Consider the following 144179-nt stretch of genomic DNA (forward strand, 5'->3'; position numbering starts at 1 on the left):
ATACTGTGACAGCCAACAATGGGCTCCCTGCATTCCCTTCTTCTTTCCTCTAATCCATTGCAAAGTATAAGTCTCCTCATGCCATCCCACTCCTTTCAAGGGCTCACATACTCTCATCCAATGGTCAGCAAACTTTCTCTGTAAAGGGTGTAGTATAAATATTTTAGGCTTTGCAGGCCAACAGTCTCTGTGACAACTTCTCAACCCTACCATTGTAGCATGAAAGGAACAATAAACAATATGAAAACAAGTAAGTGTGCCCATGTTCCAGTAAAACTGTAATTACAAAAATAGGCAGCCAGCTGAATTTGGCCTGTGGGCCATAGTTTTGCTGACCATCTTCTATTCCATGATGACATCTCCACTCTGTCCTCTGTTCCTGTACTCCAGTCACACTAACCTTCCATTCCAGAACATTACCATGTTCCCTTCTGCCACAGGCCTTTCCCAGGCTGGTCCTCCTCTAGCTGCAAGGCTTTCTAGTCTCTTTCATTTTTCCTTCTTTGCCAACTGTGATGGTTAGGCTAATGTGTCAATTTGGTCAGATTTCTCTTCTAGCAAGCACTGGGCTAATTGTAATACAATTGCACTTCTTGGACTTTAATCACTAATGTGTTGATGGCATATATGACTGATTACATCTACAGTCAACTGAGGACCTTACCATCAGTAATGAGTGGCATATCTCCCAATCAGTTGAAGGCCTTAAAAGGAGAAGTGATTTCAACATTAAGGGAGAGAATTCCCATCTCTACTTCAGATACCAAGCATCTCCTGGGAAATTCAATTAGGACCTTCATCTGAGTCCCCGGCTTGCAGTCTTCCCAGTGGAATTTGGACTTGTGCATCCCCTTGGTTGCGTGAGATAATTTTTACAAAATTTCATACTATTTATTATACTATCTCCTATCAGTTCTGTTTCCTAGAGAACCCTGACTAATATAGTTTGGTACCAGGAATTTTTCTTGAGAAACAGAATCTTAAAAAGGGGATTTCTGAATTGGTTCTGGGATTTTTGCAATTCACACTCTACTCTGATTACATTCAAGGGCACTAATGACTCTGTTTCCAATAATCAAGAGGCCACTGACAGCCCATGGTATGAGTTGGCAATAGAGATACACAAAATATCACCACTTGATATGACTATTTCCATGTTTATAAGAGGCAAGAATCTGGGTGAGAGCGTTTTTTAATACCTTAGAGTTTTGTGGAATTAAAAGGTACAATGATGTTGGCTAACTGTCCCTAAATATGATGGATATAGTTACAAAGAAAAGGATGAACTGAAGCCTTCAAATTTGCAACTTAAGTGAAACTTTCTATGTGTGCCCTGAAAGAAAATCTTGTTTCATGTAGCTGCAGACTGAGATCTCTGAAAACCAAACTCAGAGTCTCACTGTATAAGTAGCAGAGTTACAATGGAAACTAAAATCTCAACCTTGCAGGGTGTTTGCTTTTAAAATGAAGGCATTGATTAGAAAGGAGTGGAATCCTGATGATGGGGTAGAAACATATGCGTTGATGATGATGGCAGTGGGAACATTGAAACCCTAAATTCTGAAGAGACTTTGCCAGATAAATCTGTAATGGTCTGCCCTGAGAAAACCACCCAAAGTCAAGCTTGCATCACCCAACCTCCAGCCTGCCCCAAGATGTTCTGACCTCCTCCATGCCCTAAGGAGGGTACCACCCAACCTCAAGCTTGGCTACCCAACTTCTACCCTGCCCTGAAGAATCTGTCACCCAACCCCCATAATATGAGATTAATCTTGTCTCACCAAACTCCAAGAGAATGTCCTGAGGTAATTGGCTTGCAAGAAACTTCTAATTCTCCTTACTTATCCCCACCATCCCTCTTCTCTTTCAGACATATCACTAGACTAAAGGCACAACAACTGCCCAAAGGTTTTGAAGTACAAAGTGTTACCAATGAAGAAGTATACTATATTCTAAAAGAACTGCAGGAGTTTTCCAGTTTAAATAGACAGAAATCAGGATGGGGGAAGCAGATGTGGCTCAAGCAATTGGGCTCCTGTCTACCATATAGGAGGTCCAGGGTTTGATACCCAGGGCCTCCTGGCAAAGACAAGCAAGTCCATGTGGAAAGTTGGCTTGTGCAGAGTGCTGGCCTGCATGGAGTGCTGCCTCACACAGAAGTGCTGTCCCACTGGAGAGCTGACACAGCAAGATGATGCAACAAAAAGAGACACAGAGGAGAGAGACTAAGAGACACAGTAGACCAGGGAGCTGAGGTGGCACAAGAGGATGAATGCCTCTCTCCCATTCTGGAAGGTCCCAGGATCAGTTCCTAGAGCTGCCTAATGAGAATACAAGCAGACACAAGAGAACACACAATGAATGGACACAGAGAGCAGACAATGGAAGGAGGGGGAAGAAATTTTTTTAAAAATCAGGGGAATATGTGTGGGAATGGATTTTAAGGGTATGGGATAATGGCAGAAGGAATGGAATGGATTTTAAGGGTATGCGATAATGGTGGAAGGAATAAAGTTGGATCAGGCTGAATTTGTTGATATGGACCCACTAGAAATTCTGGATTTAATGTTGTAACTCAAGGGGTTTAAAGGGGCTCTAACAGTTTGCATGTCATGTGTGGCTGGCTGAAATATGGACCAAAAGATGGCCTATAATACCTGAGGTCATGATGCCCAATTTACCCTGGTAGATGAGGAGATGTAGATGAAGGGTTCCAAAGGCTTAAAGTGATTGGAATTCTAGAATGGATATACCATGTAAGATCTGCCCACCCACCCCAGAAATGTCCAGAGGACAAACCTTTTATGAAGATGCTAAAGAATAAATTTGTAAGACTAACTCCATTTTTCCTGAAGAGCTCTGTGTTTGCTCTTCTCCATAGATCAGATATTACTGAGGGAACTGCTATCATGGAATTATAATCATTAAATGCTATTGAGATGGTAGGATCTCAGGTTGGCAGAAGCCAAATAGCAGCACTTAATTGCCAAACACAAGGTAGGCGTGGCTATCTCAATGAAAGGCAAACTCAAAGCAGTAATCAAAAGAATTTGAGTTACATAGACCTGTGGGCATTGGCTAATAAATGATGGGGTACCTGTAAGTAAAATAGATAGGCAGTCTACTAAATCTGTTCTGGACATATATAAGCAGAAGGGTTCTAGGTCTAGTGAACAAAATGCTAACTTGAATTACAGGAATGGAGAGTCACAACCTCTTCATCAATTCCCAAATTTGAGACAGTTTACAGACCCAGAGCCACTTGATTCGGGGAAAGGCTGGGTTCCCTTGGGGAAGGATCCCGTTGCACTGCCAAATATTTATACTGTTAATCTTCCTCTCAGCTTTCTCCAAAGAGGCCTATGGCCTTTTACCAGGGTAACAATGCAGTGGGGGAAAGGAAATGATCATGACATTTCAGGGATTATTAGACATTGGCTCAGAAGTGACATTAATTCCAGGAGAGCTAAAACATCACTGTGGTCCACCAGTCAGAGTAGGGGCTATGAAAATCCAGTATGGTCAGAATATGGGTTTACAGAGGTCAGGTGATTGATGGCGTTTTAGCTCAGGTTCATCTCACAATGTCCAGTGGGTCCCCAGACCCATTTTGTGGTTATTTCCACCATTTCAGAATGCATAATTGGACTAGACATACTCAGCAATTGGTAGAACCCCCACATTGAATCCCTGACTTATAGAGTGAGTTATATTACAGTAGGAAAGGCCAAGTGGAAACCACTAGAACTGCCCCTATGTAGCAAAATAGTAAATCAAAAGCAATACTGATTCCTGAAGGAATTGCAGAGATCAGAGCCACCATCAAGGATTTGAAGTATGCAGGGGTTGGTGATTCCCACCACCTCCCTATTTGACTCTACTATTTGGCCTGTGCAGAAAACAGATGGATCGGGGAGGATGACAGTAGCTTATCATAAACTTAACCAGTTGGTGACTCCAATTACAGCTGCTGTTCCAGATGTAGTGTCATTGCTTGAGAAAATCAACACATCCCCTAGTACCTGGTATGTAGCTATTGATTTGGCAGATACTTTTTTCTCACTTGATACTAGTAAGGACCACCAGAAACAGTTTGCTTTCAGCGGGCAAGGTCAGCAATATAGCTTCACTGTCCTACCTCAAGGGTATATCAACTCTCTAGCCCTATGTCAGAATATCATCCACAGGGATCTTGATGTATGTCCCTCCCACAAGATATCACACTCGTCTATTATATTGATGATATCATGCTGATTGCACCTAGTGGGAAATAAGTAGCAACTACTCTACACTTATTGGTAAGACATTTGCATGAGAGTGGATGGGAGATAAATTCAACAAAAATACAGGGGCATTCCACCTGGGTGAAAATTTTAGGTGTCCAACAGTGTGGGCCATGTTGGCACATGCCTTCTAAAGTGAAAGATAAGCTACTGCATCTGGCCCTTTCTTGAACAAAAAAGAGTTGGCCTCTCTAGAGATTTTGGAAATAACATATTCCTCATTTGGGTGTGCTACTCTGGTGCATTTGCCAAGTAAACAGAAAAGCTGCTAGTTTTGAGTGGGGACCAGAACAAAAAGAGGCTGTGCAACAGGTCCAGGTTGCTGCATAAGATGTACTGTCACTTGGGCCATATAATCCCAGAGATTCAAGGTGTTGGTGAGTGTCAGTAGCCAATAGAGATGTCGGCTAAAGCCTTTGGCAGGCCCCTACAGGAGAATCACAATGCAGACTCTTAGGATTTTGGAGCAAAGCCCTGTCATCCTCTGAAGATAGCTACTCTCCTTTTGAGAAAGAGCTTATGGCTTGCTACTGGGACATAGTGGAGACCGAATGCTTAGCCATGGGCCACCAAGTTACCATGAGACCTGAGTTGCCTATCATGAACTGGGTATTATCTGACCTACAAAACCATAAAGTTGGGTGTGCACTGCAGCACTCCATCATGAAGTGGAAGAGGTATATATAAGATAGGGCTTGAGTGGATCCTGAGGGCATGTGTAAGTTACATGAGGAAGTGGTCCAAATGTCCCACCCCTGCCACATTACCTTCTCTTTCCCAGTCCACAGCTGTGCCCTCTTGGGGAGTTCCTTACAATCAGTTGACTGAGGGAGAGAAAACTCAGGCCTGCTTTACAGATAGTTCTGCACAATATGCATGTACCACCTGAAAGTGAACAACTATGGCACTGTAGTCCCTTTCTAGGACTTCCCTGCAGGACAGTGGTGAAGGCAAGTCCTCCCAGTGGGCAGAACTTTGAGCAGTGGACCTGATTGTTCATTTTGTTTGAAAGGAGAAATGACCAAAGGTGCATTTGTACACTGATTCATGGGCTGTTGCCAATGGTTTGGTTGGAAGGTTAGGAACATGATTGGAAAATCGGTGACAAAGAGGTCTGGGAAAGAGGTATGTGGATAGACTTTTCTGAGTAGGCAAAAAACAAGAAAATATTTGTGTCCCACATGAGTCATCATCAGAGGGTGACTTTAGCAGAGGTTTTAATAATCAAGTGGATAAGATGACCCATTCTGTGGTAGCACTCAGCCTCATTCCCCAGCCACTCCTCTCATTGCCCAATGGACTCATGAACAAAGTGGGAAGGTGGTAAGTATGGAGGTTATGCGTGGACTCAGCAACACAGACTTCCCTTCACCAAGGCTGACTTAACTACAGACACTGCTGAGTGCCCAATCTTCCAGCAACAGAGACCCACATTCAGTCCCTGATATGGCACCATTCCCTGAGGTGGTCAGCCTGCTACCTGGTGGCAGGTTGATTGCATTGGACCACCTCCATCATAGAAGGGGTAGCAATTTGTTATAACTGGAATAGACACATACTCCTTACATGAGTTTGCCTTCCCTGCACACAATGTTTCTTTCCAAAATTACTATCTGTGGGCTGTCTGGTCTACTGCCATGGTATTCCACACAGCATTGATTCTGATCAAGAAATCCACTTCACAGCAAATGACGTGCTAGAATTAGTGCATACTCATGGAATTCACTGGTCTTATCATGTTTCCCATCATACTGAAGCAGCTGGATTGATAGAATAGCGGAATGGCCTTTTAAAGACTCCATTATGGTACCAACTAGGTGTCCATACCTTGCAGGACTAGGCCAATGTTCTCCAGGAGACTGTGTATGCTCTAAATCAGCATATATTCTATGATGCTGTTTCTCACTTAGCCATGAGTCCTACTTCCAGGAATCAAGGAGTGGAAATGAGAGTGGCACCACTCACTATTACCCCAGAGATGCTCTAGGAAAAAATTTTGCTTCCTGCCCCTGAATCCTTAAGTTCTGTTAGTCTATAGGTTTAGTTCCAAAAGGAGGGGTACATCCATCAGGGAACACAATAATGTTTTCATTAAACTAGAAGTTAAGACTGCCACCTGGCCACTTTGGGCTACTGAAGCCTCTGAATCAACAGGCAAAGAAGGGAATTACTATACTGGCTGGGGTGATTGATCCTGACTATCAAGGGGAACAGAACTGCATGTACACAATGGAGGTAAAGAAGAGCTTGCCTGGAATACAGAAGATCCCCTAGGGCATCTTTTAGTATTACCATGCCCTGTGATTAAAGTCAAGGGAAAATTGCAACAACCCAATCCATGCAGGACTAACAATGGCCCAGAATCTTCAGTAATGAAAGTTTGGGTCACCCCACCAGCCAAAGAACCATGGCCTGCTGAGGTGCTTGCTGAGAGCAAAGGGAACATGGAATGGGTAATGGAAGAAGGTGGTGATAATTTCAACCACATGACCAGTTACGATATGAGGACTGTTGTCTTGTGAGTATATTTGTATATGTACATAAAACAAATATCTTTGTGTTCTTTCATATCCTTTCCCCTTATCATGTGACATAAGTTTTATGTTGTAGTATTAAAGGATGTCAAGTTTAAGAATGAATATTACCCAAGGACTTCCAACCTATTCTGGGGGGATTTAATGTACACAGGACAGTTGAGCACTGTTAGTTGAGAAAAATATATACATATATGTCTGTTATTGTTTTAATTTACAGACTAAGTATGATTTAATGTGATGTGTATGTATATGACTGTCAGGTTGACAATGAATGGACTGTGATGGTTAGGTTAATGTGTCAGCTCAGCCAGGCAATGATGCCCAATTGTCTGGTCAAGCAAGCACTGGGCTAATTGTAATACAAGGGCATTTCAAGGACCTTAATCATCACTGAGTTGATTGCATATATGGCTAATTACCTCTATAATCAACTGAGGAGATTGCCATCAGTAATGAGTGGCATATCTTCCAATTAGTTGAAGGCCTTAAAAGGAGAAGTGATTTCAGCATTAAGGGAGAGAATCCCCATCTCTATTTCAGACAGACAACTTCTCCTGTGGAATCCAGCAAGGACCTTCATCTAAGTCCCTGGCTTGCAGCCTGCTCTATGGAATTTGGACTTGTTGGTGAGACAATTTTTATAAAATTTCATACTATGGACAGATATCTCCTGGCAGTTCTGTTTCCCTAGAGAACCCTGATGAACACACCAACTTTATTCCTACTCTTCCTTCAAATCTCACTTAGATATCCCTCCTTCAAGGGAGCCTTTCCTAATTCTCTAGCCAAGCCAAATTCCCAGTGAAATGTTCTAAAAGTGTTCTGTTCTTTTCCTTTAAAGATTTCATCACAGCCTGTAAATATGTGTGTGTGTGTGTGTGTGTGTGTGTGTGTGTGTGTGATTGTTTAACATCTGACCTGCCCCGTTTGTAAATTCCATGAAGGCAAAGTCCAGTTCTGCTCACCATTGGACCCCTGCATCTTCCTAATACAGTGCTTGGCACATAGCAAGCATTGTTGATAAATGAATAAATTGAGGAACAAATGCCAAGGACAAGAGTGCATGGCTATGAATAATGATTGGAGGGAGAGATGAAGGACTGACTGAAGTTGCTGAATTGAGAGGGAGTATATATTATTCCAAATTTTCTGAAGAACAATGCATCATTGCATCTCAAAATGCTTAAAAAAATGTATATATACCTTGACTTTAGCCACCCTATTTCTTGGGATTTACATAAGGAAATAACCATGGATGTATATAAAGATTTATGTGCAAAGATATTTTATTAAATTCTGTATTAGTCAGCCAAATGGGTGCTGATGCAAAATATCAGAGATCTGTTGGGTTTTATAAAGGGTATTTTGGGGTAGAAGCCCACAGATACGAGGCTATAAAGCATAAGTTACTTCCCTCACCAAAGTCTGTTGCCGCATGTTGGAGCAAGATGGCTGCCAATGTCTGCCAGGGTTCTCTTCCCAGGACCTCTGCTGTGTCCAGTGCTCTCTCCTTCCTCATGTATCTGCTCCTCTATGTGTTTACTTCCCAGGCTCCAGGATCAAAACTCCAAACTCCCTTCTCTGTGGTGCAGTTTCTCTGTGAGAGAACGTCCCACTCTTGTGGCCCAATCAAAGCCTCAGTTATTATTTAATCAAGTAAAAGTGAAACCTCTGAAACCAATATAATCTAATATGTTCAGAGGAACAAACCAGTTTATACACATAATCCAGAATCTATTTTGGGAATTCATAAACAATATCAAACTGCTAAAATATTCACTAAACCATAATAGCCACCTAAATTGCAACAATTTGTAAACCATCTAAAAAAAAAAAAGAGAGAGAGAGATACATTAAGTCCATCAGTTGGCACTGTATAATGGAGCCATTAGTAATAATGTTACAAAAATTATATTTAATGACTTGAGAAAAAATGATTACAATATATTGTTGGGTCAGGTCTGGCTACTTAATTTTCTGAGCCAAGGGCAAGAGGAAAATGTGGGGCCTCTAAGTGGGAAAACAATGTCTTAAAAGTACTAAAATAAAAAACTTTTTCCTTTCTTCATGGCCTCTCTCTTGACTTGATACGGTGTTTTTTTAATTTGTTACTTAATATTGTTCTAAGCAAAGAAAAATTTTAAATTTAAATCAGTGGCATGAATTTTGCCATTCATCTTTATATTGGGCAATATCAATTTAAAATGCAAATAATAAAATCATTTGACTCATATGTGGCACCACTGAAATTGCACATGAAATACATGCATATGTATTTCTTTCTTGCCAGAACAGTAGAAACACTGTACAAAATGAATTAAACAAAAATTATTTCATTTCTTGATGCACGCACATTCTACCCACACTGTGTACTTTTGTCTAACTGGTGGGTAAGGAAGGACTGACCGAAAGGAAAAGGAAATATAGATTGCCTTATCTTTTCCTTCCCTCCTATGTCATTATCTTCCACGTAAGTGGTTAACTAATACAGGGGAGTAACACAAGCAAGAAGGGATACGATAGGATCCTCGGTTGTTCATGTTTCACAGAACACCATTGCCTTCTTCCATTGGAAGCATGCTCTGGGTCAAACTGTAAGTATGGCTCTCGGGCAGCGAGTGCTCCTGCTTGCTCATCACAGACAACACCCTCACCCCGTACTCACTGTCAAGCGCACAGGGCTCCGGTGTCCTGTAGGTCCACCAGCATTCCGCACCCATGGGGCACTGAGCACCCCCCATGCAAAGGGAGCCTATAGGATCAGGGGTCGCCCATATTGCACTCCTCGCCTCTGCCGGCTGGCGGGCATGTTCCATTGTCCCTTTAGGCTTCATTTACAAAGAACAAGTTCAAAGATAAAATTATTAAAATTTCAAGCTGGCAACAGCAGAATATTAAACAAAGCACGGGCACGCTCATGAAGCCGGCCCTGCATTAAGAGGAAAATAATTACAGTTTGATCTCAATTTTGCTTTGAAACTGCTCCCCTCTCACCCCCACATGAATGCATGCAGGAATTTTTAAAGACTGGAAGCACATACACTGAAATACCAATAGTAGTTATCCCCAGGTTTGATGAATGATTTCCACTTTTTGCTTTGTATTCTGCTATGTTTTTCCCCCTGGTAAACATGTCTTATATTTGTAATCATAAAATAATACGTTTGAAAGACGTTTGCTTAACAAATCATCCCCTTATGGAGCCACAGTGAGAAGAAAAATGTCAGATGGCGGAACAGGCCCTCCTCAATGTGCATTTTCAAGGCGGGAGCCAATTTCATATCACCACTTGGAAGCCCTATTTTTCCCCATCTCCATCAGGACTGAGTAAGGCAGTGCCAGATGACAGAATAGCTTTGTAGTCCGTTTAAGATAGCTTCACCTATTGTTAAGATGGTTTAAGCACTCAAATTGTGTCACCTTCTAGACTTTGCCAATAATGTCATCATTTGATATGGAAACGATGCATACTATTAAAATGGCAATTTGATTTTTAAATGTGCCTCAGCACCCAGCTTGTTTTGACTGAGGCATTTATCTTGCTTTTCCAAACCCTTTCTTCTTGAACCACACTAAGAGAGCTGCAAGGCTTAAATTTACTTGTGTGCTATATCTTCCCCATCCTTCTATTGTTTTTTCTTTTTTGATGGATGGTCTGGATTTGGCAAGCATTTCTAGCCTAGAGGAAATCAGGAAGTGAGCTCTGGTCATCCAAATGAGCTCCTCCAACTACCCGAAATACTGCCTTATTCAGCATTTGTACCTCAAACATCCTGAAATATAATAGGTGCTCAGTAAATAACTGTTACATGAATGAATAAATGCCTCGCAGCTGCACAAATAAGGGAAGTGATTCACTCAGGTAGCATTCCTACTTAAAAATTCTCCTTCAGAGTTGCAGCTGGCAGATATGACTTTAAGGACAGGCAAAATAGAAAACTTACATACATGATAGTATTTGAACACAGTTCAGAAATATTCTACCAAGGTGCCTAGGATTTCGCCCAAAGAGCCATTCATTCCTTTGTATTAAATTATTTCTAGAGTCTCCTTTTAAATTCAAAAATCCACAAGAGAAAATAACGTATCAATTAACCCTTTATTCACTCTTCAGTAATTTATCTCATCAGTTAACCAGGGTTCGCCTAGGAAAGTAGAGAGCTGGTGACTATATCTAGATGAGAAGGAGGGGATAAGGCACCCATTATGGGGCTAGTGAGAGGTGTCCAGGAGAGCAGGAGAACTGGGTAGATCCTCTCAGTGCCAGAAAAGAGAAAGAAGATGTCAATAAGGAGTCACATGAAGATAGGGAAATGTTCAGAGAAAAAGAGCTGACAGGTTAAATAAACTTCACCCATTTGAAATTTTCCCTTGAGCTGGCTCTCCTTTTTATCAATTGCTTTTTGGTGATGACCAGAATTATCTTGCCATTCACCATGGTCCTGGTCTATTAAGCAACTCTATGTTCCGTGTCTGGTGGGATTGGGGAAGGGGGTTGATAATGAGATAGAGGAATTATATCCTTGCAGGAATTTAACCCAGAAATGGGGTCTTGGTAAGTGATGCAGGCATTCAAAGAGAGAATTAAATTCCAGATCTGACTCCAGTGATTTGCAGGATGAAACAAGAGAGGAAATGGGACTCAGCGTGGAGCAGAACCAAGGGAAAGGGGTTAGAATTGAAAGAGGTGTTAGGTTTTTACACATGGAAAGTACCATTTTAGCCATGTCACTGGCTTAGGAACTCATCAGTTAGCTGAAAGAATTAAGTGACTCTGCTTGAGAATTAATCTTAGAGATGACAAACATTTAAGGAAAAAAAAAAGATGAATAAGCTGTCTATAAGGCTTAGGTTCAGGAAAATTAGGTTATTGATGGATGTTAGCCACATGGAGATCAACTAATGTTCCTCTCATTCAACTTGTGTTTGTTTAATGCAGAAATTGTCTGGGTAGCATTCTAAGGTGTTATGATGAAGACAAGTTAAATTCCAACAAACAAGTCACCCATTCCCTCCAACCCATGTCGCTGTCAGGCCTAGTTTAGCATCTAAATTTGCGAGGAAAAGAAGAAAATATGAAGAATAAAAACAAGATGTAATATTCTTCCTTGTTTAATCATGAAAAAGTTGTTTTACTATCCCACCTCTCTACATTGAAATCTGTGAGGGAGGAGTAAGAAATTTTCAACCTTCTTATCCAAGTCATTATCAGAGTAGATTAGATCTAGGCATCTTGCATGCAAATGGACCAACTGGACAAAATAATAAATTGGAATTTAGATAGCAACAAATAAACTGGATTGAAGGCTAATTTCAATATCTTGCCCTTGCACCAACGGAGCTAAAATTAGGACAGAAATATTAAATTGCTTCTCTTTCCTCCCTCTCTTCCTGGACTTTTATACACTGTCCTCTCACCCTCCCTCCACATACAAACATACCTGCCCCAGCACACATACTATCTCTACTTAAAGGTAATGGTTACTGTTCATGATATTATTGATGAATTCCAAAAAGAAACATTGGGTTATGTTTGTAAACTGGTCTTTTCCTCTGGGCATATTAGATTATATGTATTCAGACATTTACTTGATTAAGCAATCATGTAAAACTCTTGTGCCAATAGGGCGTCGAGTTCTGCCCCTTGGTGGCTGGGGACTCACATATAAAAGACATGGCAAAGGACAGAGTTGAGGATTTTTAATGTTGGCATTTTGATGTTGGAGTTTGATGCTGAAGTCTTAAGCTGGAGCCCTGGGAAGTAAGCACACAGAAAAAAGAGAAGCAAGCCCTGGGAAGAGAGGAACTCTGAGCCTGGAGAGAAGCAAGACCCAGGAAGAAAGGAACCCAGGAAGCCTGAACCCTGGCAGACGCCGGCAGCCATCTTGCTCCAACACGTGAAAATAGACTTTGGTGAGGGAAGTACCTTATGCTTTATGGTCTGGTATTTGTAAGCTCCTACCCCAAATAAATACCCTTTCAAAAAACCAGCAGATTTCTGGTATTTTGCATCAGCACCCCTTTGGGCTGACTAAGACAGTTACCATCACCCCACAGATGTCATAGTATCAAATAATTCTGCCGATGTGTTCAGAACATGAGCAGGCATCAATAGGTTACTTTCCAGAACAAGTCATTTCTTAATCACATACTTTGCCCCTGTGTATCCTTCCGAAAATATCCTCAGGCATTTATTTTATTGACTCATTGTTCCAGCTCTCTCACTAACTCCTTTTCTACCTCTCTAACAACAGCTTGTAGTGAAGTTTTAGTTAGGGAAGTTTGCCTTTGAGTCGTCCTGCCTGTCACTCCTAGCATTTCCCCAATAAGTCATTCAAGCCTCTCAAGCTTACTCCACTTTCCCATAAAATCCTGATTGTAGAAAGGTCCCGTGCTTGACTCTTTCCTGTGAATGCATTCCTAGCTCAGATATTTGAACTTTGAACCCAAGGAGAAGTCTGCCCTCTGTGCCCCAATTAAGGACCTTTCAAGTGTCATTGATACAGTGGGGAGGACAAGTTCTCTGTGGCTCTGAAATTGTACTTTGGAATAGTGTTCCTCAAAGCTTGGTCTGAGGACCATGAGGATCAGAATCCCCCGAAGCCCTGATTCAACAAGGGCTAGACCTCATATTGTTTTTTAAATGTAATATTTTTACAAAATCAATTTTAAAAAATGGCAAAAAAAAAAAAGCTACTGAGTAACACCTTCTGGGGGGAAGGGGTGCAGGGCTCAATCTCCCCTCCAATAAATTAATCTAGATGATCCTGAAGCGCAACAAAGTATTTGAACTCCTCATCCTGGGAGGATCACCTTAAAACATGGCGCTTGCTCGCCCTGCTCTCCTTTTCCAGGACAGAGAGTATATCAAATGACACGAGCCCAGAAGGCCGGAACTTTAAACGTCCTTGGTGATCATCCACGCCCACTTCCACATTTTCCAGACGTGGAATCAGAGACTCAGAGCCGGCGCACAACTTATCAAAGGTCACATGACTGGTTAACATGTGAGAGCATGCATGCACAAGTTTCCTGGCTCCAAAAGCAGGACTTGACTCCCTGGGCCTCAGCCTGAGTTTCAGAGAGAATCATATAAACCAAGAACCTGCTCATAATAAAGGGCCTCAAAACAGCCAACGGCTTCTGGACCTCCTGGACCCTCTTCAAATTATAATTCAGTACATGTCCAAGTGCTCAGGAAAAGAACTTTTAGCCTTGAGGTAGAGACTTTAGGCAGAAATTCTAGTTTTCTGCCCAGCATCAAGAGATCCATTCAGATCTTCGTCTCCTATTCCTGAGCTCAAGGTTCAGCACGTCACCGTAGGGTGACATCACAGAGACTCTTGATTATGGAAATCCCTTTACCTTCAACTTGGTAAGAGCATGTGGTCAGGACAGTGGAAGTTAGCTGGCAGAGCATAACCAATCCTGGGAAACAGAAGGTGCTTAAGCTATCTAGATAAAAAAGAAAAGATCAAGGCCCTCCAAGGCCTTGAAAAAGGCCCCTTCAAGCCAGAAGAGGCCAGGATGAACCAGAGTAGCGAAAGGTTTTAGAAGCAAAGATCTGGCCGTGGTGAATACAAAAGTCATGGCTCTGATGGTTCTGATGTGGATGAACCATCTATAATATAAATGCCAGAATGTTATTCTCTTGTAGGGCGAAGGGATTCCTTAAAATTACTTAGTCTTATACCCCTTCTGAGGCTTGATCACCTAACCCGTCCCCTCCAAGAGGCTATCCAGACTGCATGCAACTGCCAGTGACTGCTTCTCAAGGGGATCCATTTTACCTTTGGGATCTTCCAATGTTTAGAAAGTTTATTCCTTTATGGAACAGTAACCTTCCTGGATCCATCTGAGGGAAACAGAAAACAAAGACAAGAAAGGAGAAAACAAAATGACATAAAACTCACAGGAAGAGAGTTGGGAAAAGGAAAAGGCCATTTTGGTGTGGTTTTTTGCTCATGGGAAATCTTATAATGGGGCAGGTTTTGGGGTTTGGGTTTTGGTTTCTTTAACATGCAGAGAGTGTTTTTCACTCCCAAATATTCTACTCCATGCTAATTCTAACCATTCCCCAAAGGATAATTTCCTTTGACTAAGTGAAGTTCCTCTGTTGTAATGAACCGTAAAAGAGACTTACAGGCACTTCCCCACTTATAAAACCATCACAACTGAAAAGCATTTGGTAGCATATTGCTTTCCTTAGCCTGGAAAAAGTGGAACATAGTATTTCTAATACGGGGAAAGCTTTGAAGTCCACCTCAGGAGTGTTGGGCTTCAAGGCAGCAAGGATTGAGGTTAGACAGAGGGAATGTGTTACCAATGTTCTTCTGCTTGGGAAAGATTCTGATATAGCCTATGAACACAAAAAGACCTTCAAGTCATTAAAATGGCTTTCATTACAAGGATAAGGCCTCTATGAAATAATATTAATTCTTCCAATCTGTCTTTTCAGACAAAGAAATGTGGCCCACTTGAAAATTTTGAATTAGAAACTTTATGCAGGAGTCAATGATCTCAGGAAGCGTGGGATCCACAGATACTAATTTCAAGAATGAACAGGCTTATTTGAAAAGCTCAGCCAGCCTCCTCTAGCTGGCCTTGGAGGCATACAGGAAGCTCTGCATCTTTACCTGGGCAAGGCTGGCAGAGGAAGTAGGAGCACTCATCCTTTTCAGGAAGATGATGAGAATAAATGTTCTCTCCTGGCCCTACATATCTATATGGGAATAGGTTGCACAAATGTCTGAATTAGAAAAGATTAGGGTATTTATAACATCTTCCTGAGTCTTGGAAGCAGAAAATTATCTCTGAAAGAAAAAAAAAAAAAGGAAAGCTAAAGAAAAACCATCATTAAACTAAAAATGTATTCAGGGACAGATTTGCCTCCCCAGGCTTAAATTTATTTCATAAAATATGAGCGATTCCCTCACCCACCCCCACCTCATGTTGATTTTAATAGACAACTAGCTGTGACTTTACGATGCCAAGCCTCTGCATGAAGGGTAAACAATTCAGCCAAGCATCTGGATATTCTGTCTGCAACTCGCTAGATATTTAAAATGATCTGGATAACCAGCTGTATCTTTCCTTTATTTTTCTTCCAAACTCCCTAAAATGACATTTAGTAAAAGTACATTATAAACTAACTGTAAAGCACTCCACAAATATAAAGCATTGTCATTATTAAGGTCTCGTTGCTCTTAAAACATGATATGAATCTTTTTAGTAACCTTCTGAGTAAGAAATACCTTTTTGACTATAAATCAATAATGCTTTATATTTCCCCACCACCATTTCCCCCACTCTGACTGCTATAGAAGCAGCTTAGGAAAACAAGAGAGAATAACAATAAGTGATGTTACTATGTTGCTTTGAAATGAGAATTGGTAGTATGGAGCAGGGGGGAAATAGATGGGAAAAAATATACCCGGAGAGGATTATTTTTGTTTAAATAAGTTCATAATATGTGAAGTGCAGAATGGAAACTGACAAGGGAAGTGGAGGATCATTGTTTGAATCGCATCAATATAAACACAGATGCAAAAGAAATTGGCGTGGGAGATGGAAGAGCTTAGCTTGAATAATGTTGCTGTGCAATAAAAACCATAAAAAGGGGGGAAATATATAGAGTGGGTGATTATTTCTGTGATGCTTGAAGATGCACATTTCTTCAGATATCAAGGGGAAAAGAAAATACACCTTAGCTATCCCTTAGTTGGCTATTTTTGCTAGAGTTCATAATTCTTCCAGGTTTCTCCAAATCACGGCTTGTCTATCTACTTGGCTGTATGCGAAGCAGACCTCGGTGTTAGAATGAAAGAGGCCGCATACAGGTCAGTCCTGGGAAATATAAAATATGGTTCAACACATCTTCCAGCCGGTGTTGACATTCACACTAGTTAATGAGAATCACAAAATGTTTACGGCAGATAGAGGACCAGGCTCACCCTCTCCTCGCCACCCGCTCCTCTGCAGAGCCCCTCACTGCGCTTGTGTCTCTGTTGCTTCAATACTTGGTGGGGTACATTATCCTGGGGAGAGAAAAATATATTTGTTGGTTATATAGGAATATTTATCATATATAGTAGTGGAAAGAGCAACTGCTCCCCATTGGCACTTCTTAGTATTCTACTAGGCTGTCAGAAAATCTTAGAATTTTATTTGTAAAATAAAAACTATGGATTATAATAATAATAGCCAGTTTGTATTAAGTACAATATACCTGGCAGGCATTGCAGAAAGTGCTTCATCTACAACATCACCTTGAATCTTCATAACAGCCAGTGAAGTAGGCTGATGACTCCCATTTTGCCTATAGGAAAAATGAGGCTCAGGCAGGTTAAAGAAGTTGACCATAGTGGCACAGCTATTATCTGGCTGCAGTTCTCCAAAGTTCATGCTACCTGCCTTGACTCAATGGTCATCTTTGACCTTACAAGCATGACATTATTTGAAGGACATGGTCAAAGTTCACCCTAACCCCAATCCCCTTTTCAGAGGCACCATCATTAATAATTCAATATTTTGAATAAAGCATTGATCCCTTCTTATAGGGTTTATGTTGCAAGAGATTAATGTCTTAGAAAAAAATGTATACACCCACTTTCCTCTGTGACGGGTAAAACTCAGGAAGTCCTAGGAGACAGAGAAAGTAGAGGATGCAGAAAAAGAGCAAAAAAAGAAGGCACCCAAAACAATTTTTATCTACTTGGAATTTTACCATTGTCATGCATTGTGAGGAGGAAGGAAAGCAAAAAATGCAGGCAAGATTCCAGTTAGACATAAAGTATTCCTAAACATAAGACATAGGCACGGTCGATTAGCAGGAAACTCTGGAGTGCCCTTCCTTGGAGACTGAAATGACAAACCTCTCCTGGATGAGTTGAAGAGCATCTTGTCAGAAGACAGAGGATGGACGAATGAGCTTCAGAGATGGCTTCCCATGCTGGTACCCAACATGCTGCTGCCAAACTGATTAGCAAACCATGCAGAGTTTTGTGAGATACAATCCCATTTCATCTTATTGTTGTTATCATGGACAGAAGAAGCAGCTCTTCTCTGTGAGAAGGGTTGCTGTGAAAAAGCAATCCCCCTGTGATAAGAGCCAGGATGAAGAATAAGCAGCAAAGAAGGGGTAAATCTCCTTGTTGTTGTTGATAACTGAAAGGGGAAGATGCCTCATACAAAAATGACAAGCAATCATCTTTTCAATGGGCTGATAATACTTCTGGTTGAGCTGATGTGCGACTATTCTGGCAGTGTTGTCTGAAGAGAGGCAACTGCATAAAGAGGCTCACGGCATACTCAGGTGGAGGCGTTTCCTTCTTCCAAATCAAAATAGTATTTCCCTCACCAATTGCAATTTGTAGTTCGATGAACAATGATGGGATTTTATTTCAAACCCTTCAAATTTTTTTGCTTCTTTGAAAACTCTTAGAATGTGCAGCTATCTGGCTTAAATACATAGAATTATTTTTAAAGTGAAGCCAGAGATTTGGGATGAAACAAATACCAGCGGGGCACTTTTTCTCTGCTTTACAGGATACTTGCTTAAGGTTGAAAGTCCCTTTGAGGGGACTTTCATGCATCTCCCTAACTTTAGGTAAGACAAACCAACTCCATGGCTGGCTGAAGCTTGCCTCTTGGAAACCCTCAGCACCTCCACTTTCCCTCCCTGCCTCTGCACCTTAATTCAGGCTGCACCTCTTTGGAGTGACCATGGCTGGTTCCCTACATTTCACATTCCCATCCTTGTCTCTGGCAAAACAGGTGGAGCAGAACAATACATTGACATGCCACCTGGAATTATCTTTTCTTTATCCCCTGGTAACCACCAGGTTCCAACTGTTGACAAGGGACCACCCTGTACCCCAGAGCCAGAGAACAATGATGCCCCATCCTCAGCCCCTAAAGTGTTGAGAGTTTTGGTGCATGGCAGGAAAAGTAAGAAAAGAAATGTTTTAAATAGAACCATTCTCTGCCCCACATACAAGAGAGTGGGAGAAAAGAGTTGGAGGGGAAACCAGGTTGGTCTTTGTCCCATGCTCCCTTCCCCCAAATAATTTGGAAGAAGAGAGTAGAACAAGATAGAATTCCCACCACCAGTGATTTTTCAGGGCACAGAGGGTGAAGCTCTTTGTCTCGCGGGTCACAGGAAATTAGCATATCCAGCACCCTTTCCAGTGCCCTTATGCCTTTGGGCAGGTGAACAATTAAGCAGAAAGGTTGTAAGGGCATGCTATAGCAGAGGTGAGGTCCCCTGACAGTGCCTTAGACTTTCAGGGTTACAGAAATTCTAAGAACCAAGTGATTCCCAAGCTCACGAGAAGGGCAAGTAGACCTGAGGGAGGGCTGATGGATGTCCCAGAATCAGGGAGTCTGAATCCTGAAAATGAAGAGGAACCATTGAGTTGGGACCATAGAGGCCAAAAATCAGAGAATGAGGTAGGTTAGAGGCTGAGGTGGGATGGGAAAGAATGGATATCTTGTAATGTCCTTCTGTGAGTCCAGACATCTCAAAGGATGTCAGCTTAGGACAAAAACAGAAGAACCCAAGATTGGACAGCCCCTGCCCAGAGGAAACCACAGTGAGGAGCAATTGTAAAACCATCCTCCTCACAGCTCAAAATCAACTCCAAGAGAGGGAGGAGGGTGCAAAAAACCAGAGGGGAAGATTTTTTAAAATCTAGAATGTAACTGAATTATAATCCTCTTTGCCTGAGAATACTCTACCTCGGACTTTTACTTCAAGTGACTGGAATAAGTTTCTCCGTCAGGCAGAAAAAGGGTTCAGCATTAGAAAATTAAATCACCTTTTAGGAAGATGAAGAAACTTGCTTTTGTTCAGTTGAGCCTGTGTCTGTGAAAATTCGTATCAAGCAAATAGGTTATGTTCCATGGAAAAGCACATACCACATATTGTTAAGAAGCAATGTAAATAAGGGTGTTCCAGCAGAATCACTGGGGCTCCTTCCTCATTACTGCTATGCCCAGCACTTCCCTGCACCCTAAAGGAATTTGAGTTGCTCAAATAAACCCTTCACTCAGAGCTAGGCTTGCTACAGGAGATGGAAGTGTCAGCCTCAGCTTGGTTGGCTGCAAGGCACCATCCCATTAGGTTGCTTTTACCAATTAATTATGCAAATGGGTTATTGATTATTAATTAGAACATTTAGTGATGTTATTAAGAACTTGGAAGATAAATCTTTTTGACTTGTCTTTAACTGGTAGATTATATAAGCAATAAAGAGTACATGAGCAATAGCTGCATAATTACATTTTATGAATAGCAGAAACCTGTAAGGGATGTGGAGAGATTTAATTGACATTTAACAAGATAACCACAGCAAATTAATTAGGAATTATCTGCTAAAATATGAATTAACTTCTAATAATATTTTAACCAGCTACTCTATGATGCCAGTGTCTTCCTATTGTCGCTAAAATGTCTAAATAAAATATTCTGCTAGTTAACACGATAGTGCTAATTTGTCTCCCAAACAATCAATCAAGTTTTACTGAGATTTATTGCATAACTAGGACATATCAGAGGACGGAAAGCGGCATGGCATGTAGTTCCTGCCTTCAAGAGATTTGCAGCAGGGTTTGGGGGAAAGAACCCAGCACAATGAACTTCTATGCAATTCCATTCCTGACTCACTTTACCTCTTTAAACCTCAGTCTTCTCATCTACAAAACGGGAAATATTAATCCCCAGGTCAAGGTATTTTGTACAAATACTATCTCAGTACCCAGTGTTTAGTTATCATTCAATGAATATCAACTTCATTTTAATCTTATTGTGTGATTCCAAGAAGAAAATGCAATCTCTGAAAGCAACCCACACAAGTGCTAAAGGAGGTGTGCTCCAGGTTGTTTGGTGAAGCAGTGTTTGTAAACCTAAACACCAGAGCAATCTGATGCTCATCAAAGAGGCAATGAACAAATTCATATTACAGAATAGGATGTGCCAGTCAACCCGAGTGAGGCTCATCCAGATGGACTAATATGAATAGATTTCCAGCTGTTTTACAAAATATAAATGTATGATGCCATTATATTAAAAAAGGCCACATACAATTTAAATACTACACATTCTCTATGGGCACATATATATGTATATGAAAACAATATGCCAAAAAAATCTGGAGCTAAAACAAAACAAACAAACAGAAAATGTCTGGAACTATACACATCATGCTATCTCTTAGCACTAATGATGGGGAGCCCAAGTGATTCTGCGGGAACATCCTTATTTATAATCCTGGAATGAGGATTGGAACTGGTGATATAAAGGTGCCCTTGGGTTTGTCTACAAAATTTTATTTTTAAAGGACATGCATATTGTATCATTTGTGCAATTAAAATTTACATTATAAAAAAGGAATGTAATCCAAATGCAGATAAGGTGTTAGAGTAGTTTGGCTGGTAGGCTATGAAAGACAGTGCTATGAGCTGAATTGTGCCCCACAAAAAAGATGCTCGAGCCCTAAGCCCTGTCCTGCGAATGTGATCCTATTTAGAAATACGATCTTCAAAGACGTTATTGGCTAAGATGAGGCCAAATCGGATCGGGGTGGGTCCTAATCCAATAAGAGAGGAAATGCAGACAGAGTGAGTAGAAAGGGGAGGTGGCATGTGATGGAGGCAGAGACTGATTCATGCCACAAGTCAAGGAGCAGCATGGATTGCTGACTACCAGCAGACTTCAGAGGAAGCATGGCCTTGCAAACATCTGGTCAGACTTGAAGCCTTCAGAACTGGGGGGCAGGAAATCTCTGTTTTTAAGTGAGCTAATTCTGCGGTGCTTTGTTGCAGTAGCCTGGGGAAACTAAGGCAGATGGGAAGAAGGCCAGGCCAGCAGGGAGTGGGAAAGGGGGAGGCAAGGCATCAAGCCCTGTACCGGCACCCCAGACACTCATCACATGCTGGTGGCATGAACAAGCAAAGGGGTGCAGGCTGGAGTGAAAATAGCAGAAGAGGAGGGCACTAAGAAGTGCAGACCCCCTGGAGCCCAAACAATGGGAGGGAGTGTGAGCGGACAGACTGAAGGGGGCATAATGTGCAAACCAGGCAGAGGAGTTTGTAACTGGGGAAGGAGGAGTAGGAAGCATACATGAGGTCTGGGCAGGAGAAGGGTATGATCCAAGCAGCATTTTAAAAGATGTGTTTGACAAAAGAGAGATAAGAGGGAAGCAGATGTGGCTCAAGCAGTTGGGCACCTGCCTACCACATGGGAGGTCCTAGGTTCGGTTTCCGGTGTCTCCTTAAAAGATGAGCAGACACAGAGAGTGCACAACGAATGGACACAGAAAGCAGACAGCCAGCACAAACAACGAGGGGGAGGAAGGAGAAATAAATGAGATAAATCTTTAAAAAAAAGGGAGATAGAGAAGGCATCCAAGTATAAGGTATTAAACACCTGAACAGAGGCAATGGAGGAAAAACAGTAAATCTGAGAGACGTTTTTAAGAAAAACCATGACAGGAATTGATGAAGGGGAGGGATGAGTTAAAGATAATTTCATACTGCCTAACGTAGGAGCCTGGAAGGAAAGAGAATGATATGTTAGGTAGAAACATGGTTTGGGGACAGGCAGCAATTTTTATGATTTTAAAAAGAGCATTCAGTTTGTAAACCAGTATTCTAGAGGATGCTTGCACACCTAAGTGGAAATGTCCTATTGGTGAGTTGAGTGCCTGAGTATACTACCCCAGTTTCCTTACAGAAGCATCGACCAAAGCCACGAGACTGTATAAATTCCCCAGCAAAGTGAATGTGGACAGGGAAGGGCAGAAAGTCAAGGCCTGGGGGGTGGGGGGGCCGGTGCTGGTGGCCAGGGGAGGGGGAAGCACCCTCTCACCTGGAAGTTCACCTTCCCTATTTGAGTCTTATCCACCAGATGATATTTAACAGGTGCTGTGCCTTTAAAACCGGGACTCCTAACCTTTTTTGTTCCATGGACCCCTTTGCTAGTCAGGTGAAAACCACAGATCCCTTACTAAGTCCACACTACCCTAGGTATTATGTAATAAATATATCATACCTGCACCAACACGTCCCCACAAGAATAATGGTTTTATGGAATTTCAATTCATGCTCATGGACCTCTGGTTAAGAACCCTGCTCTAAAAGAATATTGCATCCACACCAGAGATAGCTATTTTTCCTTAAAAAAATAATTTTCAAAAACAAGGGAGGCTCCAAGGGCTTGCCTATCAGTCAAGAAAGCAGAGCTATATCCATTCTGCCCTAAGATGGCCTTTCCTGTGACCATCTGCATGCCACTTTGCTTTCCTCTTTGAAGAAACCAAGAGCTGTGACCAAGAACTGCTGTTTCCACTGGCAAGGCCTCTAGTGAGAAGGCCCCGTCCTCCCCCCCAGAATCATTTACGGAGTGAACCTTGGCACTGGGCGGTCAGCCGGTTGCTTTCACTGACTCAGCCTTGTTAACGAGCCCAATAATAATGATCTCCTCATGCATTAGTGGGCACTTGTATTTAGCAAAATGTTATCTCTTTTATCCATTTTGACCTCATGACATTCCTTCCGAGAAGGAAAAGAAGGGTAGTTACTCATTTTTCCCCTCTAGGTGTTTTTATTTTTGAAAAAAAGGAATATAAATTATTTTTACTAAGATTGCACGGTAATTTACTTACAGGCAGCAATTCGCATCTAATGAAAGTAGTAGATACTTACTAATGACCAGGCACTGTGCTAAGAACTGGATCTGCATCCTCTCATTGACTGCTTCCCCATTACAAAGACGAGGACACTGAGGCTTGTCTAGGCACATGGCCAGGTGATGGCAGACTATGACACCAATGCCCCACTTGCTTGATCACCACACTGTGTTTCTGATGTAGAGTCTTCTTTCTAGTTGACCCATATGGCCCCCTAGAACTACTTTGATGGATACAGGTTGTGGATTGGTGATCTCTGTTCCTCTGCATTTCTCTTCCTGGGAAGGAAGGGGACCATGGGAAGATAAAGAAGGAGCACATGCCATCTCCATTTGGCAACCTGGTCCAAAGAGGTCCTGCAGAGACTACATGTTCTTCTTCTAGGGCTGTGCCAGGGAAAGTCCTGTATTGCACGGGAAGCTGGGCTAGATGATCGTTAGGAAGTTCTCAACTTTAAGGTTCCTCCTGAACCCTTTACCCTCATCTTTCGGTAATGAAGAGAGCTTCAGAGAGGGAGGGTGAGGCATTAGCAACACTCGTTGATAACATTAAGTAATAAGTACTATAATAGGTATATCAGGAGGCACTATGGGTTCTCAGAATGGAGCAACTCAGTCTAACTACAGGATTGGGAGGGGCTCAGATCTAAAGGCTGAGTAGGACCTTTCGAGACACAGAAAGAAATCCCAGTAGAGGGAAGCTTGGGCAAAGGTGCAGAAAGGTGAGAGAGCATGGAATATTCAGGAAAGGTTGGGACAGTGGTTTAGGGTTCCCATGGGAAAATGTAAAGGTAGGGAATTGGAGAATGAGGATATTAGTCAAGACACTCATTTGCATGTCATAGATACTTAATTCAAACTGGCCTAGGAGAAACAAGAGAAGTATAGGCTTATTGAGTAAAAAATGCAGCATACCCTCCTGCCCTAGCACAACAGCAAGGAAGACCCAGCACTCACAGGGCATGTGGTAATGAGGGCGATTCCCATGGCTGGAGAAAGCACCTGCCTCAAGATTCATGGCCCAAGAAGACTGCAGAAGTTCTAGCACAACCTATGGAAGAGGCCCTATCCCTCTGACTCCTGTTGTTGACATTAGATTTTCCTCCAGTGCTCACTGGCAGACCCTGAGAATGAATGAATTAAAATAAAATCTGACGATTTTTTTTTTTGGCTGCAGAGCAAAACTACATAGTATTATTCTAATTATACCCATTTTAGGTAGAGGAGACTGGAACTGAGGGTATCCTCAAGGACAGCCTCTACTTCATTTGAATCATCAAAAGCATGACCTTTTAACAAGGGCAAGGCTGGCCATGGACGCTTAAAGGAACTGGGTAAGATTTGGAACTACTGTGGGCAAGAGGGGAAGGGAGGTCAGCCTCGTCAAGGAGCCGATGAAGAGTCCATGACCCGGGGTCGACGGGAAAGTTTTGCTTCACTATGAAGGAGAGTGTCTCCTCTAAATCTCAGAAAACGGAGCTTCCCTTCTCTGACTCCCCAGCAGCTCAATTCAGCTGACCTTACAGATGCCTCGAGTGCCAAATCCCCACACCAACTCCTGGACTGAGACAGATCTCATTTCAGATATGGTTACAGTTCTAGTCATTGGACTTCTTCCCCCAAAGGACACCTCTGATGGGCACAACAGAGTGCAGTGTCTCCGTACATGGCCTGTGTCATCAGTCAGAGCCGGGTCAAATTTCAGCTCCACCTCAGACAAGTGAGTTCCTTAACCTAAGGCCCACAGATTATTGCAAGGATAAGCGTTAAGGCTATACAGCACCGGTGATGGGACCTTCCACGTGGCTGGAATCGATCACTTGAATTGTTGTTACTGATACTGTTCTAACAGCAGGCAGGCCCCTTCCTCTATCAGTCACTGCCTAGACCCAATAATCTGGCCAGGAGATCCTTTGTCACCACCCAGTGGTCATGAACCACATTACACCGCATAGCTAACCCAGCCTACACGCAATTGAACATACCTGTCGCAAGCTTGGGGGCCTCAATGAAAGAACAGGACGGGAAAAGATGACGTCCCGGTGGAACTACCACCTTCACCCCCTGAAGCTTGATTTTGAGCCTCCTCCTGCTTGGGGCCACGAACACCCTCATCACAGAAGCATCGCTGCGTGAGCATAGAAACCAAGAGCGCTTTGGTTACAAATTAGAAAGTTTATTAAAGTTTTAAGGATTATTTGCAAGACTGGTAAAAAATGTGTGGAAAGGTGGAGAGATAAACATATGTTCAGATTAATTGGAGCCTAGGCCGGGGCACTGTAGAAGGAAAGACCAATGGTTCTGATTGTCTGAAGCCCGACCCTGGGTTTTCAATAAATCCAGGCCACTGCGCCTTAGGCACCCAGGGTTAAAGGCTCTAGCAAATGTGAGCAGAGGGCAAGCTTCAAGCTCACCTCACCGTCTTGCCTCCCTGGCTCCAAGACTCCACAGAGACATAGTTTGGGGAAAAAATGGTTAGGCAGTCTCTTTCCATTTCACCAAATGTCAAAGCGAAGACCAACAGAAAGCAATTAACAGAAGTCTGCCCAGCAGAGAGTGTGGGAGTTCCAGTCCAGAAATGAGTGCAGGCATATCTTAGCATATCACAGGGTGGCCCCATTTACTCCCCATTACCCAGCTAAAAATAGCCTCTCTGCTTCCTTAGCTTTCTGTCTTTATTAGCATCAGTCCCAACAGGTTAGCTCTTTCCCCTTGAAAGCTCCCTTAAAACAGGTGGCAAGTGAGAAAACTAAATTTGGTCTCTGCTCAGGTGCAAATTTGCCCAGGGGATTTTTTAGTCTCTCCTGACAGGTGAGTTCCACCAACTATTCCCAACCATGTAGCTCAGACCCCTCCATTCACAGGAGGAGGAAAACAGACAAACTCCAAACTGTCCTTTGGGGTTTGGGGGGGCTGAAGTGGCTACTGGGAAGAGTTGATGTGTGGTTTTATTGAGAGATCTTATTTGTGACATCAAATGAGCAAATCTTAAAGCATCTAAAATGATTAATTTCTCACTGGGACTGTCAGTGAGCTGTCACCAACTGACAGTTGTGTCGTAAGTGTCATTTATAATGTCACAAGTCTATTCCCCATCAGTGTCATTAAACAATTATATTTGGTTTAGAAAAAGAAAGGGGGAGGGCAGGGGGGATGCATGGAAAGCTATGTGCAATGCTTAAGCAATTATACACTTTGCTGTTCCTGGGTGGCAATCCCCGCCAACAGTTAAATCTTACTCGATTTGTTCATTTAGGCAAATTATCAATTATTTCGAGGCATCAGTCTGCATAATTTTTTTCCTCTCCACTGGTAGCAGCCACCATGCCCTGCCAGGATTGATATCAACAGGATGGAGATGGAGCTTTGATAATTAGCCCTCTCAGTGCCCAAGCCTGCCGCTCTGCTCTCTCTTTTTGTGCTCAGGCTGGTATGTATTCTTTGTAAGGGTTTGGCATATGGATGAGACCATTAATTCTGTGAGCTGTTTAAATAAAGATCACTCTTCTAATGAGTATGCCTTTTTTTCCCTTCCTATTTAAAAATGTTTAAATTTAAATTTTAGCTGCAACTTGTTATGCAACGTCTGCCTCAGTTATTCTCTTCCATTTTCCTTTTTTCTCCCACATTGTGCTGGGCCACTTAGTTAACCTCCCACTCATCTCCCCAGGTATCTGCTGTGTGTCTGTAAGAGTAGGGCCTGCTTCAACTGGTACCTTCACCAGAATGCCAACGCAAATGACCCATTCTGATTACTATGCGGCATCAACATAAAACCATATGTATGTGTGCAGGGAGAGGATGAGGGTGAGTGAGGATATAAGACCAGAGCTTGCTGGGATGAAAAACAGAAAGTGGAAGGACACCTGTGAATTCTCTAAAGAGACTCCCTTCTGGAATGGGTTGTCTGGGGTCAGGCCTGGAAAGGATTGGAGCAGACAAGCAAGTCCCTGAACCATTTATCCACAAAGAAGCCCTTGTACAGAACGTGGTCTAAGCAATTGTCACTTAGGTCTTAAGCCCTCTAACTCATTCCTGACAGATTCAGAGCCTGATGCATAACTTTCCTTGGTCGATTCCATTTTATGATTTGGTTTCTTTTGGCATCTGGGGTAGACATCTGTTGCTTTTGCCTGCCCAGCAGCCTTCCCTTTCTGTTAAGAAGGCCCCCATTTTCCTTAGGACCATTTCTCATCCAGTCTCAGACCATGGTCATGGGCAGCATTGACCCCACTCCAGCTCTAGGGCCACCACAAACCCAAGTCAAGGTCAACGAGAGTAACCTATCCTCCCAGCCACAGTGGTTCACCCAGAGAGGGACGATGACCCAAAGTGATCCAATGAGAGCTCACCCTGAACTTTCACCAGTGCTAAAGAGATGGACGAGTTTGAGTTAGAAGGACTGGGGGCTCTTTTGCTACCACGAGGGAAAAGTATGCCTGAGAATAGCCAGGAAAGAGGAGGGCAGGGAGGAGAGTGCAAGGTGTTACTGGAGCACCTGATCCAAAGCTAGTGTACACTGGAATTTACAGTTAGATGGACCCATACACTTCCTTTTCACTCAAGCCTGGTCAAGACGGGTTTCTACTACTACTGTAGCTCAATAGTGAGTCCTTGGCCAACACGCACAAGAGAGACAATTCATGACATCAAGATTTTGAGAAGAAAAGAGTTTATTTCCAAATGCAAAGGCAAGGAGAGCCAAAGGCCTACTGGCCAAAAATCTATCTCCCCAAGTTGGAAGTGCTTAGGGCTCTAAAGGGATTGCACAAAAAGGGAGGTGGGGCTAAGATGACTGAGGGGAAGAGAGTGCAAGAGTGGGGAATATGGCAGCCGGGCACTGTGCTGACTCATATGTTGCATGACCAGGAAATGAGGTTTTGGGCACAAAATGTATGGGTGGTTTGAAATGAAGGGGTCAGACATAGTCTAATCTCTGGGTATGCACAGATTGATTACATGCTTAGTTCTGTTGACGTTTGAGATTTAGGCAATTGTACATTTCAGGAAGGCCAACTTTGATTAGAACTGGCTTGATTAGCTCTGGGTGAATTTATGTTTTTTATTAATAAATATTGAGGGCAACAACAGAAGTATCAGACTTCAGGGCTGCACAACAGAATAAGGGGATACAAGGGGGCTGGTTACTGTTCAGTTACAAGGTAAAGATTATGCCCTTTACAAAATATAGCATCAGCATCAAAGACACAAACATCTAGGTTACAATTCAGAAAGTCACAGATATCAGCTTCTATTTTTAAATTTTAACATATACCAAGGCTATATTGCAATGTATCAGAGGGTTAGTAAGTGCCTAAAATACAGTTTAGTGGGCTAAAACGTATTTGTTAATCTACGGTTGGTTATATTACCTGAAACCAGGAGAATCCTGATTAAACCAAATTTTTCCTCTTTTCTCCTTTCTCCAGTTCTTCCCTCTCATGTCACATTCAACTTGTCTGTAGATATGTTTCTATCCCCTGACCACTGATGAAATGGTTTCCATTTCTTGCCCTTATTGTAGCTTCATTTTGATTTGGTAAACTATCCATGTTTTCTTCCTACTTCCACCTGTGACCCAAGGGTGAAGGAAACTTCAGGATGGGGAATTACCATCCAACTAGCTTTTTGAAATTTTTTTCAAAAATCTTTATTGTTGGCTGGTTGGATTAAACTATTTAGATTTAACTCTGGGTATGGCTAAGACACATTTAAATATGACTCCAAGGTCCCTTTCCAATCTTAGCAACAGTGAAATGAAGAAAAAGGAAAGGAAGGGAGGGAGGGAGCAGGGCGTGGACCCATGTCTCTTGCCCTCACACAGATGTAAAAATGCTGTCATGCTCCCCCTACCTGGGGGAGCAAGAGCTAAAGGCCTTTCAGGCTGGTTAATTGAGAACAGAGAGTCTTGCCTCAACTACCATCTTCGCTTGAATTGACTGTGCTCTCACTCTGATTTCCTCAAACCTTCTCTCCCTGCTTAACCCCTTTCATTAAATATCAACTTCCATCTCACCACAATTCCCTAAACTCCCACTATGCCAGCATTACCTCTCCTCCTTTTCCACCATGGCCCTTTCACTTTGCCCTTAAAAATGCCAGTGCTTACTAGATGGCACTTATAAAACCACCCATTTATATTTAAAAGAATGAGGATCACTTTTGTGCTCTAAAAGGGGAATGGAACAATACCCCACCCGAGGCAGGGGGTATTCACCACACCCGGCAGCGCATTTGGGCAGGTTCTATGGTTCCATTTGCTGCCAAAGAGAGGCCTTGGCACGGGGAAAAGTGAGTTTATCAGGTGCCTACTTTGACCATAATAGCACTTGTGCCTACAAGGTCCCACTGAATTGATTAGCTTTCTCTCTGGATTTGTGAGTTATTTTTGTCATTTGGTAGACTCAGAAACAGTTCTCTCTCTAGTTCTATAGTTTGCAAAAGAAAAATATATACTGACCTGAAAGAATAATAGACTAGAATAACCATGTCAGTGGTCTAGCTGCATTTTGCAAGCAGAATCAGAGAACAAAAGGAGTCAGAGAGATCAAGAGAGAGGGGAGAATGCCTGACAGCAAATAAATACCTCTTGGACTGCCCCAGCTGTGCTGCGCTGGGTTGGAAGCCCAGGTTTGCCTGGCCCCAGCAGCTAAAGTCATGGCCCCGGTGCTTCTGGAACATTGAAGTGATTCCGGTTGATATCAGAACTAACGCTCTAAAAAAAATCTAAATTACACTTAAAAGAAATCTTCCTTTTTATCTTATAACCTTAGGTCTTCCCCAGCCATGCAGAAAAATCAATCTTGGCTAATCCACTGACCAAGAAAAAGGGAAGAGAAGAGATGAAAACCTTGCATTAAACAGCTGTTTGGTACTTAAAGAGGTATCAGAGGGAAGGTGATCCAAGGGTTCTCCAGCGGGAATGGAGGCTCAAAAGGCTGGATTTAGGGACTTACTGTCCACATCCCAAGGCTGGTCATTGGCCAGGGAGCCAGAGGGTACAGGAGCATTACAATTTAGCTTATAGATCTTAAACTGACAGCAAAGTATGGCTTTGCTGTGGCCATGGCTCCTTGGCATCTCATGCTGAAAGCTAGAAAAACCAATCTCTATCCTTGGTGGAATATACCCAACTATATGACCACTGTGTAAGTATTAGCTGGATAAATTCAAATAGCATTATTCATACCTGCTAAGCATTCCTAAGTAGAGAAACCATGAAAAGATCTATGAGAGAAACATGGTCTCTGAACTCTAAAGAGACTGTTTTCACCTTATGTTTTTAGAGCAACAGGAAATTTGGTGGAACAGTCCTGTGGGCTAAGGGGCAAAGTTCATGGAATTCTGAAATGGGAAGCACCAGAGAAGGAAGCCCCATTTTCCTTCTGCAGCAGGATGACTCTCCAAGCATCCCAGAAACATAGCTTCTTTGCAACTGTCCTTTTACAGTGTCCAGTACCTTCCCCATCCAGCAATCCCCCACACTCGCCCCACCACCTTCTGCTTTATGTTTAACCAGAGCACTTGTTACCACTTGGCATGATATGAATTTTATTTACCAGCCTGTCTCCCCTCTAGAATGTAAGTTATCTGAGAGTATGGACTTTGCGCAAGCACTGCTGGGCCTCTGGTGCCTAAGATAATGGCTGGCACATAGTAGGAACTCAATTAATGTCTGTTACATAAACAAGGATCCCTGCACATGCAGGACCATATTCTAATGGGATGCTTTAAAGTTCTTAGCCCAGGAAAGATAGACCTGATGCTTACATTGACTACCTGACTGGTAATTCCACATCTACTGGTATACTCACTTCCTCTTCCCATCTTCCTCTAATTGAACGTCTGCTTATTTCTTAGGGCCCATTTCTGGTCTCACCTCCTCAGTAAAAATTTTCCTGACAGTTTCAGCTCTCATTGACCTCTCTTTTCTCTGATCTCTGGCAAAATGAAAAGCGTGTCCTACATAACTATACACAGCTTTATGGTCTTTTCTAATTACCCCGCATATAACTAGGTGTGAACTCCCTGAGGACCAGGGTAAAGTCTCACAAATAAGTTGTCTGAATCATTGACAGAACCTAGTTCAGTGCCTGGCACATAGCAGGTGTTCAACAGATATCTATTGGTTTGAATTGTTGCAAGACTTTGACCCTTTTAAGTTCAATAAAGTCAGGTCTGAGGAATTCCATCATCCCCCTCTGTGCTCACACACTATTCTGAACAAAAATCTAACTATCAGCCTGCAAGTTTGTCTGCCTGCACAGACTGTCAAATCCTTGAAGGCTAAGACTATGCCTTTTTCAATTCTTTATCTCCAGGACTTAGCACAGTACCAGAAACATAGCAGGAATTCAATACTTTGAAAAATTAATTGAGTAAATTAAAGTAAGAAATGCATCTTACATATTTTCATCCTCTCACTTTTCCTAGCACAGTGCTAGGTCCTGAGTAGACACTCGGTAAATACTTGCAGAAAGTTGTCTTCACTTGCTTGGAAGGAGAAAGGAAAAGCTTTCTCTTTTTCTGAATCTACCTATTCAAGACATCAAGAGTGCCCAAGCCGAACTGGGGATTGGCTGGGATTTCAGGAAGAAACTGCTTTCCTGACTCAATGGGAACGGGGACTGTGAATGTAGCAGCTCATGGGGATAGCCACAGGTCTTTCTTACCTTTTTTAAGTTATGTACTTTTAAACTTTCAATTTGACTTAGTAATACATTCAGGTAATACAAAATTAACGGTGAAATATTTACTTTTTATTCCTGTTTCCCAGCCATTTAGATCCCCTTCTGGAAGCAGCCAATATTACTGCTCACTACTGCTGCACTACAGCACGCCAAAGTCACCCCACTCTCCAAGCAAGTTCAAGATCCAGACAGAGGCTGGCTTTCTTTTAAAAAAAAAAAAGGTTTTGAAACTATCTGCTGTCTGCTCAGAGAGGGAGTTAATAGAAAGCAGAACGCTAAAATGCACTGTGTGTAATGAATAGCAAATACCCTCTTAAGAGGAGTATTATGAAAGCACCAACATGTCATTTTCCAAAACATGAACTGTCTCTTTTTTTTTTTTTTTTGGCCCTTAATACTACATTGAAAGCATTACCTAATGCCCACTCCAAAAGATTAGATGCCTCTGAAAGAAAAGAGTCAACATGCATAACACATCACAGCACCATCCTGCTTCTTTTCCATTTGGATTTGCCATTAGACATTCCCCGGTTTAAGGGAAAGAGCATTTACAAAATGGCTCTCGGGGCTTAATTGGTATTTCTTTCTTTTGCCTGCCGGTATAAATCCAGGAGAGGAGACTGCAAAGCAATTTAAGAACATTAGCATTATTCCTAAATACCCTCGTCCAAGGTTAGTGACTACAACTGGAAAAGCCAAAAAAAAAAAAAGTACCTAGGGAGATTAGGGAAGGTTTTGAAGCAGAACGCATGATTCTAATGAACTCGGGCTCTGCCTCACGGAAGAAGAATCTATCTAAATGCATTAGGGCCGCAGGAGCAGACGGAGGCAGCTACCTAAACTCCAGAAACGCCGCTCTCAGGAAGTTGTGAAGTGCTGCAAATAGATTTGGGTGGGTTTGAAGCCCGGAGTCGCGGCAGGGTGCCAGTTATGCTTTCCATACCCTTGGCGAGAGAGCGCGTCCCCCCCAGGGTGTGGGGCGCCACGGCGTGCGCAGTCCAGCTGTCCTCGGGAAGTCCCCATGTCCCCTCGGCGGCGGCCTCTTCCGGTTTCTTCCTCTCACTGTGCAGATGGAGTGATTTGTTCGGCTATTGGAGAAGGGTGTTTGGAGAGCAAAGAGTGACTGGTTAGTACCAGACATCAGTAATCTTTCACAGGATTTACTTTTTTGGTTTAACTTCAACACAGTGTTACTCAATACTCAGATCACCGTGATCACACACACAACACTCCGCATCCAAAATGAACAAGAAGCATTAAAAATATTAGAGGTTTTAAACAAATCTCATTTTTGACTCTGAGGTGAAAAACTACCTTATAAGATATTTATCTCCCTGCTGAGGTTCTGTGGTGAAGGATGTTAAGGTGAAGGAAGGGCAGTTAAGGGGCTAAGGAATGTTGAAGCAGAAGCTCGAGTCCTAGTTAGATTACATTAGACCATTTGAAGCAAGTCACTTAAACCTGTTGGGTCTTAGATCTCGTTCTCTTCCTATATCCTGAGAATTACTGATACCGTTTAGTGAGTGCTTACTATGCACACGATTTGCCCAACTTAATCTTATTTATTCTTGCAAATTTTGTCACTTCATTGTTAATTCTGTAAAAGGCAGAGAGGTGACTGAAATCTAAGGAGGTTAAATAACTCCATCAAATTGATGGAGACTCTGACACTCAAAAGTTCCCATTCTTAAGTTTCCAATCTTAACACAGTACTGACAATCCTTTGCTTTGACTTACATACACATTGAGATAATAAATGAGACTTCTATGAATTATTATAATCTGAAAGGGAAGAACATTATAATTCAAGGTTATAAGATTATCATTATGTCCCTGGTTATAACTATTACCTGTATTATTTCGTTTATATACTTCATGTGAATCTGTCTACTCAATATAAATCATTTCTATTTACCATATGAGTTGCTATCATAAGGAAAGAGCTCTTTCAGAAAGAATGCAAGTCTTTAAATTATGTTAAGCAAATTTCCATATAGTTCCACAAGTATTTGTTTAGGATAATACCTACTATGTGCCACTGTACTTGCAACTTGGAAGGGATAGAAAGATGAGTAAGCCATAGACTCTGCCAGTAGATAAGTGTGCACAGAATATCATAACACACAAAGACAATAATACCAAGTGCCCCCAAAGACATAAAAAATCCTGTGCTGGTTCCAAAGAGAAAGAACACATAAAGTCTCAAGGGATCCAGAAAATTTGACATTCATATTTTGAGGAATGGATAGAATTTGAGGGACCTGGATGGGAAGACTGGATTTCCTGACACAGGTGTTTGGAATTATATGGTCCAATTCAGAATGTGTCTGGGCATCAATGAGTGCATAGGTAAGTGGTAACATGGTACTGTAGAATGAGCATAAAATTCAAAACCGAAAGTCTGGCTTCGTCACTTATTAACTTTATGATTTGATGATTTGGGGCAAAGCTCTAGTTCCTCCAGTGTCATTTGGCCCATAAAAAAAAAAAATGAGCATGATAATACCTAGTTCTTAAGATTTTTGTTGGGGTTAAATGAAAAATACATTTGAAAAATATATATTCTGTAAACTAAAAAGCCCTAAACAAACATTAGGTTTTATAATTTTTCCCTTCTGTTTGTCTGGATTACAGTAAGCAAGCAGAGCTGGTGTAGACCATCCATGAACGGTAAATGGGAGCCACACTCTGGAGGGTAGAGTACTAGGATTAAGGTGATATGAGAGGAGGCTGAGCTGTGTGTGTCTAAAGGGAAGTAAAGACAGTCTATGTCTTGCTTTGAGTTGTTTTGAACATTTTGTTTTGTTTCGTTGAAGGTGATAATAGCATTAATACTTACTGTTTTAAAAAACAGCAAGCATTCCTAGCAAATGTTAAAGGAAAAGTAAACTTGCTCATCTAGAATATTTTTTTCCATGAGGACAAGCATGGAATGTGGTCAGGACTCGTCTTTGAAGATTATCTGAGCAGGTTTACCCTTCTGAGGCAACACCTCAGAGGAGAATGGGCAAACTCCTACAGACACCAATCTGGGTTCCATATGGCTCTATCTAGAAGCCAGACTAGGGGCGCCATGGTCTATGAAGTTACTGATGGAAGCTCTTCTAACGATAACTCTGGTGGTCTGAGTAATTATCTTTCAGATTACCTTTTATAGCCTCAGAAGCTAAGATCAGGAGAAATGTGAATCCTCATTTGGCACCACAGCCAGAGCTGTATAAAGAGTAAACGGAAACATCTATCATACTAAGGTATCCAATATATGCATGTACAATTAATTTTCTTATAAGTAGAGATTGCAAAGAGATTTAGCTTAACTAAGGCTGACTGTAAAAATTTAATCAAATCATTTTAATTAGCTCTTTTAATTATTTAGACGTGCTTTGATCGCATGGAGATAGAACTTAAATACATTTATTTTTAATACCAGGATTTTTATATATTTTTCAAATTAGAGAGTAGGATAATCAATCAATATATTCTTTGCTCAGATTCAACAATTTTTGCCAAGATTTTACACTTACAACATCTATGCTTTTTTCTTCTATATTCTGATGATATAACTTCCTATTTGTTAATATCTATTTTTGTATATTTTAGAAATGTTTGAAAGCTTTCTTTATATAAACCTTGCACATTTCATTAAGCTTATACCTAGGTGTTTTATCATTATTGTTATTATTGTAAATGGATTGGGCTTTTTCATTATAACGTCTAACTAGTTACTTATCTATAACAAGGTTATTGATTTCAATCATTTGGTATAATATCCTACTATTTTACTAAATTCTATTATTGTTTGTAGTAGACTTTTCATTGATTCTCTTGGATTTGTCAAATATAGAATAACTTCATTCCAGTTACTTCTAGAAATCCTGCAATTTCCCTTTTTTCCAAAAGGTCTGTAAGAGTTTTGGTCATTCCTTTATTGTTTTCTGACTTGACTGAATTCTTTGGTCAGAAAAGTCTGATTATTTTTATTTTGCAAAATTAATTGATTTTTCTCTCTTTTAATTAATGGCAGATTTTTGTTAATGACCTAAAAGCACATGAAAAGAAAATGTATAATCTTTGTTATTGGGATACAGAGTTCAAAATGCAGTTAGATGGACTACTTACTGACTTTTCTTTCTTTTTTTTTTAGGTCTTACTTATATTCCCTATTTCTTTTATCCCCTTGGCCTGAAAGAGGTGATCAACCTCAGTATTACTGTCTGTGTGTTCATTCCTTCTTTAATATCTTTGATTTTCTGTTTATAAAAGTTGTAATTTGTTATTTTCTGCACAGATATTAGTAATTATGATATCTTTACTCTGAATTGTACTCTTTAGATTTACAAAATGGCCTTTGTGTCATTTAACATTGATTAGCAAAAAAAAATCTACATTTCTGACATTCAGATCATCCCTCTGCTTTCTTTTATTTTTTTTAATTTTAAACACATTTTTTGTCTTTATTTTTTTTATGTTACATTAAAAAAATATGAGGTCCCCATATAGCCCCCACCCCCCTCTCCCCACTCCTCCCCCCATAACAACAACCTCCACTCTGCTTTCTTTTAATTTTTGATTGGCTAGCATAACTTTATTTTTATTAATAACTCTTGTGATTCTCTTTTTTTTTCTTGGTGTGTCTCATGTTTCCCCATGGAGTTGAATTTAAGATTAGAAAATCTTTTTTTCTTTTAATAATTAAGGCTTATTTACATTTATTGATATAATCAATGTATTTTTATAAATTCTGCCAAATTGTTTTATATGCTCTCTCTTTGTTGGATGATGTAAAATTCTGATAGTCTGTTGTTTATGACCTTAAAAATTCCAATTTCATGTTTCAATCAAATATGGACATACACATATATCTATGTCTATTAAAGTGCATACACATATATGCATATATAAAGTCCTTTACTTTGTGATTTGGTTTTTCTTTGGTTTGACATGCAGAAAGCTTGTGATTATCTTCATTAAATTACTTATTCCTTATATAAGTCTCAGCTGATTCTCCCTCTTGCCCCTTTTTTGCATCATCCAATTTATGCCAGTAGTGTTAACTTAGTGATACTCTTTAAACAGCAAGAAAATTTAAGCTTCAACTACTTGAATTATCAGCCTCAAGTGATATTCTTTTACTCCCACCCAATAAGTAGCAGGCAATCGTAAGATTATTCTTCTTTTCGTTTATCACCCCTTTTCCTCCCATTTTTGTCAGTTTTATTATTTGACACTGTCAGAGCATAGGCCAGTAGTATACTATTTTACTCTTATCTCCAATTTTCAGTCTTATTCTACAGTTTAACATATTCACACTTACCTGGAGAACATAAGCTGGATCATCTACATAATCGTCTATTGAGTGTCTGAAGCTTATTATCTACTAAATTTTCAGGAAGAATTCATGAGAGTAATATTCCATGAGATCTTATATGCTCATAACTATGGACTTTATACTTAAGACAGCTTATCTGATTTAAATCCTTGGCTCCTGTTTTCTTTAAAATAGTTCTGTTATTTTCTAACACAAAAGACTACTTTTGAGAAGTCTGATTGCAATTTGATTTTCTTTCCCTTAAAATGGCTTTGACTTCTTGTCCAGAGAACCAAAGGATTTTATTCTTATCTTTAAAGTCTGATCATTTTACTAGGATTTCCTTAAGTGTTGACTATTATGGACTTCTCTAGATAAAATTAAAATGTAGATTTAAAAATTCCTCTCTTTCAGGAAACTTTTCCCGATTTTCAGTTTTAAGTCTGATTTTCCTTCATCAGGGACTTTGTTAGATCCTCTTTGCCCATCTTCTCATTTCTCACTTTCAAATCCTTTTTTAACTTTGCCTTTACTTCTGTTTAATTCCTTTCATTTTTTTCTTTTCTATCTTCTAACTTTCTTACTCTCATTTCCATACTGCCTTTTCTCCCATGTTCCTTCTTATTAGTCTTTATTTTTGTGGTTTTTTCTTTTTCTTTTTTCTATTTTATTTTGTTTTATTTCAGTGTTTTTTTCCATTTCCTTTTTAAAAATTCTTTCTTGAGTTCTGTGAGTTCTTACTTTATAGCCATCTGTTTTTAACCATTTCTTCTCATGCTGATTTATACTGTTCCTTCAAAGTGTCTCTTGTTTCTTTAATTTTTTTCTCTCGCTTCAATATTAAATATTATGGTTCGCCTGCTCTGTGCGCACATTCCCTGGTGCGACTCTTGCTCCATCAGGAGTTTTTGCTTATCATCATCTTTCTCATAATAACTTGGTGTGAAATTAGGCTATGTTCTTTCCTGTGTGCCCAGGTTGATGTGAGATGGCTTTTCATAGACTGTGAGGAAGAGATTCCTGGGGTGGGGTGGGATGTGGGGGATATACAAGGGAGCTCTCTAGGCCTTGGGACCCCTATTCCTCTTCTGTCGTTGTTGCTGTGAGGAATGCAAAACGTGTCCCATATGTCCCTCGGTCCTAAGCCTAGTCAAGAAGGCTCTCTGCCTTTGCATCTGTGTTTCTCCAAACTCCATACTTGCCAAGCCAGTGCTCCCACATTTAGAAGAATTATTTTGTTGGGATCTGATTCCTTTGGGCCCACCAGCCCGTCCCTCCCGCACCCTAGCCCCCACTCCCTGAACCATTACTGTTCCTGCCTTGCTCAGTTGATGCTTCTAGCAGTTTTCCTCTAATTGTGAAACTTTACATTTCTGGAAAGGGATATTGGCTGGATATTTTGCAGATCGTTAAGAGTTTGCCCTACCACACCAGTGTTGGATCCCTTGGTGATGCAATGCACAGCTTTGTACACTCTCCTATAACTAGGAAAGTATAAGAACTCTTCCTAGTTTCACATTATCAGCCTTGTTCATGCAAGTTTTCTCTCCAGCTAAGGCCTTCTCCTTTTGATGGTGAGTAATTACAGGTGATGTGGGCTTCTGCACTTAAGGTATGGGAGACTATTAATTTCAATGACCGCACCACTGCTGATTGCTTTTAGAAACTGCTGGTACATGTTGTTTTGACCACACCTACCAATATTCTAGGGTTTAGGGGCAGCCCTTGCATCTAGTATTATAAAATAAAGCATCTGCATACATTTTCCTACACTATCTTAGTTGTTTATTTAATTATTTGCAGAAAGGACATTTAGACAATTAAGGTGAAATAATTAAGTGTCTGAGCCTGAATTCTAATCCAGAGCCTCTGTTTTAACCTTCCCTGCCTGCTATACACTCCTTAAAAAGGACATTTTCCATAATGTGTAATTATTATTGGTGAAAATGACTTTTAAAAAAGTATCAGGAAAGTGGACTTGACCATCCGCCTACCACATGGGAGGTCTTCAGTTCAAACCCCCGGCCTCCTTGACCCGTGTGGAGCTGGCCCATGCGCAGTGCTGATGCGCGCAAGGAGTGCTGTGCCACGCAGGGGTGCCCCCGCGTAGGGGAGCCACACGCGCAGGGAGTGCACCCCATAAGGAGAGCCGCCCAGCGCAAAAGAAAGTGCAGCCTGCCCAGGAATGGCGCCACACACACGGAGAGCTGACACAACAAGATGACACAACAAAAAGAAACACAGATTCCTGGTGCCGCTGATAAGGATAGAAGCAGTCACAGAAGAACACACAGCGAATGGACACAGAGAGTAGACGACTGGCGGGGGGGGGGGGGGGGGGGTGAGGGGGGATGGGAGAGAAATTAAAAATAAATAAATCTTTAAAAAATAAAATAAAAAAGTCTCAGCCCTCAATTAGTGTTACTCAACAAAGTTGTCTCCTTTGTTTTTTAAGAAATCAATTTTATTGATACATAATAATAAAGTCTAAATCCATCCAAAGTGTACAATCAATGGTATTTGGTATAATCACATAGTTGTGCATTCATCATTTCAATCATTATTAGAGCATTTTCATTATTTCGATAATAATAATAATAAACAAAAACCAGACAAAACTCATTATCTCTCAGTCTCTCTCATGCTTCCCCTACTGTACATAGCTGCTATTCTGTTTCCGTTTCTGTGGTTTATTTATATTTGTATTTTGTAAAAACAGGATTATATATGCAGTATTACCCATATCCATATTTCACATGAAGTTTCACTATGTTATACATTTCCATGGTACATTTTTAAGCTTTCCTTCTAGTAATATACATGTACTTAGACTTTTCCTTCCCACTTTCATACCCATATAATAGCTCTGCTAGTTAAAAACACTATGATGTGCTTTCACCATTTCCATTCCTTTCCAAAGGTTTAAAACATTTTTACCAATTCTGCCTATATGGACTCTCAATTTTCTATTCTCTAACCTTATTGTATTTTCTGGTGACCTATATTGTAATTACTAATTCCATGAGTTTCTACAATGTATTTAGTTCATAATAGTGCAATCATACAGTATTTGTCCTTTTGTGTCTGGTTTGCTTGGCGCAACATAATATTCTGATGAACTCCAGGTTCATCCATGTTGTCATATGCTTCATTATTTCATTTCTTCTTACAGCTGCATGTGTATACACCAAAATTTGCTTATCCATTCATAGGCTGATGGACACCTGGGTTGTTTCCATCATTTGGCAATTGTGAATAACACCACTATGAACATCAGTATACAGATATCTGTTCATGCCGCTGCTCTCTGTTTTTCTGGATATATATCTAGTAGTGCTATTGCCAGCTCACATGATAAATCTATATTCAGCTTCCTTAGGACCTGCCAAACAGTTCTCCACAGTGGCTGTACCATTCTGCATTCCCACTAACAGTGAATAAGCATTCCTATCTCCTATATCCTCTACAATCCTTGTAGTTTTCTGTCTTAACAATTTTTCATGTGATATTTTCCATTTGTGTTTCTTCTTTGGACCAAAGTCTATTCAAGTTTTTGCCCATTTTTAAATCAGGTAATTCATCTTTTTATTGTTGAATTGTAGTATCTCTTTATATATCATGGCTATTAAACCCTTATCAAATATGTGATTTCCAAATACTTTCTCTCGTTGAGGTGACTGCCTTTCCACCCTTTGACAAAGTCCTTTGAGATGGAGACGTGTTTAATTTTGAGGAGGTCCCATTTATCTATTTTTTTCCTATGTTGCTCATATTTTGGGTAAAAGGTTAAAGAAACCACTGCTTACCACAAGATCTTGAAGATGTTTTCCTAAGTTTCTTCTAGGAGTTTTATGCGTATAGCTTTTATATTTAGGTCCTTGATCCATTTTGAGTTAATTTTTGTATAAGATGTGGGATAAGGTTCTGCTTTCTTCCTTTTGATATCTAGTGATATCCAGTTCTCCCAATACCATTTGCTGAATACACTGTTTTGGTCCAGCTGAGAGGGCTTGACAGCCTTGTAAAAAATCACATGACTTAGATGTGAGGGTCTATTTCTGAGTTTTTGCTTCAGTTCCATTGGACAATCTGCTTATATGCCAGTACCACACTGTTTTTACCACTGTAGATAAGTAAGCTTTAAAGTTAGGAAGTGATAGTCCTCTAACTTCTTTCTTCTCCTTTAAGACATTTTTGGCTATTCTGGGTCCCTTACCCTTCCAAATAAATTTGATAATTGACTTTTTCATTTCTACAAAAAAAGGCTGTTGGGGTTTTTATTCGGATTGTGTTGAAACTATAAATTAGTTAGGGTAGAATTGACATCTTAGCAATATTTAGTCTTCCAATCCACGAACACAGAATGTCCTTCAATTTATTTAGGTCTTCTTCAGTTTCTTTTATAATTGCAATGTTTTGTAGTTTTCTGAATATAGGTCTTATATGTCCTTGGTTACATTGTTTCTAAATATTTGGTTCTTTTAATCACTATTATAAATGGAATTGCTTTTCTGATTTCCTTCTCAGATAGTTCATCATGAGTGTATAGAACCACTATTGATTTTTGCATATTAATCTTATATCCTGCCACTGTTGAACTTGTCTATTAGTTCTAGTAGCTTTGTTGTGGATTTTCAGGATTTCTTAGATATAGGGAAATATCAGTGAATAGCGACAGTTTTACTTCTTCCTTTCCTATTTACATCCTTTTGATTTCTACATCTAGACCAATTGCTCTAACTAAAACTTCTAGCACAATGAATAACAATGGTGACAGTGGGCATCCTTGTCTTGTTCCTGATCTCAGGGGGAAAGCTTTTCATCTTTCACCATTGAACACAATGCTAGCTGTGGGTTTTCATATATGCACTTTACCATGTTGAGAAAGCTTCCTTCTATTCCTAACTTTGTGTCGAAACAATCATGATTTTTCTTCTTCAATTTATTAATGTGGTTTATTATACTAATTGATTTTCCTGTGTTGAACCATCCTTGCATACCTAGGATAAAACCCACTTGATCATGGTATATAATCTTTTAAGGTGTTTTGAATTCACTTTGCAAGTATTTTGTTGAGGATTTTTACATCTATCATTAGAGATACTGGCCTGTAATTTTCTTTTTCCATAGTATTTTTATCTGGTTTTGGTATTAGGGTGATTTTGGCTTCATAAAATGAGTTTAGTAGTGCTTTTTCCTGTTCAATTTTTTGAAGGGGCTTGAGAAAGATTTGTATTAGATTGCCTTTGAATGATTTCTATAATTCACCTTTGAAACCATCTGGTCCTGGGCTTTTCACTTTGGGGAGGTTTTTCATGACTGTTTACTTGTGATTGATTTGTTGAGTTCTTCTATTTCTTCTAGGTTCAGTGTAGGTTGTGTGCTTTTAGGAATTTATCCATCTCATTTCATTGTCTAGTTTATTTTTTTTCTCAAACATTTGTTCATAATATCCTCTTATCTTTTTAATTTCTATGTGGTCAGTGGTAATGTTCCCCCTCTCAGTTCTGGTTTTATTTATTTGAATCTTCTTTCTTTTTTCTTTGTCAGTCTAGAGAAGGGTTTGTCTATTTTCCTCATCTTCTCAAATAAACAAATTTCAGTTTTGGTGATTCTATTTTGTTGTTGTTGTTCTTGACTTCATTTATTTCTGCTCTGATCTTTACTATTTCTTTCCTTTTGCTTGGTTTGGGATTAGTTTGTTGGTCTTTTTCTAGTTCCTCCAGGTGTGCAGTTAGATCTTCAATTTTAGCTCCTCTTTTTTAATGTAAGCATTGAGGGCTATAAATTTCCCTCTCAGCATTGCCTTTGCAGTGTATGACAGATTTTGATATGTTGTGGTCTCATTTTCATTCATCTCAAGATATTTACTGAATTCTCTTGCAATTCCTTCTTTGACCCACTGATTGTTTAAGAGTGTGTTGATTAATCTCCATATATTTGTGAATTTTCCCTTTTTCTGTCCATTATTGATTTCCAGCTTCATTCCATTATGATCTGATGTAGTGTTTTGTATAATTTCAATCTTTTTATATTTTTTGAGGCTTGTCCTGGGATCCAACATGTGGTCTCTCCTAGAGAAGAATCTATGTGCATTTGAAAAGAATGTATATCCTGCTGCTTTGGGGTATAATGCTCTATAAATGTCTGTTAGGTCTAATTCATTTATGATATTATTCAAACATTCTGTTTCTTTACTTATCCTCTGTTCAGATGTTATATCCAATACTGAGTGTGGTGTTCTGAGATCTCCAACAATTATTGTAGAGATGTCTATTTTTCCCTTCAGTTTTACCAGTGCGTGTCTCATTTATCTTGGGATATCCAGCTTAGGTACATAAGTGTTTATTATAGTTATTTCTTCTTGTTGAATTGACTTTCTTAAAAATATGTAGTGACCTTATTCATCCTTTGTAACAGTTTTGAATTTAAAATCTATTTTGTCAGATATTAGTAACATTACTCCAGCTCTTTTTTGGTTATTAATTGTGTGGAATATCTATTTCCAACCTTTCACTTTCAACCTGGTAGTGTCCTTACATCTGAGGTAAGTCTCTTTTAGACTGCACATAGATGGCTCATATGTTTTTAAATCCATTCTATCAGTCTATGTCTTTTGATAGGGGTGTTCATGTTATTAACATTCAGTGTTATTACTGTAAAGGCATTACTTTGTCCATTTGTCATTTGGCTTTCTGTTGCCATATCTTACAATTGTCTGTCTTTTACCCTTTAATTTACCTTTCCCAATAATCTTCATTTCTACTCTCTTCTCCAAGTCTCTTGCCCTTGTTTCTTCCTTTCAGGCTATAGTACTCCCTTTGCTATCTTTTGCAATACTGATCTTTTGGCTACATAGTCTGTCAGTTTTTGTTTGTCTGTGAAGATTTAAATTCATCCTCATTTTTGAAGGACAGTTTTGCCAGATACAGAACTCTTGGTTGGCAGTTTTTCTCTTTCAGTACCTTGAGTACATCATACCACTTTCTTCTCACCTCCATAGTCTGATGAGAGGTTGGCACTTAATTATATTGAGGTTCCCTTGTATGTGATGCTTTGCTTTGCTCTTGCTGTCTTTAGAATCCTCTTTGTCTCTGATGTTTGCATTTTGAATAGTAGGTATCTCAAAATAGGTCTATTTGGATATATTTTGTTTTGGGTGTGTTGTCCTTCTTGGATATTGACATTTACGTCTTTCATGAGCTTGGTAAGTTTTTGGTCATTATTTCCTCAAATATTCTTTCTGCCTCTTTTCCATTTTCTTCTCATTCTCAGACACCAATAACACATATGCTTGTGTGTTTTGTGTTGTCATTCAATACCCTGAGACCCCATTCCATTTTTTCCATTCTTTTCCCTTTTTATTCTCTTATCTTTCCCAGTTCAGATGTTCTGTCCTCAAAATCATTAATTCTGTCTTCAAGCAATTCTAATTTGCTGTTATGTGTCTCTAATATTTTTTCTAAATCTCATCCATTGTATCTTTCATTCCCATAAGCCCTGTTACTTTTCTTTGTAGGCTTTCAAATTGTTCATTATGCTTACCCAGTGTCTTCTTAATATTCTTTATCTTTTTGGTCATATTTTCCTTCAATTATTTGAATTGACTTAGGAGATTTGTATGGTATGATTAGTTTTCTTAAATTCTTTATTTTGTCAGGATATTTGATTTGTTCCTTTGGCTGGGCCATCTCTTCCTGTTTCCTGGTATGGCTTGTACTTTTTTGCTGATGTCTACGCATCTAAATATATTGGTGAATTTACTCTGATGTTCAATTTCTCACTCTCGCCTAACATTTTGTTTTGTTTTGTTTTTCACAGCTCTTCTTTGATTTTGGGTCCAGCTTATTCTGAATCTTTAAAATTGCCCAGTTTAAGTTATGAAAATCAGACCAGGGACTCACTAATTGGGTGCAGATTTTCTCCCAGGGGCTAAAGCGAGACATGAAAGCAGTTTTTCTCCTTGCAGTTTCCTGGCCAACCAGCAGTTGGTGCTCACTGGTGATCCTATCCATGGAGATGTTTCTTCTAACCTCCACTCTCCTGTGTTTCTGGCCTGGTCAGTTCTGAGATTCAAAGCAAGCTCTGTTGGCTGAATTCATTGAAGAGAAGCCCTCCAACTCACCCTCTTCTTCTCTTGAAACAGTTGACAGGAAGGAAGAAGTCTGTTCCCCTTTCAGTCTGCTGCAGAAAGCCAGAGGTTTTATTCAGGCTTAGTGTCTTGAGGGTGGGGGGTGAGAGCCCTTCCCAGCCACTGCAGGGGTTTAGTAACTCAAGTTTATAGTTTCAGGTTCTTTGTGTCTCTGTCTCTCACCCTCCTGGGAGTTGCACAGCACTATCCTTGTCTGCTGACCCCCAAAGCAGGTCCCTTGGACAGCTTTGGGACATTCTCTGTTGCTTTTGGGAGAGAGCTGAGCCCTGCCTACCTACTCCCACACCATCATTCCAGAGCTCATCTATGTATTTTTGAGGAGGAATTTGGAAAGATCCAGAAACTAAACTGCCACCATGATCCCGCCAGGACCCAGAACTCAGGATTGAATATTTTTTTACTATGATGTGGAAGAGAAAAGCTTCCACAGATCTTTCATAAAATCTCATAATTGTAGAATATTAGTTCTCTAAGAAACTGTAAAGATCACAGAGTCCAATACCTTCATTTAATAGGAAAGACAATTGAGACCCAGAGAGAGAAACAACTTCCTCAAGGCCAGTTTAGAAATTACAAGAGCGAAGAGTTAAAAGTAGCTTTCATTTTAAAAAGTTCATTTGGTTCATTTTCCTTCCCAATGCAGAAATCCTCAGAGAGAGGCCTCCAGTATTCCCATGAATACCTCAAAGAACCAAAATGCCTAACTCAACCAGTTCCCCATTGGATGGGTGCAGACTTACCTTTTCACTTTATTTCTACCTTGAAAATTATATGCTGAGACGGACAAGGATTGGTTAATGCAGATGCTATTGCTTTTGTTCCCTATATCATCTCAGTTTAGAAGCTGGCTTGGAGGCACCTCTGGGCTGATTCACAGTCTGAGTTGGAAACAATCTTCAAGTTCATCTAGTCTAATGTGATTCACTAGTCTCTGCTTAAATGTGCCTGGCAGCTTATTCTATCACCCATTGCTTGGGAGCTCTTTCTAAGGTGAGATAATGCACTTAAGTATATTTTACAGATTATACAACATTACATAAATTTAAGATGTTGTTAGAATTTCTTGTATTGATTGGAATTTCTGTCCTTATAACATCCAACCATTGTTCTTGGGTCTTTCCTCTGACGCTTAGCAGAATAAATCTCATCTCTTATGTAATTTTCAACCCTTGAATTATTTAAAAACTGCTCTTGTGTGCTTTTCTCATGGCTAAATCTTGTCCTTTTTTATGATTATAGACACAGCCAGCACCTATTCTTCTTATGGCGTTGTCTTTGGTCCTTCCAACAATCTATTAAATCACCTCTGAGCATACTGTCACTTATCAATGTTTCTCTTAAAATGCCAAAAATATACAGAGAAGGTCTAAGCTTTCTTTGTTCTGGGCATTACACTTCTGTTAACATAATCTAAGATTGCGTTAGTCACTTTGGTGTCTCTTATTATATCTGATTCATATTGCGCTTGCAGTCAACTAATAACACCCAGTCTTTTCTTGTGAACTTCCAGTAAAATAGTTCTCCCCCTTCTTGAGTTTGGGCTTTGATATATTTGGACCTAATGCAGGATAACAGCTTGATAAGCACCTACACAAGTTCTTTCAGAACTCCAGTGGTTTATTGAACCAGAAGACTGATTCTTTTAGGATATCACCATTCTCTCTGATATGCTCAATCCTTTTCTTGAGATTTAATTCTTTCTGAGCTATGTTTGTTCTATTCCTGTCAGTTTAAAGGACTAGATAGAGAAGTTAAAAAGAAAAGGAGAGGTTGAACAATCCTATTTTCTCACTCCAGGTAATAGTTCCCTGTCACTTTCTGCCACTCCTTTCACCGCTGTCAGTAGCACTGTACCATCTACTGCTGAAGCAATGGTGCATCTTGTCTTTGTTCTTTTGTTTACTTTGAAGAGAGACGGAGGGAATGAGCAAAGAGAGAGTGAGGGAAGAAGGGAGGGAGGGAGAATGAGAATTATTAGAAAGTTACACCCTTGGAAGTTCTATAATGACTCTGTTTAAGGGCAGATATCGTCTTTCAGCACAGCGTGGCTTACATTCACCTCCCACTTATTATCCAGGACAGCACCATTATAGTCTTCTAATACGCTGCATTTCCTTATCTGTGAAATAGGGATATCTAGTGATAACCTGCATTTCCTTTCATCTTAGACCAATCATAATAAGATAACTGAATTCTTTAACATCCCTATATTTCCCAGGTAGACCTTATCTACTGAGGTCAAAATTTCAAGAAAATTCTTTTGATTCTAATATCCTAGGGTCAAGAGGTCAAAACCTCAACCCAGTGTGCGTTTTTAAATGCTGACTGGCCAATTCACATCTAGAGCCCACCCCACTCTATTAAGAGCTTTGAAAATAAAACTACTCCACATAACAAACACTTTTAGAGAGAAAGGGTAAGTTAAATTTTAAGTTCAGGATGTGGTTTTATGTTGATAAGGAAGAGGAGAGGCTGTGAGGTAGAAAAAGACACAGGACTACTAGATGGAAGCAAAGATGTACAATATACATCTCTGTTAAACTGCTCTAAGAGCTGGACTTGAAACTTTTTTAGAATGGTGGTGAACATCATGAGGTCAATAAACATTACCAAGTTTCTGTAATCCCAAGAGTTTTATGTATTTTCATTTTAATTCATTATTTTTTTAAAGATTTATTTCATTTACTTATTTCTTCTCCCCTGACCCCATCATCGTTTGGTCTGCTCTTTGTGTCTGTTTGTTGTGTGCTCTCTGTGTCTGCTCATCTTTTTTTTTTCCAAGAGGCACCAGAAACTGAACCCAGGACCTCCCATGTAGGAGGGAGGTGCTCAATCACTTGAGCCATATCCATTCCCTGCTTATTGTTCTCCTCATTGTGCTATCTGGTTGTGTCATCTGGTTGCTTCATTTTGCCTTGCCTGCTCGCCATCTTGCTCGTCTTCTTTAGAAGTCACCCAGAACCGAACTGGGACCTCCCTTGTGTAGGTAGGTGCCCAACTGCTTAAACCACATCCTCTTTCCTTTAATTCACTATTTAAGGAATATAAATTAATAAATATAAATATATAATTAATATGTATTTTATTTATACTGTGTACTTTCACCCACCCACATCCTAGTTTAAGAGATAAAATATTACCACTATACACAAAGCCATCTTTGTGCCCATATCCAATGTCATCCATTTCCCTCTTCTCCCAGACACTACTTCCCTGTATTTTCTATCAATCTCCTTGTTTTTCTTTATTATTTTATAGCATATACTTTTATTTATAAACAATATATTATTTGATTTTGCATGCTCTTGAACTTTATATAATGGTGTCATATTTTATGTATCTATAACTTGCATTTTTTAGTTCAATCTCATATTCTTGAGATTAATCTGTGTTGGCAATTATTGCTATCATTTCTTTATTTTCACTGGTAGTGTATAGTATGGCATTTATATCAACAATGTATCTATCCATTCTATTGTTGATGGACATTTGGGTTCTTTCTAATATTTTGCTTTTACAGAGCATGCTAGTATGAACGCTTTAATTCATGTCTCCTAGTGGTATTTGCCAGAGTTTCCCTAGATACATCAAGGAATGGAATTGCTTGCCTAAAAGGTATAGGTATTTTCAAGTAAACTAGGTATACTGGTTTTCTAGCCCAGCTGTAACCAATTACCATGAACTGGGTGACTTAAAACAAGCAAAATTTATTCTCTCACAGTTCCAGAATCTTAAAGTCCAAAATCAAGATGTTGGTAGGGCCCTGTTTCCTCTGAATCCTCTAGCAGAGGACACTTTCTTGCCTTTTTTGGCTTCTGGTAGCCCCAGCATTCCTGGGCTTGTGGCAACATAACTCCTGCCTCTGGCTGCTTTCCCTCTGTCCATCTCTTTTCTCTTCTTAGGAAGACCTCAGTCATATGGGATTAGGGAGGGCCCACCCTAATTAAGCATGACTTTATCTTAACTGGATTGCATCTGCAGTGGCCTGTTTCCAAATAAGCTCCCAGTCAAAAGTACTGAGGGTTAGTACTTCAGCAGATCTTTTTTGAAGGACACAATCCAACCCATAACACCAGATAATACCTAGTTCTCTTTAAAAATATTGGTACCAATTTCCACTCTTACATACTGTATATAAGAGTTCTAGTTGATCCACATCTTTGTCAAATCTTGATATGGTCACACTTTTTAATTTCTGCCAATCTGTTGAATGTGAAATATTTCTTTAAGATTTTAATTAGTATTTTCCATCTAATGAGGTTGAGGTGCTGTTTTTTGTTTCTAATTTGGTTCTTTTGAGAAGGGATGGCCCATTTTTCTATTGGATTATTTACTTTTTTCTTCTTCTTTTTTATTTAAAGATTTATTTATTTATTTATTTCTCTCCCCTTCCCCTTCACCCTCACCCCCACCCCCCGCCCCGGTTGTCTGTTCTCTGTGTCTATTTCCTGCGTCTTATTCTTTGTCCGCTTCTGTTGTTGTCAGCAACATGGGAATCTGTGTTTCTTTTTGTTGCGTATCCTTGTTGTGTCAGCTCTCCATGTGGGCAGCGCCATTCTTAGGCAGGCTGTACTTTCTGTCACGCTGGGCGGCTCTCCTTTTGGGGCAAACTCCTTGCTTGTGGGGCTCCCCTATGCAGGGGACACCCCTGCGTGGCACGGCACTCCTCGTACGCATCAGCACTGCGCATGGGCCAGCTCCACACGGGTCAAGGAGGCCCTGGGTTTGAACCGTGGACCTCCCATGTAGTAGATAGACACCCTAACCACTGGGCCAAGTCCACTTCCTGACTTTTTTCTTCTTGTAGTCTATTCATTTTTAGAAACATCTATGTATATTCATTATATATTATGGACCTAATCCTTTGGCAATAATATGTACTTCAAATATCTCTACCTGGCTTATAACTTACCATCTTAATTTTCTTTATGTTGCCCTTTGAAAGACAGAATTTCATAATTTTAATCTCATCGAATTCATTAATATTTTTCTTTAATATTGTTCTTTTTTCTTGGCTGAGAAATGTTTCCTTATCCAAGGTGATAAAGACATTCTCTCATATTGCTTTTTAATATTTTTAAAGAATTAACTTTCATATGTAAGGTATTAATGTACCTGGAATTTATTTTTATGGGTGACATGAGATAGGGATTGTATTGGTATAGAAGAAATTACATTTGGCATCAGCTGGCCTGCCTTAGCTGTAAGTTTCATTTTGGAGCAACCACCCCAATTATCCCTGCCATGGGCATAACTGCAACTAGCAGGGCCTGTACCTCCATCTGGCTTGGATGATAACAGCTGCCCCCAAGATGGATCTTCGATCTAAAATTAAAAGCTAAAACCGTACAGCTTTTAGAATAAACTTTTAGAAAAAATATATAGTGAGATATCTTTGTGATCTGGGGTAAAGAAAAGTTTTAGACAGGAAACTGAAAATAACAATTATAAAAGAAAATAAATCAGAGGTCAAAATTAAAGACCTCTGATCATCAAAATAAACTGTTAGGTGCTTTATTTTAGCTTTTCTAAATTAGTATGTATTCTATTTCTAATCTTTAAGCCCATCACTATATTTCATTTTCCTATTAACTGAATTTGGCAATATATTAGGCTTCATTTTTGAAGAAGTTTTGGACCACAGAGAAGTTCAACTATGGCAGGGGAAGAACACTGGTGTGGGGTGTTATTGATGGAAGGCACATGGTTGGGAGGGAATTCTCCAAGGGCATATATATAGGGTACATAAAAATGTTTGTATGTGTGTTGGGTATTTTCATAATAGTTACAGTTACAAACGACAACTGAGGGAGTGCTAAGTTCCTACCCAGGGGAGCTCTGTCACATTCCCCAGTAGAACAGCAACAATTCTCCAAGTGCAACAGCAAAGACCAACAAAGAAGGATGGTCCAATGATGAGCCCTTCGTACTGATTACTATGCTTATGAGCCTGTGTGCCTGAAATATGAACTAGGCCTAGAGCTGCAGGGTGCCTAAGAGTTACCTCCTGAGAGCCTCCATGTTGCTCAAATGTGGCCACTCTCTAAGCCAAACTCAGCATGTAAATGCATTACCTTTCCCCCAGCGTGGGACGTGACTTCCGGGGATGAGCTTCCCTGGTGCCGAGGGACTGCTACCAATCACTAACTAGTGATGCAACTAGGAAGAGACCTTGAATAAAAGGGTCAGCTCAGACCAGTAGGATATCTCAGCCTACATGTTGGATCATGTGTTAAAAACTGCTTTTTGACCTTGAAAAAAAGGGGGAGATGGCAAAGACAAATTAGTTTATATGGCGTAGATACCCCCAGGGCCCACTGGATGGAACGTGAGAGAGTCTGGGCTATGATGTGGACCATTGACTATGGGGTGCAATGATGCTCAGAGATGAACTTACCAGGTGCAATGGATGTGTCATGATGATGGGAGAGAGTGTTGCGGTGGGGGGAGTGGGGGGCGGGGGTGGTGGGGTTGAATGGGACCTCATATTTTTTTTAATGTAATTTTTAAAAAAATAATAAATATTAAAAAAAAAAAAAAAGTCAGGAGGTCATCAGAGGGGTCTCACTTATGCATGCCTTAACAGGACCCCAGAGACAGCCAAAGTAGACACAACCCCAGGTACAGGTGCTCCTGAGGGCTACAGAGACCCACAGGTTCTATGGTCATGGCAGATGGCTCTAGAGTTCAGTGCTGTGTCAGTGGGCCCTACTTTTGGAATTTGTGCTCCTGAGTGTGATGGAGGTGGATTCAGATGTGACCTTTCTACACATGCCTCTTCTGTCACTTTTACTGAACCTGTGGTTGGTGCTAGAGTTGGTGTATTCAGAATACTTGAATCTCTGGACTGTCCATGTGCCAGCTGGGCCCTGAACCTCAGGAGAGTTGCCACTCCTACTCTCTGGTTCATTGGACTTACCCAGGTCAGCTAACAGGGAGGTCAAGATGGTCAACCACCACACCAGGGAACTGAGAGTGCCTACAACTGCAAACAGGAGAATTTCATCCATCATCCATGTGGAATCTAAGCCCCTCTCAATATAGAGGTGGAATGGACATCACCATCCCAGAGTCCACAGGATGGAGGAATAAAATATCAGTAACAGTGGACTTACTGATAGTCTACAATAGAACTATTGTGACTAGTAATGGAAGAAATTGTATCATTGATGTGGAGAAAGTGGCCATGTTAGTTGCTGAGGGCAGGGAGAGGGAAGAAGAGATGTGATGTGGGGGCATTTTCAGGACTTGGAGTTGTCCTAAATTATATTGCAGGGACAGATGCTGGACATTTTATTTCCTGCCATAACCCACTGAATGTACTGGAAGAGAGTGTAAACTACAATGTAAACTATTATCCATGTGGTGCAGCAGTGCTCCAAAATGTATTCACCAAATGCAATGAATGTACCACAGTGATGATATGGGAGGAGTGGGGTGGGGGTGGTGTGTGTGGGGGTATATGGGAACATCTTATATTTTTTAATGTAACATTTTTTGTGATCTATTAACTTTTAAAAAAAGATAATTTAAAAATTAAATTAAATTTGACCACCATGCTACTATAAAAAAAACATTTAAAAAATAATAAAATAAAATAAATAAACTGTTAGGAAAATGGATAGGGAAGTCACACATTGGGAAATATATTAGCACATTCATAGATAAATAACCCAGTGAAACAGAATAGAGATACTTAAAAGAAACCCACACATGGGATAAACTTGATTCACAGGAGCTAGCATTTCAGAGTAGTTAGGAAAGGATGAACTCCTTCTACCTTGATTTTTTTTTTTAATGCAGACTCCTGTTTTGGATGTTATTTGAAGGTTCTTTGAGTGATGAGACACAAACACAGATAGCCAGCCAGCTGAGAATACATGAAAGGACAGTTTGTTAGATCAAAGACCTAAAGAGGGAAGGGGGAAAATTTGATGGCAGAGGAGCCTCAGACTTATCTAACCTAGACTCCCATGAGGGTCAGTGAAGGGGTGGGGAAAAATAAAAGTATGGGTCATAGGCTCTTGCATTTCTTGTGACCCAGAGGGGAGGAGTAGGATGCTGAGGATTGGCAGCTTTAAACTATATGGCATGAAAAGCAAAAGCAGCATGGGCCATTTGGAAAAGCTGTTGTGTATGGTGTGAGGTAAGGGTTTGTGGCTTGTTTTTTCCCCCACATTGATATCTGGCTGTCTTAGTACAATTATTGAAAACACTTTCCATTTTCTTTTCCACATTGATATCTGGCTGCCTTAGTACAATTATTGAAAGTACTTTCCATTTTCCATTGAATTGCTTTGGTGTCTTTGTTAAAATTAGTTGACTGTATAAATATGGGTGTACTTTTGAATTCTATATTCTGTGTTGGTAGTTTTTATCCAATGTACCTTCAAATATTTTTTTCTGCCTGTTACCTCCTCTTCTGAATCTCCATTTATGCATATATTAGACTGATTAATTACTATACAGGTCTATGAAACATTGTGGGTTTTTTCCTTAAACATTGTTCTCTGAATTTCTCAGATTGTATAATTTCTATTGATTTATCTTTTTGTTCCCTGACTCTTTCTTCTGCCATCTCCAATCTGCTATTAAAGCCATTCAATTTTTCATTTCAGTTATGATACTTCTCCACTCTAGAATTTCTGTTTTATTCTTTTGTATAGTTTATTTCTCTGATTATACTCCCCATCTGTTCATTATGGATATATCTTCCTTAAGTCCTTGGACATATTCATAATAGCTGCTTTAAGATCCTACTTCCTAATTGCAACATCTGCATCATCTTGGAGATAGAGAGTCTATTGACTTATTTTAGGTATAGGTCACATTTTTCTGTTTCTTCCATAGGTCTAATGATAATTGATTGCTACTGAGCATTATGAAAAATTTATAGAGTCTGGATTCTATTATTTCCCTTGAAGAATGCTTTAGTTAATGTGGCTAGACTCAAATGCTGAACTTTGATTCTCTTGCAATGGGCAGGAACATAAATCCCTCCTCAATTCTTTCAGTTTCTACTGCCCTCCCCCTCTCACACACAGACACATACATACACACACACCCCTCCTTCCAGGGTCACCCTGTGCATCAGGAGGGAATGGTCAGCCTAGGATATGAGTAGATTTTATATGCAGATTTGCAGATCCACCCCCACCATGGCTCCCTACCTTCCAGAAATTCTCCTGGAAATTTACTAAAACCGTTCTACAATTTAAATAACTTCTGATACCAACTGAAAATGTCACAGTAATTCAACTCTACCCAGAGTTAGACCAGGTTCCACAGGTAATGGGTAATTTCCTACAAGATTGCCCTTCAAGCAGACCTTGCAAATTTGGGGGCCTCCCAGCCACACCCTCACTCTGCCTAACTGGCTACAAACCCAGAGGTTCCCACTACCCTCTTGCATTTGATAATTCACTAGAATGACTCACAGAACTCATTGAAAGAATTATACTTACGATTATAGCTTTATTATATAGCAAAAGGATACAAATAAGAGGCCAAAAGAAGATACACATAAGGCAAGGTCTGGGAATGTCTCAAATACAAGCTTCAATGTCCTCTGCACATGGAGTCAGAATGCATCACCCTCCTGCCACAGCAATGTCACGCAGTCATGGAAGCTCTTCGGAGATTCCAGTGTTCCAAGTTTATATGGGGTCCCATTATGTAGGCGTGATTGGTGGGATCAATGCCCACGTGGTGTGAAACCGAGCCAAAGTGGATTACTGCCTGGTGTACTTCAAAAACCTATTCCTGAGGGGAGAGGATGTAGCTCAAGTGGTTGAGCGACTGCTTCCCATGTACAAGGTCCCAGGTCCTATCCCTTGTACCTCCTAAAAACAAACAAATGAAAAACCCACCTCTCATTGACAGCAGATATAGCTCAGTAGTTGAGTGCCTGCTTCTCATGTATGAGGTCCTGGGTTCAATCCCCAGTACCTCCTAAAAAAAATTCCTAAGATACCAGGGTTTCAAAGAGATTTTATTACCAGTGCATAGCAAGGAGAACAGATGGCCAAAAGGCTTAAAGTCTCTCTCCCTGATTTTGAGGAGTTTAGGGTTTTTTATGGATTCAAACAAGGGAAGGTGGGGTGGTTACTATCACAATAGTAAGTATATACAAGGGTGAGATTAGTTTGGTATAACCACAAACAAAGGTAAGATCAGTCTAGTGAGTTTCAGTAATTTCCAGTATTAAGTTTTGGCTATTCCATAATATACTGGAAAAGTAAGGAAAAAGCAACTATATAGTGGCTTAGTAATCATAATCATTGTTAATTCTTAACTCTCAGTTACAGTTGAACTCAATCTGCAGGTCCCATCCCCTCTCAGAGGTCGGGAAGGTCAGGCTGATATGACTGTCTCAAAGCTCCAGCCCCTTTATCCCATGGTTGGTCTTTCTCATGTGGCCAGTCTGCACCCTAGAATGCATGTGGCTGCCACCCCCAGTCATCTCTCAGCACAGGAACCATCAGGTGTGGCCTTGAGCACCTGAATAACAAAAGACACCCTTGTCATGGAGAAATCCAAAGATTCAGAGGGGGTGGGGAGGGACAGACCAACCATGTTCTTCATAATGCTTCACCCCCTCACCTTTCTACCTTATCTACTAGACCCTTTTTGTTTCCTCTAACACATTAAACCAATAAGGCTGTGGCTTCCTGCTCAGCGGACCACACTGCCTTAGGGAGTTCCACAAATTTTTACTTGCATTCATCTTTCAAGAGTTTACTCTCAACTAGTTTTGTTGTAGAAGTTGAGAGAGGTTCAATTATTTGCATATAGAAAGGCCAGGACTCAGGAATGATTTTGAGAAGGAAAAATGATTTATTGACAGCCAGCTAGACTCGGGAGCTTTCTGTTTCAAACCTGAGCCTTGAACAAGATTTTCAAGTTCCTTTTATACAGGGTGGGGAGTCAAATGGTGCTTTTATCAAAGAAAACTACTTTCTTTGTTAGTTAAGTCTTTGCCTGAGTACCAGATAGGTTTTGAATTAACATATCGCCCACATTTCAGGTGAGCTTGAATTAGCATCTTGCCCACATTCTGTCTAGATGCAACCTTGAATAATACACAATTAGTCTTACATCCTTTCTGAACATTCAAAGCCTGTATCACTTAACTGGATTTCTAGAGACTAGCACACTTGGATACAGAATTAGATGATTTTGAACTTATGCACAGGCTATAGTATATTTCCCATTCGTGGCCAAGTCCAAGTTCCCTTAAGTTTTGGCATCACCACCATCAGAGTTTCCCTGGACTGACTGGTATGTATATGGAGTTTGCATTGCTAAATGGCTTCCTGGGACTGGATTCATTGCCAAGGTCACAAAGGGCAGGACTGCAGTTTCTTACTGTCCCACACCCACTAGTCAGGACAGACAGCTCAGGTTAACTCTGAAGAGACAAAGAGCCTCCCACCCATAGCCCACATCAGTTTCTTTCTGCTTTTGATAACTGTTTTAGTTTTTAGTTTGCCCAAGTACTGCCTTTGCAAAGTACCAGAAGTGGCATGGCTTTTATAAGGGGTATTTACTTGGGGTAAAAGCTTACAGTTCTAAGGCCATGAAAAGTCCAAACTGAGGCATCAACAGAGATGCTTTCTCACCAAAATCAGATACCGTTGACCCTGGCATGTTGCCACATGGTGAAGCAAGATGGCCTCCAATCTCTGCCTAGGTCTCTCCTTTTCCTCTGGGCTCACTCTTTCCTCTTGAGCTGCTCTGTGGGCCCATCTCTTGGGGACTTCATACTTAATCAATCCTCTGTCACACATTGCAGAATCAAATACATCAGCTCCCTTTATTCTCTGTCTGTCTGAGTGTCCATTTATATCAGATCCATCAAGGGACAGAGACTTAACCTGAGTCATGCCTCAAGGGCTTAGTCCAATCAAAGCCCTAAAGCAATCTCATCAGGTATTCTAATCAAGGGCCACACAACTGAATTCAAAGCAATCAAAGGGTATCACACTCAGAGGAAAGGATTACTTTACAAACATAATCTTTCTCTTTGGGGATTCATAAAGTAATCTCTATTGCCACAGTAACTCTCCTACTTTTTGTTTGTTTGTTTTAAAGAAAAAGGATATTTAATTTTTTTTCATATTTTCTAATTGCTATCCAAAGAAGCATTCATTCAACTAAGCTACTCCACTGTTACAGAATCCAAAGCAAATGATGTCTTTTTAAAATTACATTGTCTAACAGTTGGTTGCTGAGTAGCTGTTCTACAATAATATAACTACATTAAAAAAATCACACTTGTTTCTCTTCCTTTCTAATTCCTCTACCATGTGTGCTTGTGTGTGTGTGTGTGTAGTTTCTTACCTTTCTGTACAGGGTAGGATTTTCCATGCAACATTGAATAGTAGTGGTGAGAAAAAAACATCTTTGTCATCCATTTTATTAAGAATGTTTTCAACATTTCACCACTACATATAATGTTTACTTTAGATTTCTTTGAAGATTTCATTTAACTGTTAAAGAAATTTCCTTCTTTTCCTACTTTTCTAAGAGATTTTATTTAAATATTAAATATGTATAGAATTATATAAAACACTTCTGCACTTATTGAAATAGACCTATAATTTTTACTTTAATCTGTTAATGCACTGAATTCTAGTAATTGATATTTTTATGTTAAAGCAATTTTTCACAGCAGACATCTAACCCAAATTGGTCATCACTGTGTTATCTTTTTAAATGCATCACTGGTTGTTATTTGCTAAAATTTTGTTTAGGACTTTGGCATCTAAGTTCATGTGAGGATTGACCTGTAGTAAACATTTCCTCTGTTGTTCAGAGATTGGTTTCAAATTCCTAAAAGAGTTGAAGGATGCACCCTTTTTACTATATTCTGCAATAATTTGGTTAAACATAAAAATATTTATTTTTTGAATGGTAAAATTTGCCAGAAAATAAAAGAAAACTTTTGGACATGGTTATTTTTTATGGGAAAATTTTTTAATACAGATTTTTCTTTAGTGTTATAGGATTAGTCAGCTCTTGATTTCTTCTTGATTCAGATTTGATAGCTTACTATTGGGGGGTAATTAGTTCATTTCATCTAAGATTTCAACTCTAATGGCATAAAGATGATTTTTAAAATCTTTTTCAGTATTTGTACTTTTGTCCTCTTTTCCATTTCTAATATTATTTATTTGTGCTTTCTTTTTTTCTTGATTGATCTCACCATAACTTTGTCAATTTTATAGTACTTTCAAAGAACAAATTTTTGGTGTTGCTAGTCCTTGAAGAAAAGTCTGTATCTCCAGTGTGAATGTACTCATGTTTGCAATTCACAAGTGTTTAAGTGGAAAGTCACAAAATGTAATATTTTGTATATTTCTTCTTATGTTTCTTCTTTTTCTTCCAAGTTTAGTTTTTTCATTATTTTTAATCAATTTTATTTATACAAATTAATAAAGCGTACAATCCATCCAAAGTGTGTAATCATGGTGTTTTGTATAATCACATTGTGCATTCATCATTTCAATTATTATTAGAGCATTTTCATTATTCCAATAATAATAATAAACAAACCAAAAAAGATCTACCCCTTAATAACCACTTCTTACTCTCTCTATGCTTTCCCTACTGTACACAGCTGCTATTTTTTTTCCATTTTTATAATTTATTTATATTTATATTTTATATAGTTGGAGTCAAACAAATTGTAGTGCCTTTTGTCTAATTCCTTTCATTTAGTGTATTTCCTTTTTATTAACCCCTAATGGAAGATTATTAATATATTATTATGTACTACTGTTCATAGTTTCCTTTGATTGTATTTTTGCTTGATATTAATGTCTTATAACAATAAAATATGTTTGTTCACTTTCAAAGAAATATAATCTTATAAATGCAATATTACCCACACTCATATTTCACATGAGATTTTGCTATGCTATACATCCCATGTTATATTTTTAGCTTTCCTTTTAGTAATATACGTGACCTTAGACTTTCTCTTTCAAACAGTCATACCCATAATAATAGCACTGCTAGTTACAAATATTATGATGTGCTTTCTCCATTTCTATTCACTTCCAAACGTTTACAACATTTTTTACCAATTTTGCTCATATTAACCCTCAGCTTTCCATTCTCTAACCTCATTCTATTTTCTGGTGACCTATATTCTTGTTATGAAAAACATGAGTTTACACAATACATTTAGTTTATCATAGTGCAATCATACAATATTAGTCCTTTTGTGTCTGGCTTGCTTCATACAATGTAATGTCCTTCAGGTTCATTTATGTTGTCATATACTTCACAAACTTCACTTCCTTTTAGAGCTGCATAACATTCCAATTTGTGTATATACCATATTTTGTTTATCCATTCATCAATTGATGGGCACCTGGATTGTTGGCAACTTCTGTCAATGGTGAATAATGCCACTATGAACATCAGTGTACAAATGTCTGTTTCTGTCAGTACTCTAAGTTCTTCTCGGTATATACCTAATAATGGTATTGCCAGGTCACATGGAAAATCTGTATTCACCTTCCTTAGGAACTCCCAAACAGTTGTCCACAGTGGCTGTACCATTCTACATTCCCTCTAACAATGAGTAAGTATTCCTGTCTCTCCACATCCTCTTCAACACTTGTAGTTTTCTAATAGGTATGAAATGATGTTTCATTACAATTTGGATTTGCATTTCCTTAATTGCTAGTGATGCTGAACATTTTTCATGTGTTGTTGTGTTTTTTTGGCATTTGCATTATTTCTTTGGACAAACATCTATTCAAGTTTTTGCCCATTTTTTAATCAGGTAGTTTGTCTTTTTATTGTTGAGTTGTAGTATGTCTTTATATATCATGTAAATTAAGCCCTTATTAGATATGTGATTTCCAAATATTTCCTCCAATTGAGTTGCCTGCATTTTTACCTTTTGACAAAGTCCTTTGAGGTGCAAAAGTGTTCAATTTTGAGGAGGTCCTATTTTTCTTTTTTTTTTTTCTTTTGTTGCCTCATTCTTTAGGTGTATGGTCCAAGAAACCATCACCTACCACAAGATCTTGAAGGTGTTTCCTTACATTTTCTTCTAGGAGTTTTATGGTCCTGCCCTTTATATTTAGGTCTTTGATTCTTGTATAGGGAGTGAAATAGGGGTCCTCTTTCGTTCTTTTGTTTATGGATATCCAGTTCTCCCAGCACCATTTGTTAAAAAGAAAATTTTGTCCCTATAATTTGGACTTGGTACCTTTGTCAAAAAACAGTTGTGGGGGAGTGGGTGTAGCTCAGTGCTTGAGTGCCAACTTCCCATGTTTAAGGTCCCGGGTTCAATCCCCGGTACTTCCTTAAAAGCAAAACAAAACGGTTGGCCATAGAGGAGAGGGTCTATCTCTGAACTCTCAATTCTATTCCACTGATTATTATATATGTTTTTATGCCAATACCACGCTGTTTTGACCACTGTAACTTTGTAATATGTTTCAAGGTCAGGCAGTGAGAGTCCTCCCATATTGTTCTTCTTTTTCAGGATGTTTTTGGCTATTTGGGTGACCTTTCCCTTCCAAATAAATTTGGTAGTTGCTTTTTCTATTTCTGTAAATGGGCTGTTGGAATTTTGAATGGCATTGTATTGAATCTATAAATCAGTAGGGGTATGATTGACATCTTCACAATATTTAGTCTTCCAATCCAAGAACATAGACTGTCTTTCCATTTGTTTATGTTTCTTTCAGAAGGTTTTGTGGTTTTCTGAATATCGATCCTGTACATCATTGGTTAAATTGATTCCTAGATTTATTAGTCTTTTTTGTTGCTATTTTAAATGGGATTTTTTCATGATTTTCTCAGATTGTTCAATGCTACTGTACAGAAAGATTATTGATTTTTGCATGTTGATATTGTATCCTGCCTCTTTGCTATACTTATTAGCTGAAGTTGCTTTGTCTTAGACATTTTGCAATTTTCTAAATATAGGATCATGTCATCTGCAAATAGAGTTTAACTTCCTCTTTAACTGTTTGGCACATTTTATTATTTTTTCTTGTCTAGTTGCTCTAGCTAGAACTTCTAGTACAATGTTTAGTAACAGTAATGGCAGTGAGCATCTTTGTCTTGTTCCCAATATTAAAGGGAAAGCTTTCAATCTTACTCCATTAAGCATAATGTTGGCTGTGGGTTTTTATTATATGCCTTCTATTACATTGAGGAATGTTCCTTCTCTTCCTAATTTTTAAGTGTTTTTTAATTAAGAAAGGATGCTGGATTTGTCAAATGCCTTTTCTGCATCAATCCAGATAATCAAGTGCTTTCATTCCTTCAATTTGCTAATGTGCTGTACTACATTAATTTATTTTCTTTTATTGAGTCACCCTTGCATACCAGGAATAAATCCGACTTGGTTGTGGTATATAATACTTTTTAATTTTTTTATTTATGTTTTTGGTGCATAATTCCTTTACTATGCTGTTGGATTCTATTTACAAGTATTTTGTTGAGAATTTTTGCATCTATGTTCATGAGAGAGATTGGTCTATAATTTTCTTTTCTTGCATTATCTTTATCTGGCTTTGGTATTAGGGTAATGTTGGTGTCATAAAATATGTTGGGTAACTTTCCCTCCTCTTCAATTTTTGGAAGAGATTAAACAGGATTGCTGTTAATTATTCTAGAAATGCTTGATACAGTTCACCAGTGAAGCTGTCTGGTCCTGGATATTTCCTTGTTTGGAGATTTTGATGATTGATTCAATTTCTTTAAAAAATTACTAGTTTGTTGAATTCTTGTATTTCTTAAAGAGCCAATGTAGATTGTTTGTGTGTTTCTAGGAATTTGTCCATTTCACCTAGGTTGTCTAATTTGTTGGCATAAAGCTTCTAATGATATCATCTTATGCTCCTTTTTATTTCTCTGGGGTCAGTCATAACATCCCCCCTTTCATTTCTGATTTTATTTCTATCTTCTCTCTTTTTTTTCTTTGTTAGTCTAGCTAAGGGTTTGGCAATTTTGTTGATCTTCTCGAAGAACCAGCTTTAGGTTTTGTTAATTTCCTCTGTTTTTATTGTTGTTTTTTTTTTTGTTCTCAATTTCATTTATTTCTGCTCTAGTCTTTATTATTTCTTTCCTTCTTTATTATTTGCTTTGGGATTGGTTTGCTGTACATTGTCTAGTTCATCCAGATGTTCACTTAGGTCTTTAAATTGATAACTTTCTTCTTTTTAAATATAAGCATTTAGGAGGAGTGGAGGTAACTCAAGTGATTAGGTGCCTTCCTCCCGCATGGGAAGCCCCAGGTTCAGTTCCTGGTGCCTCCTATAAAGAAGATAAACAGACAATAACTGCAAAACAACAAAGAGAGGGAGAAATAAATAAATAAAAATAAACAAATCTTTGGCATGTCTCATTCTGTAGTATGCCCACAATCCATGTCTTGGGTTGTGTACTTACCTCTTTTCTTGTTTCTTAATAAATTCTTTACTCCCTTGCTTAAAAAAATAAATATAGGCATTTAGGGCTTTAAATTTTCCTCTCAGCATTGCCTTTGCTGTATTCCATAAGTTTTTATTAATTGTGTTTTCATTTTCATTAATCTCTAAATATTTGCTAATTTCTCTTACAATTTCTCCCCTGACACCCTGATTGTTCAGGAGTATGTTGTTTAGCCTCCACACATTTTATGAATTTTTCCCTTTCCTGTCTATTATTTTTTTTAAAGGTTTATTTATTTTCCCTCTCCACCCCACCCCAGTTGTCTGTTTTCTGTATCTGTTTGCTGCGTCTTGTTTCTTTATCCGCTTCTGTTGTCAGTGGCATGGGAATCTGTGTCTCTTTTTGTTGCATCATCTTGTTGTGTCAGCTCTCCGTGTAGGTGGCACCATTCCCAGGCAGGCTGCACTTTCTTTCACACTGGGCGGCTCTCCTTACGGGGCGCACTCCTTGCATGTGGGGCTCCCCTATGCGGGGGACACCCCTGCATGGCACGGCACTCCTTGCGCACATCAGCACTGCACATGGGCCAGCTCCACATGGGTCAAGGAGGCCTGGGGTTTGAACCGTGGACCTCCCATGTGGTAGACAGATGCCCTAACCACTGGGTCAAGTCTGTTTCCCCCTGTCTATTATTGATTTTCAGCTTCATTCTATTATAATATAAGAAGGTACTTTGTATAATTTCAATCTTTTTATATTTATTGTGACCCAACTTGCAATCTATCCTGGAGAAAGATCTATGAGCACTTGAGAGTAATGTACAACACACTGATTTGGGATGCAATATTCTTCTATATATGTCTCTTAGGTCTAGCTTGTGTATCATATTGTTCAGGTACTCTGTTTCCTTGTTACTCTTATGTCTAGTTGTTTTATCTAAGGATGTGAGTGGTGTGTTGAAGTCTCCAACTATTATTGTAGAGATGTCTATTTCTTCCTTCAGTTTTGCCAGAGTTTGCCTCATGTATTTTGTGGTGCCTTCATTAGGTGCATGGATATTTATGATAGTTACTTTTTCATGGTAGATTGTCCCTTTTATTAATAGATTTGGATTCCTATTTGCATGGATAACCTTTTTCCAATCTTCTCCTTTCAGCTGATTTGTATCCCAGCATCTAAAGTGAGTCTCTTACAGATAACATATTGATGACTCATTTTTTATCCATTCTGTCAGTCTATATCTTTTAAGTGGGGAGTTTAATCCATTCACATTCAATGATATCACTGTAAATGCATTATTTACTTCCATCATTTTATTCCTTGGCTTTCATATATCATGCCTTATTTTCATCTGTCTTTTTACTCTTTGCTTATCCTTTCTGATAGTCTTCCACTCTATACTCTCCCTCAAGCCTCTCACTCCCATCTTTTTCTTTGGGGCTGTAAGGCTCCCTTAATGTTTCCTGCAAAGCCAGATTCTTTTTTACAAATTCTCTTATGTTCTGTTTATTTGTCAATATTTTAACTCCCCTTCATATGTGAAGGACAATTTCTTGGATAAAGAATTCTCAGCTGGTAATTCTTCTCTTTCAGTGTCCTAATTATATTCTACCACTATCTTCTCACCTCCATTGTTTCTGATGAAAAATCCACAGAATGTCTTATTGGGCATCCCTTTTATGTGATGGTTTGCTTCACCCTAGCTGCTTGCAGAATTTTCTCTTTATCTCTGACATTTGACATTCTGGGTAGTATATGTCTTTGAATATGTCCATTTGGATTTATTCTGATTGGAGTATGCTGTTGTTCTTGGACCTGTAAATTTAATTTTCATGAGAATTGGGAAATGTTCAGCCATTATTTCCACAAATACTCTTTCAGATTCTTTCCCGTTCTTTTCTCCTTCTGGGACAACCATGGCAATTATGTTGTTGTACTTCATGTGTGCTTGCAAGTCCCTGAGCCCCTGAGCAATTTTTTCCAATCTTTTCTTTCTTTGTTCTTTTCTATCTTCAATTTCAGCTGTTCTGTCTTTGGCATCACTTAGTCTTTCTTTTTTCATTCTGAATCTGCTGTTGTATGCATCTAATTTGTTTTTTACATAACCTATGTGTCTTTCATTTCCGTAAGCTCTGTTATTTTTCTATTCAGATTTTCAAATGCTTCTTTGTACTCACCTGGTGTCCTTTTCATGTCCTTTTTCTCCTTAGCCACATTGTCTTTCAACCTATTGACTTGATTTAGGAGATTTGTATGGACCCTGTTGATTAGTTGTCTCAAATTCTGTGCCTCATCTGGAGGCATATGCTTGAGCAATATCGTCCATATTCTTAGTATGTCTTTTAATATTTTGCTAATGTCTAGGCATCTAATTATGATGGTGAGTTTACTCTGATGCTCAATTTCTATCTCTTGTATAGAGATTTCATGGGGGAATGTGTGTAGTACTGCCATTCTTTGATTCTTGGTTCAACCTGTTCTAGTGCTTAAGGATTATCCCTACTCTTTGCTCAAATCCTGGCCATGGACCCAGTAATGGGTTGCAGACCAACTTCCAAAGGTCTTGGGGAAGGAGACTGTAAAGGCCCCAAAAAGCCTCTCATTTATTTACTTTTAATTTCCTCACATGTACTTCCTTAGTCTGGCAGAAGATTGTGCTCTCTGGCAACCGTCTCAGTCTAAACCTGATCAGAATGTATTCCCTGCAACATTGACTGTAACAGGGTGACAAAGAATCCTGTCTCAAGGCTATTCAGAGCCTCCCAAATCAAATGTTCTCAAAAGCTGTTCTCCAGCCTTTACCCACAGCCCCCTTCCTTTTCCTGGGCAGGAAATAACTCCACTCCCCTCTGCACCCTCAACAACAAGTCCCTATCAGTTGGGAGGGTATTTGTGAGATGGTATCTCTTTGTCCCCTCCTGGCTCCAGGGCAAACAATGGCACAGACTCACCTGCCTAGAAGGGCTTATGGGACACAGAAGACCAAATTTGTTGGCCAAAGACTGAATCAGCTTTAGGCTAAGTCCCTCTCTCCCCTTTCCTGGGAACATGGACCCCTTTGGCCCGCTCTGTCCATAGCCACCAGTCAGAGACCAGAGAATTCAAAGCTCTCTGGGCCATGTGTGGGGGGAAGGGTGTTCAGCAGCTGCAGCTTTTACTCACCAAGTTTTCTCATCAAGATTCTTTCCCTTTGCCCCTTTTTCTTCTGGGTGGTGTCCAGTCTTCCCATGGTGCCCTAAACCCTAAAACATTTTTTTCAGACAGTTTCTGCCTGCCCTCTAGCTATTTTTCTGAGAGAGAAGTGAGTTCTGTGTCTCTGTAATCTTCCCAGAAGTCTTTCATTTTCTTTTCTTTGGGTTTATTTTGTTGTCATTTTTTCTAACTTCTTAGATGATCAGCTTATTTAGTTTCAGCCATTTTTCTTTTCTATGTAAACATTCAAGGTTGTAAATTTTCCTGTAAGTACTTTTTAAAGATGCAGTCTATATTCTCAGACCTCATACTCTCTTGGTGTTTCCCTTATATTGCTGATCACTCTTTCCTCTCCTTTGCTGGTTCCTTTTCTTGTCAACCTTTTAAGGCCTGAAAACTTAGTACTCAGATGTCTTCTGTTCTTTATCTACACATACTCTCTTGGCAAACTAATCCAATTTCATGGCTTTATATATATATTATATATATATATATATACTGTGTATGTGTATACTGAGTATTACAATATTTGTATCTCTACCCTAGACCTCTGTCTTGAAATCTAAACTCATATATACTTCCAAGTACTCTACTTAGATGTCGAATAAAATTTCTCAAAATTAGTGTATCAATGACCATTTATATTATTGTCTAGAAAATATTCATACCTAGAATATATTCTAGAATATATTCACATCATTCCATTCCATGTGTGGTAAGATATACTTACCTACCATATTTTTGTTGGTTGGGCTTAGCCATGTGATTTATTAGTCTAACAGAATGTTAGCAAATATGACATGAGCAAAGGCTTAAAATATATCTGCACAGTGGGTCTTGCTCTTTCAGATGTTGGTTACTGCCACTGGAAGAACATGCCTTAGGTGTTCCACTGGTCCTAAAATAATAGTACCATGGAAGTAGAGGCACCCTGGCCGACCACAGACCTGAAGCTTGAATCAGGGTCATCGCAGCCAATCTGCAGGTTTATAGTCTGAAGCAAAACAGCCAGACTGACCTGCAGATTTGTGAGCAAGGAAATAATTGTCCATTATTATATGCCATTTAATTTGGGTGTGGTTTATTATATAGCAATAGCTGACTGACACCGAAATCTGTACTTAGAAATAGATATAAGACCCCAAAATATGTGGCACCAATTCAAAGAAACTATTAAATGAAGGTGATAAACGGTGACTTGCATTATGTGATAGTGAAGCACTTGGTAAAACTCTCACTTGTGATAATCTGGGAAACAGAATCTGAATCTAATAAACCAGTCAAGTAGAGTGAAGAATTTTGAGTCAAAATGTGGAAATATGAGCTGCATTCTGCTAACAATATTTAATAAGATACTACAAGAGAGAAGAGTTTAGAAAACAATTGGCTTGGTTGCAAATAGAATTAAGATGAAATATAGAAAGCCATGAAATTCCAGAGGAAGCAGGTTTGGGAAATAAAACTTTTTATCATCAAAGCAAAGTGTGACCACATGACATAATTTCAGGAAGACTCAATCCAAGATATTGTCTGTAAGACAGCCTCAGCTCAGTGTGAGGCTAAGGCTATAATAATCTTTGTTAAGACCTGTGAAAAGGGGAACGTTTTTCCTTTTAGGTCTTTTCTATCTAGATAAGAGGGTTCCTAGAAAGCATAAGGATGCAATTTATAGGAATCTGATGTGAATAATTAAGTTGAGAGAGGGAAGAAGGAAAGAGGCATGTCTCAAAAAGAATAGTGGTTGTGCCTTTGGCACATAGAATTGACTAAAATCGAATACATTAAAAGTTCATAAAGTTTTGAGAAAGTTGCATTGGCAAAAATGCTGCAAAATTGGGCTAACAGAGACTAATGCAATAAGAGGTATAAAAAGATCTTGGGACACCCCATATTTCTAAGACAGGAAACAGCATAAGGTAGTTACTCAACTTCCAAGAAAAGTTTATTTCCCCATGCCCTTCTCAGAAGGGGCCACAGAGACTTTTGGATAAAGAAGGACCTCCCAAATTGCAAATCCAAGAGCTACAGATAAAGTGGGCTAGAAAGGCACTCCCAGAGAGTAGATGCCCAATCAAGCATCCATACTGAAGTAGTTTCTCTCTTTATCTGTGTACCACAACACTCTCATGCCTCTGCTTTTCTCTTCCCATCTGTTCCGTTTCCTTCTCTCTGCAGAGTGGATCCAACATATGTAAGTTTCCGTGACTGAGCCCCACCCACCACCACCCCCAACTCTACATAACCTAGTGCCGTTCCAACACCCTTCACCTGCCCTATATCTCTTAGGGTACTGATGCCTGCAACTTACTCTGAAATGCATAAAAATTTTTTTTAAAGTAAAAGGTATTGGTGGATTGCTAGAAGGATAAATAGGATAAAAGGATAAATGGGTAAATATGCAATCAAACTAATACAGTGAAGTGTTAATTAGAGAATCTAGGGGTGAGTTTATGTTAATGTTTACTTCCTTCGACTTTTTTGAATGTTTGAAAAATTTTATAACGATGGGAAAAAACAAATTCTCAAAAGAGAGAATCTGAGTGGCCCTTGTTACCTCTGTCCTAGGTCTAGTAACAAGTTGGCGGGCTATGTTTTGGTCAGGCCTTTATTCCTGTTTCAATCAGACATGGCCATGGCGACAAGAAGTCACATGATACTGAAAGGGGCTATGTGCAAGGTTTTTTTTTTTTTTTTTTTTTTTTTTAATTTTTTTATTTTTTATTGACTTTGTAATAATATTACATTAAAAATATATATGTGAGGTCCCATTCAACCCCACCCCCCCACCCCCTCTCCCCCCCCCCAACAACACTCGTTCCCATCATCATGACACATCCATTGGATTTGGTAAGTACATCTTTGGGCACCTCTGCACCTCATATACATTGGTTCACATCATGGCCCATACTCTCCTCTATTCCATCATGTAGGCCCTGTGAGGATTTACAATGTCTGGTGATTACCTCTGAAGCACCATCCAGGGCAGCTCCATGTCCCGAAGATGCCTCCACCTCTCATCTCTTCCTGCCTTTCCCCATACCCTTTGTCCATTATGTCCACTTTTCCCAATCCAATGCCACCTCTTCTATGTGGACACTGGATTGGTTGTGTCCATTGCACCTTTATGTCAAGAGGAGGCTCAGATTCCACCTGGATGCTGGATGCAATCCTCCCATTTTCAGTTGTAATCACTCTAGGTTCCATGGTGTGGTGGTTGTCCTTCTTCACCTCCATCTTAGCTGAGTGTGGTAAGTCCAATAAATCAGAATGTAGGTGCTGGAGTCTGTTGAGGCTCAGGATCTGGCTATCGATGTGCAAGGTTTGACATCATGAAACATGCCTCTAGGTTTAATAGAAAAAAAGGCAACAATGAACATGCAAAACTAGATTTTTAGCATACTCAGGATGAAAACATTGTATCTATGTAAATCTCTGAGGGCCGGGAAGAAAAGAAAAATTACATTATGACTCTAAGTGGCTGAGAAAAGGGAGTATCAGCCCCTCCTTTTGCTTGCCTCTTCTCTTTTCTCTGCCACAAATCCCTTTACCCAGAGGGAATGCATCCCCAGTCTCAGCCACAAGCAGATTGCTTTTATCTGCCAGGAGGTGGAGAAACTTGATTTAAGGGCTCTCTTAGGTAAGGAATAGAACGAGATACAATCAAGGCCAGGGTGAGGAGAGAGGGTGGCAGGAGGCAGGAGAAGCATGTAAAATAAAACAATTTCTACCCACTGACAAAATATAGATGGTGAACTCAGAAGTTTTCCACCATAATAAACAAGAAGAAGAAGTGCAAGAAGTGGACATATAACTTTATGACCTGTGAAATTGAATTGCCTCTTACGGATTTTTACCTTTTGGTGGACAATGAGGAACTTTGTCATCTCAGGCAAGGATGGGTCATAAAAGCCACTGGAAGGAGAGGAATCAGGCCTGACTGATTAGAATCTGGGAGTCCTTGGTTTGCAGGCCAGGCTTTATGTATCTGGGCTTTACCCAGTGGAGCTGTGAGCTCTGAGAATCACAGTGCTCCACAGCCCAAGAGCCCACGTCTCCCCAGTCATAATGCGAGGGAAAGGCAAGGCCACCCTCTTAAATCAGCAGCCTAAGAACGCAGACCCAGCCCCACTAACTGGCCAAGGAACAGTCGGGGAGCACCCCTGGCTCTGGCAGGTGAACTGATTTCGGTAGCATAAGAATTTGGGGCCCCTCTGAGCAGAGATTCCGTCATCACCTCTGACTTGCCACGGTCTGTATTTTCTAACAAAACTTACTAAGGAAACACAGCTCACTTTACAAAAAATGAACCACGCCACCCCTTCCTCCGTCTTCTTTCAATTCTAGCTAGAAAAGGGCTGAGATGGGCAGGAAAGACGTGGTCCTTGGGTAATCCTGTCAGTGAATGGACTGAGTAACTCAAGCTCTAAATTATTCAGTCCTATTTATTATTTTTAACGGAGGTAAAATTCACATAGCATACAATGAACTACTTTGAAGTATACAATTCAGTGGTGATATTTAATGTGTTTACAAGATTATGCAGCCACTAGCTCTCTCTAGTTTCAAAACTTTCATCACCCCATCAAATATTCCATACCCATTAAGTAATTAATCCCCCACCCCCCTGTGCTCCCCCAACCCCTGGTAACCTCTAATCTGCTTTCTGTATCAGTGGATTTGCCTCTTCTGGGTATATCATATGAAAGGAATCACAAAATACTTAACCTTTTATGGCTGACTTCTTTTACTTAGCATAATGTTTTCAAGGTTCTTCCACGTTGTAGCATGCCTCAGAACTTCTTTCCTTTTTATGGCTGAATAATATTCCACTGTATGAATATACTATAGTTTGTTTATGCATTCATTTGTTAATGTTACACTTCAGTCACTTCCACCTTATGGTGCTATAAGCATTTATGTACAAATTTTTTTATGGACGTATGTTTTAATGTGTCTTACGTACATACCTAGGAGAGAAATTGCTGGGTCATACAGTAATTCTTTGTTTAAATTTTCAAAGAACCACAGTGGCTGCACCATTTTACACTTCCACCATCAGTGTATATTCACATCCTCTCTAACACTTGTTCTCTACTTTTTATTAAAGCCATCCTAATGGATGTGAAAAGGTATTTCCTTGTGGTTTTTATTTGCATTTCCTTAATGACCAGTATCTTTTCATGTGCTTTTTGGCCATTTGTATATCTTCTTTGAAGAAATGTCTATTCAAGTCCTTTGCCCATTTTCTAAATTGTCTTTGTGTTATTTTGTAATTGGATGTTAAACTCTTATCAGACATATTATTTGCAAATATTTGCCCCTATTCTTAAGTTGTCTTTTCACATTTTTTGTAACGTCCTCTGATGCACGTTTTTAACAATCTTATTCCTTTTATTTCCTAAGTGTGTTTTGACTCCATCACCTATTCTTCATCTCCGTTACCTCCTCTCCTCTCTACCAGAGATGTCCTAGGCTCTCACTTGGATTGCAAAGGCTGCCCAACTCCTTTTCTGTGCTCCAGCGTGGCCTCCTCCCAATCACATTCCATGTGCTGCTCGCAGGAGACAGCAGAAGGGAAACTGCTAACGGCACCACCTTGTTTAATATCCTACAGCAGATCTCATTTCCCTAAATATAAAGTTCATGTTGATTGGCTTGGCATTCCCAATCTTTCTTGACCCCTTCTAAGAGACCTTCCTGAACCTTTAGGTTAGACTGAGGTCTTTTCATTGTGCTTCAAAAGCACCCTTGGCATACTTCTGATTTTGCAATAATAGAAGAGGAGATGTTTTACCATTACAGGATGTCAGATTGCATTATTTGGTAAATTGAAAAAGGAGGATGTTTTTCTCTATTAGACTAGAAGGACTGACATGTGACTAAAGAGGCTGATTAAGCCAAGTTGAGGCCTTGGCCTGAAACTCATTATAGGTGGAAATAAATCCATTTAACAGTCTAAAATCTTTCCCTCCATTTCTAAGCAGACAAGCAAGTCCAGCCTATAAAGACACTGGCAAATTGAGTGGAATTGGGTTCCTTGAGGTTGAGGTTCCAACAGAGAATTGCTACCTGAATCTATAGGAACTGATAGGACAAGTTAAGCCAGTGTGGAGAGGAAGGCGGCGGAAGTGATAGTCCCCAAGGAGAGTTAGAAGGGAAGGCTGAGTCCTGAGGGGGCAGAAGCTGGAAACAAAATCATTAATCAGGAACAAGTGTGGTGGGATGGCTTGAGTAGCAACACGGGGTCTCCTGAACAATAGCCTCAAAAGTTAAGTGGCAATCATATTTATATTGGCCTTAAGTGTAAGTAGGTACATAGCAGGTGTATGACAGGCATCTCAATGGACTATGGCAAGGCAGTACTTGAGAAGAAGGAAAATATTTCTGGGTCTTGCAATGAGGATCCCACTTTAAACAGGTCATTTATCATGAAAATAACAGACCTTAAGCTTCAGGGCCCCTCACTTGCACGGGTCCTGTTTAAGACCATGTACATATTATTTTTATTTGCAGTGTTACATCCTTTTTCTTGCATTAGCTTCAGATGCCACAAAATCTGGATCCATCCCTATCTTTTAGTATTGCCAACTGAGCAAAGTAATGTCAGCCAAAGTTTTCTATTTCAAGTATGCAAGTAGTTATTCTCCATCAGAATAAGTTACAGGGTAGAAGTCAATAAACCCTTCACTGAAACTGCCAAGACAAAGGAGCTATACATAAGGAGAGATGCATCTAAGCAAAGGAGAGGAAACTGGGAGCGCCCCAGCACCCAGGATGCCCTTTCTAGCCATGAGCAATTGCTCCCATGGGACAGTAGTCATCAAATAAATCTCCATGTGAAATCACTTGAGCATCAGAGCTTATGGAGAGGGCAGGAAGACTTAAGCCTTAAAAACAACAAAAAGCCCCACCTGAGGAAGTGACACTGCCTCTGTGTGTGTGTGTATCAGAAAGACAGAGGGAGAACGGAAGAGAGGAAGGGAGAGGCAAGATTAAAGAGACAAGAAATAGAGGCACAGTAAAAGCATATAAAAATACAGGGTTCAGAGGCAAAAAGATTAAAGGAGAGGGTCAGTTTAATTTTGAAACAATGAATTTTGTCCGCCAAATAAATTTCTCCTTTCTTTCAATGTTGATCCGGGTAGAATCAAGTCAATATCTCAAAAATTCAAAGGGAAGGAGAAAAAAAACAAAGCTTAGTAACAATTTGGTAATAGAACAAAGAACTTGTCAGGCTGGGCCACTGTGGTGCTAATCCGGATGTATCAGACAGTAGCAGGCTGGGAAGAGATCCCTCTTCAAGGGCCAGGTGGCCCCGCATAGCCCTCCTGTGCTCAGACTTGCACCTCAGGATCTCCATGAGCGAAGGAATCACTACTCAGTCACCAACATTTTCCCCCAAATCATGTTTCTCACTCAGAATTCTGGAGAGAAAAAGGGTTGACAGAGAGCTGCCATGCATCTTAAAACCTTGTCGGTACAACGCACCCTCTAATTCCAACTTGAAGTTTCTTTCTTCAAAATTCAACACATTTTATATATCTGTACATACATACAACCAATATCTCATATTTAGTTGAAACTCAGTATGATTTCATAGTTGAATGTGGATAGGTATATAGAATTTATAAATATGCCTGTGTGTGTGTATAAAATTAGAATCACATGATCCTTTAGATGTGTGATTTGAAAAACATCAGGGAGACACTCCAGAATAACATTTCTCTCAATCAGGTAATAGACTGCCTAAAATTCCATCATTAGGGTTGCATATTTGGAGGGTAAACACACTTTCACACAGTCCTCATTCAAATCGCAAATACCCTTGATAGGGTCAACACAATAAATTATTAGCACTTTTCTATAAATTAGGTTATCACATTGTATTCTTACAGTGATTAGAGGGGTAAATTATCCAGGAAGCACAGTGAAACCCAGGAGGGGTTGGAAATCCAAACCTGCCTTCTGAAGTGCTGGTCTACCACACAGATATACACCCTGTGCCCATGCAGGCTATTCAGAATAGTTCAGCTCTCAGACTGCCTCACAGGCTTCACTGTTCTATTAGTTGAAATAGTCCTGGAGCATTAGCAAAACTGGCATTCAAAGAACACCCCGGCAGCCCAGGCTGCCTGGTGATGGAGCTGCCACCCCATCACATTCTCACCCACGAGGAGTAGATGAAGCCTGTCCCCGCTGCTCTGGAGTTGGCAGTCACTGGAAAATTGACAAAGGAGTGAAAATCAAAAGGCAAAGTCTCGTTTTCATTTCAACATTAGGAGAGCAAATGGAAAGGATGAAAATCAAAAGGGTTTTTATTTGAGATGCTTGATTTTGAGGAGGAGGAAAATGGGGGATATCTTAGTCCCCTTTCCAGCTCAGTGATGGTGAAAATAAAGCTCTGGGATGATCTATAATGTAAAAGTTTGAAGATGACTTACGAATGTCAGGCAGCCCTGCACACTGCTCACAGGACAGGAAGGCTTAGCACCACCATCGCTCGGTGTTTACTGGGGCTCATGACCAGAGAGGAGGAGCATGTGCACTGGTAGGTCTGATAGGTCCTTCATCAAACACAGGACCACCATGCGGAGAAGCAAGCAACACAGGAGGACCCGAGCCATGGAAAGGTGGAAGTCAGCACACCGGGCAACATGAGAATTGGCCTCATGGTTGGGGGAAATTGTGGAGACCTCATGAAGGAAGTGGGAGGAGAAATGTAGAAAAAAATAGCATTTGACTCACAGACTCTCAACGTTAAAAAGGACTTTCTATCTTTGCCCCATCTCCTCATTTTGTCAGTAAGAAAACATAGCTAATGGCCATACCTAACATAGATTGAGCCCCTACTTGTACTAGGTGATTAGCTGCACATATTCCATGCAGTTCCCATGGGGACTCAATAAGGCCAGCACTATTATCAAAATTTTACAAAAGGAGAAACTGTAAACTGAGTTAAGGAGTATAATGGCTTCTGGAGGTTCCTCAGGTAATAAATGGTGGACCGAGGGTGACTCCAGGGTCTGCACACTAAATTCTCTGCTCTAAAGAGGCAAAGGAACTTATGCCCAAGCTGATGAGGGGTTGAGTCGGATCCAGCTTCAAGTCTTCCAATCCTCAATGCAGAGCCCTTACCACAGGTCCATACAGCTTCCTCCGGAGGCAGAATGAACAAAATCTGTTCTTTCTTCCTAGTGCCCATATTACAGGGCAATCTGGGCAGATAATTAGTATCAAACCTCTTGATTCACTCACCATTGCCTGGGAATTTCCCAGATGTCTGAGGGAAATAGACATTTGCTTGTATTAATAATAAAAGACTCTAGCATCTGAGAAAGTGTTGTGGTTCATAATGAGGAGTAGCAATATATCACTGAAACTTGGACACTTACCCAGAAAGAATGTCTTTGAGTTCTCACTTAGAAAAGTGCAACTAGCTGACTTTTACTTAGGGAGCATATTTTCTGGATGAGTGATTATAAAAATCCTTGGGTTAAGGAAGTCCTTGAGAAGTAATTTAGCCCATTGTCCTTCCTCCAGGCAGGATGGCACTTAACCTATCTTTGGAAAGTTATTTGTATTCTTTTCTTTAAAAAATAAAAATATCAACAAAGATCTGCCCAATCCCTTGTGTTCCAAAGTTTCTCTCCTCCTCAGGGTCAAAAAGTTCTCCTGGGGAAGTGGATGTGGTTCAAGCAATTGGGTTCCTGCCTACCACATGGGAGGTCTGGGTTCAGTTCCCGGGGTCTCCTGAAGAAGATGAGCAAGACAATGAGCTGACAAGATGGGCTGGAATGATGAGCCGATGCAACAGGATGACAAAACAAGAGACACATGGAGGAAAACATGAGACACAACAAAGCAGGGAGCAGAAGTAACTCAAGCAATTAGGTGCCTCCCTCCCACATAGGAGGTCCTGGGTTCGGTTCCAGACACCTCCTAAAAAAAAAAAAAAAGAAGACAAGCACACAATAGACACAGCAAATGCAAATAACAAGGGGGTGGGAAGAAATAAATAAATAAAATAAATCTTTAAAAAAAAAATTCTCCTGAGTATCTAACCCCAGTCTTTCTAAAGAAATGCAAACATATTTCTTGTTCTTTATTTTACAGAGTTCTCCCCCAGGATGAAGATCAATTAAGTATATAGCACAGTTCCAGGATTGGGGACCTCCCTGGTCCTGTTGTCCCCTGGGTTGTAACAACCCTCAGCCCCTTCTGAATATATGTGGCATATGTGGGTGAGATGAAAGTCCTCTGTAGTGGGTCACAGAAGCCTGAGGTGAGCCTGAGTGGAAATGGTCCTCAACTAGAAAATTTTCATTAACCTAAAACCAACCCAAGATAAATGTAGGCCTCCCAAAGGAGCAAGGAGGAGGGGGAAATCCCCAAAATTTTTAAAATGGGGTTTGAGATGTGGCCTGCCAAACAGTGTCAAGAAAGAAGAAGGTACAAAGGCAAGAGATAAGAGACAGTTTCCTTAAGAAAGAACAGAGGAGCAAGTCTGTAAATAAAACTAGGAACCAAACTCTGGAGTTTCTAAACTTGTCTATGCTTTTGGGGGTTCCACATGTTGGTTTCTCAGAATAATTGAACCCCATGATAAAACCCAAACTTGTCTAGTTTAACTCAGGGAGAAGAATTTACTTGAGCTAAGAAAGATATCTTAGCGGAAGGAGTAATACATACAACAGACTCCTACTGGATGACGGAGGAACGATGTGTGTGGAATTGCCAAGTCAGACACAAGACCTAGGCACAGGCGAGAGGTGGGCGGGACCCCAGGAGTGACTGAAAGAAGACCCCTGGCAACAGACTGGAACTGGACAAATGGTGGGGGAATCTATCAATGGAAACCAGAGTTGTGTGGACAAAGGAGTTCAGCCCTGGAAAGGGAAAGGAGAGAGAAGAAATGGAGATCTTGTGAAAAACAGTACAGCTCTAGAGCAGGAGGTCTCACTTATTGAGGTTGCTCCAGAGAGGATTCACTTCATAAAGTGAAGTCTCAAGAGATCAATGGATAAATAAGAACGGAATTTCATGCATTTAGAATAAGGACACTCTTTGCTAAGTGACGAGAATATTAGATTACAATATTTACAACTCCCTCTTCCTGGCACCAGAAAACCTGGATGCTAAATAATTTACCATAGTGTTGCCTTGATGAGTACACAGAGTAAAGGGAAATGGGTATATTGTACCATAGCCTCCAAGGCAATAGGAAGTCCTACTGAGCTGTGCCTATCCTACTTGCATGCAACTTTGCAGGAGATGCTCATTTCCTCCACGTTCAGTGTCTTTGTTCTTTGGATGTATTAGACAAACAATGACAAAAAAAATGTTCTGTGTCCTCCTTTTTTCCAGCTTCATGTAGGCCCACTTGTTAAATGTGCCCCACACAGTGCTAAAGGCTTTACAGATGTTACCTCATTAATGGACACACAACCTGTAATGTACCAATTATCTCCATTTCACTGCTGATCACAATGATTCCCATAGGAAAAACCACCTGTTTGAATCCAGACCTGCATCCCTGAGGCCATGCTTTTGATCACCATGCTGTGTTCTCTTCAAGTAGAGCTGATTCATTTCTTCAGGCTTTACTGCTTCAAGTCAATTACATTCAAGGCCAGCCCACCAGAGCCTCCCACACTTTTATTGTCCCCATACCACTCAGCTGACCATTTGCAGAACACCTTTCTGATTTCTTCTACAAATAGATAACCATGTGCATTATATACAGGTTTTACTACTTTAACTGTCAGAAGAGAAACATGTTTTTAAGATTTGGAGGAGAGGGGCAGTAGTAAGGAATAAAAGAGAACATATTTTCCTGAATGATAGCAGCAACTTCCCTCTATTCAGGGACATAGAAGCTGAAGGTGAGGATGGGTTCCTGAAGACAGCGAAGCCCATGGAACAGGCTTTGGAACGCGTAGTTAGAAACATTTAACCATCTTTGTGGCTGAGACTGAACATGAAGCTTTTACCAGATCCAAGGGATTCTTCTTGGACAGGAATGACAATCTCCAACTGGGCTGAGCAGATGCACAAGGATATAGCATGCCTGTTTCTGAACCTAAAGAGCGTGGAGAATTAGATAAGGGTGAACTGCAGCAGGATTGACAACTGCAACAGGATTATGCAATCCAGCCTGAGAGAGGAAGCAGGACATAAAGAAAGAGCATGATCTCTCCTCGTATCAATATTTCCCCATCTACATGTTCCAAGTTGTAACTCCCTCCTCTCTGCCGTGTCAGTTATCACTCCTTCATCAGCACTTCATCTTGCAAAGACGTTTACCCAATTCTTTTCATTTACTTTTTCATAAATTAAAAAATTGTTTACCTTCTATATGCCAGATTCCAGATTCTAGGAAAACATAAATGAACGAAAATGAAACCTACGTTCTGTCCACAGTTGTCACTTTTCCTAATCACTTTGTTCTGTTATTCTTTTGATTTTTTCATGAGGTTTAGGGAAGGAAAAGAAATAAATACTTGGTCAATCTACCATGTTTGCTCAGAAGTCCTAGGGCCAGTTAAATGGTTTATTTTTCTGTCTTGGATGTGGGAATATATCTGAGAGTTCTATGGGATCACATAACTAAAAATGTCAGCTTAACATGACTAAACTAATGAGCTGGAAGCAAGACTTAACGATACTTTAAAAGATATGGTTATGATTTATAACATACTCTTCCCAGAAGAAGTAGGATATAAATACTCTCATTCCTCTCTATTCATAAGAAATTCTCCTAAACTTACCTGGAATTTCCCCTATTATTTGGAATTTGAGGGGCTACCCCAAAATAAAAGAGTATCCTTTTGGTTGCCCACAGAGTTAAATCCAAACTTCCCAGCATGGTATCCTAAGCCTCCATGACTTGACTGCAAACATTTTAGCCAATCTCTTGGGGCATTCCTCCAAACAGTGACTTGTTCAGTCACATGTCCCTATTCTTCCATCACTAAACACTTTATAACCTTTGTGCCTGTGCCCATGCTGTTTCCTCTCCTTAAATACATTCTGCTCCCTTATCCTACAAAATCCCACTTATTGGCTAGAAGTTATTCCTCTCTACTGCTTTTCGTGACCCTCTCAATTGGAGCCAATTCTTCATTTCTTTGTATGCCTACAACACATCTCCATACCTATGTTTTTGTTTTTGTTTTTGTTTTTAAAGATTTATTTATTTATTTAATTTCCCCCCCTCCCCTGGTTGTCTGTTCTTGGTGTCTATTTGCTGCGTCTTGTTTCTTTGTCCGCTTCTGTTGTCGTCAGCGGCACGGGAAGTGTGGGCGGCGCCATTCCTGGGCAGGCTGCTCTTTCTTTTCACGGCTGGGCGGCTTTCCTCACGGGCGCACTCCTTGCGCGTGGGGCTCCCCCACGCGGGGGACACCCCTGCGTGGCACGGCACTCCTTGCGCGCATCAGCACTGCGCACGGCCAGCTCCACACGGGTCAAGGAGGCCCGGGGTTTGAACCGCGGACCTCCCATATGGTAGACGGACGCCCTAACCACTGGGCCAAAGTCCGTTTCCCATACCTATGTTTATAATATGTTTATCTTCCTTATCTTACAGCAGACTGTTAAAATCTGTTTCTCTTACATTGTTTGGAAGCTCCTTTAAGGAAGGTGAGAAGTAAATGCATGAGGGAGACACTAAATAAATGTTTGCTTAGATTTTAAGAGAGACTAAACATCTGTAGTGGAAAATGGGCTAAGCATGAGGTCAAGACTGACAAATACAAATAGTATATAATGGAGAATTTCACTCCACCCAGGAAACAATGACCCCAAATTGTACAACTGAATTGTTGGGTTTTGACAATTTGACAAATGCGCTCCCTCAGCCTTGTCTGCTTAATGAGAATCCATCCAATCTTCTCTCCACTGAAGCATCACCTCCTCTGGTGTTAGCCCAGGTCATATGTAGATGTGCATCCCTTGCATTCCCAAAGCATTTTGTACAAAATTCCATTTGAGGTGGCAGACTTGGCCCAGTAGTTAGGGCATCCATCTACCACATAGGAGGTCTGTGGTTCAAACCCCGGGCCTCCTTGACCCATGTGGAGCTGGCCCATGCACAGTGCTGATGCGCGCAAGGAGTGCTGTGCCACGCGGGGGTGTCCCCTGCCTAGGGGAGCCCCATGCGCAAGGAGTGTGCCCCATAAGGAGAGCCACCCGGCGCGAAAGAAAGTGCAGCCTGCCCAGGAATGGTGCCTCACACATGGAGAACTGAAACAACAAAATGATGCAACAAAAAGAAAAAACACAGATTCCCGTGCCCCTGACAACAACCGAAGCAGACAAAGAAGACGCAGCAAATAGACACAGAGAACAGACAACCAGGGTGGGGGGGAAAGGGGAGAGAAATAAATAAATAAATAAATCTTTTTAAAAAAATTCCATTTAAGAAGCAGTTGCATTGTTGTAATAGCTTATTTGCCTGTCTGTCTATCCCCCTGGACTATGAACTTTATTTTTTTCTAATTAGACTTCCTAATACACAACTGGATTAATCACAATCTGTGATTCATCGGTCTGTCTCTGAATGGTCCCAAGTTCAAATTTTTTTGGTTCAACAAAGTCCTAAGTGGCAGGCACTGTACAAGGTGTTGGGAATCCAAGGAGAATAAATGTTGCATTTATGCTTCCTATTCTCAAAGAGTTTAAAGTCTAATGTCTTTTCTTCTTTGTATCTCTGGCACTTAGCTTAGTGTCTGGCACATTGTCAGTGCCCCTCTGATGAACATGTTTACTCTTCCTGTTTCTTGATAAATTTATTTCTTCTGCTTGACCCCAAATGCTGGAGAGCCCAGAGTTTAGTTTCTTGAATGCTTAACTTCTCCATCAATACACTCCCAAGAATCTCATTTAGTGCCGAAGCTTTAAGTATCATCCCAAATATATATCTTCATTCTCACCCACCACCTTGAACTCCATACTCCTAAGTCCAACTTTCTCCATGAAATGCCTACTGCGATGTCTCATAGGCAGTTCAAACTTAACATGTCCAAAATTTAGTTCTGGATCCACTTCAGGGTGTGTCTGCCATCAAACCTGCTTCTCCCCCAGTATTCTTTTATGCACATTTATTCAGTTTCTCAAGCTAAATTTCCTCCACTCTTCCATGATGCCTATCTTTTTCTTACATCCCTATTGCTTGTGCAACAAAAATATTGTTAGAATCACTTGGTTTTATATTTATTTGTTTGTTGATTTTCTATGTCTCCTATTAGAAATAACCACAATGAGGGTAGAAATTTTATCCATTTTGTTTGCATAACAGTGTCTCTGGCTCTTCGCATATGACAGGTGCTCAATAAACATTTGTTAAATTGAATTTTAAAAATATTTGTGAAAGACAGAATAAATGAATACCTGTTCTCTAAATAAATAAACTTAAAGAACAGCAGACACTATATTTTCACTCAGAGTGAGCCAACAAGCTTGCTTTCTGTTATTATTTTAAACCCAGATATCAAAAATGCAATACTTCTGTAATAAGAAGAAAAAGAAAGAGAAGGCTGTTTTTAAATTCTGTCTAAATAGAGAAATAAACTATATCAGAAGCATTCTGACCACAAAAGAAGTATAAACAGATAAAACTTCTCTGATTAAGTATTGTGGTCAAATCCTAACTTCTGCTACAAAATAAAATACTACCTATTCCAACAATATTTTTTTTCCAGGAAAAGATATGAAAGAAAAACACAAAGACTGGGAGTCATAGCTCTATCTCTACATGTCTTTTTTCTTTTCATGCAAGTGGTAATAAATGGCAGAATAGTAAAAGAAATGTACAGACGAGTTCGCAATAATTCCTAATCTTTTCCTTTGGGATTTGAACCAAAATTGGGTTATGTGCATGTGGTATGCAAAAGGTTAAATGATAACATTAAAATGTGTGCATATCCAAGAACTCAAAATGGAAGATCTACAACAGTTCCTGGAATCTGTCCAGGTTACTTTAACTCTTGCTCTAGGAAAGAGTTCCTGATATATAAAGTTGGCCCTTGAAGCTGGACCAGAATAACACTTTCATGACTCTACAGTGTTTGTCTGAATTTACTGCTTACCCCACCTCACCAAAGAGGAAGGTTGCAGTTTCTTTCCAGTCCTTGTAAAATAAACGTTCAAAAGGAATAGGAGAATCATAATTGCACGTATAGATAACATTGCCATTTTGAGTCTCCGTATGGAATCACATCTGAGACATTTACCGTCTCCCTCAGAGTGATTCAAGAGACATGTTTAACAATAAATGTCAACTCCTGTTACCTAGAATGTCATACACAGATCACATGGTAAGGAGTGGAAAATAACACAGTTCTGGAATAAAGTGAATTCTACACACAGATGGAAGTTTCCAAAACCAAGAGAAAAGTATAGGAATTCTTGGGACCAACAGGTACCTTGGGCTCTATTTTAAAGTTCAGTGCTTATCTTGGAGAGCTTTCCTAATACATGCAAAATGAAGAAGGCAATCTAAACTCTTGGAGGCTAACAGAATTTAACCAACTGAATTTCAGTCTTCCAGGAGATAGTTTCCTGATATCTGTGAAGCAGAAAGTAAGGTGAGATTAAACATGGTGAAGGAATGGTTTTGGAGGAAATGACTGCAAGAGAAAATAGAAAGGGTACAGGGAGTCTGGGAGAGTCTCAGAACACCATGAAAGTCGGAGCCTTCCGAGGGAAGGACTACAGAAGGAAGGTGGGACAGAAGCCTCCTAGACCTCCCTGAGGTCTAAGGAAGGTTCAGCAGAGCCATTGAGGGATCCTTAAGATAAAACCAAAAGGAGCCTGATGACTCCCTGAGCTCAGTCTGCCTTAATATCCTTACCAGTTTTAGTCACTGGACAGCAGCTTTGGTCAGTTATGCTCCCTGGAGTTTCAGGCTTGTCACGGGCATTCTCATGGCTGCCACACTAAGGTTCTGAGATCTACCAATGTAAGGTGGTGTGGCAGCTTGATATTATTCATGAATTCCAAAAAGAGATATTATGTTTGTAAACTGGTCTGTTCCTCTGAGTGTGATAACCTTTGATTGTATTAAATTCAAAGGTTTTACATTTACTTGATAAAATCAAGATTAGGGCTTTGCTTTGACCACATCATTAGGGTGACTCAGGGTTGAGTCCCTGCCACCTTGGTGGGCTATATAAACTCCTAGGAGATAGTTTCTTCTCTTTCCAGGAAATTCATACCAGAGTACTGGGCTTTCTGTAGTTAAACATCATGAAATTCTTTAAGAATCATTGATAAGCATTGGAAATGGAGCCCTCTGCAAATCCATGAATGTGATTAGATTAATCCAAAGGCTTTACATTTAAAAGACAGGAACTGTCACTTATTTCTTGTGAGGTTCTAGCTATTTGAATTCCTACCCATTAGGAAGAACCAGGGATCCCGATACACTTTTGCTCTTAGAATGGGATTAAAAGACTTGACAGTGGGAAGAAGAATCCCCAAGGGTCTAGAAAGGGTTCTTTCAGAATTCTTAATCTCAGTGAAAGATTAAGGTAGAAGAGAAGGAAAGAAGTATACCTGTATGTTCTATAAATAGGGCTGGTCTACTTGCTTTTTGGTAAGATGTTAGACTAGGGATCAAAAATCTGCATATTATCATTTTAGTCCAAGTTAAGTGTTTGCAGGAATATATATGTGTGTGTATTTCAGTGAAGCAGGGAATACTTTGCCTTTTCTTTCCCAGGACAAGTTCTAAAAGGAACAAGAATTTTCCAAGGTAATATAGGAACGGTATCATACCCCTCATAGGCCAATTTCAGACTGCAAGTCTTGCCTATCTTCAAGTCCAAGGGAGAGCTAGTGAAACTGAGGAATGAAGGGACTAAATGGAGGCAAAGGACCAGCTTTTATTTCCCTGGTGGCTGGGAGGAAGAGAAAGGAGGAAGAGCTGTAGACAGGGCTAAGACAAAACATGGTGGCCCCTTGGCAACTGGTCAGCACCTGGGATTTCACTGCTCCTCCTCATCCAAGGTCAGGAACCCCAGCAGGTAAGCATATATCTGTCTGGCTACAATTTCCTGGATTGGTTCAGCCCAGGCCACCAAAGGGCTCTAGTCTGCAGGTGCCACAGGGAGAACCTGTAAATAGTAAACAAAACAGACTCAACAGTGGCCTCAGATGACATCAGAGGATAAAAGAAGGCAAAGTGGCCCCTGCCCACAGGGGAGAGAAAGGACGGAGATGTTAATATATCACCTGCCACTGCTGAAAGGTTTACAAAAATCCGGTTATATTTTTTAATCATCTTGCATTTTAGACCTTTAAAGTACAAATATGGATTTCAAACATATCAAGGGAACAAATTAACTTAGAAAAATGGTAATGCTTTCCAAGGTTGCACCTGCCATGAAATTGCTCCAAGTCTGCATTTTCCCCAGGTCTCCCGTGTGTCATTAGGCCAGATTGATTGCCCTCCTCCCCTGAACAGCTCCCCCATTAGAGGGTTATTGTATGGAAATTAATGGAAGGTTGGGAACATTTTTTTGCAGCTGCAGTAGTTGGAGTCAGTTTTGATTAAGTGATAGAAACCCAACAGACGGGGAGATCTCTTTGCTTTAGCAGCCTCTTTTATTGCCACTTGTGTCAAGCTTAGCAGTTGCAGCCTCTCCCTGAGAGGATCTTGTGCCGCCTTCTGGATGGTGCTATTTACACTGACTCTTCTTGTGTTTTTTAAATGTTTTCCCACTTGATTTCCCCATTAGTACTCCAATTTGATGTGAAATTTAAACCCAGTCTATTCATGCCTCATTTTCTATTTCCCTGGCAATACCACTCTCCACCCATCTCTACCTTAGAACTACTTTTTGGCAATGAGCTAAGAAAGCAGTTATATTCCTCAGTTGCTACCCCTCTACACTCCTTATCCCTTAAGAGAAACTGTGAAGGGGCCTCAAGCAGCAATCAGAGCCACAATGGCCCCAGGGGATTTCAAGGTGCAAATTAAACCCTGGGCCAGCTGCTCAGAGGGCTGACAAGTGAGGGCTGACAGTTTTCCTCTCCTCCAGCTCTGTCAGGAGCTTGCAAGTATCCCAGAAAAACTGAGGCTACAGCAGATTAGGAGTTGATCTACTTGTCATGCAGGATCAACGTCAGACTAAAGCAATTGAGGGCAACATGACATGATGGAACAGAAAAGTAAAGAAGAGTTTAGGTGCAAATTGCATGGAAGAGGGAGGCAGGGTGAGAGAGTACCCTGTGACCTCTGACAGATCTTTCCTAGCCGTACATGCCAGACCTCAGTTTCTATGCCTCTTTCTTTTCTACATTCATTCAAGCCTTCTTTTGTTTTCTCTTCCAATAAGAATTTACTGAGAATCTCTCCACTAGATGTTGTACTAGGTGCTAAAGTGGAAAAAAAAATTGAATGAGAATATTCTCACAGTTAAGTGGGGAAGACAGACATGTAAACAAAAACCTTAATTTTTAGGATACAAGTAAGTGCTATAGCAGAGAGCCATACAAAATGCTTTGGGAGAAGAGCAGAGGAAGCAACTAAATCTCCCTGAAATGGGAAGGGCAGAATTGTGGGGACATCAGAGGAGACTTTTCCAAGTGAGGTAACATTGGAATTGGATCATGGGCATCCAACTGCCAGAGAAAGGGTTGGAGGAGACAGGATCCCAGACCAGCATGACCAGAGACATGAAAAAGAATAGCACATCCACAGAGAAGTGCCTCTAGTACCTGCAGTAGAATGCTGAGAGTGAGAAAGGATGAGAGAAGAGGCTGGAAAAGAAAATTTGAATCAGATTAAGAATAAGGTAATATACATGCTGAGAAATTAGGACTCTCCCGAAGGTAGAAGTAAGGAGTCTTCGAAGAATTTTCAGCAAAGGCATTTCATATTAAACTGTGTTTTTAAGAGTGCATACTGACAGATGTGGAAGGATACTGCTGAGGGTGAGGCTGGGACTGGGCAGGGCTTAGACTGTCTAAGTGAGGGTCAGTGAAGCCTCTTCCCCATCCTGCATCCAAAGGCCTGTGTGAGGGCTTTTCACCTGCCAGAAAATGATCTTGAGATTCTCTCAGAGCTCAGATGCCAAGGACATGTTTTTGTAAAAGTTAACTTTAAAAAAAATTGCCATCTAGCAGTTCAATGAGTTACCTGACACATTGAATAACATCTGCTGCCTCCAGCAAGTGAGGATGGGGTCAACCTAAAATAGATATTTGCCAGTGGTCAGGGCTGGATTGTAGGTTTTAAGGTTGATTAATGCTTCCAGTGGGCTGCAAAGCACACACCATTGACCTCATGAATCTTCTCCTTAATCCAGGGAGAAAATTAGCTCCTGCCTTTGAAGAGTGACATCTGCCCCTGAAGCTACAGTCCCTCTGCTGAACAAGAACAGGCCTAAGAGTCCTTTCTAGGACATAGAAACAGAAAGACAATGCTGTTTGGGGGCTGAGATGATATTTGTATCCCCTAAACCTGTCCTACCCCCTTCAGATGCTCATCCACTTCTCTCCCTTATCTTTATGCCTCACCTTTCACGTTTCCCATATCAAGGATAAGCTTCAGTTGTTGAGAGCGTCTGCTATTATCAGGGAAAAGCAATAGCTGATTGAACATCGCTATCACCAATTCCTCCTGCTTAAATCAGGGGATTAACATTGAACAGCTCCAAAATGATGTACTAGGAACCAATTCCCCTCCCACCCCACCCTCCCCATCACCAGCCACCTTCCACCTGGCAGGGTAATCCTCAAAGCTCATTTGGAAATTTGGCTCATCTTGGTCCCTTTAACAGCCTTTAAGGGACAAGCTGTCTCTCCAGGGTTGGTAATTTATGATCTTGATAGCATCCTCCTGGAGGTAAAAGAGGGAGGCTCCATCTAAAGGCTCTCTCCTGCTGAGATCTTTGACTACAATTCCTGCCTCTGTCATTTCTTTTTTTCTTCCCCTCTACCCCTCCCATCGACACTGAAATACAAAGGCAGTGAAAAGTCTTGTGAATGTCTAACCAGTTGTAGGTATTGTTACAAGAGGAAAGTTGTTATTATTTCAGCTCCTGAAGTGCTTGTGGTACATGCTGTTTTCTGTTGCTCTGAAAGTAAACTCCTGCCTGCTGCTTTGAAAAGGTAGGGTAATGCCAGGTCATGATACTTCACATGCTGGAAAAGCTTGTTCCCATGGGAAAAAAGCACTATAATTAAATTAATTTGACAAAATGATCTAAGTTGAAGATCCCCAGCCTCATTCCCATTATGTAATACTTTACTCCTACAACATCCTAGCCAAGTAAAGTCATCATGGATTCTGTGATTTTAAGATACTAAGGCAGTGAAAGGGAAATCTCAAATATATTTTCAACCCAAGAGGTCTCTAACATGACTTACCACATTTCTCATTGTTTCTTCAACTGTGATTCTGAAGGTAAAGGACCACAGCATGTGTCTGGGAAGACTTCCTGTGAATGCCAAGAATAGGTATTCTTAGATGAATAATAATAATTTTTTTAAAAAGCACAGGAGGATTTCTGGGAAAATGGCATCAGAATAGGTAAGCAGGGTTCAACTCTCTCATAAAGCAATGGAGGAAGAGTAAAAAGTTGTCAAAGGAGCTGTTTTATGGCTCTGCAGACCAGAAGACTGCTGCACACACACCAGATGGGAAAGGAAAGAGAGGTGAAGCCAAAATGAAAACTATGAGTTGTTAACCCCCACAGTGGGGAATAGCACCCATCCCCCACCCTCAAGGTGAACAGCCTGGATAAAACCTGTGCCTCACTGCAGGCAACTGAGAGGAAAACTGATGTCTTCCTCCCTGGGAATAGGGAGGGTATGGCAGAGGGTGGAAAGTGGTTTCTCTGCAGTGAATTTGGCCAGCAGAGTCCACTTTGAATCTTGGCTCTGGCCAGACCAGAATGATGGGTAAGTGAAGGTTGAAAGAGTGACCTACATGGAAAGATTTGCCAACAAGTTCTGCTGGCCAGCCCAGAAACTGCAAGGAGAAAACCTGCTTTCAGGTATTTCTTGTCCCAAACTCCTGTAGGTAGATTTGCACCCCATTAGTGAGTCTCTGGCCCTAGTATGATAACTTAAGTTGGGCAATTTTTAAACCTTAAAATAACTTGAACCAAAAATTCAAAGAAGAGCCATGAAACAAAACCATTAGCAAGAGAGAGAGATTGAACATCAGAGTAAATTCACCAACATATTCAGATGCCAAGACATCAGCAAAAAAATTACAAACCATACTAAGAAACAGGAAGAGATGGCCTGGCCAAAGGAACAAAACAAATATTCTGATAAGACAGAAGATTTAAGACAACTAATCAATTATAATCACATAAATCTCCTAAATAAATTCAAGGATTTGAAGGAAAATATGGCTAAAAAGATAAAGGATACTAAGAAGACAGGGTGAGCATAAAGAACAATGTGAAAACCTGCAAATAAAAGTAACAGAGTTTATGAGAATGAAAGACATGATAGATAAGATCTTAAAAATATATTAGATGCACAGAAGCAGCTGTGGTTCAATCAGTTGGGCTCCTGTCTACCATATGGGAGGCCCTGGGTTCACATCCCAGGACCTCCTTGTGAAGGCAGGCTTGCCCACATGCCACAGAGAGCTGCCAGCCCACAGGCGCTGTGGAGTGCCACTTGGCCTGCAAGCACTGTGGAGTGCCCCTGGCCCACAAGTGCCATGGAGAGCTGACTCAGCAAGGTGATGCAATAAAAAGGGAGACAAGTAAAAAAACACAGAAGAGCGTGCAGCTAATGGACACAGAGAGTAAACAACAAGCAAGCTGCAAGGGGAGGGAATAAATAAAAATAAATACAGACACACAGAAGAATGCACAGTGAATGGACACAGAGAGCAGACAGAAAGCAAGCTGTAGAGGGGGAATAATTAAAAAATAAAAAAAGTAAAAATAAAAATATTTTAGATGCATATAACAGCAGATTTGAATTGATGGAGGACGGAATTAGTGAAATCAGAGACAAAGCATCTGAGCTTGAAAAGACAGGTGAACAAAAAGAGAAAAGAATGGAAAAAACTGGAACAGGGTCTCAAAGAATTGAATGACACCATGAAATGTGCAAACATACCCAGAAGGGGAAGAGAATGGAAAAGGGGCAGAAAGAATATTTGAGGAAATAATGACAGAGAACTTTCCAACATAATTATCAATATCCAAGAAGTGCAATGTATCTCAAACAGAACAAATCCAAAAAGACCTATTCTGAGGCACCTACTCTTCAGAATGGCAAATATCAGAGATAGAGGATTCTGAAAGCAACAAGAGAAAAGTAATGCATCACATACAAGAGAACCTCAGTAAGTCTAAGTAATGATCTATCATCAGAAACCATGGAGGCAGGAGAAAGTGGTATGAGGAACTTATGGTACTGAAAGAGAAAATCTAAGAGCCAAGAATTCCTTATCTGGCAAAACTGTCCTTCAAAAATGAGGGTGAGTTTAAACAAAAAAAAACTGAGAAAGGATGTTATGAAAAGACCGATTTGTGAGAGATACTAAAGGGAGTGCTACAGCATGAAAGGAAAAAAACAAGGGCAAGAGACTTGGAGAAGAGTGTAGAAATGAAGATTAATAGTAAGGGTAGCTAAAAGGGTAAAAAGACAGACAATAGCAAGATATGAAAATGGAAAGCAGAAGATAAAACAGAAGTCATAAGTAATGCCTTCACAGTAATAACACTGAACAAAAATTGATTGAATTCCCCAAACAAAAGACATTGTTTGACAGAATGGATAATCATTCAAAGGCAATCTAATACCAATCTTGCTCAAGCTCTTTTGAAAAATTGAACAGGAAGGAATGCTACCAAACTCATTCTATGAAGCCAACATCACTCTAATACCAAAACCATGTACAGATACTACGAAGAAAGAAAATTAGAGGTCAATTTCTCTAATGAATATAGATGCAAAAGTCCTCAACAAAATATTTGCAAACCAAATCTAAAAGCACCACAGTCAAGTGGGTTTTATCCTATGTATGCAAGAGTGGTTCAACACAAGAAAATATGGAATAAACCACATTAATAAATTGAAGAAGAAAAATCATATGATCCTCTCGATTGATGCAGAAAATGCACCTGACAAAATACAGCATCTTTTCTTGATAAAAGCACACCAAAAGATAGGAATAGATAGGATTTTTCTCAACTTAGTAAAGTGACTATATGAAAAACCCACCACTAGCATTGTACTTGACAGTGAAAGACTTGAAAGTTTACCTATACAAATAGTGAACAAGACAAGGGTGTCTGCTGTCACCATTGTTATTCAATATTGTGCTAGAAGTTCTAACCAGAGCAATTAGGCAAAATAAAGAAATCAAAGGCACCCAAATAGGAAAGGAAGAAGTAAAATTGTTGCTATTTGCAATCTTACGATTCCATTTCTAGAAAATACCAAAAAGTTCACAACAAAGTTACTAAAACTAATAGAGAGGTTCAGCAAAGTGGTGGAATACAAGATTAATACACAAAACTAAATGGTATTTATATACATTACTGAGGAGCAATCTAAGGAGGAAGTTAAAGAAAAATTCCCTTTATAATACTGCTAAAAGAATCAAATATTTAGGGGTAAACTTAACCAAGGACATAAAAGACCTGTATTCAGAAAACTAAAAACACTGCTAAAAGAAACCAAAGAAGACCTAAATAAATGGAAGGACATTCAATGTTCATGGACAGAACATTCCATGTTCTGTCACTTTTACTGAACCTGTGGTTGGCGCTGGGGTTGATGTGTGTTCAGGAGACTTGACTCTCTGGACTGTCTATGTGCCAGCTGGGCCCTGAACCTCAATAGACTTGTAATACCTATTCTCTGGTTCAGTGGACTTACCCAGATCAGCTAACAGGGAGGTGAGGCTGGTCAACCACCACACTAGGGAACTGAGAGAGTCTACAGCTATGAGCAGGAGAATTCCATCCATCAGTCATGTGGGATCTAAGCCCCCTCTAGATTTAGAGGTGGAGTAGACATTGCCATCCCAGGGTCCTCAGGATGGAGGAATAAAATATGGATGAGACTGAAATTACTGGTATCTACTATAGAATTATTGTGACTCTAGCAATGGAAGAAATTATATCATTGATGTGAAGACAGTGGCCATAGGAGTTGCTGAAGGAAGAGAGAGGGAAAAAGAAGTATGATATTTGGGACTTGGAGTTGTTCTCAATGATATTGCGGGGATAGATGCAGAACATTATATATCCTGCCATAACCCACTGAATGGACTGGGAGAGAATGTAAACTACATCATGAACTCTACTCCATGCTGTGTAGCAATGCTCCAGAAGGTACTCATCAAATGCAATGAATATACCACACTAATGAAAGAAGTTGTCGATGGAAGAGGAGTGGGGGGTTTGGGGAGTGGGACATATGGGAACCTCTTATATTTTTAATGTTACATTTTGTGTGATCTATGTATCTTTTTTTAAAAAGATAAATGTAGTTAAGATCTCAATTCTGCCCAAACTGTTTACAGACTCAACATAATCCCAATAAATATCCCAACAATTTTGCAGAAATGGAAAAGTCAATTTTCAATTTTAAAAAGAACTAAATTGGTAGATTCTCACTTCTTGACTTTAAAGTGTTCAAAGTCACTACTTGGCTACAGCAGTTAAAAAAGCATGGTACTGGCATAAAGATAGATAGATTGACCAATGGAACCAAATTGAGAACTCAGAAACAGACCCTCACATCAATGGTCAAGTGGTTTTTGACAAGGCTGTCAAGCCTACCCAGCTGGACCAGAATAGCCTATTCCACAAATTGTGATGAAAGAACTGTATATCCATATGCAAAAGAAAGAAAGGGGACCTCTATATCACACCTTATACAAGAATTAGTTAAAATGGATCAAGGACCTAAATATAAAAGCTACACCCATAAAACTCCTAGAAGAAAATATAGGGAAACATCTTCAAGGGCTGGTGGTAGGTGGTAGCTTTTTAAACCTTACACCCAAACACAAGCACTGAAAGAAAAAATAAATAGGGCTTCCTCAAAATTAAACACCTTTTGTTCATCAAGTGACTTTGTCAAGAAATTAAAAAGGCAGCCTACACACTGGGAGAAAATATTTGGAAACCACATATACAACATGGGTTTGAACACCCATGTTATATTAAGAGATTATACAACTCAACTATAAAAAGACAAGCAACCCAATTTTAAAATGAACAAAAGACTTGAGTAGACATTTTTCCAAAGAGGAAATACAAATGGCCAAAAAGCATATAAAAAATTGTTCAACATCACTAACTATTAAGAAAATGCTGATCAAACTTCAATGAGATACCATTTCACTCCTGTATTAGTCAGCCAAAGGGGTGCTGATGCAAAATACCAGAAATTGGTTGGTTTTTATAAATGGCATTTATTTAGGGTAGGAGCTTACAGATACCAGGCCATGAAGCATAAGTTACTTCCCTCACCAAAGTCTATTTTCATGTGTTGGAGCAAGATGTCTGCAAGTGTTCAGGTTTACTGGGTTCCTCTGGGTTCAGCTCTTTTTTCTCCACAAGGTGAGCTGTAGACTATGAGTTTCTATAGGCTTTGTCTCTCTCCACAAGGTCAGCTGCAGACTATCAGGCAAACGGCTCTTTCTCTCTCCCTGGGGCCCCAGCTTCACCATTAAACTCCCACATCAAAACTCCAACATTAAAAGCCCTTAACCCTGTACTTTACCATGCCTTTTATCCGTAGTCCCCACCCTTTGGTGGTGCCCTACTGGCACAAGAGGCTTACATAATTACTTAATCAAGTAAACCTATGAATCTAATATAATCTAGTATGCCCAGAGGGAAAAATCCGTTTACAAACATTATCCAATGTTTCTTTTTGGAATTCACCAATATTATCAAACTGCTACAACACCTTATAGAATGGCCAAAATAATAATAATAAACAGAAAACTACAAGTCCTGGAGAAAGCCGTGGAGAAATAGGGACACTACTTCCCTGTTGAGGGGAATGTAGAAATAGTGCAGCCTCTGTGGAAGACAGTTTGGCAGTACCTCAAGAAGCTGAATATAGAACTACTGTATGAACCAACAATCACATTACCAGGAATATATTCAGAATAACTGAAAGCAAGGTTGTGAACTGACATTTACACACCAATGCTTATAGCAGCATTATTTGCAGTTGCTAAAATATGGAACCACCCCAAGTGTCCATCAACTGAAGAATGGCTAACAAAATGTGGTATATACATACAATGGAATTCTATTCAGCTGTAAGAAGAAATGAAATCAGGATGCATATGACAACATGGATAAACCTTGAGGATATTATTTTGAGTGAAACAAGTCAGACACAAAAGGATAAATATTGCATGGTCTCACAAATATGAATTAAATACAATGAGTAAACTCATGGAGTTGAACTCTAGAGTATAGATTACTAGGAAATTGAATGTGGTTTGAGAATGGGAGCTGATGCTCAATGTATGTAGAATTTTTAGTAAGGTTTATTGCAAAATTGTGGAAATGAGTAGAGTAACACATTACAATGAATATAACTAACACTGCTGATTTATAAATGAGATTGTGACTGAATGGGGTAGTCTGTGGATATAAATGTCCATTAAGAGGAAACTAAAGAATAATCTAGGGTACAAATGACAGCGATTTTGGTGGTGGATGAAGATTGTGTTTAACAGTATAAAACAATGTTCTTTTAAAAATCTTAAGAATATGGTGATACATAGGAAAATTACATCTAATGTAACTTATGGCTATAGTTAACAGTAATATTGTAATATTTTTGCAGCAATGGCAAAGTATATCAATTCTAAGAGACAACTATAGGGGGGATAAGGTGGTGTGGGATTTTTCCTTTACATGTAATGAATACATTCTAATATTAACTGAAATGATTCCAGCACAACTCTGTGATGAAAATGAGGACCACTGAGTGTACACCTTGAATGGAGTGTACAAAACATGTGGCGATATGACACAGGGAATCCAGTGGTGGCAGAAGGACTGTGGTTAGTAGGACAAATATAAGAAAATTCTTTCATGAACTATAACAAATATATAATACTAATGGAGGGTGTTAATCAGGTGGGTTGGGGGAAAATACATTCAACGTAAGATATGGGCAATAGTAGTAATATTTTAGTGATGCTATTTCATGGTTTGTAAGAAAAGTTTCACAATAAGTCAAGGTTGGAAGTCCTATATGATGATATGCATGTTTGTTTTGTAAATTCACAACTTTTACCATATACTTATTGTTTATGTATGTCCATATATGAATGATATACTGCAATAAAATTTTATTTTAAAAAGAAGTACAGGCAGCCTATTTGGAAAGTCCATGGTAGCACTGGTAACAGGTGAACAGATAGACCAGTAAATGAACATGAATGAGTGGACTGCAGAGTAACAAGTGGTGGCAGTCACAATGAAAACTGTATAGCAGTAAAGCCTAGGTAAAGATGGAAGTGTGACAGATCTTAATGGTAAGAAAGAAGTGAAGTATTCTGAGTTCTTTCTACTAAAATAGAATAAAAATAGAGAACTCTACATACAACTCAGAGTTGTAAGTAGCCCAGAAAAACATGTTCTTAAAAACATGTTGTTAAACTTAATCCATTCCTGTGGGTGTGACACCATTGTAAGTAGGACCTTTTGATGAGGTTATATCAGTTAAGGTACAGCCCAGCTCAGTAAGAATGGATCTTAATACTATTACTAGAGTTCTCTATAAGCAGAATGAAATTCAGAGAAAGAAAAAGCCACAAAGGGGTAAAAGCCAGAGAGGGAGCATTCTGAAGCTAAAATCAACAGAACCCAGAAGAAAAGGAAGAGACCAGGAGACACTGCCATGTACTTGCTAAGGACTAAGGATCAAGAGCAACCAGCCCTGAAATGCCACAGTCTTTGGAGAAAAAGCATTGCCTTCATGAAACCTTGATATGACCTTTCTTTCAGCCTCAAAACTGTGAGCAAATAAATTCACATTAAGCTGAAACATCACATGGTGTTTGCTTGAGCAGCCCAAGGAAACTAAAATGGGGGCCATTAAAATAGTCCTGCCCAGTCACCCACTTCCACAATCTTCCAGATTTAGCAGGCATCAAGACACTGAGGATCATGAAATCTCATCTGTGTGATATGACCCTTGGAGGATCCTTTAAGTCAGTGATTCATTATGTATGTGTTTAAAAATGATTATTTAAAGGAGAAAAATTCAGGGATAGGCAGAAAGAGAACTTGCAACAATGACGTGCATTTAGCAAACTAATTTGAGTGATATTCTGGGTCATAAATAATGGATTGAATGTTGCATGTGCCATGTATCTTTTCCATCAACAGCCCCATGATTCTATGAAATACATATAGCTTTCATAAAAAAAACAGTTTGAATACTAAGCAAAATATGCTCAGAATGGTACCTATCAGATTTATCTATACCATGTGTTTGTTGTAGAAAATGGTTTATAAAGTTAAACAAGAAAATATATTAAAATAACTTGACTTTCACTAATGTGGCCTGAACACCTCAGTCATACAACTACTGGGAAAGCCTGTATCTACCTCAGAGGAGAAAATCAACTTAAATTCTGTTTGTAAACTTTAAGTGAATTTAATGCACTTTGTCTCATATCCCTGTCATTCTAAAAAAGTATTTATTAGAGATGTTGTGGGTTTACAGAACAATCATGTACAAAATACAAGTTGTATGACTTAGGTCATAATGAAAATTAAGTTGTTAATCTCTTTCCTTGTTTAACTTTATAAAACGTTTTATACAACAAACACATGGTATAGATAAATCTGGTAGATATCATTCTGATAAACTCTTAATATCCAGAATATATAAAAAATCTTTCAACTTAACAACAAAAAGACAAACAATTCTAAAAATTGGCAGAAGGCTTGAACAGTCATCTTTTCAGAGGATATACAGTTGGCCAGAAAGCACATGAAAGGATGCTCAACATCATTAGCCATCAGGAAAATGCAAATTGAAACCACGATGAAATGCCATTTCATATCCATTAGATTGGCTGCTATTTTTAAAATGGAAAATATTAAGTTTTGGAGAGGATGCAGAGAAATAGGAACACTCATTCATTGTTGGTGGCAATGTAAAATGGTGCAACTGCTGTTGAAGTTTGGCAGTTCCTCAGCAAGCTAAGTATATGTTGGATATGTGGTTTCCAAATATTTCCTCCTATTGTGTAGCTTCTTACTTTCATGATAAACTTTTGTGAGGGACAAAAGCTTTAAAGTTTGATGAAGGCTCACTTATCTGTTTTTTTCTTTCATTCCTTGTGTTTTTGGGTATAAAGTCTAAGAACTCATACCCAACACAAATTCTTGAAGATGCTTTCCCACATTTTCTTCTAGGACTTTGTTAGTTCTAGCTCTTATATTAAGGTATTCATTGATTTCAAGTTGACTTTAGCATATGTTATGAGGTATGGGGCACCATTTGCTGAAGAGACTATTCTTTCCAAATTGAGTTGCCTTTACCACCGTGTCAAAAATCAGTTGGCAATAAATGTGAGAATTGATTTATAAACTCTCAATTCTATTCCATTTGTCTATGTTTTTCCTTGAGACAGTACCACGTTGTCTTGATTACTGTGGCTTTGTAATAAGTTTTAAGCTCAGGAAGTATGAGTTCTCCAACTTCCAGTTTTCTTTTTCAAGATGGCTTTAGCTATTTGGGTTCCCTTATTCATCCATATACATTTCATGATTGGCTTTTCCATTTCTGCAAAGAAAGCTGTTGGACTTTTGGTTGGGATTACATTGAATCTTTAAATTGCTTTGGTATGGTATTGATATTTTAATGATATTTTGTCTTCTAATCCAGGAACAAGAACTATACTTTCATTTATTTAGGTCTTGTTTAATTTCTTTTAGCAGTATTTTGCAGTTTTCTGTGTACATGTCCTTTACATCCTTGGTTAGATTTATTCCTAGATATTTGATTATTTTAGTTGTTCTTGTGAATGGGTTTTTTTTTTCTTGCATTCTTCTTCTGATGGTTGATTGCTTATGTATAGAAACACTAATGATTTTTGGGTGTTGATTTTGTACTCCACCATTTTGCTGAATTCGTTTATTAACTCTAGGAGTTTTGTGAATTTTCAGGATTTTCTGTATAAAGGATCATATCACATAAAAAATAGCGAAAGTTTTAATACTTCCTTTCCAATTTGATGCCTTTAATTTCTTTTTCTTGCCTAATTGCTCTGGTGAGAACTTCCAGTACAACATTGAATAACAGTGGTGAGAGTGGATATCCTTTTCTTGTTCCTGATCTTTGAGGGAAAGCTTTCAGTCTTTCACAATTTAGTAGTATGCTAGTTGTGGGCTTTTCTTATATGCCCTTTATCATGTTGAAGAAGTTTCCTTGTATTTCTAGCATTCTACATGTTTTTATTTTAAAAAGAGTGCTATATTTTGTCAAATGCCTTTTTTCCATCAATAGAGATGATCATGTGGTTTTTTCTTCACTCTGTTAAAATCGTGTATGACACTAGTTCATTTTCTTATATTTAACCAACCTTGTGTACCCTGGATAAATCCCACTGATTATGGGGTATAATTCTTTTAATAAACTATTGGATTCTGTTTAGTAGTGTTTTCTTGAGGGCTTTTGATTTGTATTCTAAGAGATATTGATCTATAATTTTCTTTTCTTGTGATATCTTTATCTGGTTTTGATATGAGGATAATGCTGGCCTTGTAGAATGAATTAGGGAGTATTCCTTCCTCTTCAATTTTTTGGAAGAGTTTGAGCAAAAGTAGAATTAAGTCTCCTTGGAATGTTTAATAGAGTTCCCCTGTGAAGCTATCTGGTCCTGGTCTTTATTTTGTTAAGAGATTTTTGATTACTGATTCAATTTCTTTACTGGTAATTGGTTTGTTGAGATCTTCTATTTCTTCTTTAGTCAGTGTATGGCAATTGTGTGTTTCTGTGAGTGAGTTTTTTCATTTCATCTAGTTTATCTAATTTATTGGTGTACAGTTGTGCAAATTCTCCCTTTACGGTCTCTTTTATTTATCAGGGTTAGTAGTAACATCCCCCTTTTTATTTTTGCTTTTCATTATTTGCATCCTCTCTCTTTTTTACTTAGTCCATCTAGCTAAAGTTTTGTCAATTTTATTGATCTTTTCAAAGAACCAACTTCTGGTTGATTCTCTCTATTGTTTTTTTGTTTTGTTTTGTACTTCATTTTTCTCCACTTTAATCTTTGTTATTTCTTTCCTTCTGCTTATTTTGGGTTTAGTTTGCTCCTCTATTTTTAATTTCTTCAGTTTTGAGTTATGTCTCTGATTTTAAGTCTGTCTTCTTTTTTAATGTAAGTGTTTAGAACTATAAATCTCCCTCTTAGCACTGCCTTCACTGAATCTGATACAATTGAGTATGTTGTATTTTCATTTTTACTCAACTAAAGATATTTCCTAATTTCACTTCTAATTTCCTTTTTTTTTTTTTTTTCTAATTTCCTTTTTAACCCACTGGTTGTTCAAAAGTATGTTTAATTTCTACACATTTGTGACTTTTCCATTTCTCTCTCTGTTATTGATTTTTAGCTTCATTTTGTTGTCATCAGTGAATATAAATTTTATAATTTCAATATTTTTTAATTTATTGAGATTTGTTTTGTGACCCAAAAATATGGTCTATACAGAGGAATGATTCCTATGCATTCAAGAAGAATGTGTATTCTGTTTTTGTTGGGGGCATTGCTATATATCTGTCTGTTAGGTCTAGTTGATTTAGTCTATCATTCAAATTCTCTACTTTCTTATTGATATTCTGACTAGATATTCTATCCATTATTGAGAGTCATGTGTTAAAATATCCTACTGTTGATGTAGAACCATCAATTTCTCCCTTCAAATCTCTCAGTATTTGCTTCATATACTGAGAGAAGCAAGTATATTTTGGAGCTCTGCTGTTAGGCACAAATATATTTGTAATTATTACATCTTCTTGTTGAATTTTCTCCTTTATCAGTATATAATTACCATCTTAATCCCTCATAATTGAGTTGGAGTTCAACTCTATATTATCCATTTAGTATAGCTGCACTTTTCATGTGGGACAGCTCTCCTTGTGGGGCACACTCCTTGCAGGTGGTGCTCCCTTATGTGGGGGGCACCCCTGCATGGCACGGCACTCCTTGCATGCAGCAGCACTGTGCATGGGCCAGCTCACCACATAGACCAAAAGGCCTTGGGTATTGAGCCCTGGACCTCCTATATGGTAGGCAGATGTTCTATCGGTTGAGCCACATCCACTTCTTATCTGGATAAACTTTTTATTTATTTTTCTCTTGATTACCACTGGGATGAATTTTTTTAATAAGGGATATTTATTTGGGTAAAAGCTTATAGTTACAAGGCCCTAAAGAATCCAACTCAATGTTGATTTCTCACCAAAGTCAGTTCCCTGTGTTGAAGCAATATGGCAGGCAATCTCTCCTGGTCTCTCTTCCTTCTTCATCTTAAGGATCTATGGGCCCAGCTTCTTCTGATCTCAGCTGTAAGCTGGCATAAGCTCATCTCTCAGGGCTTCTCAGCTGCTGTATACTCTTCACAAGGTTAGTTGTAGACTATCAGGTGAATGGCTCATCTTTCTCCAGGGCTCTAGGATCAAAACTGACAAATTCTGTGTCCATGGGGTTAAATTTAACATACTAAATAAATAGCAATCATATTTGTTTGATACCAACTTAAGTTCAATAGCATACACATATACTTTTCCTATATCCCTCTGTCCCACCATCATTTTTGTACGTTACCACTTATATCATTGAACACGTATGTCCAAAAACCTAGAGTCATCATTAAATTGTATTCATTTACATTTTAGCACTTGTAGGAAGTAAGATGTGAGTTACATACCAAACAATATAATACATCATACATTATAACTACCCAAATATTTACCTTTATCACAGGTCTTTATTTCTTTATGCTGCTTTGAACCACTGTTTATTGTCTTTTCCTTTCAGTCTGAAAAAATCCTTTTAGCATTGCTTTTAGGACAAGTTTAGTGGTGATGAACTCCAGCTTTGTTTATCTGAGAACGTCTTAATCTCTCACTCATTTTTGAAAGAGAGTCTTGCCTAATATAAAATTCTTGGCTAGAAGTTGTTGTCTTTCAGCACTTTAAGTATTTTAACTCACTGCCTTCTTGTCTTCATGGTTTCTGATGAGAAATTAGCACTCAATCTAATTGGGCCTCCCTTGTACATAACATGTTCCTTTTCTCTTACAGCTTTCAGATATCTTTTTTGTACTATGCATTTGATAGTGTAATCAATATATGATAGGGTATATTTTTCTTCCTGTTTATCCTGTTTGGTGTTCTCTGAGCTTCTTGAGTGTGTGTATTCATGTCTATTGCTAAGGAAAGTTCTCTGTCATTATTTAACTATTCTTTCTGCCCCTTTCTCTCTTTCTTCTGAGACTCCCAAAATGTGAGTACTTGCTTACTTGATGATGTCCTATTCCTGTCTTAGTCTATTTTCATTCTTAATATTTCTTTTAAATACATGTTCCTCAGCCTGACTCATTTCAAGTATCTTCTCTTCAAGTTCACTGATTCTTTCTTCTGCTAGCTGCAATCTGCTCTAGATACCCTCTTGGGAATTTTTCATTTCATTTATTGTGGTCTTCAACTCTAATAGTTCAGTTTGATTCCTTTCTAAAATTCATGTCTTTACTTAGAGTCTCATATTGTTCATTCATTGTTTCCTGATATTCTTTAGTTTTTTTCTCTGTACTTTCCTTCATCCCCTTGAACATCATTAAGAAAAAATTTTAAAGGCTTTGCTTTACATATCCACATTACTGACTTTTTTGTTGGTGTTTTCAGCCTCTTCCCTTGGTTGTGCCCTCACTTCCTATAATTTGTTCATCTTGTACTCTTTTGTTGTACACTGTATATTTCTTTTCTTTAATTTCTTTTAAATGTTACATTCAAAAAATATGAGGTTCCCATATACCCCCCACCCCACCCATGCCACCCCTTCCATATCAACATACACTGTATATTTTAATATTTTTAAAATGTTTAATCTGGGATTTATTTTCTGGGATGTCGCTTCTTAGCTTTGTAATCAGCTGGTGATTTTCTTATAATTCAGTCCTCCTATCAGGAAATTCTGCCCAAGGTGATTGCAGTGTGCAGGGTTTTCCCTATCTTTCTGGGCCCCTGTCTTGTCCTAAGCTTTTGTTTGTTGGTTATTTTGGAGTTTCCCTGCAACAGGACTTTGGTTGTCCCCTCTGTCCCAGGAGATAGGCTTCCCAACTGGCCTTTGCCCCAAAACTGTCTGCCTCTATTATTCATTGTCTCTAGCTTCTTTTCCATGGAGGGCAGATTCTAGGAGGAGGAACACCCCAGAAAGGACTTTCCAAAGTTTGTCTTTCCCAGCAAAAAGAGGGCCAGGCCCACAAAGGGGGTGCAGACCAGCTCCAAAGTGCCCTTGCTATTGGATCAGGAAGGGTGCCAAAATTTTCTCTGATGGCTCCCCAAAGCTGAGCTTTCCTGAATAGCCCAGGAAATGCAGTCCTTCAGCTAAATGTCTTCTGCAGCCTTGAGGAAGTGCCTTGTCTTTAAATATCCATCACTTACACCCTGTCATGAAATGGTTGACATAATTGCTATAGCTGCTTTTATCCAAGGTAAGTTGAAACAATAACTGCTCTCAGAGTCAGGCTTCCAGCGATCTGAATTCATGTGATCAGTGATTGGGCATGCCCACCCCTGTGCTTGAGGAGGAGGATTTTTATGTGCCTCTCTGTCACAGGAGAGCTAGACAGTGACTGGATGCCAAGGTGCATGGGTGCCCATAGCTGCTGCTCTATTCTTTACTGTAGTTTATCAGCCTCTTCCTCCTACTCTTCCCTGAATGTTGTACAGTGTTCTGGTCTCTGGAGTTTCAAAATAACTTTTTCAGACAGTTCCTGCTTGTTTAATAGTTCTTTTGGTGGAATAACTGAGTCCTGGAGCACCCTACTTTGCCATCTTCCCTGGAAGTAAGCCAGGAATTCTTAAGGGTAGAGGGCAATAGATCCCTTTGAAAATCTGGGGATGGTGAGAAGCTATAGACTCTTCCTTCCAGAAAACTCACATATACAGAATCTTTACTTATCTTTCTAAAAGTATCATGAAATCACTGAAGTCTCAACACACAGCAGAATAAGAAACCCCTCATCCCAGTAAAGGCATCTATCAGAGAAATGCATTCATTTATACATTCATTCAACAAAGTTATAGTAAATGTTCACAAGTTGTCTAGTACTTTGCTGTATGATATGGGCTAGAGAGGACGATTGAAGGCAGGCTACAAGGGGAACAGAAACTTACATTGGACTAATGTGAAAGACCCTGCCATGTAACTAATCCCATGACCTTAGAAATCCCTGCTCAAATATGAAAAGGTACATAGGAAAGAAGTTCCTTGGCAAGGCAAACATTGATCACACCATGGAAGGCTGTGAGTGTGGGGTTAAGAAGTATGAACTTTAAAGATGCTGTAGGGTGAAGGAAATATCTCTCTCGGTCGTGTGGGATAAGAAAGATAGAGAGAAGGAAGGCTTCAGGTTCCTCAGCAACATATTTCCTGAGCAGGTGTTTGGCTAGAGATCTGCATGTTGTTATCGTCATTTGGCCAAAAAGAAAATGTCAACAGCAACATTTAATATCTTTGCTAAAGATAATATAAGAAATCTAGGCAGAAGAAGAAATAGCAGTGGTTTGAGCCCTTTCCAAGCGACTGCCACCTGCCATTATGCAGAAAAGGAAAATAAGAAAGGGAAAATAATGAGGCATCCTATGAATATAAATTGAAGAAATGACAATCAATGGACGTGTGTGCAGCTTGGGAAATAAGCAGAAAGCAGGAGGGAAAAAAGAATGGCCAGATTCCCACAAAGCAACCATTGCCACAAGTCAGAAGACTGCTGGGCAGATGATAACCACTCATTTTAGTAATGGATCCAAGCAGGAAGTGGCAGAGCATACCTAATGCACTGGAGCTTGCCTCCTCCTCTCTATAAGCTAGAAGGAAAAGATGTGATGTAAACAGTTCTGTGAATGTTACAAATGACAAGGGAGTGATGGTCAGGCTGACTATTGTCATGTCTATGCAGCTTTGGCCCTGCCTATCCTCTGATGGGGACAGCCCCTTCAAGAGTCTCTTCCTTCCCAAAGCCTACTCCCAATACTCTGATATCCAACAACATCTCCCTTCTCTGAGTGGGTATAACACTCAGAGTCTGAAGTCTACGTTCTGACACTTATTTGATTACGGTCTTATATTGTTCTTGAGTTTTGTCCCATATGCTGATTTAATTCCTCAACTAAATGCTAAATTCCACAGTGACATTGGTGTGCCTTGTGATGTTTTATGGTGGTTGTTCTTTGTAAGTGGGGTAGAACACACAGTGCTTTGTATTCTCCTGGACACAAAGGTAAGAAGCATTTAGTATATAATTATTGAAACTGATTTAAGTGACATTGTTCATTCAAAAAACATTTACTGAGTGAACACAATGAGTCAGATATTGGAACAAAGCTAGGGAGAAAGTAGAGACTTTAGCACATACATCTATGAAGTAAATATATGCTGTCATACTGGGAAGCACAGGATGCCAAGAAAGTGTGTGAGCTTTCTAGCTCATATTTCCCCAAAGTGGTTAAGATCTGAAAGCAGTAGCTTTTTAAAAAATTAACAACTTTATTTCAAATCCACAAAAATAAAAGAACATAAAAAGACTGCTCAACAAGTTATGGAAAAATTACTCCTAAAAAGTTCTTTTTCAGGCATGTTTATCTCATCTAATTCCAACTGATAGTTCAGCTGTTCCTCTTGTGTTCAGAAAGATACACAGATGAATACAGATTAGTTCAATGACATAGTCAAGTTCTCCTTATATTGAAAAAATCTAATTTTTTAACTAATGTCACAACTTAGTTAGGGCTAGAGTAACAGTTGATTTTTAGTTGCCATCACAAGCCTTGTGGTCCCAGGAACTAGTGACAGCAGAAATCATTGCACCAACAAGGAAAGCATTCAGGACCTATCAGTTGAATTGCTCTCCCACCATATCAGCAACAAACCCATTTTGTTTCATATCTCTGACTTTCTTAGATATATCCAGAAGTCCCCTAAGAGATTCAGGAACTACAACCTCTGAAAAATAAGAACATGGTAGGAGAATCTTGTAGCATACAAAATGAGGGCAAGTTGACAGATGAAGACAAACCAGGTAAACAAAAGCTAGGAGAATTTGTCATCACTAGATGAGCCCTATAAACAATGCTAAAGGGAGTCCTTCAGACTGAAAGGAAAGGAGACTAGGCAGTCAACTGAAGTAGCATTAAGAAATAAAAATCTCTAGGAAAAAGTAGCCATAGGGGTAATTTAAAATGCCAGTATTATTGTTTCGTATTTTTGGTATGTAACACCACTTTTTATTTCTTGCAGGTTCTAAAATGCAATCAGATAAAAGGTAATGATAAATCAATGGTTTCAACATATAATGTATGATGATAAAATTTGTAATAAATACAACAAAATGGTTGGGGAATGGAGGGGTAGAGGAACAGTGTTTGTGTATATATTTGAAGTTGACTTTGTATCAAATTAAATGTGATTGTTATAGATTTAAGATGTTGAATTTAAGCCCCATGAAAACTAGAAAGATAATATGTGAAAAATATATACAGAAGGAAATGAGGAGGGACTCAAAATAGTACACTATAAAAAATCAAATAAATATGAATGCAGACATTAACCAGAAAAATTAAGGAACCAAAAAGTATATGACTTACAAAGACTAAAATGCAAAATGGCAGAGTAATGTTCTGCTTTACCAATAGTCACTTTAAATGTAAATGGACTAAATGCTCCAGTCAAAAGGCAGAGGTTGGCATACTGGATTTTTTTTTAAATGACCAAACTAGATGTTATTTACAAGAGATTCACTTTATATTCAAGAAAACAAAAAGTTGAAAGTAAAAAGATGGAAAAAGTATACCATGCATAAAGTAACTAAAAAAAGAGCTGGGGTAGCTGTACTAATATCAGATAAAATAAACTTTAAATAAAAAACTGTTACAAGTGACAAGGTCACTATAGACTGATAAAGGGGTACATTCAACAGGAACACATAAAATATTAAATATATATGTACCTAAGGGTAGAGCTACAAAATATATGAAGCAAATATTGCCAGATTTGAAGGGAGCAATAGATGGCTCTATATTAATAGAAGGATCATTCAATATAGCACTTTCAATAATAGATAAAACAACAAGATAGAAGATAAATAAACAGGAGACTTGAACAATATTATAAATCAAGTAGACTTAACAGACACATGTACAACACTTCACCCAAAAGCAGCAGAATACATATTCTACTCTAGAGTATATAGGTAATTTTCCAAGACAGACCATATTTTAGGTTACGAAACAAGTCTCAATACATTTAAAAACATTGAAACCATACTAGTATCTTCTCAGAACACAGTGGAATGACGATAGAAGTCAGTAACAGAGGAAGAACTGAAAATTTTTAAATTTGTGGAAATTAAGCAATACATTCTTAAATAACCAGTGGGTCCACAGAAGAAGTCACAAGGGAAGTCAGGAAATATCTTGAGGCAAAAGAAAAGGCAAACAAAACTCACCATAACTTATGGGATATGGCAAAGGCCTTGCTGAGGGAGAAACTTATAGCTCTAAGTGCGTACATTGAAGAGGAAAGATATCATCAGAGACCAATCTCACAACAGGAAGATATAGAAAAATAATATCTAACTAAACACAAAGCAAGAAGAAGGTGCAAAATGAGAAAGATTAAAGTGGAATTAAATTAAATAGAAGGGAAAAATAACAGAGAGAACCAATAAAACTAAAAGTCACTTCTGTGAAACAATCAAGAAAGATGGACAAGATTTTAGCTAGACTGATAAAGATAAAAAGAGGACAAACAAGAATAATTAAAATCATAAATGAAAGGGAAAAGATTACTACTGCACACACAAAAATAAAATGATTCATAATTGGATTCTACGAACAGCTGTATTCTAAGAAATGAAACAACCTAGATGAAATACACAAATTCCTGGAAACAAACTACCTATATCGAATAAAGAAGGAATAGAAGATCTCAAGAGACCAATAACAAGTAAAGATATTGAATTAGACATCAAAAACCTCTTAACAAAGCAAAGCTCAAGAGCATATTGCTTCACTGGCGAATTTTGCCAACCATCCCGAGAAGAATTAACACCAATCCTGCTCAAACTATTCCAAAAAATTGAAGAGGAGGGAATACTCCATAATTCATTTTATGAGACCAGCATTATCCTAATACCAAAGTCAGATAAAGATACCACAAGAAAAGAAAATTAAAGAACAATATTCCTTAAGAATAAACATGAAAAAATATCCTCAGTAAAATACTAGAAAACCAAACCCAGCAGCACATTAAAAGAATTATACCCATGATTAAGTGGGACTTATCTCTAGTATGTAAGTGTCATTCAACATAAGAAAATCAATTAATGTAATACACCACATTGACAGAATGAAGGCAAAAAAAAAAAAACCCAAATACATAAGCATCTCAATTGGTACAGAAATGATATTGACAAAATCCAACACCACTTCTTGATTTTTAAAAAATTACACACTTAGAAAACTAGGAATTGAAGGAAACTTCCTCGAAATGCTAAAGGGCGCATATGAAAAACCTACCCCTAACATCACACTGAATAGTGAAAGAATAAAAACTTTCCCTCTAAAATCAAGAACAAGACAAGTATGCCCACTTTCATCACCTGTTATTTAACATTATACTGGAAGTTCTAGCCAGAGAAATTGGGCAAGAAAGAGAAATAAAAAGACTCCAAATTGGGAAGAAGTAAAACTTTCCCAATTGACAAATTATTTGTTACTATATATAGAAATTCTGGAAAATCCACAACAGTTACATAAGCTAATGAATAAATTTAGCAAAGTGACAGGGTACAAGATCAATATGCAAAAATCAGTATTGTTTTTATACACTAATAATGAATAATCTGAAAAGGAAATCAAGGAAAAAATTTCCATTTACAATAGTAACTAAAAGAATCAAATATCCAGGAATAAATTTAGTTAAGAAAGTAAAGCCCTTATACATGGAAAACTACAGAACATTGCTAAAGAAATCAAAGAAGTAAAGTAAATAGGACATCACTCCATATTCATGGATTAGAAGACTAAATATTTAGATGTCACTTCTACCCAATGCAATTTACAAATTCATTGCAATCTCAATCAAAATTCCAGCGACTTCTCTACAGAGAGGAAATACCAATCATCAAATTCATACGGAAAGGTAAGGCCCAAATAGCCAAAACCATTTGGAAAGAGAACAAAGTTGGAGGACTTAACAATTCTCAATTTTAAAACTTATTTCAAATCTACGGTAATCAAAATAGAATGATATTGTCATCTAGATAGACAATGTCATCAGGAAGTTCAATGGAATCAAATGCAGAGTTCAGAAATAAACCCTCATGTCTATGGCTGGGTTTCGTTTTGACAAGAGTGCCAAGAATAGTCTCTTCAATAAGAATATCCATATACAGAAGAATGACGATTGACCTCTACATCATACTATATATAAAAATTAACTAAAAAATGAATCAAATGCCTAAATATAAGAATCTAAACTACAAAACTCCTAGAAGAAAACATAGTGAAGCATCTTTAAGACCTTGCATTAGGCAATGTTTTCATAGACTTCACATCAAAAGCATAAGCAACAAAGGAAATAATAGAAAGTTGGGACTTCATTAAAATTTAAAACTTTCATGCATTCAAGAAGTTCATCATGAAAGTAAAATGACAGCTACACAATGGGAGAAAATAACTGAAAACGACATATCCAATAAAAGCTTAATATCCAGAATGTATAAAGAAATCCTACAACTCAACAACAAAAAGACAAACACCCCAGTTTAAACAAATGGGCAAAAAAAAAAGACTTGGAAAGATATTTCTTCAAAGATGTACAAATAACAAATAAGCACATGGAAAGATGCTCAAAAGCATTAGTTATTAGGGAAATGGAAATAAAAACCACAATGAGATACTATTTCATACCCACTAGAATAGCTACTATGAAAAAACTGGAAAATAATAAGTGTTGGAGAGAATGTGGAGAAATAAGGGCACATATTCAGTGTTTCTGGGAATGTGAAATGGTACAGCCATTGGGGAAAACAGTGGCATTTCCTTAGAATGGAAAGCATAGAATTATCATTATCATCTGCAATCCTACTTTTAGGTATATATCCTAAAGAATTGAAAGAAGGGACGCAAATAGATATTTGCAGACCAATGTTCATAGTAGCATTCATTATTCACAACAGACAAGGGATAAACAAAATGTGATATATACACACATTTTGGCCTTGAAAAGTACAAAGTTTTGATATATTCTACAATATGGATGAACCTTGAAGACAACATGCTGAGTGAAATAAGCTAGACACAAAAGGACAAATATTGTATGACCTCACTGATAAAAGAATATTAGAATAAGCAAATTCACAGAGTCAGAAATTAGAATACAGGATATCAGGTGTTGGGGATGGGGGTAGGGAATGGGAAGTTAATGCTTAATTGATACAGAGTTGCTGTTTTGGTGATAGAAAAGTTTTTGTAATTTAAACTGCATATTTGAATGTGGTTAAAAGGTAACGTTTTAATCTGTATATATGTTACTAGAATAAAAATTTTAACAACAGGCCTGTTCAACATAAACAGCGAATCCTCAGGTAATCTATGGACTACAGTTAATAGTATAATTATAAATAATACTATTTCATTAATTTTCACTAAGATACCACATTTATATGAAGTGTTAATAAAAGAGACAGTGTGTGTATGGAGGGGTATATGGGAGCTCTGTATTTTTTAATAATTTTTCTGTAGAAGCCTACATCTTCTTTAATAAAAATAAACAAACAAAATAATATAAATAAAATGAGAAAAAATTAAGCATCAATGAAATCCAAAGCATTTGAAGTAAAAAATAAAGACCAACACCTAGACAGATCTTTGAAAAATTTCAGAATACCAAGGTTAAAGAGAAGATAAAATCATCAAAGGAGGTCATTAATATAATAATAAGAATCACACAGGCTTCAAACTTCTCATCAACAATGCTGAATGTGGGTGACATTACACATTTTCTTTTACTGCCACATCACACCTAGAAGGCAGCTACTGGGGGACAGTTCCTTCTACATCTGATGTTTCCTTCCACATGGAAGGAGTTGCAAATGTGAAACACTCAAGAACTCTCTCCAATCCTTCTAGGAGGAGGAGTGACTTAATCTGACTTGTGAGTTTGGAAGAAGTAATTTGCAGGTGTAATCCAGCTCCTTCTGTTTCAGTTTTCTTGGGAAAAAGTTTTCCTTCCCATAGGAAGCATAATTCTACTTGGTCTCTAAAGACTGAAAAGAGGCTGGCTCCTGAGCCTTATGGGTAAGTATGCTTAGTTCAGTATTTGGAAGCTTGCTTGCTTGCTGATACACTGTATTTCATCTCTGTTAAGTCCCCATCAATTGTAAGGTGGCACCATTATTTTATGGACCACAAAGATAGAAAAAAACTGATGATTAAACAGTGCATTTCTTTCTATCACTTTGAGTTCTTAAGACATATTGAATATGAGGTTTCTTTTAGAAATATGTTTATAGGTCTTTTTTTGTATAATAAAAAGGAAAATAAATTAATGACTATATTTCCAAAAATATTACATTCCAAGTCTGACTGTTTGAACCACATTTTGACTAGGAGTTACCTATGTCCATGATCTACAACAGAACATTTTCTTCATTGCCATCATGATATAGTGCTGGACTAGTATTGCTCTCAGATTTTCTTCCAAGGTGAAGACACCTATTCTGTATGTTATGACACTGGTACTTAATCTTTTAGAATGTGTCAATGGAAGGTTTTTAGACAACTACCAAGACTAATAATCCTTTCTTAAATGTTCCTTAATAGTTTATTGATGGAAACATCAAAAGGTGCAGTGACCTGGTCTTGTCGCCAAGAACACCTCAAGTTCATGTGTGTGCAAGCACTAACAACCCAGCAACTATGTCATGACTGCTACTGGGCCAGCAGCGATTGTAGTTGCCATTGATTGGGAAATGCATCCTCATTTCATAGATGTTAATATGTAAACAGCAGAGTACATCTTAGAGTTAATAAAATAGAGTAGGCATATTCTTTATTACCAAGCTTATCTCTAATAAAAGGCATGATCATTCTTTATTTTGTCCTATTTTCCAATGTGTTTATGATTTGGGTAAGAAAGTTCACTCTGTTGGGTTCACTTAAATCTCAACAGCAAACTCACCCTGACTTATAGTTCACAAGTTAAAAAATGAAGTTCAACCAAGTTAAATACCTTGCCCAAGGATATATAATAAGTGATAGAATTGGACTTGAGCCCTGGTCTGCAAGACTCTAGCATTAACCACTAAGCCTACCGACTTTTGTAAACTGCCTGATGAAAAGAAGGATGGTGTAGCAGTTTGATATAGTTATGAATTCCAAAAATAGATATTTGATTATGTTTGTAATCTGATCTGTACCTGGACATGATTGAGTTATGATTAGGGCTTTGACTGGGCCATGTCATTAGGGCATTGAGTCCCCACCCTTTGATGGGTAGGGACTCACAGATAAAAGGCATGGCAAAGGACAGAGTTGAGGGTTTTTGATGTTGGAGTTTAATGCTGAAGTCTTAAGCTGGAGCCCCAGGAAGTAAGATCACAGAGGAAAGAGAAGCAAGCCCCAGGAAGGGAGGAACCCAGGAAGCCTGAACCCTGGCAGAAGTCGGCAGCCATCTTGGTCCAACATGTGAAAATAGACTTTGGTGAGGGAAGTAACTTATGCTCTATGGCCTGGCATCTGTGAGCTCCTACCGCAAATAAATACCCTTTATAAAATCCAACCAATTTCTGGTATTTTGCATCAGCACCCCTTTGGCTGACTAATACAGATGGGGAGGAAATAATGTGTGAGAAGGACATACCAGAATAAAAAGATGTGAGAGAGCCCAGCCTGCTCAGGGATCTCTGAGCACTTCCTCACAGCTGGAGGGCAGGAGGGGAAGGGGACTTGGGATATGATATTAAGAGGTAGCACTATTGCCTCCATTTTATTATTATTATTTTTTATTTGTTAAATGGTTCCTTCTTTTTCCAGTTTAAACATTGTTCCCCTGATAAGTTTTTCTGCTCTTCTGGTCTAGGTGAAGAGTCCTTGCTGTCTGTTCCCATGGTAAGATATACTTCTTCTAACTGAGAAGTTCTCCTTCTTATAATTACTGTAAGTTCGAGAGTGAGTCTATCTAAGTCATCACGGGATCTCCAGAATTCAGCATGGAGCCTGGCACAAAGTTGGTGCATCCAAACTGATAACAACTCAAGTAATGGCAGGCTCTGGGTTAGCCAGTCAACATGGTCATCACACAAACACAACTGGGAACCATTTGGCAATATTAAGGACTGATGACCAAGTTGACCAACGTTGTATTTTATAGAGATGTCTCTGGATGCAAGATGGATTATAGGGGAACAGAACAAATCGAAGGCAGAGAGAACAGTTAGTTGACTGCCACTATATCCAGACATTAATTCCTGCAGCAAGAATGTGGCAATGATTAGATATCACTAACATTTAAGCCACACCCATATTTCAGAGATGAGTGAGGAAGAGGAATCAGCAAAGGAGGCTTAGAGTACCCTTCTAGAGAAATGTGAAAACCAGAAGAGCATGGTGTCAGAGACTCTAAAGGAGAACAGAATTTTGAGAAAGACATGATCAACAGGATCAGATTCAACAAGTTCAAGTAAGATTTCCACAGAAGTAGAATCAGGTCACTTTTTACTTTGGAAAGAGCAATTTGCACATAGTGGAGGCAGAGGCTGAGTGTTGTGGGTTGAATATGGCCGGAGAAACAAAGAGCATATGCAATAACAGAGAGGAGGATTAATCTACTAGAAGAGAAGGGGAAAACTAGGTGACAAGGGAGGGTTGTTGTGGTTTCCTGATTGAATACAGTTAAGTGTGTAAATAAATTGAGAGTGAGGCACCTTTGGGAGGCAAGATTGCAGATATTGGATCAGGGGAGATAGTTAGCTTATTGAGGTCTCTAACAAACTTGGGAGGCCTACTTGGAGAAGGTGGAGATTATGATCAGGTTCAACTGAGACCTTGGATGCTGACCTCACGAATGTGCTGATCAAAGAAAGTTACCATGCATAGGAAGAGAGAAGGGGGAGGAAGGGAGAAGAGGAAGGAGAGGATGAGAAAGAGGAGGAGAACAGAAGAGAAGGAAGGAGAATGAGCCATTAACACAATCTCATTAATCAGATAAATCACTCCTTCCTTAAAGAGGCACAAATGAGGGACAGACAGGAAGGACCAGAAATATTCCACACTGCTTCCTCCTGTGATGTGCAGAAGAGATCTCCTACCCACCCATAGAAAAAGGAAATAGAGCAAGTATAAACTCCCTCCTCCTCCACCCTAACCCAGCCCAAAGGGCAGGTCCCCTAGCCCTCAACCTAGTTAAAGTCACTGGAGGAGACTAATAGAGAGGTCTGGTGCTGGGCTACTTCCCAAGAAATGTCACAGCTTAACAGCCGAAGGTAGTAGGTATTACAGGGAGGGTACCGCTCCAGTCACTTGAACAGGCCTGGAGAGAATATCTCAATTTTTAATGAATGGGCCTGAGGGCAAACCCACTGGACCTTATCAAGACCCAAAGATCAATGCTCATATAACTCATCCATAGGCCATGCTATGAGACCTAAAACGTTTGTCATTGCCAACACATTTTTGCAAACCATTTGATTTTATGTGGAACAGATTGCTGCCAGGAGGAACATCTTCCAGGTGAGGAGCTCCCCTTTGTTCCACCCTTGGTAGCCCTTCATGACATTTTCTGGAAATATATGCATCCTTATGCTGTGAACCTTTTCCCTCTAACCCCTTTCCTGGGCTTTTCAGTAGCAAATCACTCCTTGAGCCTGTTTTACATCTCTTCTTCCAAGGATTTACTCCATGAGTTTAATTGGCTGTATTCAGCTCCCTTCTAACCCTAACACCATAAATCACAGAGGCAGAGATGAATCCCCGGTGAGCCAGAGCAAGCTTATGGCTTCAGGAAGTCATTAATGTATGCATATTTTATTTTACCATCCTTTGGGTATAGGACAGCCAAGGCTTGTGGCTTCCTAAACAGACTCCCTGGCTAAAGAGTCAATGGCTAGATAATGCATTGTGTCGGTTAGACCCAATAATAACCAAAGACCACTGATAGTGGAAAATAAGGCCAAATCTCTCCCTTCCCATGAGCCTCTCCTCTGAGAGATGGATGAAGTCTGTGCTTCTGTTGCAGAACACGAACTCAATTAAAACAGTTCCTATACATTGCTGCTGGAATCACTTTTGAATGTTCCCATCGTATAAACATATCATATTATAATATTAATGTGGAAACTGCTCGCTTTATTGCCTCAGTCCTTTCACAGTTCATTGATTAACCAGATGCCAAGCAACATCCCCTTTACTGTGTGCTTATGTTTTATGGTGGAGGATGTATTATCAATCCCATCCAAAGTTCCTCGTTAAGGTTTTTCCTATCAATTGTTTCCTTATGGTCAGTAGCATATGGACAGTTTACTCTCTCATCAATCCTCAATGGGCCATTCATGTCCTTGATAATAATAACAGCATTAATGGATGTGTTCCTATTTCAGGATATACCATTATCTGGAGCTAATTTAATTAAGCAGCACCACAGCATTGTATCCCAGTTTCCTATTGTCCATCATGCTATTCCCTAACACCCCAAAAAGAATGTGTTCCTGAGCTGATAAAAAAAATGGTCTTCCTTTGAAGAAGCCTGGAGAGACACTGGTGAGAGTTCTGGGAAATCAGGTTTGGTTGAAAGAAGTGGGTTATAAGGGGCTGGGTTAGGGGACGTGGAAAGAGACAGAAAAAGATTATGAAAAGGAATAAAAATTCATGTCAAATTCCATGGTTTAATAGAGACCATAGCCAGAGATTCAAATCTCTTAGGTCTGTCACATACCAGCTTTTTGATCTTTGAAAACTTTCCTTCTTTGAGTTTCAGTGCTCATATCCATAAAAGGGGCACAAGAAGAGACTCCTGATATGGCTTGCACTTGAATAGTGGCCTCCAAAAATTCATGTCCACCTGGAACCTCAGAATGTGACCATATTTGGAGTATAGGTCTTTGTGGATGTAATCAGTTAAATTGAGATGAGTCCACACTGGACTAGGGTGAGCCCTAATCCAACAAGACTATTATCCTTACAAGAAGAGAAAACAGAGATACAGAGACATGTAGAGAGAGCACCCTGTGACAACTGAAGCAGAGAGAGGAATGATTCAATCTCTGCAAATCAAGGAACACTAAAGATTGTTGGTAATCACCAGAAATTGGGGAGAGGCATAAAACGTTCTTTCTCAGAGACTCAAAAAAGGGACTAACTCTACTGACAACTTGGTGTTGAACTTCTAGTCTCCAGAACTGGGAGACAATGTATTTCTGTTGTTTTAAGTCATCCAGTTTGGGTTAAGAAACTATTACATGATCTGGAGAAGAATTAATACAATAATATATGTAGAGCCCCTAGCAAATGTTTGGTGCTCCAATAATATTAGCTCTTCAGCATCCTCCTGTTTCTCAACTTGAGTTTCTGCAGTGGAGCTGTTAATACATATTCCAGGTGTGCACTGCTCTATACAAAAGGTGTGTTTCTAAATAAAGAGTGTAAATTAGGTTGAAGAAATGAGTCATATTTTAAATGTAGCAGAGGGTATGCTGCTTAAAGTCCCCTGTGCTGTATTCTCTCTTTTTTCCCCCCTAAGATGACTCCCTCGTCTGCTTGCTCGTTGTTTTTGCTTGTTGTATGCTTGTCTTTTGTTTAAGAGGCACCGGGAACCAAACCCATGACCTCCCATGTGGGAGGTGGACACTCAACTGCTTGAGCCACATCCATTCCCCCGCTGCATTCTTTTGTGACACAAAATCACCCCCTACCCATAACAAGTTGCTTAAAACAAGAGCCTGCTGTATAAGAGAATTTCTAGACATATTCTAAACATGGAAGCATTACAGGCCCCCTCTGTACGATCATTGAAATAATAATGCCTTTGAATAATAATACTTGCTGAGTACTTACTATGTATACTGTGTTAGTACTTTACACATATTCCTCACATCCCCTGTGAGATAGATAACATTGTCATCCTCATCTTACAGTTGAGGAAACGGAGACATTACAGGTCACACAACATGTCCAAGATTACAACATGAGTGCAAGCCCGAATTTAAATACAGGTAGTCTGGTTCTCCAGAGTACTTCAGGGCAGGGGCTTGCTCTAATGTAACTCAAACAGGAGTGCCTGAAAAGCCGATATTCCAAGCTACCTGTAATCCAAAACTGCATAAAACCTAAACTGTACTCTTAACACCTCCTTTAAAACTTCAGCTGAAACCTGCTCCCTGGCTCCTCATCCTGCCAGAGGAGCGAGATAGATGGCATTGGGAAATCTCTGACAGTCATCTTAAAACTTTGCAACTCCTTGGGCTTTCTGTAAAGACCAGAGGTCTCACTCTGTCCATCCACACATGGAGTTGTGCTGGCTGAGACCCTGGCTGTGCACTAGACTTTTAGATCTAGAGAAGGAGAAAGTGAACTTTGGTGGGGGTTGGGGTGGGGCAGAAAGAGAGAGTGTAAATGCATCTCATCAAATTACTCATCTGAGATTAAATAAAGGATGAGGGGAGTTTCTGATAACTGATTATTTACATTGTGCCAAACGTCACGTTAGATATTTTCAACAGAGCCAGCCAAGAGAGGTGCCCTGGCACTACATTTAAGGAGGCGATCATTCTCAGGGTCATGCAATTGTCAGTCCCGATTTTCATATTCACATTTCATTTAACCATCATGGAAACTTTGAAAGTTTAGTATTAACAACTCAGCACATTTGTACCCTATCTGAAAACAGGGACAATAACTCAACTACAAAGCCAATTTGAATCATTAGGCTTGTCCCTAGAAATTCGCCTCTTCATGTATAGCCTTATGTTACCCCAGATTTAACCCAGAGAACACTTAGGAGATGAGTCTTAGCTTTATAAATTCATTAATGCGAGGATCCAAGGAAACAGCAAAAGTCTCTCTACTATTTCTGTCACTCACAGAAATCCCACCTCCCTACTTCACAGGCCTGGTCTCCTCATCCTCCAGAATAGGCCCCAGGGTATTATGGCACCCAGAGAGTTGCAAAGATTTTACCAGGTTGCACAATATTATACAAATGTCCAAGGACCTAACCTTGGTGATTGAGGAGAGAGAGTTTAATACCCAGTCAATTAACACTCAACTTCCTGGTCTACAAGGAAACTGAGGCATCCACCTGAGCAAATAAAAGACTCACTGGAAATCTGAAACTCCTTGGGGATGTCAGTGACACAAGACTGTTCTCTGAATTTAGGCCCCAGAGTGGGACCTGCTTTCAGGACTGACTGCTTGGAACCCCCCACGTATATCTGTCTCTCTTCCGGGTAAAAGGCCAGTGGCAAAGGCAGGGTTTGAACATGTAGCTGGAACACTATAATTCAAGCTTAAATCATTATCTAAGCCTTGAAAATTCCTTCCAAACTCTTTTACTCTTCTCTTTTTGATTATCTCTTAAGTAAGTAAATAAATAAAATATTGACTCAATTCCTTGCAAAGACTCTGGTATATTTTATTCCATCCAAGTGGTTTTGAGATTTTGGTGACAAGGAGCCATCCACACATTCCTGAAGACTCTCACAGGTGTGGGTCATGGTCCCCATGGGACTGCCCCCTCTCTTCCCTCTGTAGACTCCCGCTTTCCCTCCAGCATCGGCCACAGTCAGCCGGGTGTTGTTTTCAGTGTTGAGCATGCATTTTAGGCAGTGCCATCAGTTCTGGTTAGCATTGTTCTCCTAGACTTCAACAAGGGTGCTGGTTAGTGCTTCTCCAGCTCAGGACTAGGCAATCAAGTTGTGACCAACATCCTGAGCATGGTTGAAAGCTCAGCTTTCCAGACAGCTTGAGGCTCACAATATACAGTTTTCAACAGTAGGAACCAGAGCTCAGAAGGCATAATTTTAAACAAGAAAGGAAAAGCTTTTCTTGTTGCAGGTAGGAGAGAAGCACACAAAGGGCACAGAAGTATCTGAGCTGACAGGAGGTACAAGCAGTTCCCTCTCGGTAGTGTCCCTCAGGCCTTCTTTGAATAGGAACAGTGGTCCATTTAGCCTGGTCCTCAAGATCTGCCACTGCGCCAGACACTGTCACTGGCAGCAGGCAGTGGTCCCAAGATAGCCTGTAAAGATGTTAGCAAAGTAACAATAGCTCATATGTCCTGACAGCACTGTCCTGTGCATTCTCATGACAAACTCAGTGCCTGGCACCTCAGTAGTCAATAAAAATACATTCTGGAACACAGATTCTTAAACTGTATTATTGGCTTTCTAGAATTTTTCTTCCTGGTTTTTCTTTGTTTCACTTTTCAACTCTCTTGGTTGGCCTCACTAAATGAGACCCATTTTCCCTTGGCCAAGTCTGCTTATACAAAAGCTATTAGAAGCCCTAACATTGTCTTCTGCTCTAAGAAATCAGGTCTTATAAGGTCCATCCAGTGTAGGCTTTGAAGCCAAGAGAATGTCAGGGTTAAAATACAAGTGACCCTTGGCTTGCTAGAACCCAGCAAGCTGCTTGCAAGTAACACTAGTCTGTGACCAGAAATGTTGGGCCAGGCAGGCCCAGCTGTCCCATTCTTAGGCAGGTCTTAGTATTCTCTACTGCAAAACGAGAAGAACCAGGCAACACAAAAATATTTATTATTCATCCTTTTCCTGCCCCTTTGAAATATACCTGGCATTGCTCTGCGGAGGGCTTGCACAAGATCCAAGAAGCTGCTATGGGAACCTGGACTCAGACTTAAGAATTCCTCTGGGAGGACAAGAAACACCTACCAGTTTCCAAACACCTTGGCTTAGAGTAGTTAGCTGAAATGGTAGCTTAGTTCGGACCTGGATTTTTGTTCACTTAGCACAAAGCAACTACTCTTTGTTAGTGCTGTTATAAAATAAGGAACAAACAAATATATCAGCCATGGTCCCTATATTTGAAGATTTCGCAGTCTAATTGGGAAACAAGACCAATACATGTAATGCAATAATCACAACACAAGCAAGGATGTATTTAATTGCTAAGCTGTGAGGAAAAGACTGTGTGATTTAGAAATATTGAATAAGGAGAGCAATGAGAGTTGAGGAGTCTAAGAAAGCCTTGTGGTGGATGTGAGACTTGATGTGGATCTTGAAGGATAAAAAGGCCTTTTTGTAGATAGATGTATTAGTCAGCCAAAGGGGTGCTAATGCAAAATACCAGAAATCTGTTGGCTTTTACAAAGAATATTTATTTGGGGTAGAAGCTTGCAATTTCCCTGCCATAAAGCATAAGTTACGTCCCTCACCACAGTCTATTGCCACGTGTAGGGGAAAGATGGCTGCCGACATCTGCCAGGGTTCAGGCTTCCTGGGTTCCTCTCTTACTGGGGCTTACTTCTCTCCAGGTTCAGCTCCTGTTATCTCCACAATGGCAGCTATAGACTATCAGGCAAATGGCTTGTTTCTCTTCTTGGGGCCTTTTCTCTTTCCTTGCAACCAAGCTTCTCTGTGGCTTACTTCCTGGGGCTTCAGATCAAAGCTCCAGCATCAAAAACTCCAACTTTTTCCTTTGTCATGTCTTTTATCTGTGAGTTCCCACCCACCAAGGGGCAGGGACTCAACACCCTACTAACATGACCCAATCAAGTCCCTAATCATAGTTTAATCACACCCAGGTACATACCAGTTTACAAACATAATCCAATATTTCTTTTTGGAATTCATGAGCCATATCAAACTGCTACGCTCCACCCTCTGAATTCCAAAAAGACATTACAATATTTTAAAAAAAAACTTCAATCAGTAGCAATGCTAACTGGACAATCACATTGCAATCAGTTTAAAAAAATACAGTTTGTCTTGGGGCAAAGTCCCATCTGCTATAGACTTCTGAAACTTACAAAATAATTTATCTGCTTCCAATACACAAATGGACAGATAAAGGATAAACATTTTCATTATCATAAGGAGAAATTGGGTGGTAAACAGGACTCACAGCTTCTCTACAGTTCAGTAAACCTGCAGAGCATTCTTCATTAGATGTTAAAGTCTGAAAGTCATTCTTAAGATGATGGTTGAGTAGTTTGATATTATTGATGAATTCCAAAAAGAAATATTGGATTATGCTTGTAAACTGATCTCTTCCTCTGGGCATATTAGATTATATAGGATTCATAGGTTTACTTGATCAAGTAATTATATAAACCTCTTGTGCCAGTAGGGCACTAAAGGGTGGGGACTTACAGATGAAAGGCATGGTGAAGGACAGAGCTGAGGGTTTTTGACGTTGGAGTTCTGATGTTGAAACCTTAAGCTGGAGCCCCAGGAAGTAAGCACACAGAGGAAAGAGAAACAAGCCTCAGGAAGGGAGGAACCCAGGAAGACCAAACCATTGTAGATATTGGCAGCCATCTTGCTCCAACACATGAAAATAGACTTTGATGAGGGAAACAACATATGCTTTATGGCCTGGCATCTGTAAGCTCCTATCCCAAATAAATTTTCTTTAAAAACCAACCAATTTCTGCTGTTTTTGCATCAGCACCCCTTTGGCTGACTAATACAGATGGTTTCTTCTTCCTGGGGCCTTATGGGAACCCACACTTTCCACAAGCTTGCCCAATGGCCATTTTCTTGGTTCCATCCTCCAAGTAACTGGGTGGTGAACCAAGCTCCAGACCTTACCTTCAAAGAGCATTGGGGTAATTGCCACACTTTATCCAATCTTTGGATTAATGACTTAACTGCCCTAGTACAGTGAGGTGAAGGCAAAATCCTCCCTAACTTTGGCATACAGGTTCAACCCTCTCAGAGCAATGAGTTGACCACCTGGCCTTCCCTAATCTATTGAGGACAGGGGGACCCCTCTCAGACCTATGGGGTGATAACCTTAACCGCCCTGATCCTTAGGAATGTGCTCTACCCTCTCTATACCCCGGGGTGGCAAAACTCTCCCCAAACATTGGGTGGGAGTATCCACCCTCTTCAATTGCTGGTGCAAACCCACCCTCTTTGTACATATGGGTGGGGTTCCTCTCTTGGCCCCAGGAAATGTCTTAATTCCAGATCTTAGCTACTGTGGTATTTCTCTTAAAATTGCCTCTCCTTCAGTATCTCCTTTCCATTTACCTTTTAGTCCAAGCCGACAGTGGTTTTGTTCATACAGCTCTCTGAAAAAGTTTGTTGGTTTAGCATGCAAGAAGCAGGGGTCCAAACCATCAGACAGTAAGACTTTGCACAAGTCTTTCCCAGATATCTGCATCTTCAATCCTGATTTACAAGTTTCAAGTTTAGTTAAGTCCTCAAATGGAGCACTGTCTTCTGGGGACTTGATTTCCAGAGACGTGTAATTTCCAGAATCAGTTTCTCTTTTCTTTGTGTCCAACAATTCAGTCCTCAGCTGATCTCACTCATCTAGCATTTTGCTATTAGCTGTAAGGAGAAGCCAAGCTGCACTCTCTAAGTTTACTTTGGAAAGTTCTTCAGCTAAATGCCCAGGCTCACTGTTTTCAAATTCTGACTTCCATAAAACATCAGGAGTCAATCTTGCTAAGTTCTCTGCAACTTTAAAACATGGATTGCTTTTCCTCCAGTTTCCAATAATAGTTTCATCATTTACTTCTAAGTTCTCATAAAAAATCTCTTTAGCATCCATCTCACAATTAGTTACTTCTAGGGCCTTATCAAAAATTACTTTAGGCTCCATATTGCTACCAACAATCTCTGCAAAGCAATGTAGGCCTTTTCTATCAAGCATCCTACAATTCCTCCAAAAAAATACTCCTTACCCATTTATAAAACCATTCCAACATTCTCATAATTGCAAAAGTACTACCCCACTCTCCAGCACAAAATTCTCTATTAGTCAGCCCAAGGGTGCTGATGCAAAATATCAGAAATCTGTTGCCTTTTACAAATGATATTTATTTGGAGTAGAAACTCACAGTTACCAGGCCATAAAGCATAAATTACTTCCCTCACCAAAGTCTATTGCCACGTGTTGGGGGAAGATGGCTGCCAACATCTGCCAGGGTTCAGGCTTCCTGGGTTCCTCTCTTTCTGGGGCTTCCTTCTCTCTGGGTTCAGTTCCTCTGTAATCTCCACAAGGGCGGCTGTAGACTGTCAAGCAAATGGCTTGTTTCTCTTCCCAGGGCCTTTTCTTTTCCCTCATGACCAAGCTTCTCTGCATGCTTACTTCCCGGGGCTTCAGTTCAAAACTCCAGCATCAAAAACTCCAACTCTGTCCTTTTCCATGTCTTTTATCTGTCCCTGCCCACCAAGCAGCAGGGACTCAACACCCTAATGATGTGGCCCAATCAAAGCCCCGATCATTACTTAATCACACCCAGGTATAGACCAGTTTACAAACATAATCCAATATTTCTTTTTGGAATTCATGAACCATATCAAACATAGAGATGAGGAGAACCTTATTGCATTATAGGAGGGAAGGTGGAATTTTAAAAAGAGTGAGTAAAAGCATGTTTGATGGATAACAAAGAGGTCAGCCTGTTATAGAGGAAACCCTTGGAAATCAAGTTGAATAGGTAGAGTGAATCTAATGAAGGAAGGTCTTAGCTGACAATAGAGGCTGCTCAATTTGATGCAGTATGAAAAAGAGAGTAAAGAATTGACACAGCAAAGGCAGTGTTCTAGGAAGATCAAAAGTCAGAAGGTGTGAACTGGAGAGAAGAGATGGAAGAAGTGAGTTCATCTTAGGAAGCTACTGGGTGATCCAGAGTGAAAGTGATATGGGCCTACTGATCTTGGGAATGAGTAATTCTTGCCCTAAACCTCTCTCAGAGTGGGTATTTAGGCAATCTTTACTGTGCACACAAACACAGTTTAAGTATAAAGCTCTCTCTATATGGTACCATGTGGAGATAAAGAATTTATCATCAGAGTCATCCATCACCATCCTAGTGGTTATCCTTTTAATCCTCTTATCAACCTTGACTGTGGGCAGTCCACTTGCAGACTGGACCTGCCTGCAGCAGAGAAATGGACGGGATCTATTTATTTATGCAACTTTGGACTGAACTCAGTTAACGTGCCCCTCCAGATTCACACACTAGCCTCATGTGTCAGCCAGAATAGCCCCAGCTACAGCTTATGCTATACCCACAGTCACAGACCCAGGTTGCTGTTGCAACAAATCCAGTAGCCCCTTCTGCAGCACTGACTGACAAAGGGAAACAAGTGTGCCCGCAACTATGTGCTTGGACTCGCAGGGGCCCGACTTCAACAGCAATACCACCCATAGTGCAGGGAAGATCATGACTCTTTGTCAGATCTTGACCAGTGGAAGACAGGGAGTTCCACACAAGTTCTTCTTCCTCTCCCTACAGAGACACTGTAATTCATAAGGACCTTCTCAAGGCATCTATCTGTTTTAGTTTCCTCGCTGCCAAAACAAAATACCGTGTAATGGGTTGGCTTAAACAATGGAAAGTTATTGACTCATAGTTTTGAGACTAGAAGGCCAAAATCAAGGTGTCATAAGGCTAGTGTATGAACCCAAGCTAAGAGAGCAATAACAAATACATATGCTGTTAAGCACCCACCGCATTCCAGGTCTGTTCTACGTGCTGAGGAGAGATCTGTGTTCCATGGAATAAACAGAGTTTGTGTTCATGACATTTTCCCTTCTAAGTATATAATTATAAAATGGAGTGAGTGCTCTGAGTGAAAAAGAACTGAGTTCTCGAGAGTGCATAACAAAGGAGACTGCTTGACCTAGATAAGGAAAGAGAAAGCATCCCTGCAGGGAGACATTGAACTGGGAGCTGCAGGGTGAATAGGAGTTAAGCAGGTACAGTTTTACAGGAAGGAAAAGAGGACAAGATGTGCAGAATACAAGAGCCATACAGCCAGTGTCAGAAAAGCCGTGCAGTGAGCATTCAATCAGCATAACCTGGAAAGCTGTTCAAAAGCATAAATGCCTACTAAATCAGAGTCAAGTAGCGCATGGGGTGAGCTTCTTAAGTCTACCCTCTGAAACTTGGCCAGGTTTGGAAACCACTGGATGAAACACCTAGAGCCTGCCCTGGATAAAGAAGGCAAAGTTTTATCTTCAGTGCACACACATGCACACAACAGCCTTTCCCCCTGTCCTCCTTTCTTCTTCTTGACCTCGATCCCTCTTTCTTTCCACAAGCCATGCTCATCCCACACGCGCGTGCACACACATGCACACAAACAGCCCACGTGCTCATCTCTCCACTGGCCAAGGATGTCTTCTGCAGCACCTCCCTCCGGTGCCCTCTCACCAGCCGTGCCCCACCTTGAGCGCTCTTCTTGATCTCCTCCCCAGCAAACTGCCCTGACTTGCCCAGGAATCCCCCGAGTACTCTATCTGCTAGGCAATAAAGGTATTTGTAGTTGCATGTTGATTGCTGAAAAATCCATTCTAGTAAGAATAAGAACTCACAGGTAAGGATAATGCCTTGTGTGTTACCATAGCTTTAAAAGACATTTCCAACCCTGTGTCTTATTTAGTATTTCTTTTTTTTTTTTAAAGATTTATTTATTTATTTATTTCCCCTTCCCCCCCCTCCACCCCGGTTGTCTGTTCTCTATGTCTATTTGCTGCATCGTCTTTGTCCACTTCTGTTGTCAGTGGCACGGGAATCTGTTTCTTTTTGTTGCGTCATCTTGTTGTGTCAGCTCTCCGTGTGCGCAGTGCCATTCCTGGGCAGGCTGTACTTTCTTTCGCGCTGGGTGGCTCTCCTTGCGCGTGGGGCTCATACGCGGGGGACACCCCTGTGTGGCAGGGCACTCCTTGCGCGCATCAGCACTGCGCATGGGCCAGCTGCACACGGGTCAAGGAGGTCCAGGGTTTGAACCACAGCTCTCCCATGTAGTAGATAGACGCCCTAACCACTGGGCCAAGTCCACAGCCTTATTTAGTATTTTTGACAGAACTAAATGGCTGTGCAGTATCATCCATGCTAGACAGATGACATGCCGTCATTGACCAAGGTTACACCGCAAACCTGCCACTCAATCCCCAGGACATACATGTCCATTTTACAAGGAGTCTCCAAACTCTTTCTTAAGGAAAAGGAGTGGCTGATCTTGGGTGCATCCTGAGGCAAGTCATCCTGTGGCAATTCAGGTTCTGGCAGGAGGAAACTTTTAGCACTACTGTGTGGAAGGTGATTCTGCTCTTAATAGCCAGTCTGGGTTTTTGAGTCAGAAGGCTTGAGTTCAGGGCCCAGTGCTGCAAATATTAACTGTGTGATCTTGGCTCAGTTACTTAGTCTCTCTGAGCACCAACAGTAAAGTGGGATTGTAAGAGTGCTAACCTGAGAAGGGGGGTGTAAAGCTTAAATGAGATCTTACATGTGAAGCACGTAACAAAGTGCCCAGCTCTTTTATTGCTATTATTACACTATGTAGGCCACTGCCTCGTCTACCATTTCCTGAGACAGCTTTTAGAGACCAGCCAGCAGAAAATGAAAATGAATATGTAAGTGTGTTGGAGGAGGAGGGAACAGGGCGGAAGGGGGAATACAAGCATGCAAAGCCCTCTGCTCACCCACGGGCCCTCTTCTGATTCTACCAGCCCAGGTGGGCCGTTTTCCAGCCCCGCCAGAAGGAGTGGAAATTGAACTGTGATCTGGAGAGCTATCTGTTCTGACCATTAGTCAAACACTGGGAGCCAGTTAGACCTAATTGTCTTTGAAACATCCAAAGACCAAACACTTTTTTGGAGGTCAGGCCGTGTGGCTGAAAAGGAGGCAGAGGCACCTGGGATGAAAATAAAAGCATAATAGGTTCATGTAGTTGGTCTGCAAATTAGCTTTAGGGGTCTCCTTACGTTGGTTTTTAATGATGTGAAGCGTAATAATGGCTTTGGCCATAATAAAGATGAATTGCTCTTTTTTTCACTGAAAAATAATGAAACTTTGGTAAACATCCCCAGGTCTATCATTTAATTTATCCCCAGTTCATGGGGAGAGAGAGACACCTCCCCCCAACCCAGCCCCCATTTTTAATATTCCAAGCTATTAGATTTCAATAACCCACTCTCCAGCAATGTGTGTCTCATTTCCCTGGACAGACCGAATAGGCAATAACAGCCTCTCGGTTAGAACACTAATGTTGTAATTTAGAACTTCTGTCAAGATGAAAGATCTTTGCTGGGATCCTCAGAGGGCCCACAGCAGCGCTTCAACCCAGGCCCGGATAATGAAGTTTTCATTATTAAATAAAGATATTTTAGGACTGTCATAAGCCATAAATCCACTCTCCTGTATTGCCCTACCACCTTATTGTGTTTATTTTTAGTGAAAGCCCACCCTCCTTCTATTGCCCCCAACTCCTCCAAAGTTGGCGTTTTGCCTTTCAGCCCCCTAATCCCACTGTGGTGCCCTTAAATTGCTCTGGAGACAGAAGTCAGAGTCTCCTCCCGCACTGAGACCCACAGGCTATAAAAGAGGAAGGTGTGTGTGGAAGAGGTGAGTCCTCGTTCTCTCACCCTGTTGGCTTCCTCCTGCCCACCTTGTCCTAGCAACCAGCTGAGAGGCAGCTTCAGGCAGCTTTATCTCCCTTCAAGGAAACACGACCATGTGCCATCAGGTCTGACTGTTCTAAAAATTATGGCACAATCCATTTTTAATGTGAATTTCGTGTTGGTTGGACGCATTAGCTGCCTAGTTCCAGGGAAATGCTCAACCATTTATCCATTCGCCAAAGGCTGGTGTGCAGTTTTGATGGCTGGAAAATGTGCTTACTAAAAATTTCTCCACTTAAGCAGTTTTGGAAATTCTAATACACTAATTGAGCAGGTTTTCTATTCATCTAATTTTAGAAGTTTACTCTTTGTGTGTTAGTTCCCTGAGGATATTAACCAGACCTTCTCAGTTTTGTTCACAGGAGTAAGATAACATCTCAAAGTAAAACCAGACAGAATGGTGTAAATCTGTAACTTTTCTCAGCGACAAAACCCTGATATCCTTGAGCGGTTGGCTGAGAAAGGAGTCCTGGAGACCTTGCACCTGCACAACAGTCTCTAAACTATGGTTTATTAGCCTCTGAAACCAAGGATAAGTTGAAAATGCTTGAGACAACACAGGACTGGCAAATTGCACATATCCTCCTCATAAGACCCCTGGCATCACTAATTTTTATTAATACTTGTTTTTCTTCTCAACTACCCCTTTTCTTTAGCTCCTATTTTCACTTTGAACTGGTTTTGGGGAAGAGTCCCCCAGATCCTTGCTTGTGCGTTCATAATAAATCACCTCCTGACTGAGAGACATGTTTGTCCTCTGTGGGGCCAGATCAGGATGGTCTTTCTATTGGAAATAGCCATGTTTACAGTAAGAGTTTCTTCAAACCCTACCTCTCTGAACTCAAGAAGACAACTACTAGGGTGCTCACACCAACTTCAGGAGCCTGTGCCTTCTGTTGAGCAACTCTGACTACTCTCCAGATACATGTAAAGAGCAGAGGGGAAGAGTTGTCGACACTCCTGGCTCGCCAAGGCCACATGATATTGAGAAGTCAAAGAGAGCTCAGATGATCCCACCATGCACAGACTCCACAAATAAGAGAATCAAGACATCTGAAATTAGGAACTCGTTTAGCCATCCCCAGCCTACTGTTGGACCATACCTACCAAGACAGCTGTCTTAAAGATTTTGCAAAAATTTTCCAGTCTATCCTATGACGTGAAGAAACTCACATTTCCACACTACCAAATGTCTCTTTGCTGTAAGTAGTTTTTTAAAAAAGGAAATGAAGATCCATTAATAATACAATGTTGTATTCTTGGAAGGCAAATATTAGTATATAGACAGGGACTTCATTTGTACCTGTATTTTTTTATGCCCATGATCCAAACTGGAGGAAAAAGGACTATTAGGGTAACCAAAGAATTTGTAGATGCATCCCTAGGAGAAAGTTAATTATACTATGGCTTCTAGCCGTCTCTATGTAGCTCCTTTCGTCACAGTGAGATTTGGCTCTAAGATATAGCAACAAAACAACAAAATCACTTTTTCATCTCCACTGTTCAGTGGGATTCAGGAATAGCTGGTCTCAGCAAAAACCATTTTCTTCTGAAAACATCTGAAAATCCAAACTATGAATGGTATTTTTAAAGAGTCCATCTAGAAGCACACATCAGTTTGGAATATTTGTTGGGGAAAGGGCACAAGTCATAGGATGCTATCGGCCTTTGAATTAATTGAAAATACATTTCCCCTCCCAGCACTAAACAAATGAGGAGCTTTTTGTGTGATAACACTCATACCACCCGTAATAGGTTGCTAAGATTCCACTAATTAAAAAATCTCATTTGAAGATAGTTAATGGTTTCTGCATTTCTACAAAGCACTAGTCAGACTACATTTCTGTGAACTTCAGGGTCTGTGCTGATTACTACTCAATTAGTTTTGATTCAATTCACTGAAGAAAAATGTCCATTTCATTAGTGTGGAGAAATAACCATTGGACACAAAATATATTTCCCAGCATTGCTATGGCAACAAAGATGACACAACTGAGCTCAGAATGTTAATGCCTTCCCTGGAACTGTTTTTAAGTCAGCATGTGACCATTAAGCTTTCCTGGGTGGGGGTAGCTGGTGCCAAGCTGGTTGCTACTGTGATTGGCAGGTAGAAGATTCCAAGAGATTCCCAAGAATGCTCCCTTCCTGCCACACAGCTCCCTTGCCACTCCCCTGAAGGCTGGGCATGTCAGCAGCAGCATCGGTTGCCACTTTGCAAGTCCCCAGGGCCCCTCTCTATGTGACATGCAAAAGTCCAGCCGAAAGTGAAAAATGCAGTCAATCAACCAGATGTGTTTTTCTACATGTTGCCTGTTTAGTGGATATGTATAACTATCTCAGTGACAGATTGCCTTTACAAGCTCTTCATGAATATATTCCAGCCAGCCTGGGCTGGCCCACATGGACAGAGTGGGGTGAGACACTGAAAAAGTGTCCATGCAATTCAGTAAATAATTGCATTCCAACTGCAGGAGTCTGCCCCCTTACCCAGAACTTGATGCCCACTCACACCGCCAGCCTGTGAAGGCAAAGGATAGGAAAGCAGCTTCTAGATTATGGAAAACAAAGAAATGGACCTGTTTGTATGGGGGACAAGCCCAAAGTACCAACATCAGTCTTCAAGAATGATAGATGCAGCAATTATTTAAGCATTAATTAGGATAGATAGACAAATTAGACAGTAACAAAAATTTCTTTTGGGAGACAAATTTTCCAGGTTGAATGGATAATTGCCCATATTTTCCCTTAAGCTTTATTAGCATAATCTTAGATTATCAATTAACAATTGCTGTACAGTATGTTGAAGGCTCCATGCCATAGGATACAAAGATTAAACACAGAGGAAGCAGTCAAGTTGGGAATACCATATCGACTACTGGTAAAGGTCACTATTTACTGAGTACTATGTGTCTGGCCGTGTACTAAGTATTCTATATGCATTATTTTATTTAATCCTTATGCTGTCACGATAAGAAAGATGTTAGACCCATTTTACAGCCAAGTACACTGAAGTTTGAAAGGAAACTTAGCTATCCAATTACTAGCAAGTAATTGACAGAGCTGAATTCAAACACAAATCCATCTGACTTAAAATCATCACTCTAACTACCACAGACACTGCCTTTCATGTGCATATGAATAGAAAAGCCAAGAGGTAAATGTTTAGTGCCCAGTGAGTGTTAAAATAAATACCTGATCTGGGAGAGCAGCAAAGTCTTATTGCATTTAATCAATTTAACTTCCCACTTAAAAGTCAGCTGCAAAGGAATAGGAAAACCAGAGCCTCCTATCTCCTCCATTAACCAGATGTTCTACACACAGCTCTCCCAGTCCTTCTGCATACTATGGGGAGGTGCGGGGCAACAGAGCTGACGAAAGCAAGGACCAGGCGCCTCATTCTAACACTAGAGCAAGCTCACCATCAATTATCTCATTGTCAGAGTCCTAGTGTCCCCTTACCTCCCCACCACCCCCTTGGGATCCCGTGCATCCGAGCTTCTTTATTTTGAATCATCCTTACATTACCACCAAAAATATTTATTAAGCTTCTGTACACATGTTTGCATATTGTTCTGAACTCCTCATTTATTCTTGCTCTCTTCACACATATGTCATTTTCACTGTTTGCTGTTGCTTGACATGATTTCATGTCATCTTTATACATCTTCATATAGTGCTCAAAACACACAGAACTCTCTGAGCCCATTCTTTTTGCTTGACCTTAACAATAACACCAGGCCCTGGGGACAGGCATTCTCAGTACAGGGACAGGCCAAATGTCTGTCTCTTCCAAATACAATATAGAGGAAAATGAACTGACATATGCAACGGTTTACCATCTAAAATCATGTCACAGATAAAGCATGCAATAGGCACACATGCCACTCTCTCTATTGGCACTAGATCAGCTCTTGTCAAAATGAGTTCTAAGAAAACCTAATATCTTGGTATGTTAAAGGGTGCAAACAAGAAAAAAAAGGGGCGAGGGGACGGGATCTTCGGTCAATTATGTTTAGGAAACACTGGGTTAAACAAGGTTAATCAGGTTTCCTTACTGCAGGGATTCGGGGAGCTCTTAATATGCTAATATACTCTGCCTCAGAGAGAGAAAAATGGGAGGAACGTTATCCACAGAACCATTTTTATCCTGGAGGACTGAGAGACTAGTGTTTCGTGAGCTTGAGAAAACCAGAGGTGCAGTCACACTAGGAGGCTGGTCTGCATAGCTGGGTCAGGAAATCTGGAAAATCAGCACCGTCACCGGGAATTCTCTTTGCATGAAAAGTGCTAAACTGTGTAAGAGAAATGTTAAGGAGGAATTGGGGTCTGATGCTGGAGCCCAGGAACTGGGAAAATAAGGCTAGCAAACAAGATGTAGTAAAAAATACCTGGTCCAAATTCCAGGAGTGGCCCAAATAGCCTGGAAATGAGTCACCCTAAGGAAGAAAAGAGCTGAAGTAGCTGGAACCTATTTTAGCCCAGTGATTTTTAATTTCTAGAGAAAGCTTCAGTCTAGAATTGCATGCTTTGAAATACAATTGTCAGCAAACCCTGTGGAACTGGTGTAAAGAATAGGCACATTAATCACCTCAGATCCAGGCTTAGGTCTGTAGAATCTCTGTGATTCTCTTGGCTTCTCCATAATAATTTGTGGGTTGGTTTCATCCTATATCATTTCTAGGCATCACAGATATACAACAGTGTTGACTGCAAGAAGGGGCTCATTTCCTTCTGTGTCTACTTCTATTAGTAAGAAAACCTTTCCCAGAAACCTCACAACCAAATTTCTTTGAGTCTCATTGCATGAGATTAAGTCACATACCTCTTCTTCTTAAGTCAAAAAAAGGGGAGGGGAAAGGGCAATCTATGGTTCATCAGCCAAATCGATTTGTCTGTGAGTCCTATGAGAATGAGGGCCATACAAATACCATCTGAGCTTTGTGGGCAAGAAAGAAATGGGAATGGAAGGAGAGTGGGAGAACTCAGTATCTTGCTCTAGAGGCTTTTTTCTTTAAGCTATTTAAAATTTATTTTAATTAAAATTTTATAAAAGTCAAGTTGTAAGGAAAGCCTTAGAATGAATATCAACATTTCTCCACTCAATCTTACTACCCAGAGGCAACTACATTTTAACAATAAATATTTCCTGTGTTTTGGGTGGTTACTTCCATAACTTTAATTACTATCCTTCTGTGACTATTCCTTCAATTTTTAATATTATTTATAGTCTTTCATCTACAAAACATCTAGTTAGCTCACCTGTACCTAAAATAATCTGTTCCTCTTCTCCCTTCCCTATTCTCATCAATATTTGATAATTATAAACACCTTTAGTTAATCTATTTGTGTGGTTTTTTTTTTTAAGTATATACTCTAACATCTTTTTCTTGTTTCAATAACTTTGGACAGTTCTCTTAACTTTTCACCAGGTGTATTTCCTTTTCCCCTCTGCTTCCCAACCTCCATATTTTGCATTCATATTTACATTGTCACTGTTGATAAGTACATAATAATCTATAATTGTAATTAAGCATTTTGTGTTTTCTTTATAGTGCATATAATGTCGTTAGTGTCCACAATGACCATAATACTATTTGTTACCACAGAGTCAAGCAGTGTGTAAAGACTACATTTTCATCTCTAAAGTCTGAGGTTGTTACCTCTGTGCCACTCCAAGAATGTTCTTAGCATCAAGGTGAGTTGGATTGTGTTTTCTTATAGTCCAATAGCTGATCAAGATCATGTCACCTTTTAGTTAGGTTCATATTTGGACCATGCCCTGTATTAGTCAGCCAAGAGTGTCCTAATGCAAAAACACCAGAAATCTGTTGACTTTTATAAAGGGTATTTATTTAGGGTAGAAGCTTACAGTTACCCGGTCATAAAGAGAAAGTTACTCCCTTACCAATGTCTGTTGCCACCTGTTGGAGCAAGATGACTACTGATGGCTGCAAGGGTTCAGGCTTCCTGGGTCCCTCTCTTTCTAGGGCTTGTTTCTCTCTGGCTCAGCTCCTCTGTTATTTCTGCAAGGTCAGCTGCAGACTTCCAGGCAACCAGCTCTGACTCTCTCCTCGGGGCTCTATTCTCTCCAGGCTCAACTACTCTGGTCCTCTGTGTGCTTACTTCCCAGGCTCTTGCTCAAAACTCCCAACTCTGTCCTTTGCCATGTCTTTTCTCTGTAAGTCCTCACCCACCAAGGGGTGTGGATTCAACGCCCTACTGACATGGCCCAAAGTACTAATCATAATTTAATCAATTTTAAAAGTTATACCTCTGACAGACCAGTTTACAAACATAACCCAATTACTATTTTTGGAATTCATGAACAATGCCAAACTGCTACAGATTGTATATTCTAATTTCCAATTGTTGATCAAGATCATGTCACCTTTTAGCTATGTTCATATTTGGACCATACCCTCCCTAAATTATTACTTGACAAGTCTCAAATTGTACCTATTGCATGAAATCCCCTTTTATCCCAAAGGACATGCCTCTACTACCCCCAAACTCCTGCTTCAACTTCCATCATTTTCTCTCTAGGGACTTTCCCTAGAACTACCTCATATCACTCTCCCTGTTTCCAGGATCCCACATCATTCCTTTCTTTGATTCCCTCAATTTATTAGAATAAATAACTTACTCAGGAAACACATGTAAGGGGCAGATTTTCTAAGTTCTTGAATGTTTATTATCCTTGTTTTATCATCACAATTTATTGATAGTTGACTAGGTCTAGATTAGAAATCTAGGTTAAACATTGAAGTCATCTCTCCATTGCCTTTTGGCTTATAGAGCTGTTGCTGAGAAATCCAAAGCCAGTCTAATTCTTTTCCCTTGCATATAATCTGTTTTTTCATGCATTGGCTTTTAGAATTTTCTTTTTAACCTTAATGTTCTGAAATTGTGCAATTATATGTCTAAATTTGGACTTTTTAATTTTTTAACCCTGTTCAAACCTCACTGATCCCTTTTAATCTGCAAACTCAAATCTTTCATGATGGGATATTTTTCAGTATAACTGATAATTTTTCTCCTCCATTTTCTATATTGTCTCTCTGAAATTCTTATTAGCTCTTAGAAGCTTTTGAATCAATTCCATATGACACCAATAGTTTCTCAAATTTTCTATTTCTTTCATTAATTGTTCTAGATTGCAGGAAATTTCTTCAATTTATCTTCCCACTCTTCTATTAATTTTTTAAATCTTGCCAGTTCTGTTAGGGCAACTGCATCTGCTGTTGTAACAAATAAGCCCCAAAATTTCAGTGGCTTACTGAATAAAAATTCACTTCTTGTTCTTGTAACTGTTTAAACACAGGTGTCATGGGTTAACAGGCAGGTCTTTCACCTGTGAAGATTCAGGGAGTCTGACTCTGCCAACTTCTGGCTCCACCATGACCCAAGGCTGCACTTTACCCTGCATACAACTAGAAGAAAGGGAAAAAAGGAAGCAAATATCATTTTCAATGGCCTTGATGTGTCAAACATAACTTCTGCTCACATTCTATTGGTGAAAATAGCCCCATTTAGAGACAAGTTGGGGAGCACTGTAACTGCTTTCCCATAATGACTACATACTTTTGAAGGAGGAGTGCAAATTTTGTGCTCAGTTTATGACCATTAGCAGTCTTTGCCTTAGTAACCAAATTTTCTTTTTCTGTGAGCACAATATTGTCCCTTGCTTATTCCCTTTATAGAGTATACTTTCTTCTTTTGTTCCTAAATAATCCCTTTTCCTCTAGAATCAGCTTTTCTTTTTTATCTTGGTCATTTTCTTTCATGCTGTTGTTTTCATCAGGTTCTGGTTATCCTTGTTTGTCCATTTATATTAAGGAATGAAGGAGGTTCTGGTTATCCTTGTTTGTCCATTTATATTAAGGAATGAAGGAGGGGGCTGATTATTCTGAGTAGCTGGGGTAGATTTCATCTACAGTGTGTGGTTATGGTTCTCCCAACAGGGAAGACTGCCTGGGGATCCCTTTGGACATGGGTGTGCTTATCTACCAGCAGCTTAACTCTAGGCTACATGGAATTAGGAAGTGAGCATCAGCAGGTGACTCCCCTGGTGCCAGAAGAAGTTCCTGGGTGCCAGAATAAGAAAATTTCTACTCTGGGCCACCACTCCCACACCAGAAGCCTTGATTATTCTCAATAGGTTCATCTCAATAAGTTCATCTTTACAGGAACACATCTAGACTTCCCCGTAGAGAGCAATAGCAGTTTGCTTGTCACTCTGTGGACAAGGTAGAAAAGAGGAGGGTAAATGGAACCGGAATAGCTTTCCAGAGACAAGTCATGGATTAATCTTCCTGTTTGAAGTTACTGTTCCCCCTGCTGTCCTCCTTATGTACTGAACCAAGTTGCAAACATGCCCAGATTCTAACTAGCAGGCCAATGTCACTTCCAATGAAGTCTCATCCAGCACACGTTCAAGGTGAACAGCTTCCCCAGCTCTCTTTCATCTGCTCGTGTACTTCCATCCATCCTGTCTGATGGGCTGAAACCCCTCATCTGATGAACGTACCTCCCCTTACTTTTGCTGTTAGGTGTTGAATGTTTTGTCTACTTTCAAATTATCACTTTAGTGACATCTTATGAAGGAAAAGGCCTCAGTTTAAGATCTTAAGCATGACTAGAAAAACACTTGTAAATGTCCTTTGAAGAACAGGCACCAAGTTTTATGAGAAAGGAGGGCTATAAAAAAATTAAAAGTGGAAGCTGATAGGTTCTAAAAGAACATTTGTTGGCTTTGAGAAAACATAACTTCTCAATTTACATCGCCCAACTTTATACATTGATTTATCCATTCATTTTTTTTCAATAAATGCTGAGTGTTTATTTTATACCTTTGACTATGCCACTTAGCCCAGGTGCTCTTCTAGACCTTGTCCTCCAGTAACTTAGAATTTATGGGTGAATCTCACATTTCAAAACTTGAATTTACTTTTCATTGTTAACAGAAATTTGGGATGCAATGGAAGCATATAAAAAAGCCCTCAAAACCATACTTTGTATGTCATGGAAGGACTGTTAGATGACGTAATCTGAGATGAAATTGTATTACCGTATTTAGGGATGGGAATAAGTGTTCCAGATAGAAAGAACAGCAAATCAGAACCCCAAAGTGGGCTCCCTACTTCTTATATGTATAACTTCTCACATGACTGTTGACTCTGCTTGGATGCCCTCCCACCCACCACCATTTCCAATCCACCAAATTTGGCAAAATCCTTAGCTCAGCTATTCATCCACTCTTAAAGAGTTCCCCAACAGATCTGGGCCTTTTCCTCCATTTGCCCATTCTATCTTATATCTTCCACCATCATAGCAATGACATACCCTGTAAAGATCTTTGGCACCCTCCCTCTTTCTCCCACTAGTTTAACTCCCCCTGAGAGTTGTATTTTATTGATATTTGTACCCTCTGTATTAGCACAGGAACTGGCATGTGTTATGTACACAATTAATACTTGACGGCTGAATGATGAATGAATGAATGAATGGATGGATGAATGAAGTGGAGGAAGTGTCACAATATATTGGTTGCCCTTGGTTGTTCACAAGTTTGTTGTTACCTAGCAAATGAAGGCTGAGAGTTTGGGTGATTTACATATTCACTTCCATGGGACATTTGTGCAAACATTTATAAAAGATAAGGGCGTGGGGAACTCCCCTGAAACTGCTGCCACCTACAAGAATACAAGCATAACAGCTATCACCCTAGTTTGCAAACTCTGAGATTATGAACTAGCAGGAATCAGAAAAGTCTCTAGTAGGATAACTATCATCATGCCAGTTCTATGACACCTGTTTCCCTTACCCCCACAGGTGAAGGAGACATCCGAGAAAAAGTAAATTCCCTCTGGTTGTGTATTAGGCTGGTACCAACGATGTGAATTTGTTTTACATGGGACTAAGGAAGAAGAGGTATGAAATTTGGGGTTGCCTCAGTCAACTAGACTGAATCACCACTTCTTCTTATCCTATATCAGCAAGTACGTATCAGTGGGTTAGGTTATTTTTGCTCCATGGTATGCACACGTTATGAGGATGCACGTCAGATGGAGCCTTGGTGTAAAGGAAATAGAATATAAGGTCAACTGCAGGAGAGCCTTAGCACCTAGTCAAGGAGGCACCAAAGAAAGATTGTATATTTGGGAAACGGACTTGGTCCAGTGGTTAGGGCATCCGTCTACCACACGGGAGGTCCGCGGTTCAAACCCCTCCTTGACCCTTGTGGAACTGGCCCTCGTGCAGTGCTGATGCATGCAAGGAGTGCCCTGCCACGCAGGGGTGTCCCCTGCGTAGGGGAGCCCCATGCACAAGGAGTGTGCCTGTAAGGAGAGCCGCCCAGCGTGAAAGAAAGTGCAGCCTGCCCAGGAATGGCGCTGCCCACACTTCCCTTGCCGCTGTCAACAACAGAAGTGGACAAAGAAACAAGACGCAGCAAATAGACACAGAGAAGAGACAACCAGGGGAGGGGGGGCATTAAATAAATAAATAAATCTTTAAAAAAAAAAAGAAAGATTGTATATTTATTGGACAGCATGAGGACACTGCCTCACAGGTATTTAGAGAGCACAAGCACAGGCAGGGCAGTAAACAACTGCCCTCAAAAAGCAACACAGTGCAGAAGGCAAGCATGGACAGGGCTGTCACTGTGAATGACTTAATAGACACAGTGAGACCCTGCTCCACTGTAGCAATCTCTGCTTTGTAATTGCACCCTCAGTTGGTATGCAAACCTGTACCTTGAACATATAAAAGAAAGGCTGAGAACCACAGGGTTTAGACTGTAACTAGTTATTTGTCCTTATTTGCACTTTTCTTATTTGTCCTATATTTTCACTTTTCTGCTAATTTTTTTATTTTGCTAGGTAAAATACATTTATACATTTCTAACCCTCTATTTAATCACCAACACTGAATGCTTATGAAACTTCCACAATTGAAAATAATCCCTATTATTAGGGTGACCGCGTATGCTAGTTTGTCTGGGACACTCCTAGTTTCTACTTGTCCCAGATCCTGCACCGTTAAGCATTCGTCCTACATTTTAAATTTTTTAACAAAGCATTAAAATAAACTAAGATGAGTCTGGTAATTTCCAGGTGGTACCCCTAGCTTCTGTTTGGGTTTTGTCTAACAGTACACAGTGAATAGAGTTCTGATTAACACATATTTAAATCTGAAAGACTGAAAGAAAAGTGATAACCTAACCTATTTTTCTTTCCCTTTCCAGGCATATGTTATCAGCATCTCCTTTTCAAAAACAGCATGCAAGTGAGTAAAATGAAGTGGGCTCAGATTAAGCTAGGAACAGCTAACCCCTCTAGTGGCAGACAGTGATGGGAGAAGTATTCAGTATTTCTTCCCCTGCTGGCCACCCGGTGGACCTACAGTCAGTTGTGCTGCTACCAGGGCGCGTGCCAATCACATTCCTGTGAGATGCATGAAGCTCTCAGGCTACTAGTCAATGGGTCAGTGGGAAGCAGTGGAATCATTATAGACTTGGAATATGTGAAATATGTGCAGGAAATTTCGGCTGGACTGTGCTAACATAGATCAAGAGATAACAATTTGAACATTTTTGGTCAGTGATCTTGTTATTTATTATATGATATAAATCAACAACCATGTATTTACTTTATTGTTTAGTAATACATTGCCTTATTTTGTCCTTTTCAAAGCAATGAGTTCAAAAAAATTGCATGTTAGATGAAATATTAAATACCAAATTTTTATTTCTTAAGAAACATGATGATGAAGGTTTAAATTGCACAAATTATTGATATGTATTAATCATCTACCTGATCTCACCAGAGGATACAAATATTCTGAAGAAGTCTCAGTATCTAATTCAAAAGTCAGTAGTTATTTTAAGACGATTCTTCCCAAAGATGGCAATTTAACAAGTACAGCTGCAGAAAGTTCATTTACAATCTGGGAAGGATGACTTTTCATTTGGATCAAACAAGTATTTTTCTAAATTAAGTTCACTTATTTTGATTTCCTATTTTCTTGTGTATGTGTGAAAGACAAAGTGAGAGTTAGTAAAAGTGTTGGCTCTATTAGCTGGAGAACTTCACTAAGATGATCTCAGTTTTACATCAGTGCCATGAGATGCTTCAAATACTTTTTAAATACCATTCTATTTGGGGGGGAATTAAATAATTGTAAATGCTACTGTAAATCTGGTTAAAAAGTTCAACTTTGAAAGTAGTTACTTGTTTTTACAGTAATGATATGATGCAAATTTTGATAGAGCACAATATTGTGGTAAAACAATGTTCTAGTCTAATTAAATTAAGAAACCTATGATAGAATTCTACTTGGAATTTTGTGATGCACATATTCATAATTGTGTCCAAATAAGCTGTGATAGTCTACCAACCAAAATAGAAGCTGTATTTAAAGTAGTTAAATTATAAAATTTTTGCTTCAGAATTCATGTGGAATTTTTTAAAAAAGACAACTTCATTAGGGCAGAGGATGTTTCCTTTCTATGCAGTCTATCACCATCAGATTTCAAAAATGTTTTCAATTCAACAGAATACTTTGTAAATCAACCAAAACATCCTACAATAGTATGAACTTTTTAAAAAGTAGTCCTCTAAATTAGGGTTGCATTTTATTTGAAATAAGCTGCAAAGCTTTAATCAAAATATTCAATCAATGGAACATCAAACAACTGCAGGTTGTGAGGTGCAACAAATTCTAAGAATTGAAAGAAAACCTTGAAAATAGAAAGATGCTGAAATTTAGCCCCACAAAAGAAAAAGAAGGACTGAATAAATTAAATGATGAGATGAAAGTCATGAAATATTTAATTTTAAAATTCTATAATTACACTTTGGAATATATTGACTTCTGGGAAGAATCCTTTGACGGCATTCCCTCTTTTTTATTTAAATAAATTTATATTCCATACTGGAATGGAACTACATTGAGATGGCCTTCAAATTTTGTAGATAACTTATTGCAAGTTTTGTTTGATAGAAATAATTTTGAAGAAATAGAGGCAAAATACAGTATATGTGAAAATATTGGGACTAACATATTTATACACTTAAATCTGAAAGAATAAAATAAAATTTTGCCCAACCAAATTTGCTCTGAGCTTACCAGTTACCTCAATAGCTGTGGTGTTTCCTCAATTAAAAAATATGAGTGTCTACAGAGAAACGTCAATTGTAGTTGACAAGAATGTCAAACTTATTAACTAGAAAATGTAACTTCGGGGAAGCAGATTTGGCTCAACTGATAGAGGATCCGCCTACCATATTGGAGGCCCACGGTTTAAACCCAGGTCCTTCTGACCCGTGTGATGAGCTGGCCCACACACAGTGCTGATGCGCGCAAGAAGTGCCATGCCATGCAGGGGTGACCCCCACGTAGGGGAGCCCCACACACAAGGAGTGCACCCCTGCGAAGAGAGCCGCCCCGCGCCTGCCCAGGAGTGGTGCAGTACACATGGAGAGCTGATGCAGCAAGGTTATGCAACAAAAAGAGACATCGATTTCTGGTGCCGCTGAAAAGAATGCAAGCAGACAAAGAAGAACACACAGCGAATGGACACAGAGAGCAGACAATGGGGAGGGGGTGATGGGGGGGGGGTTTGAGGTGTGGGGGGCTTGTGTGAAGGGGAGAGAAATAAATAAAAAATAAATCTTCAAAAAAATAAAAATAAAATGTAACTTTGAAGATGGCAATTTTATGAAAAAATATAAAAAATGAAATATGTTCAAAAAATCATTCTTCAGAAAAATACCCATGTCCTTGTACTAGAAACTAGCAAAACCAAATGAAGTATGTGAAGATATAACAAGAATAATAATTCTATTTATTTTTAATGTTTATATAATCAATATAAAGAAAATTTATTTTACTTTTATGTGTATGATGTATTTTTACATGTGTATGATGTGTATGAAGTATTTTTACTTTGATGTGTATGATGTACTTGTATTTTTAAGAACTGCTTATATTTTTTAAAATAGTTGTTGAAGAGAACTAATTCATATATCCACCAATATAATAAAAACCTATTGACAAATTAATAAATACGTATTTCAAGGTTATATCATTGTAATTAATTTAGCTCTTCCTTTTACCCTCCTATTATATAGTGGCATCTTGTTTCCATTTTACTTGTGATAGATGATTTCTCTCAATGTTACAAGCAAGCTTGTGGTTGTGATCTCAGAGCTGCTGCCCCCCTGTGGCTATATTGTCCTGTAACAGTCCTAATTTATAGACTACCTGGAACATAAGAGATACTAACCAGGAGGTGAAGATGGTCAACCACCACACCAAGGCTACAACTGCAAGCAAGAGAGTCCCATCCATCTGCCCAATGGGATCTAAGGCCTCTCTCAATTAGAGGCGGAGTGGGCATCACCATCCCAGAATCCTCAGGATTGGGCAATGAATTGTGGACTAGAGTGGACTTACTGGTATTCTACTACAGACTTATTGTGATTCTAGCAATGGAAGAAATTATATCACTGATGTGGAGGCAGTGGTCACTGGGGGTTCTGAGGTCAGGGAGAGGGAAAAAACAGGTGTAATATGGGGGCATTTTAAAGGACTTGGCAATTGTCCTGAATGACATTGTAAAGACAGAGACAGGCCATTATATATGTTGCCATAACCTACAGAATTGAGTGGGAGAGAGTATAAGCTACAATGTAAACTATAATCCATGCTTAGTGGCAATGCCCCAAAATGTGTTTATCAATTGCAATGAATGTACCACACTAATGAGGGATGTTGTTAATGTGGGTACATGTGGGTGGTGTAGGGAGCGGGACATATAGGAATCACCTATATTTTCTATGTAACATTTATGTAATCCAAGTATCTTTTTTAAAAAATTAAAAATTAAAAAAAGAGACACTAGCTGCATTCTCGTCCTAGATTTCAGCACATGAACTTACAGAGACATAAACCTCAAGCCAAAAGAAACTAAAGAGATAATGGAATTCAAATAAGTCGTATTCCTGCAACTCCCAGGCCTGGAGCAGCTTTACTGTATGCCAGAAAAATAATCTTCAACTCTTTTTTTTTTTTTTCCATACAGTAGATCTTAGAAACTAGGGGAGACTATTTTCTTAATCAAGAAGTCACAGTAGCAAAATGTAATTTTATGAAGATTCTAGGTTTTCACTCTAGGAGTAAGTGCCCACTTCTTGAAATGTACATTCTGTGGCCACACAAATTTTTGCAAAAATGAATTCTTTTTTAAAAATACAGGTGCAGTCATTTTCAAACTATAGAAACGTTTTTAAGCATCTCTACAGGTAGTCTTTAAATCACACATTTTAGTTCTAAAAAGTGGAACCCACTGACATGGTAAATTATTATGTAAATCTAGAGTCTCTGCAGATAAGGCAATAGGTAAGATGGGCTCAAGAGATAAGGAAAACCTTTCCTGAGAGCTTAAAAACAATTCTTAAAAAAAGGCTACATTTAAATATTGTATTAAATTCAAAAATAGTGGCTTTTAAAGCAAGTTTATAAAATTTAACAGTAAATGTAAAAAAAATGGGATTAGTATTTTCAACACCTTTTAATAGGTAACACAAATAGTGAGATTGTTTTGTTAAGCAGTGAACTGGTTTTAAACACACTGCTTAGATTTTTCTCTTCATTGGAACATATCCTGTGGGTCACTTTTTAAGAGGACCACTGCCCCATTTGCAAACATGTAGGTGCCGGAATCTTGGCTTAAAAAAAATAAGCAATTCCAAGAGCTTATTAGAGGGTATGAAAGTAGATTCTTCTACCTTCTGACTAGAGTTGAGTTAGTTGACTCTTTTCTACATATTGTGGAGAAAGAAGGAGCAGCCTATGGATAGCTAAGTCATTTGAAAAACAATTGTTTCCATAGCTGTCAAGAGGAGATCATTTTAAAGGGGGGAATATTAAGAGCCTATTATGCACCAAATGATTTGCATACCTAATCTGACTAATTCCAATTAAAAATAGTCATTTTAAAGGTGAGCAAGATCTCTGCTCTGAATAACTAGCCCAAACTCCTATCAAGTAAGGGGTGAAAGCAGGGGCCAAACCAAATGTAGGTAACATATTCTCCTTCATTCCAGTTATACCACCCCCCACTTAGGGTTTTTGTACCTCTCTCCAACATTTAAATCACAGGTGGGCTCATTGGAGGTTGTAGTAGAAAAGGGGAAAGAAGCCTACCATCTAACAGCCTTCACGAGATTCAACTGCCCGCATTCACTAGACTGTACCTTCAGGGCAGGGCCATAACTGTACCGTGCAGCACTGTCCCCTAAGCCCTTTATTCCACATATGTGAGATATAGAGGCCAAATGTATTTGCAGGGCTTCAATAAATTTTGTTAAATGTTGACTTAGAGAGTAAAATTTTAGTTAATGAGGAGAAAGGAGACAAAGACTGAAACTGGATATTTTGAACCTATTGGCTAATAATGAAATGAATGGTTGCCTTGTCTCTTTCACTCATTCATATATTTAATTCATCCATTCATTCAATAAATATTTATTGCGATGAGTTCTAGGGATTAGGGATGCAACGGTGAACATATTCCCATCCTCTTGGAGCTAACCTTCTGGCAATCAAGGAATCTCATCAGCAATTTTCAGTTCTGTGAGATGGGTTTAGTGGTTATTATTTGTAGGCTCCTGGCTCTCTTATATATTGCAAACATTTCTAGCCTGGAAAATTTCATTCAGCAAAGCACATTAATGACAAAAATAATATTTCTATCTCAACATATATTTTTTTTATCCCAGATTTCCTTCTGTTCCAAATACAACGTGAAAATTTGGAATCACGTTATCCATCAATTTTCCTAATATTAAAATACACACACAAACACCCCTCACCACCCCCATCACACCCCATCCTCTTCCACGTCCCCACAGCAGGGCCTAATGAAAAATTATCATTACTGTGTGTGTTAGGTGCGTGTTACAGGGCAAACACCTGGGCCTTATTTTATATTATTTCTTAGCTTCCCAAGCAGTAGATATTTCTCTTCTTGATTTGCAGACAAGAAAATTAGGGTAGAGAGATGATTTTGTCCAAGAGCCCTGGCTAGTCGCTTGCTCATACCTGGGGGTGCCTGACCGTACTTTCTCACCGTCAGGGCTCTGGCATGCTTTCGCTGGCTCATTTCTCTCCTGCCTTTGACCTACCCTCCAGAACTTCACTAGTTTGAAATTAAAAAAAACAGATTTGATTATGTAGTTATCCTTACGAAAGTGTTAATGGACTACATGGGCTATGGGGATAAAACGTGCAAATCTCAACATGGAATACAAGGTCCTTCTTAACTGTCCCAGACACCCTGGCCAGGAGCTCCCAGGCTGCCACTCCCCACTAAACACTTCTTCTGGCCGACTTTGGGATGTGTGTGTGTGTGTGGCTGTTTGTACACATAGTCTGTCTCTACCCTATCACCTTTCTCTAGCTAGCAAAACGGGGCTCTTCCTGTAACATCTACGGCAAAGGGCTTCCCCCTTGGGCAGCCCTCCCTGGCTTCTCTGGAGAGTTACTCCCTCTCCCAGGCTCCCATGCCACCACGTACTAACACATGGGCTGAAATTTTCGTGGACTGGTCTACACTGCGGGCTCCTTGAGGGCAGAGCTAAGTTCTTGTTCACTGTTGGTTCCTGGAGCGTACCCCTGGGTTTGTCACATAGTAAGGCTTGAAACATTCTAAATGAGGAACAGATGAATGCCCTCCTTCAGGCTTCTCCCCAGGAGCCCAGACCCAACGGGGCAGGAAGCTAAACGCAGCTGACAACCACCAGAAGGGCTCCCCGCAACTAAGAGTCCTAGCAGCCACCCCCCATGATATTTCCCAATAGAAACATGACTTTCAGATTGTCGTGATGTGGCTTGATAAGGCAATAATTGGCTAACTGATTGTATAATGTAAAAGAGTCTGCCTATGAATAGGCCACTATCAGAGATGAAACATAAATGAGAGAATGTCTGCATAATCAGTGAGTAAATGCTAGAAGGGTATTAAGCATTCCTCTTTATTCTTAAAAAGCTGA

This window comes from Dasypus novemcinctus, chromosome 13 (genome assembly GCF_030445035.2).
Source record: "Dasypus novemcinctus isolate mDasNov1 chromosome 13, mDasNov1.1.hap2, whole genome shotgun sequence".
Classification (NCBI taxonomy): domain Eukaryota; kingdom Metazoa; phylum Chordata; class Mammalia; order Cingulata; family Dasypodidae; genus Dasypus; species Dasypus novemcinctus.